We start from the raw sequence: 134,277 nt of genomic DNA on the forward strand, positions 1-134,277 counted from the left end.
ATTTGCTGAGGGAGCTTTACTTCCAAGTATGTGGTCAATTTTGGAATAGGTGTGGTGTGGTGCTGAAAAAAATGTACATTCTGTTGATTTGGGGTGGAGAGTTCTGTAGATGTCTATTAGGTCCGCTTGGTGCAGAGCTGAGTTCAATTCCTGGGTATCCTTGTTGACTTTCTGTCTGGTTGATCTGTCTAATGTTGACAGTGGGGTGTTAAAGTCTCCCATTATTAATGTGTGGGAGTCTAAGTCTCTTTGTAGGTCACTCAGGACTTGCTTTATGAATCTGGGTGCTCCTGTTTTGGGTGCATATATATTTAGGATAGTTAGCTCTTCTTGTTGAATTGATCCCTTTGCCATTAAGTAATGGCCTTCTTTGTCTCTTTTGGTCTTTGTTGGTATAAAGTCTGTTTTATCAGAGACTAGGATTGCAACCCCTGCCTTTTTTTGTTTTCCATTGGCTTGGTAGATCTTCCTCCATCCTTTTATTTTGAACCTATGTGTGTCTCTGCACGTGAGATGGGTTTCCTGAATACAGCACACTGATGGGTCTTGACTCTTTATCCAATTTGCCAGTCTGTGTCTTTCAATTGGAGCATTTAGTCCATTGACATTTAAAGTTAATATTGTTATGTGTGAATTTGATCCTGTCATTATGATGTTAACTGGTGATTTTGCTCGTTAGTTGATGCAGTTTCTTCCTAGTCTTGATGGTCTTTACATTTTGGCATGATTTTGCAGCAGCTAGTACCAGTTGTTCCTTTCCATGTTTAGCGCTTCCTTCAGGAGCTCTTTTAGGGCAGGCCTGGTGGTGACAAAATCTCTCAGCATTTGCTTGTCTGTAAAGTATTTTATTTCTCCTTCACTTATGAAGCTTAGTTTGGCTGGATATGAAATTCGGGATTGAAAATTCTTTTCTTTAAGAATGTTGAATATTGGCCCCCACTCTCTTCTGGCTTGCAGAGTTTCTGCTGAGACATCTGCTGTTAGTCTGATGGGCTTCCCTTTGAGGGTAACCCGACCTTTCTCTCTGGCTGCCCTTAACATTTTTTCCTTCATTTCAACTTTGGTGAATCTGACAATTATATGTCTTGGTGTTGCTCTTCTTGAGGAGTATCTTTGTGGTGTTCTCTGTATTTCCTGAATCTGAATGTTGGCCTGCCTTGCTAGACTGGGAAAGTTCTCGTGGATAATATCCTGCAGAGTGTTTTCCAACTTGGTTCCATTCTCCTCGTCACTTTCAGGTACACCAATCAGATGTAGATTTGGTCTTTTCACATAGTGCCATATTTCTTGGAGGCTTTATTCATTTCTTTTTATTCTTTTTTCTCTAAACTTCCCTTCTCGCTTCATTTCATTCATTTCATCTTCCATTGCTGATACCCTTTCTTCCAGTTGATCACATCGGCTCCTGAGGCTTCTGCATTCTTCACGTAGTTCTCAAGCCTTGGTTTTCAGCTCCATCAGCTCCTTTAAGCACTTCTCTGTATTGGTTATTCTAGTCATACATTCTTCTAAATTTTTTTCAAAGTTTTCAACTTCTTTGCCTTTGGTTTGAATGTCCTCCTGTAGCTCGGAGTAATTTGATCGTCTGAAGTCTTCTTCTCTCAGCTCGTCAAAGTCATTCTCCGTACAGCTTTGTTCCGTTGCTGTTGAGGAACTGCGTTCCTTTGGAGGAGGAGAGGCACTCTGCTTTTTAGAGTTTCCAGTTTTTCTGTTCTGTTTTTTCCCCATCTTTGTGGTTTTATCTACTTTTGGTCTTTGATGATGGTGATGTACAGATGGGTTTTTGGTGTGGATGTCCTTTCTGTTTATTAGTTTTCCTTCTAACAGACAGGACCCTCAGCTGCAGTTCTGTTGGAGTACCCAGCCGTGTGAGGTGTCAGTGTGCCCCTGCTGGGGGGTGCCTCCCAGTTAGGCTCCTCGGGGGTCAGGGGTCAGGGACCCACTTGAGGAGGCAGTCTGCCCATTCTCAGATCTCCAACTGCATGCTGGGAGAACCAGTGCTTTCTTCAAAGCTGTCAGACAGGGACATTTAAGTCTGCAGAGGTTACTGCTGTCTTTTTGTTTGTCTGTGCCCTGCCCCCAGAGGTGGAGCCTACAGATGCAGGCAGGCCTCCTTGAGCTGTGTTGGGCTCCACCCAGTTCGAGCTTTCTGGCTGCTTTGTTTACCTAAGCGAGCCTGGGCAATGGCGGGCGCCCCTCCCCCAGCCTCACTGCCGCCTTGCAGTTTGATCTCAGACTGCTGTGCTAGCAATCAGTGAGACTCCGTGGGCATAGGACCCTCTGAGCCAGGTGTGGGATATAATCTCTTTGTGCGCCGTTTTTTAAGCCCATCGGAAAAGCGCAGTATTTATGTGGAAGTGACCCGATTTTCCAGGTGCCATCTGTCACCACTTTCTTTGACTAGGAAAGGGAACTCCCTGACCCCTTGCGCTTCCTGAGTGAGGCAATGCCTCGCCCTGCTTCGGCTCATGCATGGTGCGTGCACCCACTGACCTGCACCCACTGTCTGCCACTCCCCAGTGAGATGAACCCGGTACCTCAGATGGAAATGCAGAAGTCACCCGTCTTCTGCATCGCTCACGCTGGGAGATGTAAACCGGAGCTGTTCCTATTTGGCCATCTTGGCTCCTCCCCCCAAACAATTACTTTAAATGGCAGCAAGAATGTTTCTCACTTACTGTTCTGGAGGGATAGGTGCTTTCCCACAAGGTATTTATGTAACCATTATACAATTTTGTTGAAGCATGCATTATTATAGCCAAAGAAATCAACATTGAACAGGATTAAGTTTGTTACCCAATGTCATACATTTAGTAAATTAGTAGGGAAAAAATACCTGTATTTAGGTTTATTAGATTTCAAAAGCCAAGCCGAGTATCATATTCCGTATATGTAGCCACACTACTCACTGCCTCCATTAGTTTCCTATTGATGCTGTAACAAATTACCAGAAACAACAAAATTGTTTTATCTCACAATTCTGGAGGTCAGAAGTTCAAAATGTGTCCTGTTAGAATAAGATCAAAGTGTTAGCAGGACTGAATTCTTTTCTGGAGATGCCAAGGAAAATCCAGATATTCTCAACTTTTCTAGCTTCTAGAGGCTGCTTGTATTCTTTGGCTTATAGGCCCCTTCCTCCATGTTCAAAGCCAGCAATGGCCACTTGAGTCTTCTTATATTACATCACTCTGAACCCTCTGTCTTTCTCTTCCACGTATGAGGACTCTTGTGATTACATTGGGTCCACCTGAATAATCTCAACGTTGGTGATAAGCAAATTTAATTCCATCTGCAATCTTAATTTCCCTTTGCCATGTAAGCTAATGTATTCCAAGATTCCTGGAATGAGAATGAGGACATATTTGAGGGGTGGGAAGGTATTGGTTTGCCTACAACACACCCTTAGGATGTAATCAGCTTCTGACTATTAGACGTTAGAAATACCCTGCACTCAAAGGTAAGGCCTGAAAAAAACAATAAATTGATAATTCAAGTAGACATAAAATGACTATTTTCAAGAACTGGTAAAGAATTGGTACATTCCGTGCACAGAAAATTTATCTATGCATTAAGGACACTTTTGGTTCTAATATTTTATGATTCCTTAAATATTACTTTGAATGAGAACAAAAGACATTGAAAGAAAGTAAATACAAGCTGAGGTCAAAAGAACTGTTCAATATTCATGATGCTTATGCAATACTTCAATTTGGTATCTAATTTTCTGAAGTATAATTAAACATGAAATTACAGTCATAAGAAAGATAGCTGTATATAAAGATAAATTATACATTTCCACAATGAATGATCATCAAAGTTTCCTCTTCTCAACTATATGTTATATAATCCTAATCATTATCATTAATATTGAGTACCTTAATTGAAGACAAGTTTGACTCAGCAGTAATTCACTTTATAGGTGACCAATTATTCTGTCTGTCACAGACAGCATTAGAATATGAAAATGGAAGAAATAAAATTTCAGTTTCCAAATATTATGGAATCTAAAAAATGATTTTGTGAACTTTTAAGTTGGAGCCAAATCCATTACTTTCAGAAATTCTACGTAAGCTGTAAAAAATCCATTTTCTATATAATAGCTCCTTAAAGAAGAGAGCAAAGCAGTTAAAAAATTCCAATTGAATATCCTGCTGACATTAATGATATGGCAAACAGCCTGAACTTGATCCTCTAGGCATTCGATAATAGTTAATAAAATTTAATCAAGAAAGGATATATTGAAAATATTATTTGGGAAAATAAATATGAATAAAGTGTGTAGGCTATATTTAAGTGGGAGAAAAATAGAATAATAATTGAAAAACTAGCCATATGTAGAAAGCTGAAACTGGATCCCTTCCTTACAACTTAAGCTGAAACTGGATCCCTTCCTTACAACTTCTACAAAAATTAATTCAAGATGGATTAAAGACTTAAATGTTAGACCTAAAACCATAAAAACCCTAGAAGAAAACCTAGGCAATACCATTCAGGACACAGGCATGGGGAAGGACTTCATGTCTAAAACACCAAAAGCAATGGCAACAAAAGCCAAAATTGACAAATAGGATCTAATTAAACTAAAGAACTTCTGCACAGCAAAAGAAACTACCATCAGAGTGAACAGGCAACCTACAAAATGGGAGAAAATTTTCGCCACCTACTCATCTGACAAAGGGCTAATATCCAGAATCTACAATGAACTCAAACAAATTTACAAGAAAAAAACAAACAGCCCCATCAACAAGTGGGTAAAAGATATGAACAGACACTTCTCAAAAGAAGACATTTATGCAGCCAAAAGACACATGAAAAAATGCTCATCATCACTGGCCATCAGAGAAATGCAAATCAAAACCACAATGAGATACCATCTCACACCAGTTAGAATGGCAATCATTAAAAAGTCAGGAAACAACAGGTGCTGGAGAGGATGTGGAGAAATAGGAACACTTTTACACTGTTGGTGGGACTGTAAACTAGTTCAACCATTGTGGAAGTCAGTGTGGCGATTCCTCAGGGATCTAGAACTAGAAATACCATTTGACCCAGCCATCACATGACTGGATATATATCCAAAGGATTATAAATCATGCTGCTATAAAGACACATGCACACATATGTTTATTGTGGCACCATTCACAATAGCAAAGACTTGGAACCAAGCCAAATGTCCAACAATGATAGACTGGATTAAGAAAATGTGGCACGTATACACCATGGAATACTATGAAGCCATAAAAAATGATGAGTTCATGTCCTTTGTAGGGACATGGATGAAATTGGAAACCATCATTCTCAGCAAACTATCGCAAGGACAGAAAACCAAACACCACATGTTCTCACTCATAGGTGGGAATTGAACAATGAGAACACATGGACACAGGAAGGGGAACATCACACACCAGGGCCTGTTGTGGGGTGAGGGGAGGGGGGAGGGATATCATTAGGAGATATACCTAATGTTAAACGACGAGTTAATGGGTGCAGCACACCAACATGGCACATGTATACATATGTAACAAACCTGCAGGTTGTGCACATGTACCCTAAAACTTAAAGTATAATAAATAAAAAAAGTAAAACTTAAGAGAAATTTAAATTTAACTTGCAGATGCTTAATGATAATTTGTATTTATTCTGACACCCATTTAACAAGTATTTAATTATCTATTCTATGTAAAATATTATTTTGAGCCCTGCGTTATATTAACTTAAATGATCTATAAATAGTTATTCTGTGCCAGGAAGAATATAAATGTTTTTACAGGAGTTGGCTGAATTATCCAAAAGACAAAACAAAATACAAGAAAGAGTATGACTTAGTGTATTTTCTCTGTTTCAAGATACCCGCCTTCCTAATGGATGTTTGATTGGATAGTTGCAATTTCAAACCATTAAGCTGTTTGCAGTGCTGTTTCTGAGTAACAGAAATCCATTATTTTGATAAATGCAAAATATTTTCAGCATATTCTTCTGTGAAAATTCTTTATTTCTATTTTTTATATTTACAGATATAACTATTCCTTTCATCATTTCTTTTACCCAGTTTGAGTACCACTGACTGAAACACTTTATGTCAGAGCTCCTTTAGAGTCAGTTATTCCTAATTTAGTCTGTCATATTTTACATTTCCCAAGCATATAATCTTTAAGCTCAGCTAGATTATTGGGCCTATTTATCTAACATTTGATTGGCTCCTGGTTTCCTTTGGTACAGCAAATTTTGTCAGCCTCGAAGGTCCTCACATTTTTTATCTCAGTTTCTACAAGACAGAAAATAACCCCCATTGTCACTGCACAGTAATGGGAACACAGAACTCAAACCATCTAATGCCCTCCATCAGTTTGTCAGCAATTACTTTCATTCAACAAATACTTATTGAGTGATGCTAGCTGTCAGGCCTCTTCTGGATGCTAGAGACACAGCAAGGTATAAGACAGATGAAAGCCTGCCTATGGGGAGTTTACATGGCTGTTTGGAAATACAAACAAGTACAAAATTAATAGGTAATATCTTAGGCGATAAGTGTACTGAAGAAGTATAAGGTAGGGCTAAGGCATAGATGACATTTTAAATGGAATAGTCAAGAACAGCCTCTTTGATATAGTGACATTTTAGAAGAGATATGAACTAATTATAGAAAGAATATGAGGAAAGAAATTCTCCAGCAGAAGGAATAGCAAATGTCAATCTATTGTGGTAGAAATATGTTTGTTGTATTTGGGGAAACTTCAAGGAGATTAATATGAACAGAGAGAGCAAAAAGTGAATCAAAATAAATTAGGTCACAGAAAAAGGGCATGCAGATAATTCAAGCTCTGTAGGTCAAGCATAGCCTTTGAATTGAGATGGATGCCATTGGATGAGTACATGATCTGATTTATATTTTGGAAGTGAGACAAAGGTTGAAGCATAGATACCTGTACTTTGACCTTACAGAAAACTGTAGAGCCTTGATATTCATATGTTGATTTATTGTCTGTTCATTCTTTATTGTATTTCATTTTCTTCCAACCCAGGACTTCATCTTCATCATTCAATACCTAATAATATAACTGAGACAACAATAATGAATTCTGGGTTTTAGAATCTCCTTTCACTAAAATCTCAATCCTAGTAATTGATAAATTTTCCTACACCGCACCTTTACCAAGAAAACTCAAATCTACACGAAAAAAAAAGGTTCTTTTTTGTTTTCTAAGTGTGGAGTACAACATTGCTTAGCAACTATTTTTCTTTTATTTAGTTTTATACTCTTATCCTTTCCTTCCAACAAAATGTCCAAATATATTACTCGTATTCTGAAGCATCCAATTCATCTCACCCACTAATTAATTCCAGAAAAAAAAAACTCTAGCTATTTTGAAAAGAAAAAATTAAGCCCATTTTGCATAACCTCTTTAAACTTCCCTATAAATTACTACACACTTAATCAAATTTCTAACTTTCTCCAACATCTCGATCCTTGAGGTGATTCTCAGGTTTTTCAAAAATATTTTCTTACAGTTATCTGTTTTGCATTTCCTCCTCTATTCTTAAAGAAGTTTTAAAATTAAGATATTCTTTCCAATGAAGATTTTTATGGTAAAACTATAATGATATAACCTCCTGTTTGCATTTGGGGCATTTTTATTTAAAATGTATTTTTATATATTCTCATTTAGTTAAATTTTAACTATTATTATAATACCTTAAATATAAGAAAAATTTTGTTAGAGAAACTCAGCAACTGCCAAGTTCACAACAACATTTGTTTATGGAAATGATTTCCTTCTTGATGGTTCATCCTCTTGGCTTCTGCAACATACAAACTGCTTAGAAATACATCTCTTCTCTGCTCATCTATTTTATCACAAATATTTTAATGAGCTTTCTATTGTCTTCCACATATTACATCAGGTTATCTCTCCTCAGCCTAGTTTCTTCTGATTCTATGCATCCTTCCTGTATGATCTATTCTAATTTCAGAGTCTTGATTATAATCAATCAGCTTATAAATCCCCAATCATCTGCAGCTCCAGTGTGGCTCTTCATTTTCCAATTTTAGTCTCACGTAATTAGTCCTCTCCTGAATTTCTCTATCTCTTTGTCTATTAATGTTTTCTGACTCTCAAATTATATGAAAATCTCCTTAAGAGTAGGAGTAAAGCTAGTCAAATGGTATCTCCAGAATAAAGGAAATTTTATCTCATAGAGTAGAGAGTCACATGTTGTTCCATATAGGTCAATAGCAGTATTTTTCATTTTAGTTGTTCAAACAGGATTATAACGTAAGATTTTTTAGTTAAATAAATAAACATCATAGATTTTGGTCACATAGCTCTGGTCCATACTTTCATCACAGGTGATTTGGAGAACATGGAGGAGCAGGAGGAGGAGGAGAAGCAGAAAATGGAGGAAGAGAAGCACAAACAAGAAGAGGAGAAAGAGGAGGAGGGGGAGAGGCAAAAGAAAGTGAAGAAGGAGGATAAAAACCCAGCATAAATATCACTATAAAAACCCATTCATGGATTGTATCCATAAGCAACCAGTGTATTGCCACAACTGTGATAAGACAGTGGCTCTTTGTTGATACTTCCCTTGTAATTGAAAGGCATGGCCTTTCCAAAGAACATGATGTTTGCTTATAGAAGACAAGATATCTGTTTTACTTAATTATAAAATATGAAGCCATGTTCTGGTCCATCAGTCTTCTAAAATGGCCTACTGTTTCTGGAGGGTGAGACCATAACTAGCATGAGAAGGTCACTACTGTATTTCTATGCCACTATGCTTGTTCCACCTGTCATACATAATCCCCACACTTCCTAACTTGGAGAAGCAGAAAATCATGGGTGAAATAATGCCTACATTTTGGTGTTCCAACATAAAATGTATATGCCTTAGGTTTAATTGTAGTTTTTAAATGAGTATATTGACATCTGCCAGTATATCTTACTTGTTAGTTTGCTGTCTGGTAGTGCTTTTGGACTATTAGTTTTCTTTTTGTGCACTAGAACACGGATATCTTAGATCCACTGGAAGTGCACCTAATATTGTTAGAAAAACAAACTAGGGAAGAAAACACCACAGGGAAGAAATGAGAGGAGATGGAAAAGAAAACAAAGAAAGGAAACCATTTGACATTTAGCAATTAATTAAAGCAGGGTATATTTTTTTAAAATCAGACATAGTTCAATAGTTACTGAACCATGAGATGGTGCAGTGGCTCATGCCTGTAATCCCAGCACTCTGGAAGGCCTAGGCATGAGGACCACTTGAGATCAAAAGTTCAAGAACTGTGCTGACAACATTGTGAGACCCCCATCTCTACAAAAAATAATTAAAAAAAAATTAGTCAGGAGCAGTGGTGCATATCTGTAGCTCTAGCTATTTAGGAGTCTGAGGGGCGGTTCAATTGAGCGCTGTAGTTCCAGACTTCAGTAAGCTATGAGTGCGCCACTGCACTCAAGCCTGGGTGATGAATGCAGACTATGTATCTATAAAAAAAATAGTCACTGACTCCTATGTAATTCTTTTTCATTGAGAATGTAAAGAGAATGGCTTTGTTTTGCCCCAGAGAAGAGACCTTGTATCTCTGATGTTTAGAAATTTCATGCCAAAAGAACAAGAATAATAATATAATTTACTTGAATTATATATTTGTGAGTTATGGTCTCACTCTCCAAGAACAATAGGCCATTTTAGAAGACTGATGGACCAGAACATAGCTTTATATTTTATAATTAAGTAAAACAGTTATCTTGTCCTCTACAAGCAAGCGTCATGTTCTTTGAAAAGGCCATGCCTTTCAATTACAAGGGAAATATCAATAGCTACTGCCTTATCACAGTTGTGGCAATACACTGGTATGTGAATTATATATTATATATAAATTACATGTGCCTAATAATATTAGGTACAATAACATATATTGTTGTATATTACCTAGAGAATAACCATAATTTCCAATGGGACTGTTCAAATTAGCATAAAACATTTACCTAATAAATATTTCCTTTAAAAACCACACAAATTCATTTTATTTTATTTTATTATTTTACTTTAAGTTCTAGGATACATGTGCAGAATATGCAGGTTTTTTGCACAGGTAAACGTGTGCTATGGTGGTTTGCTGTATCTATTAAGCCGTCGTCTGGATTTTAAGCCCCGCATGCATTAGCTATTTGCCCTGAGGCTCTCCCTCCCTCCCCAGCCACCAGCCCTGATGTGTGTTGTTCCCTTTCCTGTATCAGACTCAAATTAAAAACATAATCTCTATTAGTGGGATCAATCTAAAGACAATGCGTTTACAAATCTGTTATATAGTTTTTCAAACTCTAAAGTACACAAATAATGTTCTGGACATGTTCTTAAAATTCAGGTTCCAGGTGTACACCCCAAGATTCTGACTCAGTAATTTTGGAAAAGTAGACTAAGAATTTGCATTTCAACAGGTATGAGCTGATGCTGATTGTGATGGTAGTATGTGGGACATCCTGAGGAACAATGGACTGAGCTGTACAACTTATCTGAACTTAGAAGTTAGTTTTTAATACTCGGTTCTTAGCACATTGAATTAAACAACCGGTAGTGAGTAGGTGATCTTTTATACATGTTTGTCTATTAATTTAATTAAAATTCTATTTTTCTCTTTCTGTCTAGTGTACTTATTTCAATAAATGACCTCTGTGAAGATATATGGGCCCCTGAAAACTCCAGGGAAGTAAATTCAAATTTCTAAACATAAGAAATCAGTTTTATGTGAGAGATATGTGACCAAGCACCTAGAAACGTTTGACATTAAATATGAGAATACTTTTATCATATGGCATCCAAAAGATGACTGAATTTTGGCCAATGTTTACATTCATTTTATTACTTAAAATATTCTAAGTCAATGTAAGCAGGTAAAAATACAAGATAAATGATGATTTGTAGGAAAACTTTTGAAGTGTAGAATGACTCCAATTTTATTATGCCAATTATCACTATTTACTAGAGAACGTGTAAAATTTTTCATAACATGGTAAGTATTATTTTTGACATAGCGTTGTTCCATCTTGGACATATATTTGTTGAAAAGTAGTAGATGGTATTCTACAGAAACATCTTTATCACTGCAATCATTTCTATGCCTGGTTTCCTCCAGCGTGCTTTTCCGTTGTCTGACTCACTCAGGGCTAGACTAACACTGGGATTAGCATGTGATGGGTCCATTCGCTTTCCGGTTGCCTTGTCTTCACAATGATCTATTGCAGAATCACCTGGTTAAGTTTATTTTTAGAATTTGTAGAGACAGATTTTGGGCATTACTTTCCGTCTCGATCATATGATCTCATAATTGATGTTATTTTGAAAAACAAAAGGGAGATTTCAAAAAACAAAAGGGAGATTTCAACGTGTTTAAATACATCAGCCATCTAGGAAAGGACATCTCTTGAGACTTCACTTCAGCTTCACTGACTTCTGGATTCTCCTCTTGAGTAAAAGGTAACATGTTCAAGTACAATCTAATATTATATATTAGCATAAGCTTTTGTTTGCTAAAATCAATAGTAACCCACTTATGAAAATGTATATTATCTATGATAATTTCTTATAAAGAAATAATTACCATTTATTGGCATCTGAAGATGACTTCTAGATCTCAATTCCTATGAATTAACACCAGCAATCATCATGCAAAGTAACTAATGTGGAATATGGCAATGTATTACATCCTCGCTGATGGTGGGACCTCAATGAACTCTTTTTATTTCCTTGCCTAGATACCTGATATCTACTTTCTTATTACTTTTATATTAAACTTAATGTAGAAGTTCACATTTTACAAGATACTGATAGATTCTGTCTTGCAAATTCATTATTATAAAAATTTATTTTTTAATTTACTTTCCTCTTAGTCGTAAACTATTTTATTACTTTTTCATTGGCCTTTCCATCATTAAAAACAGTTCTGTTATAAATCAAAATATATACTGTATAACAATTAGTCTTCTCAATCTTACTAATTTATTTAACTCATTTTCATTCATTTGTGTTATGGCAGAAAAGACAGTTTATTATTCCAAATTTTTATTATTGATTTACTCGGGAAATATGTTTTTCAAAACTATTAATTATACATTGATTATCTATGTTCATTTATCATTTTATCTGTTAGTAAAAGAAGGGCACTTTCTTACAGCCTTTTTTGATTTTCTATTTGCAACACAATTGACAGTCACAAACAACGGTAAAATTGTCTTTTTATATCATAAAAAGAGTCATAATTTGATTTATCTATTAGGTAATAGAAAAACTTCAAGAAATATATAATTTTTATAGTTAGTCCTATACAAGAAGTTTCCATTTAAATGAGTGAAGCAAAATGAATGAAGAAATAATAAGGCAAATGGGTTCTGCTTTCTGTGATAGAGATGTAGGGCTGTTTAAGAGTAGGACATTTTTATTATAATTAGATGAAAAACGTTACTGTAATGTTCTATCACAAGTGACAGGTAAGAGAGATTAGAAAAATTTTTTAAAATATTATCTATTAATGAATTACTTTATAGCTAGCAACTAACAAATAAAAATGCCATGTAATTCTAAGTTTTGTGGTAATTGTATTTTCCAGTGGAAATGCTTTTATTTACATGTTTGTAATTTAGAAATAAGTAATCCGCTTTACTTTTTTATATCAGCCGAAGAACTGGATTCACTTGCATATGCATAATTATAAAAACATATCAGAGTCCCAGATGAGGCTTTGAATAATATTATTTGAAATATTGAATAATCTTCACCAGTTCAACTTCTCAAAGTAGATACAATCATTTTCCCTGTGACTTCTCTTCATTTTATTTTTCTCTAACCAATACCATTAATGTTCTAATCTCAAGGTTGCACCATCTGTGCTATTCTTTAATAGAAATCTGGCTCATATTCACTGACTTTATTATAAAGAAAGTCCCCATTACTTGCCATTCTACTTTCTAAATATGTCTTTACACTGTACTTTAATTAGCATTCTTAATGTCATTATCTAAATCCCTTGTAATGTCACAACAACCTAAGTGGTCATCTTTTCTCCAGTTTTGTCCTCCCTACATGCTAAACTGTTTGAACTTTCAACATGCTTTCCTCTCTGTTGTATTTCATTGCAGTCTCCCAACACCTCCCTTTACTCATTCCATATAATCCAACTCAAGCTTGCCTTTCTTTGTTATCTTCTTACTCCCATTATCTTGGTCTATTTAAGATGTCCATTTGTGTGTTTCCTTAGCATATTAATAATTCCAAATTAGAGCACTCACCTTTATTTATCAATTAATGAAGCTATGCCCTGGGCTCACACCGAAGATCCAAGCATTTTGAAAGGCCAAGGCAGGAAGATTCCTAGAGCCCAGGAGTTTCAGAACAGTCTGGGCAATATAGTGAGACTAAAAATATTCTCTACCAAAAGAAAAACAAATTAGCTTGTCATGGTGTCACACACTTGTAGTTCCACCTACAAGTGGAACTAGGGAGGCTAAAGTGGGAGGATGGCTTGAGCCCAGGTGGTCCAGGATGCAGTGATCTGTGCTCATGCCCCTGCACTCCAGCCTGGAAAACAGAGCATGTCTCCCAATGCTTTGAAGCATAGTGTCATCAGTAGAAGTTTGATGAATGAATGCATGAAAGAATGTGATTACTGATTTTTCATGTTTGATTTTATAGGACTCAGCCAACTATGAAGTTTTTTGTTTTTGCTTTAATCTTGGCTCTCATGCTTTCCATGACTGTAAGTATATCTGGAAGTTTTAAAGGATACATTCTCAGTACTTATCCCAAGGATCTTTCTTATTCCTTACGTTCTGCCATATATTCATGTTCACCTCAATACAGCTTTAATATTTCTATGTAAAGATTTTCCTTGAATTAACCTATATAAGTTCTTAAAGGACTTAGAATAAATATTCATTACATACCTGCGAACACTCAAGTACAATTACTTGAATATAAAAATAAAAGAAAATTAAGCAAGCTTCATAAATATGTGGGACTGAGAACTGTGAAAATATCTTTAAATATTAAAAGCTCTAGACCACCTGAAGTTAGAAATCTGAGGAAAGAACAAGGTACACTTCAATGGAACCTAAGTATTAGAGGGTGTCAAAATATGAATTTTCAAGTAATTTCTTGCACAACCAAACTGTTCAAGTTAGCATACAATTTATTTTACTCTTTCTAAAATAAAGCTGCCTATTTTAAGCCATAAAACAAATCTATATCTGTTAAGTGTCATGAGTTCCCAGCTTGTATCGTCATTTACTACTGTGTAATAGTAGAAAAGGCACTTGACCTCTCTGGAGCTCTTTCTCCTTCTCTACTTTCTCATCCTCTTCCCACTCCTCCTCTTCTTTCTATGAAGTTAATAGAAAATTGGTCACAAAAGAATACTAATACTTCAACCTATCCACTAAATTCAAATGAATGTTTCAAAAACAAAATTGGTTATGGCATCACAGTTTATCACATGATTTTATTATAGAAGGATAGAAGTAGAAAAATAAACATATAAGAAGAACAGAGAAAAGCACAATGCCTGTCTCTATCAGCAAATAAAATATTTGTATGTTGGTAGCTTTTGAGCTACATAGAACATATTCATATAAAAAACAATCCAATGTTTCATTTTTCAGTTTCCACTCTCTTATTCACCAATGATAGACTTTTCTTGCCTTTCATAAAAAAGATATATAAACCAAAATGAGTTGATACTTTAATATAGCATATTAATTATAGAGAAGTTTACCCTTCACTCATTTTAAAGATGTCATAAAGCTAAAATAACTAATTTAGCATGTCATCATCCAAAGAATGCCTCCATTCTATTTAATCATAAATGTGGCTAAGTCAATTTTTACACATATTCTTGAATTATGAAATTAAGATATTAATTATTTTCTCATTTTCTTCTTTTCCAAGGGAGCTGATTCACATGCAAAGGTAAGACATTTTCATTTACTGGAAAACTTGATAATTAATCATATATTGAATTTTTAATCTTTTCTTTTTATTTCATAGAGACATCATGGGTATAAAAGAAAATTCCATGTAAGTGTTCTTCTGATAATGTGCACTCTGAATAAGTTTTCTTCTCTGACTATTTATTCTCCTAGAATAATTGATAGTTATCTCTCAAATATATTTATATCATTAATTGCTAAAGTGTACATTGATTTCATTTATTCTTGTTACAGAGGTAAAAGGTCACAAAAATCTTGTGTTCTAACAGCATTTCAACGGAAACTCAATTACACTCTGAATAAGTCAATTTTCAATTATTCTTTGAGAGCTTAAGTATCTTTCTCTTATAAATAATTACATTGACCTAAAGAATAGTTCCTAATTCTATGAATAATTCCTAATTCTATGAAGTATAACATATGCCTAATGAAGCATAGAGGCTACCCATGTAATGTGGTTTCTATCTTATAATATTTGAGGATGATAAAGTCTTTAAATTAAACTTACTGTGCTAAATTAGACAGAAAATTTTATTTAACATTTTTCTAAATGTATGTATAAAAATATCATATTATTTTGACCTCTAATATCAGTATGAATAGGGGTTCAAAAGTTCTGCTTACTAATATAGCAAGTATATGTGTTAAAAAAGCACTAAGTAAAATGATGCATAAAAAGGAATGAGGACTGTTTGTGTTAACAGCAGTGGGTATGAAAGAATGTAGGAGTTGTAAGAGAAAGTAAGCTCATTAAAAGAATAAGATGAAGAAACACCACCTAAGTTGGAAACGGTAACTTTCTCCTCCCCGTTATACTCAATGTTGGGCAAAATAGTAACTTGGAGGTAATGTTGTTAAGAAGATTTAAAACCTGTTTGGAGAGGTTGCCTATAATCAGTGTTCCAACATTTATTATTGCCACAAAAATATCAACACACAGTAAATACTTTATCATTTTTACTTGCTTTTAAACATTTTTCTGAAAGAAGAAAAATGTAACTAAAAATTTGAAAACATTTATGTAGATAACACACGAGGTCATAACAACTTTAACAATCTAAGCTTTCAGTGACAGTTTTTGTGAAGCATTTTTACTGTCATTGCCTCTATTCTCTGCAATTTGCTCTCTCCTTTTGTGTGTATGCAGGAAAAGCATCATTCACATCGAGGCTATAGATCAAATTATCTGTATGACAATTGATATCTTCAGTAATCACGGGGCATGATTATGGAGGTAAGCTGACTCTAGTTACTTTTCTTTCTAGAAGTATCAACACTGACAGTTAAAACAAGGAAAAATTAAAAAAAAGCCATTAAGCCAACAATCATTCCAGTTTAAGAAATGTAGCGTGGGTTAGCTCTTTGAAGTGTGTTGATTTATATAGATGCTTCTGACTTTGTAGATATGTGGTGTTATTTCTGAGGTCTCTGTTCTGTTCCATTGGTCTATATGTCTGTTTTGGTACCGGTACCATGCTGTTTTGGTAACCGTAGCCTTGTAGGGTAGTTTGAAGTCAAGTAGTGTGATGCCTTCAGCTTTGTTCCTTTTGCTTACAATTGTCTTGTGTATATGAGCTCTTCTGTAGATAATTATGAAATTTAAGTACTTATTTCTAATCCTGTGAAAAATGTCAATGGTAGTTTGATGAGAATAGCATTGAATCTATAAATTACTTTGGGCAGTAAGGCCATTTTCATGAAATTGATTCTTCTTATCCATGAGAATGGAATGTTTTTCCATTTGTTTGCATCTTCTCTTATTTCCTTGAGCAGTGATTTTTGGTTCTCCTTGAAGAGGTCCTTCACATCCTTTGTTAGTTGTATTTCTAGGTATTTTATTATCTTTGTTGCAATTGTGAATGGGAGTTCATTCATGATGCAGGTCTCTGCTTGCTATCTGATCTACGACAATCCTGACAAAAACAAGCAATGGGAAAAGGATCTCCTAGTCAATAAATGGTACTGGGAAAACTGGCTAGCCATATACAGAAAACTGAAACTGGACCCCTTCCTTACACCTTATACAAAAATTAACTCAAGATGGATTGAAAATTAAATGAAAAACCCAAAACCAAAAAAAGACCCTAGAAGAAAACCTAGGTGATATCATTCGGGACATAGGCATGGACAAAGACTTCATGAAGAAAATGCCAAAAGCAATGGCAACAAAAGCCAAAATTCACAAATGGGATCTAATTAAACTAAAGAGCTTCTGCACAACAAAAGAAACTATCATCAGAGTGAACAGGTAACTTAGAGATTGGGAGAAAATTTTTGCAGTCTACCCATCTGACAAAGGTGTAGTGTCCAGAGTCTACAAGGAACTTAAACAAATTTACAAGACAAAAACAAAAAACCCGTCTAAAAGTGGACAAAGGATATGAACAGACACTTCTCAGAAGAAGACATTTATGTGGCCAACAAACATGAAAATAGCTCAACATCACAATCATTAGAGAAATGCAAATCAAAACCACAGTAAGATACCATCTCACACCAGTTAGAATTGTGATTACTAAAAAGTCAAGAAACGATAGATGATGGCTAGGTTGTGGAGAGATAGGAACACTTTTTCACTGGTGGTGAGAATGCACATTAGTTCAACCATTGTGGAAAACTATGGATTCCTCAAGGATCTAGAACCAGAAATACCATTTGACCTAGCAATCCCGTTACTGGGTATATACCCAAAAGAATATAAAGCATTCTACTATAAAGACATATGCCTAGATATGTTTATTGCAGCACTATTTACAATAGCAAAGACATGGAACAACCCAAATGCCCATCAATGATAGACTGGATAAAGAAAATGTGGTACGTATACACCATGGAACACTATGCGGTCATTAAAAGGAATGAGATCCTGTCCTTTGCAGGGAAATGGATAAAGCTGGAAGCCATCATCCTCAGAAAACTAAAACAGGAACAGAAAACCAAACAGCACATGCTTCACTCATAAGTGGGAGCTGAACAATGAGAACACATCAGGGAGGGGAACAACACACACCAGGGATGGGGGGTAGGAGGTGACAGAAGGTAACATAGAGGGCTGATCAATAGTGCAGCAAACCACCATGGCACATGTATACCTATGAAACAATCCTGCACATTCTGCACATGTATCCCTGAACTTAAATTAAAATAAATCATAAAATAAAATAAAAATGCCTCTGAGGGAAAGCTTCTGTTTGCTACTGTTAAGAGACAGAGTTCTGGGTAGGGGAACCCCTGTGTTTTTATCCTGACCCTGACAACTAGTTTCATGACCTTAAAGTATTCCTAATCTTCTCTTAACCTTAATTTTATAAGAGACAAATACATGTTATAATAATACTTAAGCTCTTTATAGAATTTGTAGGGCTATTGAGAGACATTATAGGGAAGCCCTTGTTCTGGAAGGTGTATGGTTGTGGCCATGGGTTTCTCTGCCACTAAATCTGTACCTGGTTGTTATTTGAAGTTTTCTGTCCTAAAATGTAATCTTTGGAGAAGCTGCACAACCGCCATCTGGGAACTCATGAGAAATTTACGTTTTATGCCTAAGTAACTCTAATGAGCAATGGCTATAGGAATGACTAATAAAATATCAACAAGGAGATGGGAATTTTCAAGGAAATATGATATGGTAACAATGTCCTTTTTAGAAAGTCATTTTTACTTATCTATATTCACAGCATAAAATGTTCCAAAATCTATGAAATATTAAATATTATACTTCAAAATAAAGTAATATTTTGGAGATAAAAGAGTACTGTTCTACAATTCAAAATTGAAATAGTTCAAAAGATTTCAAATATTTTTAAATGTATTGGGACATTTTATTCATATTGAATTCCTGCTCTTCGTGATATTAGAAAAGGCCTGATCTTGATCCTCCAGGTGTTAGATAATTGCTGATGACATTTAATCAGGGGAGGATATAGGTAAAATATTATTTGAGGGAGATAGATGAAATGTGTAGGCTATATTTAAGTGAGAGAATAAAATAAGATGATGATGGAAAACCTCAAGAAAAATTTAAATTTAAATTGCAGATGCTGAATGATAATTTTTATTTATTCTGATACCCACTTAATGAGTATTTAATTGTTTAATTGTCTACTCTGTCTCAAATATTATTTTGGTCCCTGCATTATAATAAATAAAACTATCTATAAATAAATACTTTGTACCAGGAAAAGTATAAATTTATTTACAGGAATATCAATTTGGGCGATAAAGTGTTATTTTCTTTTTCTTCATAGGTTTGACTGGCAAATTCGCTTTGGACTCGTGTATTCTCATTTGTCATACCGCATCACACTACCACTGCTTTTTGAAGAATTATCATAAGGCAATGCAGAATAAAAGAAATACCATGATTTAGTGAATTCTGTGTTTCAGGATACTTCCCTTCCTAATTATCATTTGATTAGATACTTGCAATTTAAATGTTAAGCTGTTTTCACTGCTGTTTCTGAGTAATAGAAATTCATTCCTCTCCAAAAGCAATAAAATTCAAGCACATTATTATGTGTATGCTCTTTATTTCTCTTTTTTATATTTACAAACATAAAGACTTACTTCTTCACTTTATTTTCCCAGTTCGAGTAGCACTGACTATAGTACTTTATACCATAGCTCTTTTGAAATGATTATTTTTAATTTAGCATGTTATATTCATTTTATCTTACAAACATATGGTCCTCAATCACATCTAGATTACTAGATATGATTTGTCTCTGGTGTCTTTTGCCACAGGACATTTCTTAGCCTTGAACATTCTCACATCAACTTATCTCAGGCCCTACAGGCCAGCAGATAACCCCTATGTCACTCCACAGCAGTAGGCAGGCACTCAGAACAAAAACCATCTAATGCTCTCTATCGGTTTGTCAATATATCCATCAAACAAGTTTATTGCCCCTCTCCCTCTCCCTCTCCCTCTCCACGGTCTCCCTCTCCCTCTCCCTCTCTCTCCACGGTCTCCCTCTGATGCCGAGCAGAGGCTGGACTGTGCTGCCGCCATCTCGGCTCACTGCAACCTCCCTGCGTGATTCTCCTGCCTCAGCCTGCGGAGTGCCTGGGATTGCCGGTGCGCGCCGCCATGCCTGACTGGTTTTTGTATTTTTTGGTGGAGACGGGGTTTCGTCGTGTTGGCCGGGCTGGTCTCCAGTTCCTGACCGTGAGTGGTCTGCCCGCCTCGGCCTCCCGTGGTGCCGGGATTGCAGACGGAGTCTCGCTCACTCAGTGCTCAATGTTGCCCAGGCTGGAGTGCAGTGGTGTGATCTCCGCTCGCTACAACCTCCACTTCCCAGCCGCCTGACTTGGCCTCCCAAAGTGCCATGATTGCAGCCTCTGCCCGGCCGCCACCCTGTCTGGGAAGTGAGGAGTGTCTCTGCCTTGCCGCCCATCGTCTGGGATGTGAGGAGCCCCTCTGCCCGGCTGCCCAGTCTGGGAAGTGAGGAGTGCCTCTTCCCGGCAGCCATCCTGTCTGGGAAGTGAGGAGCGTCTCTGCCCAGCCTCCCATCGTCTGAGATGTGGGGAGCGCCTCTGCCCCGCTGCCCCATCTGGGATGTGAGGAGCACCTCTGCCCGGCTGCGACCCCATCTGGGAGGTGAGGAGCGTCTCTGCCTGGCCACCCCGTCTGAGAAGTGAGGAGCCCCTCTGCCTGGCAGCGGCCCCGTCTGGGAAGTGAGGAGCTCCTCCGCCCGGCAGCCGCCCCATCTGGGAAATGAAGAGCGTCTCTGCCCAGCAGTCGCCCCGTCCAGGAGGTGGGGGGCAGCCCCCACCTGGCGAGCCGCCCCATCCAGGAGGGAGGTGGGGGGCAGCCCCTGCCGGGCAGCCGCCCCATCTGGGAGGTGGGGGGCACCTCTGCCCAGCTGCCCTGTCTGGGAAGTGAGGAGCCCCTCTGCCTGGCCACCACCCCGTCTGGGAGGTGTACCCAACAGCTCATTGAGAGCGGGCCATGGTGACGATGGTGGTTTTGTCGAATAGAGAAGGGGGAAATGTGGGGAAAAGAAAGAGAAATCAGATTGTTGCTGTGTCTGTGTAGAAAGAAGTAGACATAGGAGACTCCATTTTGTTCTGTACTAAGAAAAATTCTTCTGCCTTGGGATGCTGTTAATCTATAACCTTACCCCCAACCCCGTGCTCTCTGAAACGTGCTGTGTCCACTCAGGGTTAAATAGATTAAGGGCGGTGCAAGATGTGCTTTGTTACACAGATGCTTGAAGGCAGCATGCTTGTTAAGAGTCATCACCACTCCCTAATCTCAAGTACCCAGGGACACAAACACTGCAGAAGGCCACAGGGTCCTCTGCCTAGGAAAACCAGAGACCCTTGTTCACATGTTTATCTGCTGACCTTCCCTCCACTATTGTCCTATGACCCTGCCAAATCCCCCTCTCTGAGAAACACCCAAGAATGATCAATAAATACTAAAAAAAAAAAAAAAAAAAGTTTATTGAGTGATACCAACTGTCAGACACACTATTTTAGTTGTGCTCTTAGAGGTGTTTAAAATTGTCTCTGAGGACCTTTGCAATTTTGTGGGCTTAGTTGTAAAGTTACCTTTGTCATTTCTGTTTGTTCTTATTTGAATCTTGTCCTTTATTTCTTCTTTATTAACGTAGCTGGCAGTTTATTGATCTTATTTGTACTTCAAAAAACTGACTTTTGGTTTCATTGATTTCTTGTATGGTTTTTGGTTCCAAGTTTCATTTACTTCTCCCTCGAGATCTGCCTACATGTGGAGTAGAGAAGTCCTCACTGCACCATGACCTACTCACAGGAATGGCGGGGTGGCTTAGGCTGTTGATCCAGGCAAAACTGTGTTCTCAGTACCTGGAGATCTGCCTGAATGTGGAGAGGAAATGATCCCACTACACCACAATCTATGTCCATAAAGGGTGTGGTGGCTCAGACTAATGTTCCAGGCAAGTAGTGGCTCTAAAGGCCTGAATTTCTACCTGGGAGTAGAGCAGAGACGGCCCTACACACCACAGTCTTGGGGTAGCAGGAGAGGGCACCTAGTAATGACACATGCAGACTGGTTCTAGGTCAGCAATCTTGTACTTGCAGCATGTCTCATCACAAAAGAGAAACAACAGCTCTAGCAGCTCTCCTCTGCACCATGATTTTGAGGTGGCAAAAGCACAATTCTGGTGCCTAGTTTTCCAGTGCTTTCCATAATTCTGGCTATGAAGGTTCTTAACCCACTCCAGAGCAGGCAGTTTAAACTCTGGCCTGAGACTCAAAAGCCTGCATAGCCATGTTCCCAAGTCACCAAAGAATGGCTGACTTTGTATGCACCTGTATTAAAAATGGCATCCTGCCATCAGTCCTGGGTCTGTGAAAATGTCTGCAGATGTTCCCAGTGTCTTTCCTTCATAGTGTCTCATAGCCTCTCCCCAGGTTAGCTTCAAGGCTTGGAAGAAACAAAATGCTCTCCTTTGGGCTAGGTCGCTCAGATTCTCAGTGGAAAGGTGAGTCACAGAGGGAGATGCTCTGCATCTCTCACATACTGGGGCTTCACTCACTTCGGTCAGCTGAATGTTATCATGGGGTATGTTTGCACTTGTTCTCCTCTGCAGGACCTGAAGTGTCCTTCATGATTCCAATACAATCCCACTTTCCTCCTTGAATTAAAGCTCAGAGACATGATCTTTATGAACTATCTTACTACCTTCAAGTGGCAGAAGCATGTCAAAAGTCTCTACTCTGCAACCTGAAAAAAAAAAAGCAGGAAAAAAAAATCACAACTCGCTTTATTTTCTCTTTTTATTTTGTGTTTGTTTTGATTTTTATTATTTAAGTTCTGGGATACATTTGCAGAACATGCAGGTGTGTTACATAGGTATACACATGCCATGGTGGTTTGCTGCACCTGTCAACCCATTATCTACATTAGGTATTTCTCCTAATGCTATTCCTCCCCTCAGCCCCCACTCCACAACAGGCCCAGATGTGTGATGTTCCCCCTGCTGTTTCCATGTGTTCTCAGTGTTCAACTCCTGCTTATGAGTGAGAACATGTGGTGCTTGGTTTTCTGTTCCTGTGTTAGTTTGCTGAGAATGATGGTTTCCAGCTTCATCCATGTCCATATAATGGACATGAACTCATTCTTTTTCATGGCTGCATAGTATTCCATTGTGTATATCTGCCACATTTTCTTTATCCAATCTATCATTGATGGGCATTTTGGTTGGTTCCAAGTCTTTGCTATTGTGAATACTGCTGCAATAAACATACATGTGCACATGTCTTTATAGTAGAATGATTGATTGATAATCCTTTGGGTATATGCCCAGTAATGGGATTGCTGGTTCTAGATCCTTGAGGAATTGCCATACTGTTTTACACAATGGTCAAACTAATTTATTAATTACTAATTTATCTTTGTGGTGTTCTCTGTATTTCCTGAATTTGAATGTTGGCCTGCCTTGCCAGGTTAGGGGAGTTCTCCTGGATAATATCCTGAAGAGTGTTTTCTAACTTGGTTCCATTCTCCCCGTCACTTTCCGGTAAATGAATCAAAGGTATATTTGATCTTTTCACATAGTCCCATATTTCTTGGAGGCTTTGTTTGTTTCGTCTCACTCTTTTTTCTCTAATCTTGTCTTCTCACTTTATTTCATTAATTTGATCTTCAATCACTAATTTCCTTTCTTCCACTTGATCGAATCAACCATTGAAGCTTGTGCATGCATCACGAAGTTCTCGTGCCATGGTTTTCAGTTCCCTCAGGTCATTTAAGGTCTTCTCTACATAGTTTATTATAGCCATTCGTCTAACCTTTTTTCAAGGTTTTTACCTTCCTTGTGATGGGTTAGAACATGAAACTTTAGCTCGGAGAAGTTTGTTATTACCGACCTTCTGAAGCCTACTTGTCAACTCATCAAACTCATTCTCCATCCAGTTTTGTTCCCTTGCTGGCAAGGAGCTATGATCCTTTTGGAGGAGAAGGGGCACTCTGTTTTTTGGAATTTTCAGCTTTTCTGCTCTGATTTCTCCCCATCTTTGTGGTTTTATCTACCTTTGGTCTTTGATGTTGGTGACCTACAGATGGGGTTTTGGTGTGGATGACCTTTTTGTTGATGTTGATGGTATTCCTTTCTGTTTGTTAGTTTTCCTTCTAACAGTCGGACTCTTCAGCTGCAGGTCTGTTGGAGTTTGCTGGAGGTCCACTCCAGACCCTGTTTGCCTGGGTATCACGAGTGGAGGCTGCAGAACAGCAAATATTGCTGCCTGATCCTTCCTCTGGGAGCGTCGTCCCAGAGGGGCACCCACCTGTTTGAGGTGTCTGTCAGTCCATTCTGGGAGGTGTTACCCAGTCAGGCTACACGGGGGTCAGGGACCTGCTTGAGCAGGCAGTCTGTCCATTCTCAGGGCTCAAACACCATGCTCAGAGAACCAATGCTCTCTTCAGAGCTGTCAGACGGGGATGTTTAAGTCTGAAGAAGCTGTTTGCTGCCTTTTGTTCTAATATGTCGTGGCCCCAGAGGTGGAATCTATAGAAGCAGTAGGCCTTGCTGAGCTGTGGTGGGCTCTACCCAGTTCGTGCTTCCTGGCCTCTTTGTTTACACTGTGAGCTACTCAAGCCTCAGCAATGGTGGATGCCCTCTTCCTGCCAGGCAGCAGCCACGCAGGTAGATCTCAGACTGCTGCGCTAGCAGTGAGCAAGGCTCTGTGGGCATGGGACCCACCAAGCCAGGCATGGGAAGGTATCTCCTGGTCTGCCGGTTGCTAAGACTGTGGGAAAAGCACAGTATTTATTCAGGAGTGTACCATTTCTCCAGGTACAGTCAGTCACGGTTTCTCTTGGCTAGGAAAGGGAAATCCCACAACCCCTTATGCTTCCCGGGTGAGGCGACCCACCACCCTGCTTTGACTCACCCTCCATGGGCTGCACTCACTGTCCAACCAGTCCCAGTGAGATGAACCAGGTACCTCAGTTGGAAATGCAGAAATCACTCATCTTCTGTGTCGATCTCTCTGCGAGCTGCAGACCAGAGCTGTTTCTATTTGGCCATCTTGGAAGCCAGCCCACTACCAAAGTAATCTTACCAAAGATTACCAAAGTCATGTGAAATGAAAGGCATCTGAGTTAGCCTCTATTAGTCTGATAAGCACTGACTTTTCTTTAAGCCAATAGATAAAAACTCTTTCAAATAATTTGGTAGTGAGATACCACTTCCATGTGACACATTCAATTATATAAATATAACAGACATACAAAGGCAGGTCCAGAAGATTTTTCATTTGGCTGTTTTGAAAAAATTTGCTCCCTTACTTTAGATTATTAATAAAGAAATGTTACAGGAGCCAACAAAAGGTGAAGGAGAAAATTACCGTCTCTGGCCTTTTCAAATGAGAGAAAGCACCGAACTTCAGGGATATCAATCTGAAGAATTAGAAACAGAAACGTTTCTTGAGCAAACAGTCATATTATTTTAGAAGAAAAAATCACAATATAAGATTATTTCTCATATAAAATTAAATTTCTATTATCCTTTTTGTTTACCAAAGGTACCTTTTAATATGTATAACTTTCCTTACATTTCTCTTGTTTCCTTTTACTTCATTTTATATACCTCTAAATAATCTTTGAATTAGATAAAAAATGTTTACCTTTTAATAAAAAAAAACACTTTTTAACGTGTTTCTCTGTATTTTTTAAATTGGAAATTAGTCAGACATTTAATTAATATCTATTACTTAATATAACCTCAGATTATAAATTATATGACAACTTTAATATAATGGATTGAAGTGTCCTGATAGTGGGTACGTATCCACAGTGTTTCACCCCTAAGTTATTTCTGCCCTCTTACATGCCTTGTTTTCTCTCTTCAGAGGTCTGGCACCTCCAAGAAGGCTCAAAAGATGGAGTAACCAGCTCCCATATGCATTTACCTATGAGCCTTGTTTAACTACTTTTGTTGGGGGTTCCCTGCAGGGCTGCTGTACATCACAGGGGGTCAAACCCCCAGACACTTTCACTTGGCTTCTGGTCACCCAGGGGCAGCGTTTGCCTGGGAGGGGCAAAATGCCTTTTCTCTTCAGAGTGAGAAAACTCAGTCTCCCATTTATCTACGAAAACAACAGTTCAGTTCCTCGCACAAATGTGCAGACAAGACAATTGTGCTTAATTTGGGGAGAAAAAGCAGTAGAGAAGACCCTTTAGAATATACCTCTCTGAACCAGATACCAAACAGGTTGCCCAAAAAGGGGTCATTTTCCTTGTCTTTAGAAAAAGGCAATGGAAAAGATCCTTTAGAATGCACCTCTCAAATAGAATTAGAATCCTAAACAACTTCCTAGGAGGAAAAAAAAATGCAGCTCAGAACAAATCAAGGACCGGCAACCAAAGGGATGTTCAGGGCTCAGGAGGACTTGCCAGTTTCACTAGAGGAGAAGCTCAAAATCAGGGAGGCTTTCAATGGGCCCTTGCTTGTACCCTAGCTCCAAGTTTGGGCCACTCCTTCAGTGTTCTGACTCTTCTCTGAGGCCCCACATGTTCAGGCAACAAATTGTTGTTGACAAAAAGAATCAAACTCTGTAAAATATTTGAAGAGATTTATTCTGAGTCAAAAATGAGTGACCAATGGCCTTTGACACAGACCGTAGGAGATTCTGAGAACATGTCCCCAAAAATGGCTAGGGTACAGCTTAGTTTTATACATTTTAGGGAGACATGAGACATCAATCAAATCCATGTAAGATATATTATACAATGGATTTGTACAGATAGGTGGACACTTCAATTTGTCCACTAAGTTCTAAGGGATGTTTCAAGAAACAACCTATGTATGATATCAGAGTTTATCATATTATTTTTGTATAAAAGGATAGAAGTGAAAAAACTTTTATACTTGATCTTTAGTTATAAAATTAAGATACTAACTATTCTCTCATTTTTCATTTTTCCAAGAGAGCTGACGTATCTGAAGAGGTAAGTCACCTTCATTCACAGGAAAACTTAATAATCAAACACATATTGAATTTTTACTCTTGTCTTTATTTTCACAGAAATATCATGAGTGTAAAAGAAAATTCCTTTCAAGGATTCTCTTGATAATGTTGTGCAGTCCAAACAAGTGTTCTTTTCTGATTATTTAATCTCCTGGTATAATCTGTGATCATTTTTGAAATATATGTATATTATGAATGGCTAAAGTGTATATTAATTTCACTTACTCATGATACATTGGCAAAAGTCCCACATGTCTTAGAGAATTTAGGTGGAAGTTCATAATGCCAATTTAAAGAAGTCAATTATTCTCTGAGAACTAAAATAAATTTGGTAAATAATTATGTTGACATAAATAATAGTTAAAAGCCAATTCTACTAAGTATAATATATGCCTATACTGCCATATTACATGTGCTGGCAATCACACAGGTAATATGGGAAGTTCCAATCATTTGATTTGTTGATGGTGATAAAGTCTTTCAGTTAAACTGGCTATTCTAAATAAAATAGAATATAGTATTTCTTTAATATATTTCTTAATGTGTATCTTTGATATGTCATTATTGTTTGATCTCTCATCTTAATGTGATGGAGTTTAAAAAAATTCTTCTTAGTAATATAATAAATACATTGATAAAATGGCACTAAATAAAAACATAAACATTGGGGAAGGATAGTTATTTGGGTTAAGAGAAGGCAGAGTTAAAGAATGCAGTAGTGACATGGAGAAACTCCACTTAAGTTGGAAGTATTAAATTTTTCTTTCCCATAATACTCAATGATGGGCAAAGTAGTAGCTTAAAGGTAGTATTATAAAAAAAAAAGTTTTAATCCTCATTTGGAGTGGTTGCCTGTAATCAGTATTCCCATGTGTACTGTAAAACAAGAACTGGCAACAAAGAGTAAAAAGGTAAATGCTTTATGATTTTTACCTACTTTTACATATTTTTTTATAAAAATGATAAATCTAACTAGTAGTTTAAAAATGATATTGCAGTTGATATACGAATTGCAGTTGATACAACAAACTAAGCTTTTAAACACATTATTGTGAAACTCTTGCACTGTCACTGTCCCAATTATCTACAGCTTTCTCTAGTTCTTGTGTCTGTATGCAGGAAAGGTCTAACCAACATCAGCCATATCCAGACTATTGGCCATATCCAGCATATCCACCATATTACCTATATCCCTATCCATAGCCTTACAGTGTTCCTCAGTAACCACAGGACATAAGTATAAAAGTAGGCTAGGTCTAGTGATATTCTTTACTTTCCAAAAATATCCATGCTCACAGTTAAAAGAGGAAAACAAACACGAGATATCAAACAAACAATAGACCCAGTAAGAGATGTGGGAAGGTTTAGCTCCTTGAAATGTATTTATTTATATAAACACCTCTGAGAGAAAGTTTCTGTCCTGTCGTGGTTAAGAGGCTGGACTCTGGAGAGGAGGAACCCTGAGTTTGTATCATGTTCCTGACAACTACTAGTTTCTTTACTGTATTAGTCCGTTCTCATGCTGCTAAGAAGACATACCCAAAACTGGGTAATTTATAAAGGAAAGAGGGTTAATGGACTCACAGTTTCACATGGCTGGGGAGACCTCACAATCATGGCAGAAGACGAAGGAAGGGGAAAGGAACTTCTTACATGGCTGCAGACATGAGGGCATGTGCAGGAGGACTCCCATTTATAGAACCATCAGATCTCCTGAGACTTATTCACTACCACAAGAACAGTATGGAGGAAAATGCTCCCACCATTCAATTATCTCCATCTGGCCTGCCTTTGACATATGGGGTTTATTACAATTCAAGGTGAGATTCCAGTGGGGACACAGCCAAACCATATCAACCTTGAAATTAGTAGTTTCTTAATCTTCTTTAAACATCAGTTTTCTTATCAACAAAATAGATATTATAATAATACTTAACCTCATTTTAGAATTGGGAAGACTATTAACAAATATATTACGTAAAATCCCCTGATTAGAAAGGTGTACAGTTATGACTGCAGATTTCCCTGCCACTAATTCTGTTTCAGAATGTTGTTCAAAACTATGCCTTCTAAAACACAATCTTTGGAGAAGATGTACAAGCACTATATGGGAAATTGTGGGAAATTTACATTATATGCCCTAAGTAAATCCAAGAGCAATTACTGAAAGAATCACTAGTATAATACCAACAAGGAGATATAAAAACGTCTTCAATTTCATTTTTAGAATATCAGTTTTATCTAACTATACACAACATTAAATGTTCTGAATTCTGTGCAATATTAAATATTTATCTACAAAATAAAGCAAATTTTTAGAGATTAAAGATAACTTCTACATTCATCAAAGTTGAAATATTTCATGGAATTTTAAATATTTCTCAGTGCATTGTGAGATTTTATTCCAATTGAATATCCTGTTGACATTAATGATATGGGAAACAGCCTGAACTTGATCTTCTAGGCATTTGATAATAGCTGATGAAATTTAATCAAGAAAGGATACATTTAAAATATTATTTGGGGAAAATAAATATGAATAAAGTATGTAGGCTGTATTTAAGTGGGAGAAAAAATAGAATAATAATGGAACTTAAGAGAAATTTAAATTTAAATTGCAGGTGTTGGATGATAATTTTTATTTATTCTGATACCAATTTAACAAGTATTTAATTGCGTATTATGTGTCAAATATTATTTTGAGCCCTGCATTATATTAGCCTAAATGATCTGTAAATAGCTATGCTGCACTAGGAAGAATATAAATGTTTTCTACAGGAGTTGGTTGAATTACCAAAAAGACAAAGTAAAATGAAAGACTATGATTTAGTGTATTTTCTCTGTTTCAAGATGACTGACTTCCTAATGGATGTTTGATTGGATAGTTGCAATTTCAAACCATTAAGCTGTTTGCAGTGCTGTTTCTGAGTAATAGAAGTCCATTCTTTTTATAAGTGCAATATATTTTAAACAATTCTTATGCAAAAGTTCTTTATTTCTATTTTCTATATTTACAAATATAGCTATTCCTTACATCACTTCTTTTACCCAGTTTGAGAAGCACTGACTGAAGCACTCTATGTCAGAGGTCCTTTAGAGTCAATTATTCCTAATTTAGTCTGTAGTATTTTATATTTTACAAGCATATAATCCTTAAGCTCAGCTAGATTATTGGGCCTATTTATTCTGACATTTGATTGGCTCTGGGTTTCCTTTGGTACACCTAATTTTCTCACCCTGGAAGTTTCTCACATTTTTTACCTCAGTTTCTACAAGACAGAAGGTAACCGCACCGCCCCCCAGCCCCCACCCACCCCACTCATTGTCACTGCACAGTAAAGGGAACACAGACCCCAAACCATCTAATGCCCCCCATCAGTTTGTCTGCAATGACTTTCTTTATTATTATTATTATTATTATTATTATTATTATACTTTAAGTTTTAGGGTACATGTGCACAACGTGCAGGTTTGTTATATATGTATACATGTGCCATGTTGGTGTGCTGCACCCATTAACTTGTCATTTAGCATTAGGTATATCTCCTAATGCTATCCCTCCCCACTACTCCCACCCCACAATAGTCCCCGATGTGTGATGTTCCCCTTCCTGTGTCCATGTGTTCTCATTGTTCAATTCCCACCTATGAGTGAGAACATGCAGTATTTTCATCACAGGAGATTCGGAGAATAAGGAGGAGGAGGAGAAGCAGAAAATGGAGGAAGAGGAGCCCAGAGAAGAAGAGGAGAAAGAGGAGGAGGGGGAGAAGCAGAAGAAGGTGAAGAAGGAGGATAAAAACCCAGCATAAATATCACTATAAAAACCCATTCATGGATTGTATCCATAAGCAACCAGTGTATTGCCACAACTGTGATAAGACAGTGGCTCTTTGTTGATACTTCCCTTGTAATTGAAAGGCATGGCCTTTTCAAAGAACATGATGTTTGCTTATAGAAGACAAGATATCTGTTTTACTTAATTATAAAATATGAAGCCATGTTCTGGTCCATCAGTCTTCTAAAATGGCTTACTGTTCCTGGAGGGTGAGACCATCCCTAGCATGAGAAGGTCACTACTGTATTTCTATGCCACCATGCTTGTTCCACCTGTCATACATAATCACCACACTTCCTAACTTGGAGAAGCAGAAAATCATGGGTGAAATAATGCCTACATTTTGGTGTTCCAACATAAAGTGTATATGCTTTAGGTTTAATTGTAGTTTTTAAATGAGTATATTGACATCTGCCATATCTTACCTGTTAGTTTGCTGTTTGGTAGTGTGCTTTTGGACTATTAGTTTGCTTTTTGTGCACTAGAACATGAATATCTTAGATCCACTGGAACTGTACCTAATATTGTTAGAAAAACGAACTAGGGAAGAAATGAGAGGAGGCAGAGAAGAAAAGAAGAAAGGAAGGAAACCGCTTGACATTTTGTAATTAATTAAAGCAGGGTATATTTTTTAAATCAGACATAGTTCAGTAGTTACTGAACCATGAGATGGTGCAGTGGCTCATGACTGTAATCCCAGCACTCTGGAAGGCTTAGGCACGAGGACCACCTGAAATCAAAAGTTCAAGAACAATGTTGACAAAATTGTGAAACCCATCTCTATAAAAAATAAAATTAAAAATTTAGGCTGGTGCAGTCGTGCGTACCTGTGTCTCTAGCTACTTAGGAGTATGAGGGGAGGTTTGCTTGAGCCCTGTAGTTCCAGACTGCAGTTAGCTATGATTGCACCACTGCACTCCAGCCTGGGTGATGAATGCAGCCTATGTACCTATTAAAAAAAAATAGTCACTGAATCCTATGTAACTTTGTTTCATTGAGAATGTAAAGAGAATGGGTTTGTTTTGTGCCAGAGAAGAGACCTTATATCTCTGATGCTTAGAAATTTCATGCCAAAAGAACAATTTAAATCTAATATACTTGAATTACATATTTGCCTAAATAAATAATTTACATTTTTGTATATTACCTATAGAATACCATAATTTCTAATAGGACTGTTCAAATTAGCATAGATGATTTATCTAAGAAATATTTCCTTTAAAAACTCACACACAAATTCATTTTATTTTATTTTATTTTACTTTCCTATTTTACTTTAAGTTCTGGGATACGTGTGCAGAACATGCAGATTTGTTGCATTGGTAAACGTGTGCCATGGTGGTTTGCTGCACCTATCAACCCATCATCTAGGTTTTAAGCCCCACATGCATTAGCTATTTGCCCTGATGCTCTCCCTCCCTTCCCCACCACCAGGCCCTGGTGGGCGTTGTTTCCTTCCCTGAATCAGACACAAATTTAAAACACAATTTCTAATTAGTGGGATCAAGCTAAAGACCATGCGTTTATAAATCTCTTAAGTAGTTTTTCTATCTTTAAAGTACACAAAGAGTTTCCTGGACATGTTCTTAAAATTCCGGTTCCAGGTGTACACCACAAGATTCTGACTCAGTAAGTTTGGAAAAGTAGAATAAGAATCTGCATTTCAACAGCTACTAGCTGATGCTGATCATGATGGTCGCATGTGGCACCCTCTGAGGAACAATGGACTGGGCTGTATAACTTATCTGAACTTTAGAAAAGAGTTTTTAATACTCAGTTCTTAGCACATCAAATTCTCCAACCGGTAGAGAGTAGGTGAATGCTTATACATGTTTGCCTATGAATTAAATTAAAATTCTGTTTTTCTCTTTCTGTCTAATATAGTTATTTCAACAAATGGCCTCTATAAATATATATGAACCTCAGAAAACTCCAGGGAAGTAAATTCAAATTTCTAAACATAAGAAATCAGTTTTATGTGAGAGATATGTGACCAAGCACCTAGAATCTTTTGACATTAAATATGAGAATGTTTTTATCATATGATATCCAAAAGATGATTGAATTTTGGCAAATGTTTACATTCACTTTATTACTTAAAACACTCAAAGTCAATGTAAAGGTAAAAATACAAGATAAATAATGATTTGTAGGAAAACTTTTGAAGTATAGAATGACTCCAATTTTATTATGCCAATTATCACTATTTACTAGAGAATGTGTAAAATTTTGATAACATGGTAAGTATTATTTTTGACATAGCGTTGTTCCATCTTGGACATATATTTGTTGAAAAGTAGTAGATGGTATTCTACAGAAACATCTTTATCACTGCAATCATTTCTATGCCTGGTTTCCTCCAGCGTGCTTTTCCGTTGTCTGACTCACTCAGGGCTAGACTAACACTGGGATTAGCATGTGATGGGTCCATTCGCTTTCCGGTTGCTTTGTCTTCACAATGATCTATTGTAAAATCACCTGGTTAAGTTTATTTTTAGAATTTGTAGAGACAGATTTTGGGCATTACTTTCCGTCTCAATCATATGATCTCCTAATTGATGCTATTTAGAAAAACAAAAGGGAGATTTCAACGTGTTTAAATACATCAGCCATATAGAAAAGGACATCTCTTGAGACTTCACTTCAGCTTCACTGACTTCTTGACTCTCCTCTTGAGTAAAAGGTAATATGTTCAAGTACAATCTAATATTATATATTAGCATAAGCTTTTGTTTGCTAAAATCAATAGTAACCCACTTATGAAAATGTATATTATCTATTTAAATCTAGTTTACTTGAATTGCGTATTTGCCTAAATAAATAATTTACATTTTTGTATATTACCTATAGAATACCATAATTTCTAATAGGACTGTTCAAATTAGCATAGATGATTTATCTAATAAATATTTCCTTTAAAAACTCACACACAAATTCATTTTATTTTATTTTATTTTACTTTCTTATTTTACTTTAAGTTCTGGGATACGTGTGCAGGACATGCAGATTTGTTGCATTGGTAAACGTGTGCCATGGTGGTTTGCTGCACCTATCAACCCATCATCTAGGTTTTAAGCCCCGCATGCATTAGTTATTTGCCCTGATGCTGTAATGTGTACAATTTTGTACTCGGGATCTGAAGATGACTTCCAGATCTCAATTCCTATGAATTAACACCAGCAATCATCACGCAAAGTAAATTATGTGGAATATGGCAATGTATTACATCCTCTCTGATGGTGGGACCTCAATTAACTCTTTTTATTTCCTTGTCTAGATACCTAATATCTACTTTCTTAATTATTAATTCTACATTTAACTTAAACCAGGAGTTCAAATTTTACAAGAAGATACTGATAAATTCTCTCTTGGTAAATATATTATTATAAAGGTTTATTTTTAAAAATTTACTTTCTTCTTAATAGGAAACTATTTTATTACTTTTTTATTGACCTTTCCATCATTTAAAACAGTGCTGTTATAATGCAAAGCATATACTGTATAAGAGTTAGTCATCTCAATCTTACTAATTTGTTTAACTCATTTTCATTCATTTGTGTTATGGCAGAAAAGAAAGAGTTTACTGTTCCAAATTTTTATTGATGTGTTACTTGGGAAATATGTTTTTCATAACCATTAATTGTATATTGATTATCTATGTTCGTTTATCTATCAGTTTATGTGTTAGTAAAAGAAGACCAATTTCTTAGAACCCTTTTTTATTTTGTACTTGCAACAGAATTGACAATCATTAACAACAGTAAAATTCTCATGCCTTTTGTATCATAAAAAGAGTTGTAGTAGGATTTATATATTAGGTAATAGAAAAACTTCAAAATACATAATTTTTATAGTTAGTCCTATAGTAGAAGTTTCCATTTAATTGAGTGAAGCAAAATAAACGAATAAATAATATGGTAAATGCCATAAATCTTGGGTTCTGCTTTTCATGATAGAGATGTAGGGCTGTTTAAGAGCAGGACATTTTATTATAATTAGATGAAAAATGTTACTGTAATGTTATATCACAAATGACAGGAAAGAGAGATTAGAAAAAAATTTTTAAATTACCTATTAATGAATTACTTTATAACTGCAATTAACAGCCAAAAATGCCATGTAACTGTAAGTCTTGTGGTAATTGTATTTTCCAATGGAAATGCTTTTATTTACGTTTGTAATTTAGAAATAAGTAACCTGCTATACTTTTTTATATCTGCAAAGGAACTGGATACACTTGCATATACATAATTATAAAAGCATATCAGAGTCCCAGATGAGGCTAACTTTGTTGAATAATATTATTTGAAATATTGAATAATCTTCACCAGTTCAACTTCTCAAAGTAGATACAATCATTTTCCCTGTGAATTCTCTTCATTTTATTTTTCGCTACCCAATATCACTAATGTTCTAATCTCAGGGTTACACCATCTGTGGATTCTGTAATAGAACTCTGGCTCATAGTCACTGACTTTATTATAAAGCCAGTCTCCATTGCTTTTCATTCTACTTTCCTAATATCTCTTTACACTGTACCTTAATTAGCATTCTTAATGTCATTATATAAGTCCCCTGTAGTGTCACAACAACCTAAGTGGTCATCTTTTCTCCAGTTTTGTCCTCCCTATGTGTTGAACTGTTTGCATTTTTAACATGCTTTCCTCTCTGTTTTATTTCTTTATAGGCTCCCAACACCACCCTTTACTCATTCCATATAATCCAACTCAAGCTTGCCTTTCTTCATTACCTTCTTACTCCCATCCTCTTGGTCTGTTTAAGATGTCCATTTGTGTGTTTCATTAGCATATTAATATTTCCAAATCAGAGCACTCACCTTTACTTATCAATTCATGAGGCCATGCCTGGGGCTCACACCTGTAATCCAAGCATTTTGAGAAGACAAGGCAGGAAGATTCCTAGAGCCCAGGAGTTTCAGAACTGCCTGGGAAATATAGTGAGACTAAAAACATTCTCTACTAAAAAAAAAAAAAAGAAAGAAAAAATTCGCTGGGCATGGTGGCACACACTTGTAGTTCCAGCTACAAGTGGGACTAGGGAGGCTAAGGTGGGAGGATGGCTTGAGACCAGATGGTCCAGGCTGCAGTGATCTGTGCTCATGCCCCTGCACTCCAGCCTGGAAAACAGAGCATGTCTCCCAATGCTTTGAAGCATAGTGTCATCAATAGAAGTTTGATGAATGAATGCATGAAAGAATGTGATTACTGATTTTTCATGTTTGATTTTATAGGACTCAGCCAACTATGAAGTTTTTTGTCTTTGCTTTAGTCTTGGCTCTCATGATTTCCATGATTGTAAGTATATCTGGAAATTTTAAATACTACATTCTCAGTACTTATCCCAAGTGTCTCTCTTATTCCTTGTGTTCTGGTATATACTCATGTTGACCTCAATACAGCTTTATAAGCTTTAATATTTCCCTACAAGGAGTTTCTTTGAATTAACTTATGTAAGTTCTTTAAGGACTTGGAATAGATATTCATCACATACCTACAAACACTCAAGTACAATTACTTGAATGTAAAAGTAAAAGAAAATTTAGCGAGCTTTTTAAATATGTGGGACTAAGATCTGTGAAAGTATCTTTAAATGTGAAAAGCTCTAGACCATCTGAAGTTAGAAATCTGAGGAAAGAAAAAGGTGCACTTCAATGGAACCCAAGTATTAGAGGGTGTCAAAATAGGAATTTTCAAGTCATTTCTTGCACAACCTACTCTTAAAGTCAGCATACAATTATTTAATTCTTCCTAAAATAAAGCTGCTTATTTTAAACCATAAAACAAATCTCCATATTTATTAAGTGTCATGAGTTCCCAGCTCTATTGTCATTTACTACTGTGTATTAGTAGGAAAAGCACTTGACCTCTTTGGAGCTCTTTCTCCTTCTCTACTTCCACCGCCTCTTCCTCCTCCTCCTCCTCCTCCTCTTTCTATGAACTTAATAGAAAATTGGTCACAAAAGAATAATAATACTCCAAACTATCCACTAAATTCTAATGAATGTTTCGAAACTGAATTGGTTATGATATCACAGTTTATCACGTGATTTTATTATAAAAGGATAGAAGTAGAAAAATAAACAAATAAGAACAGAGTAAAGCATAATGCCTGTCTCTATCAGCAAATAAAATATTTGTATGTTGGTAGCTTTTGAGCTACATGGAACATATTCATATAAAAAACAATCCAGAGTTTCATTTTTCAGTTTCCACTCTCTTATTCACCAGTGACAGACTTTTCCTGCCTTACATAAAAAAGATATATAAACCAAAATGAGTTGATATTTGAATATAGCACATTAATTATAGCATTTACCCCTCACTCATTTTGAAGATGTCATAAAGCTAAAATAACTAATTTAGTCTGTCATCAACCAAAGAATGCCTCCATTCTGTTTAATCATATATGTGGCTAAGTCAATATTTATACTTACTCTTGAATTATAAAATTAAAATATTAATTATTTTCTCATTTTCTTTTTTTCCAAGAGCGCTGATTCACATGAAAAGGTAAGACATTTTCATTTACGGGAAAACTTGATAAATAAACATATATTGAATTTTTAATCTTTTCTTTTTATTTCATAGAGACATCATGGGTATAGAAGAAAATTCCATGTAAGTGTTCTTCTGATAATGTGCACTCTAAATAAATTTTCCTCTCTGACTATTTATTCTCCTAGAAGAATCAATAGTTGTCTCTCAAATATATCTATATCATTAATTGCTAAAGTGCACATTGATTTCATTTATTTATGATGCAAAGGCAAAAAGTCACAAATATCTTGTGTCCTAAAAGCATTTCAACAGAAACTCAATTCCACCTGAAATAAGTCAATTGTCAATTATTCTCTGAGAACTTATCTTTGTCCTGTAAATAATTTCATTGACCTAAAGAATAGTTGAAATCCTAATTCTATTAAGTATAACATATGCTTAATAAAGCATAGAGGCTACTCATGTAATGTGGTAAGTTTCTACCTTCTGAATTTTTGAGGATGATACAGTCTTTAAATTAAACTGACTGTGCTAAATTAGACAGAAAATTGTATTTCTCTAACATTTTTCTCACTGTATGTATATAAAGTCTCATGTTATTTTGACCTGTAATATCAATATGAATCTGGGTTCTAAAGTTCTCCTTACTAACATAGCAAGTATACATGTTAAAAAAGCACCAAGTAAAAAGATGCATAAAAATGGATGAAGACTGTTTGTGTTAACAGCAGTGGGTATGAAAGAATGTAGGAGTTGTAAAGGAAAGTAAGATCACTAAAGGAATGACATTAAGAAGCACCACCTAAGTTGGAAACAGTAACTTAATCCTTTCCATAATACTCAATAGTGAGCAAAATAGTAGCTTGGAGGTAATATTTTAAAGAAGATTTGAACCCTGGTTAGAGAGGTTACCTATAATCAGTGTTTCCACCTGTGCTATTGTCACAAAAATATCAGCAAACAGTAAATACTTTATCATTTTTACCTACTTTTAGACATTTTTCTGATAAAAAAGAAAAATGTAAAAGTTTGAAAACATTTATGTAGATAAAATACAAGGTCTTAACAACTTTAGCAATCTAAGCTTTTAATGACAGTTTTTGAGAAACACTTGTATTGTCATTCTCTATTCTCTGCAATTTGCTCTCTCCTTTTGTGTGTATGCAGGAAAAGCATCATTCACATCGAGAATTTCCATTTTATGGGGACTATGGATCAAATTATCTATATGACAATTGATATCCTTAGTAATCATGGGGCATGATTATAGAGGTAAGCTGACTCTAGTTGCTTGTCTTTCTAGAAGTGTCAACACTGACAGTTTAAAAAAAAAGCCATAAGCTAACAACCATTCCAGTTTAAGAAATGTAGCATGGGTTAGCTCCTTGAAGTGTATTCATTTGTATAAATGCTTCTGAAGCTGTAGATATGTGGTGTTATTTCTGAGGTCTCTGTTCTGTGCCATTGGTCTGTATGTTGTTTTGGTACTGGTACCATGCTGTTTTGGTAACTGTAGCTTTGTAGTATAGTTTGAAGTCAGGTAGTGTGATGCCTTCAGCTTTGTTCTTTTGCTTACAATTGTCTTGGGTATATGAGCTTTTCTTTGGATCCATATGAAATTTAAAGTAGTTATTTCTAATTCTGTGAAGAATGTCAATGGTCATTTGATGGGAATAGCATTGAATCTATAAATTACTTTGATCAGTATGGCCATTTTCATGATAATGATTTTTCTTATCCATGAGAATGGAATGTTTTTCCATTTGTTTGTGTCCTTTCTTATTTCCTTGAGCAGTGGTTTGTAGTTCTCCTTGAAGAGGTCCTTCACATCCTTTGTTAGCTGTATTTCTAGGTATTTTATTCTCTTTGTAGCAATTGTGAATGGGAGTTCATTCATGATTTGGGTCTCTGCTTGCCATCTGATATTCAACAAACCTGACAAAACAAGTAATCAAGAAAGGATCTCCTATTGAATAAATGATGCTGAGAAAACTGGGTAGCCATATGCAGAAAACCGAAACTGGACCCCTTCCTTACACCTTATACAAAAATTAACTCAAGACAGATTAAAAACTTAAATGTAATACCCCAAACCATGAAAACCTGAGAAGAAAACTTAGGTGATACCATTCAGGACAGCCGTTGGCAAAGACTTCATGTAAAAAAATGCCAAAAGCAATTGCAACAAAAGCCAAAATTGACAAATGGGATCTAATTAAACTAAAGAGCTTCTGCACAACAAAAGAAACTATCATCAGAGTGAACAGGCAACCTAGAGAATGGGAGAAAATGTTTGCAATCTACTCATCTGTCGAGCTCTAATATCCAGAATCTACAAGGAACTTAAACAAATTTACAAGACAAAAACAAACAACCCCATCTAAAAGTGGGCAAAGGACATGAACAGATAGTTCTCAGAAGAAGACATTCATGCAGCCAACAAACAAGAAAAAAAGCTTATCATCACTGATCATTAGAGAAATGCAAATAAAAATCACAATGAGATACCATCTCACTACCAGTCAGAATGCTGATTATTAAAAAGTCAAGAAACAATAGATGCAGGTGATGCTGTGGAGAGACAAGAACACTTTTACACTGTGTGTGAGAATGTAAATTAGTTCAACCATTGTGGAAGACAGTATGGTGATTCCTCAAGGATCTAGAACCGGAAATACCATTTGATGCAGCAATCCCATGACTGGGTATATACCCAAAGGAACGTAAATCATTCTACTATAAAGACATATGCCTACATATGTTTATTGCAGCACTATTTACAATAGCAAAGACATGGAACCAACCCAAATGACCATTAATGATAGACTGGATAAAGAAAATGTGGTACATATACACCATGGAGTACTATGCAGCCATACAAAGGAATGAGATCCTGTCCTTTGCAGGGACATGGATGAAGCTGGAAGCCATCATCCTCAGCAAACTAACACAGGAACAGAAAGGAAACAGCACAAGGTCTCACTCATAAGTGGGAGCTGAACAGTGAGAACACGTGAAGACAGGGAGGGGACAACACAAACCAGGGATGGAGGGGAGGGAGTAAGGGAAGGTAACAGAGGACTGATCAATAGGTGCAGCAAACCACCATGGCACACATATACCTATGTAACAGAACTGCATGTTCTGCATATGTATTCTAGAACTTAAAGTAAAATTAAAAAATAAAATGAAATAAAATAAAAATGCCTCCGAGGGAAAGCTTCTGTTCACCAGTGTTAAGATGCTGAGTTCTGGGTAGGAACTATAGTTCCAGTTCTGACCTGGAACTATTCCTAATCTTCTCCATACCTCAGTTTTCTAATCGACAAATACATATTATAATACTACTTAAGCTTTTTATAGAGTTGGAAAGACTATTGAGAGACATTATATAGAAGCCCTTGTTCTGGAAGGTGTATGGTTGTGGCCATAGGCTTCTCTGCCACTAACACTGTACATGGATGTTATTTGAAGTTTTCTGTCCTAAAATGAAATCTTTGAAGAAGTTGCACAACCACCATCTGGGAACTCATAAAAAATTTACATTTTATGCCTAAGCAACTCTAATGAGCAATTGCTATAGGAATGACTAATATAACATCAACAAGGAGATGGGAATTTTCAAGGAAATAGAAAATGGTAACAATTTCCTTTTCATAAAGTCAGTTTTATTTATCTATATTCACAGCATAAAATGTTCCAAAATCTATGAGATACTAAAGATTACATTTCAAAATAAAGCAATATTTTGGAGATAACAGAGTACTGTTCTACAATTCAAAGCTGAAATAGTTCAAAAGGTGTCAAATATTTTTTAATGTATTGGGACATTTTATTCATATTGAATTCCTGCTCTTTGTGATATCAGAAAAAGCCTGATCTTTATCCTCCAGGTGTTAGATAATTGCTGATGACATTTAATCAGGGGAGGATATATTTAAAATATTATTTGGGGGAGATAGATGAAATGTGTAGGCTATATTTAAGTGGAAGAATAAAGTAAGATGATGATGGAAAACCTCAAGAAAAATTTAAATTTAATTGCAAATGCTGAATGATAATTTTTATTTATTCTGATACCCACTTAATGAGTATTTAATTGTCTACTCTATATCAAATAGTATTTTGGTCCCTGCATTATAATAAATAAAACTATCTATAAATACATACTTTCTGCCAGCAAGAGTATAAATTTATTTATAGGAGTATCCATTTTGAAGATAAAGTGTTATTTTCTTTTTCTTCACAGGTTTGACTGGCAAATTCACTTTTTACTCATTTATTCTCATTCATCATACCGCATCACACTACCACTGCTTTTTGAAGAATTATCATAAGGCAATGGAGAATAAAAGAAAGACCATGATTTAGTGAATTCTGTGTTTCATGATACTTCCCTTCCTAATTATCATTTGATTAGATACTTGCAATTTAAACTGTTAAGCTGTTTTCACTGCTGTTTCTGAGTAATAGAAATTCATTCCTCTCCAAAAGCAATAAATTTCTAGCACATTATTATGTGTATGCTCTTTATTTCTCTTTTTTATATTTACATATATAAAGATTTCTTTCTTCACTTCGTTTTCCCAGTTTGAGTAGCACTGACTATAGTACTTTATACCATAGCTCTTTTGAAATGATTATTTTTAATTTAGCATGTTATATTCATTTTGTGTTACAAACATATGGTCCTCAATCACATCTAGATTACTAGACCTACTGATACGAACATTTGATTTGTTTCTGGTGTCCTTTGCCACAGCACATTTCTTAGCCTTGTACATTCCCACATTTCTTATCTCAGGCCCTACAGTCCAGAAGATGACCCCCATGTCACTCCACAGCAGTAGGCAGGCACTCAGAACACAAACCATCTAATGCTCTCTATCAGTTTGTCAATATAGCCATTGAACAAAAATTTATTGAGTGATACCAGCTGTCAGATACTGTTCTAGAGGCTGCAGTCACAGAAAAAGAGTCAGAGCCCTGTTGTCAGAGCTTTTACATTGCAATTGGGAGATGCAGACAAAAAGTAAACAAAGAACACATGACTTAGGCAATAATAAGTGTGCTAAAGAAGTGTAAAGCAGGACTAGGATATAGAAGCAGCCTCAAATAGGATAGTCAAGGATAACCTCTCTGGTATAGGTGACCTTTTAGAAAAGATATAATTTAAATATGGGAGTAAGCATGAAGAAAGACATTTTCAAGCAGAAGAAATAACAAGTACAAATCCATTGTGAATTTTTGGTTACATATGAGTTGTAGAATAGTTTCTCCACTCTTGTGTAAAATGATGGCAATTTCATAGGAATGGCATTGAATCTGTATATTGTTTTGGACAATGTAGCCATTTTAATAATATTGATTCTTCTAATCCATGAGCATGGAATGTTTTCCATTTGTTTGTGTCTTTTGTGATTTCTTTCAACAATGTTTTGTAGTTCTCCCTGTAGAAATCTTTCATCTCCTTGGTTAGATGTATTTATAGGTTTTTATTTTGTGTGTGTGTGGCTATTGTAAATGAGATTGTGTTCTTGATTTGACACCTTGCATATGATTCATGAATAGAAATGCTACTGATCTGTGTCCATTAATTTTGTTTCCTGAAACTGTACTGAAGTGGTTTATCAGTTCCAGGAGTCTTTTGGTGGAGCCTTTAGGGTTTTGTAGGTATTGAATCAAATTTCCATGAAGAGAGAGAATTTGACTTCCACTTTTCCTAGTTTTTTATTACTATATCTTGTTGATAGCTCTTTCTATTTCTTTCAATATTATGTTGAATAGGAGTGGTGTGATTGGACATCCTTGTCTTGCTCCAGTTCTCAAGGTGAATGCTTCTAGTTTTTGCCCATTCAGCATGATGATGGCTGTGGGTTTGTCACAGCTAGTTCTTTTTATTTCAAGATATGTTCCTTCGATGTCTAGATCGTTAAGGGTTTTTATCATGAAGGAACGTTGAGTTTTATCAAAAGCTCTTTCTGCATCTGTTAAGATTATATGGTTTTTGCTTTTACTTCTGTTTATGTGGCAAATCACATTTATTGATTTATGTATGGTGAACCAATCTTGCATCTCTGGAATGAAGCCTGCTTGATAATGGTGAATTAACTTTTCGATGTGCTGTTGGTATCGGTTTGCTAGTATTTTGGTGAGGATTTTGCATCTATATGCATCGAGTATATTGGCCTATAGTTTTCTTGTGTGTGTGTGTGTGGGTGTGTTTGTGTGTGTGTCTGTGTGTGTCTTTGCTAGGTTTTGCTATTGCAGTGATTCTGGCTTAACAGATGAGTTAGGGAGGAATCTCTCCTCCTCAGTTTTTTGGAAAAGCTTTAGTATAATTGATACCAGCTCTCAGTATGTCTGGTAGAATTAAGCTGTGAATCCATGTGGTCTGGGGCTTTTTTTTTTTTTTTGATTGGTAGGTTTTGAATTACTGACTCAATAATTAAACTCAATATTTGTCTGTTCCAGGTATCCATTTCTTCCTGGTTCAATCTTGAGAGATTGTCTGTTTCTAGGAACTTATTCATTTCTGCTTGGTTTACTAGTTGTGTGCATAGAGGTGTTCATAATTGTCTCTAAGGATCTTTGCAATTCTGTGGACTCAGTTGTAAAGTCACCTTTGTCATTTCTGTTGGTTCTTATTTGAACCTTGTCTTTTATTTTTTCTTATTAATCTAGCTGGCAGTCTATTGATCTCATTTATCTTTTGAAAAAACTAACTTTTGGTTTCATTGATTTCTTGTATGGCTTCTGGTTCCGAGTTCCATTTACTGCATTTACTTCTTATCCTAATGCTTTTTATTTGCTTGCTTGTTGTTGTTGTTGTTTGAGACAGAGTTTCACTCTTGTCACACAGGCTGGAGTGCAATGGCATGATCTTGGCTCACTGCAACCTCCACCTCCCAGGTTCAGGCGATTCTCCTGCCTCAGCCTCCTGTGTGGCTGGGATTACAGGTGCCCACCACCACACCTGGCTAATTTTTGTTTTTTGTTTTGTTTTGTTTTGTTTTGTTGGTGGAGACAGGGTTTCACCGTGTTGGCCGGGCTTGTCTCGAACTCCTGACCTCAGGTGATCTGCCCACCTCGGCCTTCCAAAGTGCTGGGATTACAGGCATTAGCCACTGTGCCCAGCCATATCCTGATGTTTTATTAAGAATCTGTAAGTTTCATGAGGGTCAGCAAAGTCCTTCATGATGAGTCTTCTCAAACAGTTGTATGATTCTGCAGGAGTAATGTCACCTTGAGTGCCCACATAAAACAAACCCTCTTAACCCCAGCATTTACCATGACTGGATAATAGGGATATTCAGTGGGTGAATATGCCAGCTATCATAAAGCCAGTCCCACATGGCTTGCATATGAAGCATATCAGCTGCTTCATCTTGGTGCTGCACTTGGCATTTTATAGGGAGAGTTGGGCAGTCCCCTTCTTAGGAAAAACAGACCTTACAGTGGTGTTTATCCAGTCCACTAGGCTGGTCATTCTTTCTGGAATGACCTCCTGTGCATATGGATCACATATACGCATCAACAATTCTTTAATAGTGAGCTGTGGAGCCTGAATTAACCCAAACATACTTTTTCATTCCATAGCATTTAAAATTAAGGATACTGTCCTTAAAGTAGTTATTTTTACAATCCATTATCAGAAAGATTTCTCATGAAGGAGATGATACCAATTTACAAAATGCAATTATACCCTCTGGATTTTGTACTTACTTGATTTTGCCTTTCCCCCACATTGACTATCCTTTTAGTAACCACAGGTCTCAGAGGTAACTTTTTGTTGCTCTGGGTTAATAGTTTTCTTTTGGGTAGCTTTGAGGTTAGTGGCCTGAGCTGAGACATTCCCATATCTGAGCTTGGTCTAGCCTGAAGACCCAACCCAGCATGCTTTTACTTTCATTTTAGCTATTTATAGATAACAATAAGCAAGTGATTGAATATTTTGCGTTTTTCTTATTAGTTTGCATTTCCTCATGCATTGGGTGAACTAATTCCCTGAGAGTATGGGTATGATACAGCTCTAAATTCCACTGGTAACTTTTATCTTTAGTAACTGAATGCAGCCCAGCTAAAGCTCCTGAAGATGGGCAACCACACGGCCACCCAAGAGTCAAGGTTTCTCATTCCACATCTTTTCATTTTCTCTTAATCCATTTAGTTTTTTCTGTATAATTTTTCCTTCATTTAAAAATGACTCTTAAATAGTCTTTAAACAAGAAAAAAATACACTTTTCTTTAGCAAAAAAAATACATCTTTGTGTTTTATAAACTTCATCAGAAACACCTTTCACTCTCCTACTATTTTAACTCTTAGTAACCCCATTCCCAGTGAAAAAACATGGTTTAACAAACCATGACTTTAAGATTTTAAATTACTGGAGAGAATTTTGAGATTAAATTTACCAAAGTAATCTTACCAAAGATTACCCAAGTCATGTGAAATAAAAGGTATCTGAGTTAGCCTCTATTAGCCTGCTAAGCACTGACTTTTCTTTAAGCCAATAGATTAGAGCTTTTTCAAATAATTTGGTAGTGAAACATCACTTCCACGTGACACATACAAATATATAAATGTAATAGACATACAAAGGCCAGTCCAAAAGATTTTTCATTTGGCTGTTTTGAAAAAATTCTCTCACTTACTTTAGATTATTAATAAAGAGATGTTATAGGAGCCAACAAAAGGTGAAGGAGAGTTATCTACCATCTCAGGCCTTTTCAAAACAGAGAAAGCATCAAACTTCTGGGATATCAATCTGAAGAATTGCAAAAAGAAATGCTTCTTGAACAACCAGCCTTATTATTTTAGAAGAAAAAATTCAAAATATAAGATTATTACTAATATAAAGTTGAATTTCTACTAACATTTTTCTTCTTACCAAAAGTATCTTTTTATATCTATAACTTTCCTTATATTTCTCTTATTTTCTGGTTCCTTTTACTTCATTTTATATACCTCTAAATAACCTTTGAATTAGACAAAAAATATTTACCTCTTAATAAAAAAACACTGTTTAAAATATTTTTCTGTATTTTTAAAATTGGAAATTACCCAGACATTTAATTAATGTCTATTTTTTAATATAATCTTAGATTCTAAATTGTATGACAAGTTTAGCATAGTGGATTGACCTGTCTTGATAGTGGGTGGGACTCCACAGTGTTTCACCACTGAGTCATTTCCGCCCTCTTACATGCCTTGGTTTCTCTCTTCAGAGGTCTCCTACCACCAAGAAGGTTCAAAACATGGAGTGACCAGCTCCCATATACATTTCCTTAATGAGTCTTTTTAAACTAAAGTTGTTGGGGGTTCCCCGCAGGGCTGCTGCACATCACAGGAGGTCAACCCTCCAGATACTCTCACTTGGCTTCTGGTCACCCAGGGGCACCTTTCGGCTGGGAGGAGCAAAATGCCCTTTCTCTTCGGAACTGAGAAAACTCAGCCTCTCATTTATCTAGGAAAACAACAGTTCAGTTCCTCACATGAATATGCAGACAAGACAATTGTGCTAATTTGGGAGAAAAAGCAATAGAGAAGACCCTTTAGAATGCACCTCTCTGAACTGGAAACCAAACAGGTTGCCCAAAAGGAGGTTATTCTCCTTGTCTTTAAAAAAAGGCAATGGAAAAGATCCTGTAGAATGCACCTCTGTAGGAGAATCTCTTGAACCCGGGAGGCGGAGGTTGCGGTGAGCCGAGATCGCGCCATTGCACTCCAGCCTGGGCAAAAAGAGCGACACTCCGTCTAAAAAAAAAAAAAAAAATGCACCTCTCAAATAGAATTAGGATCCTAAACAACTTCCTAGCACGAAAAAAAAATGCAGCTCAGAATAAATCAAGGACCCTCAACCAAAGGGACGTTCAGGGCTCAGGAGGACTTGCCAGTTTCACTAGAGGAGAAGCTCAAAGTCAGGGAGGCTTTCAATGGGCCCCTGCTTGTACCCTAGCTCCAAGTTTGGGCAACTCCTTCAGGGTCCTGAGTCTTCTCTGAGGCCCCACATGCTCAGGCAACAAATTATTGTTCACAAAAATAATCAAACTGTAAAATATTTGAAGAGGTTTATTCTGAGTCAAAAATGAGTGACCAATGGCCTTTGACACAGACCATAGGAGATCCTGAGAACACGTCCCCAAGGCAGTCAGGGTACAGCTTAGTTTTATACATTTTAGGGAGACATGAGACATTGATCACTACATGTAAGCTATGTTATACATTGGTTTTGTCCAGAAAGGTGGGACAACTGGAAACAGGGGCTTCCAAGTCATAGATAGATTCAACAATTGTCTGATTGCCAATTGAGTCAAAAAGTTAGGTTATTGTCTAAAGACTTAGGAAAGACTGGGTTAAGATAAGGGGATGTGGACACCAAGGTTCTATCATGCAGGTGAAGCTTCCATGTAGCAGGCTTTGGAGAAAATAGACTGTAAATGTTTCTTATCAGACTTAAAGAGTCTGTTCTATCAGTAATTCCAACAGGGACGAGAGTATAAAGAGGCATGTTTAACCCTCTGCTTCCCATCATGGCCTGAACTAGTTTTTCAGGTTAGCTGTGGAATGTTCTTGCTGAGAGGAGTCCGTTCAGATGGTCAGGGGCCTTACAATTTTAGTTTTGGTTTGCACCTGTAGGTATTAACACACTCAAGGTTGTTTTACAGTTCATTTAAGTCCTGTGTTGTTTTCTTAGTTTTTCTCTATTATTTTTGACATTTTTATTCCTATATTTTCAATTTTCTTCCTTACAATTTTAGTTTTGGTTTATATCTGTAGGTATTAACACACTCAAGGTTGTTTTACAGTTCATTGAAATCCTGTGCTGTGTTTTTAGTTTTTCTCTATTATTTTTGATAGTTTTAGTCTTATATTTTCAATTTTCTTAACTTTTTTCTTTATTATCTGGCATGCTGTTAATTATGTACTTTTTATGTCAGATATTGTATTTTTAAATATACTCATGCTCCCTCTAGTTTAACATAGACAATATAGTTACAACACATATTTGTATTATTGTTTACTAATTCTATCATTTGTATCACTTCTAGGACTATTTGTATTGATTGATTATTTTTCTTCACTGCAAGTCATGTTTTCTTTCTTTGTTACACGCCTGGTAATTCTTTATTGGCTGACAGACCTTGTGATTAGCTTGTTTGAGCCCTGAATTTTTTTATTCATTTAAATATCATTGAGCTATGTTCTAGGTCATAGTAAAGTTGCTTTTAAACAATTTTCACTTTAGACTTGCTTTAAAGCTTTACTAGGAAATGCAGAACAGAAAATTCATTCATTTATAGGTAAACTTAACACATTACTCAAGCAATACCTTTCTAAGTATTCTAACCATGCCATGTATACTACAAGGTATTTCCACTCTGGCTGATGGTAACATGATCTATTCCCAGTCCTGTTTGTGCTCCAGGCATTATACCATCTGCTTCTTTCTGATGTTCTTTCCCCAGCCTCATAGAGTTTTCTTGCATTCATTCCTGCTAATCAAAACTCAGCAGATAATTAAAGATAACCCTCTTTAGATCTCCAGAATTCCTTCCCTGTGCAATTCCTTCCTATCTTTGAAATCTTTTCCTCTTCAGTATTAGGTATTAATTTTAGAGGCTTCCATCCATTAATCTCAACTATATCTCTTCAATTAAGGGAATTGCTTATTCTATTTAAACGCTTCCTTTCTCTGTTGCAATTTGTACATTTTTTCCTCATAATAAGGTGAGATAATTATTATAGGGCTCATCTCACTCTTTTCCCTTCTCTTGGGAATCACCATCCTGCATTTCTTATTGTATAAGACAGGAAAATTTTTATATCATTTATTTTGTTATTTGTCTAGTTACTGAAAACAGGAGTTAAGGTAAATGCAGTCCCTGATACGCAATTCTGGCCAAAAACTGAATTCCAGAGTAAAAGTGTTTTGAGGTTTTCACAAGGCCCTAAAAGTCCTGCGTTATTTGGCTCCTTTTGTTTCTCTGACCTCAGGTTAACCAGATTTACTCAACCCCAGCCACACTCTTCTATTTGTTATTTTTAAACATGCCACGCATGATCCTATTTTAAGGCCTGCACTAGGTTGCTCTTCTCCCAGCATTCTTCCTGGTTTATACATTTACTTCTTTACATTTTTACTCTTTTGCTCAGGGAGGATTTCCTAGCTATGCTATCTAATATTGAAAACCCCTTCCCTAACAAAACTTCTTATTTCTTTTTCCAATTCCGTTTTCCCCTTAGTATTTATCACTATCAAACCAACTATAGATTACTTAATTATCATGTTTATTAGTCTCCCTTTCAGTTAAACCATAAACTCCATAAAGCATGGAACTTTTCTTTTTTCATGACTCTATTTTATGTGTTCAAAAGAGTTCATGGCATATAGTAGGTTCTCAGTAAATCTTTGTTCAGTCAAATATAGTTATATATTAGCACCTATCTACATATAAATTTTTATATTTTCTTTTAATTAAATGTAAAAAACCATACACCAACTGTATAAGGAATTGTGTTTGTATGAGAATCACAGGATATTTTCACAGCTTTGTCCAATTTTAAGCTGATGTTTTAAAACAGAAATTTATCAGGCATTTCCAATGAGAATTTGAGAGACGGAAATTCTTGCTCACACAAAATGAGGAGTCACAAAGACACAAGAATTCATGTTGTGCTCAGGAAAGGGTCTGAATGAGGCATAAAGAGTAACAAGAAATGGGGCACAAATATTAGCTATGGGAAATTTGATAACAGGAGACAAGGAAATAAAAAAATACTTATCTTAAATCAAAAAACTATTTCATGAATGAGGCTACATACAAAATACAGCCAATTATTAAGTATTATAACATCCTCATTTCCTGTTATCATGTTCTAAATCAAACTGTCCTAAAGCACTCCTTGGAATTTGTGGAACAAAAATCAAGAAAAAAATTTCTAACCATTCTGACTTCTCAGAATTCAAGTGCCTTTTTAGATATTTTAAAGCACAGAATTACCCTATTATGGAGGAACAAGGTTTAAATAGTATTAAAATAACCCACTGCAGATTTTCCACTGTGTAGTCCACTGGTCTTCTATTTGGGAAACAAGGTAATATCTTCATATATTATTTTTCTTGTATTAGGTGCTAATAAAAAATATTTTAAAGCTTATTACTCTTCTGTACAATAAAAATGCAATTATTTTTAAAGGTGTCAATATCAACACACCATAAATTGCTTAAGAAATATTTTTATTTATGACAAACTTCTTTGTTATTTTATTTTTTAATAATACAATTAATATGTTATGCTTATTATGACACAGTCTTATAGGTACTGAGGTTATTTTCTGAAGTCATGACCAAGATAATCAGTTTGTATATGGCCTCTCGACCACTTTCTCCGTCTGGAAATGGGAGGCAAAAATTCTGACATTACATAGTTATTCTGAAGATTACAGATAACAGTAAAATGTCTAGCACAATATTTGCCATAGTTGTTGCTTAGTAGTTACAGCTATTTTTAATTTCCTTTCCCAAAATATTAAGAATATGTCTAATTAAGAACTAACAGTTTCCATGTTTTAATTCTTTCATCTATGTAAAATGCTATTTATAGGTAAAATTGATATAAACACAGCCATATAAAATATATTACTTCAGGTATTTATTATAAAGATAACGAAATATGCCTTACAATTGTGAACAAAGCTTTGCCTATATGAAATATGCTCTATACATATTTATTATTTGCATCTTAGAAGAATAAATAATTATTTCATCAACTATATGGTATTATTAATGATTATTTCATCAACTACATGGTATTATTATTCACTTCAAGGGTGAGATATTTTATACTATATAATGGAGAAATCTTTCAAAAATTATGCAATAAAATATGAAGGTGTAATTTGATGCCTGTATAGACACACCCTCTGTATTCACAAAGGTGTGGATCATAAGCCCATTTTGTTATCATTGGGTAAGCTTTAAATTATCCTTTAAAAATAAATTGTAAATATGTACACTATAAAGAGTTACATATATCAAAAATATTTTAGAATAACTTTAATTTTTACTTATTCATTTAAACATAAGGAAGAGAAATTTAGTGACACGTATTCAGAAAACCTTGTGGATTTGTTTATATCAATAATATGAGACATCAGTCTAGCTGGAAGGGATCTTAGAGATCGTGTAGTCAACTCACATTTATTAAATGTGTTAAATAAGGTATGGTGATGTTCACTGGCTTACTGAAGCTTTAGTGGCCAGTCCAGGGTTAAACTGGGACCTGCAGGATTCTTTATTCCCAATCCAGTGTTAATTCTATCTGCTATTTCCTATTAGGGAGCCAGGCTGCATGTTTTGACTCCTTGAAATCTGATTTTAAAAGGAGTTCCTGTTGTATTTTGTTTTTCTGATAATCATTCTTCACAAAATGCCTGTCATTGGAGATTAGCCCCAAGAACCAATGATATTTGAATGAATCTTCCACATTTTAACAAATATGCCTTTAAATTAGTCCTGTTGAAAAAAAAGTCTCTTTCAAAATAAACTATTATATTCATATTCATATTTATGAGCTTCTCAAAAGCAAATGCTTTCAATCTTCATTATCTTTTCTCAATCATCTGGTATAAAAATAATAATAGGTAAATAAATAAAAGAATGTATAAGTTTTGGAACTATAAATTATGTGATTAATTTTCTGTACATGTTTTTACAGGACCAAACAACCATGAAGTTCTTCATCTTTACCTGCCTTTTGGCTGTTGCTCTGGCACATCATGTAAACATACTGGGACATATAGTGATATCAATTCTTATTTAAGTGTATAAGAAAAATGAACTTTTTACTATATGCAGAAGATTCAGGCATTAACAGTAATAAACAGAGACTAAATATGTGACCTTTTAGTCTATGATCAATGACATTATTGACTCTACCTTAAACAGAGTGTTCAGGCAAATAGTCTTTCTACAAAGTGACTTCACTTTAGTATTGGATAGGCTGTATGTATAGGGAAAAAAGGCAGGAATTTTCCTCCGTAATATGTTGGAATATATGTTGAAATTTTCTGGAGGGATTATTTCCACTCTGCCACATGTTTCTAGAAGTGTAAGAAAGCCTCACCACTATAATTGCGGATTCCAAAGGTAGCTATCAATGGAGTAACAGAATTTCAGCATTCTTGATAAAAGTAATTAAGAAGCCATGATGATCAAATATACACAAGGACATGTTACAGAGGATGGAGTTAGTAGCTCTAGATTTTCAGTGGCAACTTTGTAAATTATTTGCCAAATAACCCAGTGAGGATACAATAATGATATTCATGTCACAAAACTGTAAGTATGTAATAGACAATACATATAAAACTGCCTTGCATACATGGATATAGATACATATATATACATACATATATACATTTTGTACTACCTATAATTTTAATCTTCTAACATTATTAGCACCCTCATTCACAGGAAAAAAAAACTCACATACCCACCTCCTTCCCACTCCAACATGTCACTCTTCCCATAAAGTCATCTTTTACTTTTATAGTGCTCAGTGTACTCTTTTATAATGCACATCCCCATATGTAAGAGATATATACATGCAGGCATTTGTGCCTTCTTAAATTTGTAGCCAACTGAGTAAATCTAAAGTGAGAATTTCATTTTTAATATGAACAGGTTGGTTTAAAAAGTAAAAAAAAAAACAATGCTTTAGTAATCAATAATACACAGGATCAATAATTTCTTCTATCTTATGCTCTACTGGTGGTTACTAGATGTAACCACTCTCCTTCACTTTTAAAAATTAAATAATTGGCCTCAATTGTTCCATTTAATAGACAAGGACTCTCAGCTAAAAATCAAGGGACATTTGTTTCAGAGTTTTCCGGGGAAATTCAGAGTAATGTTTTCATTATTTATTGACAATATTAGAAACAGAGGTAATTTGTTAAAGGAGGCCTCATTTCATTAAATTTCCCCAAGAAGCAGTGTTACAATATTTTATTCCCATTAAATAGTAGAGACAAAGATTCACATTGGTATTTTAAATTAAATTTGTGTTTGTTTTTTGTGACTTATATAGGAGATAAAGCACTCCTCCTCTTCCAGTGAGGTAAGGTACTTTATTATAAAAACACTTCTTGGCACCTGATAATACAAATGTCCTGGGTTAGTTCCATTTTTGTGATCAGTAACAGCAGAGTTACAGAATCATGGAAAATTTGAAGTGCAATTATTGCTTGAACGTATGGGGAGAATAAACTAAAATGCATGCATCCAAATGTGACAAGATTAGATTTGTGCACTTTTCCACTTGATTCTTTGGTAGTTATCCAATAACGGTGATATTAGTATGGAAGTAATGGTGTCCTTTACATATTATTATGGAGTCCATTACATATTATTATGGAGAAAGGGGCTCAGGTACACCTACATCTATATTAAGTGCTCATTTCTAAATGTCTTCTTGCTCATGGCTACATACAAGGTGTCCAAAGCTCTTTAAGGTTGGCCAAATAATTGCCATGTTATGCTACTATATATTTCACTTAGAAATCAAAGAGAGAAAAAGACAAAGAAAAAAAAACTGTGCAGAAGACAAATAAAATTATTCCTTTGCTGTTTGCTGTTAGCATTTGCAAAAATATTGTATCTGGCTTATCCCACAAGTATATTAAGAGTTCAGATCAAGTTATTTAACTAGAATATAATAATAAGTTAATTAAGGAGAGTAAAATTTTTGGTCAGATTCACTCTGTAATTCAGGAAAAGACCAAGTATTTTATCTTGAGCTACTGTATAATGAGTATGAATTGATGCTAATTTGGGTAGTATGAATAAAATATTTCACAAGTAATCAAATGTATTATTAATTTATTTTTCTAAGTAATCTGCCAGCATCTACCAAGAAGTAAGTCATAACTTCTTACATTAAATGTTTTTAAATAATTTGTCATTTTTATATAGCTATAAAATGAATATTATTTATTTTTTCCAGAAGTTTAAGCTTAACAATAATATGGTCTTCCAAACCAGTCAGGTAAAATTCATCTGTTAATGTTGTGTTTGATTAATGAGGTGTATTTTTATCAATTATAAATTATTTTCCATGTGAGTATTATTTTTTCATCTCCAAGTGTAAAGTGAGTGATGTTTGTATTGTCTTAACTGCTATGAAATTATGTGAAAGGATCACGTGAAAACATATTTGTGGCCCATTTGTGAACCAAGTTTTCAAAGCGTCATCTCTTTGAATGGAGTTATTTATGATCAATCATCTACTCTTCACCTCACTAATTCTTGACTTTTTGGATGACCATTTAATGTATTTTACTTTATGCTAAAAAATCTATATAAGAATTATGGAAAATTATGTTTCTCTTGAATCAGGATTTGAATCAATTCCAATTTCATTTTTGGAAGGACATTTGCTCCAAATTCTAGCAAGTATAAGACCTTGATTTCAAATCTGATCTTGAGTAAAGTTGAAATTAGCACATATAAAAAGTATACTTGTTGTAAGAGAAATTTGAAAAACAGGACAAAAGCATGCACTTGTCCTAATTCAATGAATAATTCAACTGAAGAATATTAATTTGTGCAAGAATCAATGAATCCACTAAACACTTCCACAGTTATTTCCAACAAAGAATAGAGACCTAGTAATTTTGTGATTTTTAATTCCTTCAGCTAATTTTTAATATTTATCTCAAAATTTTGTCTTTTAAAATTAAATACATTTATTTTTAATGAAAACTTTTATAATCTATCTGCAAATCACAGGTTTAAGTCCTAATTATGTATTTCAAATATACATTAAAATGTTTACAGTTATTTAAAGTTAAAAATAATTATCCAGCTGCAGACTAAATTAATTTTGTGTATTCACTTATTCATTTAACAAATATTATTGAGGAAGAACTGTATCCCAAACAATATTCTAGGCTCTGAAATACCACAGCAAATAAATACAACAAACAAATTCCCTCCCTCATGGGGCTTACATTTGAATTTACTACTGTTGGCACGTTTATTATGAAATGAACAATTTTGATATAATTCTTTCAAATCCCTAAAATGAAAATGAATGCTTCTCTCTGTGGTAGGTGGGTTTTTTCTTTACATTCAGTAGAATATACCTTATAAGCAATGCTACAGGAATAATATGTCTAATTCTTTTTTAACTAGGAAACTGCAAATAAAATAGATACGATGGTGAGATATTTTTATTCATCTGAACTATATTTGATTGACAATATGTATACCTAATATTAAATATTAATAATAGTCTGTAACATATCTGGAATATTCCTCTTTTAATAATCCAGAAATTATTTTTAAAAATTTTTTTAAATTATAACTTCATCCTGCATCCATTCTTTTTATTCTCTTAAATTTGCCCTTATTCTCATAATGGAGATACTTCCATTTAAATAACAGATTATGTGAATCCCTCCCATTTGTTTTGCAAAGATGATTCATAATAAGAACCTATGAAACCTGATTATATTGTTTTTATTTCAATCCTTCTTTTGATGTTTAGTACAATGATGAAGTAGGTAATTAATGTGGAACATATCTAAAGTAACTACTGCTATTCAAGGATTCAATTTATTCCTATCACCAAATTATTTTATTTTTATTTTCATTTCAACTTATCAGCAATCTTCTAGCAGTTTATCCAGTGGGGTAAGATACTGTTTCTTTTAAAATCAAAGAAATAGCAGCTTTCTAGTAGTAGTATACAATAGTTTGATAATTTACATCTAAACACTCAAAGGGAGAAGTGGAAAAATCACATACATGACTCAAAATCATTTTGAGTGGCTGAAATTGACTATATTGAGAATTATTATTTATTCTGCCCTATTCTCTCTGCAAATGTATACATGACTCAATAGGAAATTGCATTTTTGTGCCAATCAAGAGCTTGCCAATTTCCTTCAGCATCATTTCTCTTTGGAAACCCTCTCAATATTGTTTAGCACAGCAGCTCTCAAATGGTAGCCCCCAGATAAGTAGCACCACAGCACCTGGAAAACAGTGAGAAATACAAAATCATAGTCCTCACAGCTGACTTACTAAATCAAAAACTCTGGTTTGGAGCTAAGCAATCTGTATTTTAGCAGGGCCTCTAGGTGATACTGATACACATAATACTTTGAGAACCACTTTTAAAAAGATTGAATGAAGATTTGGGTTAGGAATTGTGTAAGTCACCAACCCATGAAACATTCTGTGGTGGCGAGCCAGGTTGTAAGAGTGCCCTAGAATAGCAGGCAGTGTCATCGTGGATTATTGTCCAGTGTCCCATGACCTTGGACAAAGCCTAAGTTCTTTATAATCAGTGCCTTAGGAAGCTCACCTTAGTCTTTCCTTAATTTTAAGTGTTGATCTCAATCTGAGAGCCTTGAGCCATGTCTGTCATTTCAACAAAAAGCATGTAGGGTTTAGTTTATTACACCCTCACCAGGTCTATTTTGCATATTTTTGGTCACCTGCCTGTACTCTGTAGTCATACGAAATTGCCTGAAAAATGTTAAATTAATAAAGCATTCAAAATAAAACACATTTTAGTCCTTTTATTATGTTGACAGAAAAAGTCCTGGTGATAAATAATGTCACATATTTAATTCTTAATAAATGAGAGTATCTTAGTGCTAGTGGGTTGGACCCTGAATAATTACTCATCCCTAACTTTCTCCTAAAATTATGTAGAGACAATTATCACTATGTCATTCAAGTAAAGCTATTTATCATTTTGCTCCTTTAGGAATCTGCTCAAGTATCCACTGAAGTAAGTCATTATTTAAATAAAATTAATACCATTAGTAACATTTTTATTTCGTATTTCTCTAATATGTCCTTTGGGTTTCAATAGAACAATGAACTGACTAAGGAAGGAAGGATCTACTTAAAGCACATGGTAAGTTTTTCATACAATGTATTATTTCAAGTAAAAGAATATATTTCACAATTATTTCTTCTTCCAAATGATCACATCATTTCTTCTCAATGAAATATTTAGCACCACATTGAAATATCTAGCACCACACTTATGATAAAATTACTTTTTCCTGTTGTTGTTACTGTGATACATAAATACTATGTTAACAAATATATCTAGAGTTATCTTTTAAGAAAAATGAGCAATCCAACTAAATTTGGAAGAATTACAAACATAATAATAAATTATTAGGCTGGGCATGGTGGTGCATACCTGTAATCTTAGCACTTTAGGAGGCTGAGGAAGGAGGATTGTTTTAGGCCAGGAATTCAAGACCAGCCTAAGCAACATAGCAAGACCTCAACTCTCAAAAAAAAAAAGGAATTAAAGTGATCTAATGGAGACATCACCGTAGTTTAACAAACACAAAATTCATCACTCAGCTCTATGAAGTAGCAACAGGAATTTATAAGCTTTTAACCACTTTCATTCTAAGCCATAGGAAATCACATAACTCATCCTCTGTGGACTAGAGAAATGTGCAGTGCAAGGAAAGAGGATAGGCTTCAGGGTCAAGTGATTTCCCTTCCAACTTCAGCTCTCTAAGTTATTATTTAACCTCTGGACCTTACATTTTTCTCGACTGTAAATGAATTTAGTAATACTAATCCTACAGGTTTTTATGAGGATGATGCTAGATAATATAGGTAAATTATATAATCAATTACTTGAAAAATTTCCAAGATGTGCCAAAAGTAGCAATTATTATTAAATGTATACACAGACAAAAAATCCATTTTAAATCTTGGTCATGTTAAAACAAGATATCTAAAATAAAACTATTTTATTTTTAGAAAATTCTAATTGCCCTGATAATCTTTTTTATACTTTGTCTAAATAAATTTAATTGTATTCTTCCCTTGTTGGTTGTAATCATGTGTCCGTTTAAAACTTAACCCTGAGCAATTCAAAAAACACATGTTTTACATACCTATTTACTTATCATCTGTATGAACTGGAAATTCTCCAAGAGTGAAGATGCCATTTTAAATTATTCCATCTTTAATTTCTACAGGAATTTTTGGTTAAGTATTCACAGCAAAATCAAAGTAGAAACATACTAGAAAATTTTTCAGATGGACATATGTGACAGGTACTATAAAAACCACTCTTCATATTTCAATCCATATAAAACTTCAAGGTATGTGATGCTTATGAGAGGTAAAGCAACCAGTCCAGGGGAAAGGGAATATAAATGAGATGTCCCTACTCCAACTGCAAAGCTTCTTCAACCGGATGTGGAAAAATGAATGAAAAACTAAGACAAATTTCTTGATGAGCCTCCACTTCCCTTCACACACATTCTTTTGCTTTTTACACTCAGTAAAAAGCTTCACTTGAACAGGAATACTAAAATAGCCACATGATTTCTTTTTATTTATTTATTTTATTATTATTATACTTTAAGTTTTAGGGTACATGTGCACAATGTGCAGGTTTGTTACATATGTATGCATGTACCATGCTGGTGTACTGCACCCATTAACTCGTCATTTAGCATTAGGTATATCTCCTAATGCTATCCCTCCCCCCACCCCCCACCCCACAACAGTCCCCAGAGTGTGATGTTCCCCTTCCTGTGTCCATGTGTTCTCATTGTTCAATTCCCACCTATGAGTGAGAACATGCGGTGCTTGGTTTTTTGTCCTTGTGATAGTCTACTGAGAATGATGATTTCCAATTTCATCCATGTCCCTACAAAGGACATGAACTCATCATTTTTTATGGCTGCATAGTATTCCATAGTGTATATGTGCCACATTTTCTTAATCCAGTCTATCATTGTTGGACATTTGGGTTGGTTCCAAGTCTTTGCTATTGTGAATAGTGCTGCAATAAACATACGTGTGCATGTGTCTTTATAGCAGCCTGATTTATAGTCCTTTGGGTATATACCCAGTAATGGGATGGCTGGGTCAAATGGTATTTCTAGTTCTAGATCCCTGAGGAATCGCCACACTGACTTCCACAATGGTTGAACTAGTTTACAGTCCCACCAACAGTGTAAAAGTGTTCTTATTTCTCCACATCCTCTCCAGCACCTGTTGTTTCCTGACTTTTTAATGATTGCCATTCTAACTGGTGTGAGATGGTATCTCATTGTGGTTTTGATTTGCATTTCTCTGATGGCCAGTGATGGTGAGCATTTTTTCATGTGTCTGTTGGCTGCATCAATGTCTTCTTTTGAGAAGTATCTGTTCATGTCCTTCGCCCACTTTTTGATGGGGTTGTTTGTTTTTTTCTTGTAAATTTGTTTGAGTTCATTGTAGATTCTGGATATTAGCCCTTTGTCAGATGAGTAGGTTGCGAAAATTTTCTCCCATTCTGCAGGTTGCCTGTTCATTCTGATGGTAGTTTCTTTTGCTATGCAGAAGCTCTTTAGTTTAATTAGATCCCATTTGTCAATTTTGGCTTTTGTTGCCACTGCTTTTGGTGTTTTAGACATGAAGTCCTTGCCCATGCCTATGTCCTGAATGGTAATGCCTAGGTTTTCTTCTTGGGTTTTTATGGTTTTAGGTCTAAGATTTAAGTCTTTAATCCATCTTGAATTAATTTTTGTATAAGGTGTAAGGAAGGGATCCAGTTTCAGCTTTCTACATATGGCTAGCCAGTTTTCCCAGCACCATTTATTAAATAGGGAATCCTTTCCCCATTTCTTGTTTTTGTCAGGTTTGTCAAATATCAGATAGTTGTAGACATGCGGCGTTATTTCTGAGGGCTCTGTTCTGTTCCATTGATCTATATCTCTGTTTTGGTACCAGTACCATGCTGAGGTACAGGGTTCATCTCACTAGGGAGTGTCAGATAGTGGGCACAGGACAGTGGGTGCAGTGCAACATGGGTGAGCCGAAGCAGGGCGAGGCATTGCCTCACTCAGGAAGCACAAGGGGTCAGGGAGTTCCCTCTCCTTGTCAAAGAAATGGGTGACAGATGGCACCTGGAAAATCAGGTCACTCCCACCCTAATACTGCGCTTTTCCGATGGGCTTAAAAAACAGCGCACCAGGAGATTATATCCCGCACATGGCTCTGAGGGCCCTACACCCACAGAGTCCCGCTGATTGCTAGCACAGCAGTCTGAGATCGAACTGCAAGGCAGCAGTGAGGCTGGGGAAGGGGCGTCTGCCATTGCCCAGGCTTGCTTAGGTAAACAAAGCAGCTGGGAAGCTCCAACTGTGTGGAGCCCACCACAGCTCAAGGAGGCCTGCCTGCCTCTGTAGGCTCCACCTCTGGGGGCAGGGCACAGACAAACAAAAAGACAGCAGTAACCTCTGCAGACTTAAATGTCTCTGTCTGACAGCTTTGAAGAGAGCAGTGGTTCTACCAGCATGCAACTGGAGATCTGAGAATGGGTGGACTGCCTCCTCAAGTGGGTCCCTGACCCCTGACCACTGAGCAACCTAACTGGGAGGCACTCCCCAGTAGGGTCAGACTGACACCTCACATGGCCGGGTACTCCTCTGAGACAAAACTTTCAGAGGAACGATCAGACAGCAGCATTCGCAGTTTACGAAAATCCGCTGTTCTGCAGACACCGCTGCTGATACCCAGGCAAACAGGGTCTGGAGTGGACCTCTAGCAAACTCCAACAGACCAGCAGCTGAGGGTCCTGTCTGTTAGAAGGAAAACTAACAAACAGAAAGGACATCCACACCAAAAACCCATCTGTACATCACCATCATCAAAGACCAAAAGTAGACAAAACCACAAAGATGGGGGAAAAAAAAGAGCAGAAAAACTGGAAACTCTAAAAAGTAGAGCACCTCTCCTCCTCCAAAGGAACGCAGTTCCTCACCAGCAACGGAACAAAGCTGGACGGAGAATGACTTTGATGAGTTGATTTCTTTAATTCTAAAGTTCACTTTTTGAATGTAAGCACTATGATATTGAATAGTCCAGATATTAAATTCTGTACAAGATTGCCTTTATTCCAAATTATTATTCTTTATGCATCAAATTAGAATTACAGAATTAGAGAAAATAAAAAGTGCAGCAATGACAAGAATAATTTGTGGATGCCGACTACAACTGTAACATTCAAAGTTAGCCAGATTAGATTGGTACAGGACCAGGTTCTAGAAAAAAATGTTCAATACCATTTCTTTTGCTAGCTGTCATTGAATAACAATATTCCTTCAGGAATCATGGTGTCCATTCTCAAATTTGTAAACTGGATAAGAGGAATTTATTATATGTTTTCCAAATAAAGATTCAACTTTATACATTGTTAATTTTCAAATATATTTCTACTAATAGTGCATAACATATGCCTAGAGATACCCTGAATATCACCTAATGATTTGCCTAGTTTTGTTCTTTTGTGAAAAAGTGGTAAACTGCATGGTGGAAAGTAATATCTGAATTGATATATAATTAAGATGTCTTATCTTTTCTTTTTCCTAAGGAATCTACCAGCATCTCCCAAGAAGTAAGTCATAACTACTAAAATTAAATAAAAATTTAAAGTTATCTTTTATTACATAAATTTTAAAAAGTTATTTTTATTTCATAATGGTTATGATATAACTGTGCCAAAATGCTGGGATTACAGGCATAAGCCACCACGCCCAGCCTGAACTTCATTTTTTAATACAGCTCAGTATGAAATCTAGAGCCTGCCAATTGCTTTCACTAAAGTTTTACTCTCTCAATATTATTTAGGAGATAACTAGTATTAGTTAGGAGATAATAAGTATCATCCAGTAGGGTGAACTATATGAGTTATTTGGTGACTGCCACAAGAAATACCTATTGTAATAGAAAGAGCCAGGTAGGTGAGCACAATTGGAAAAGGTCCTGGGGAAGGGGGAAATACGGATTGTGAGCTGGAGTCTTGTGACCTGAGGCACAGTACAAGGTCTTCCTTATCGGTGCCTTAGGAAGCATATTTTATTCTTTCTTTCAATCTCAGTATAAGAACCCATATCACTCTAGAAACGGCATGTGAGCTTTGGTTTACATCACACCTCACCTGGCCTATGTGTTCATTATTTTACCTGACTACTCTCTGTAGTCATTTTTACTGTCTGAACAATGCACCTGGATGAAGACTTTGTAATAACACATATCTTTAGAAATGTGTCATTGTTAACACAGAGTGTGTGCTCTAGTAATGAATGTTTTATTGTAATGATTCTTAATTGATTTCTCTAATCGGTGATTAAGATCACTTCTCATTAACAATGACGTGGCTCTGAATTTTTCTTTTTTTTTAATTATACTTTAAGTTTTAGGGTACATGTGCACAACATGCAGGTTTGTTACATATATATACATGTGCCACGTTGGTGTGTGCTTTAGCACTTTACTATAACTAGTTACATGCAATTACTGGTGTGTCATACAAGTAAAGCTGATTTTTAATTTCTTCCCTTTAGGAATCTGCTGAAGTATTCCCTGAGGTGTGTAATTATCTTTGAAACAAAATACAATTAATATTATCCAGTAGTAATTTCTTTTGTTTTCATAACAGTTGTTTTTGGTTCTAAACAGAAAATTAAGTCAAATGAAGAAAAGAACTACCTGAAACAGCTGGTAGTTATTTCATAAACTTACAGTGCAAATAAAGAAAAAAATATATATATACACACACACATATATATACATGTATATACATATATATATATATATAAAATCTCAACTCTTTCTTCCCCTCAACTTTCACATCACTGAATTCCAAATAAATATTTAAAATCAAATTTAAAATCTATAGTAGTTCTGTTATTGTTGTTATCATGGTATGCACCTTTCTTTTCAAATAAATATGAATATATCTTTTAAGAAAAACAATTTTAATCTATTGTTTTTTGAGCAATTGCAAATCTCAAAAAATAATGTTTATATTTTAAATGATTTAATCAAGGTACTAGTATAGCACAACTGTATTCCAACTTCTCTTTGACAGTATGTTATGACCTGATTTCTCAAAATAAAAAACTATTAGTGATTATTTTCAAGCCGTAGTTCTTGTAGCCAATCAGTGTGGTCAAGAGGCTTATGTATCTCAGTGAAAGGACATGGGCTTTGGAGTCAGGCAGTTTATTTTCCAACTGCAGCTCCACCCTTTTTTATGGCTGTGACATTTTTTAAGTACTTTGTCCCTCTCAATTACAGTGTCTTCAATAAAACAGTGAACATGTAAATATACTTCTGACTTTAATTTTTTTGGAAAGGATCATTTCAGGTAATACATGTAAACTGTATAATACAATAAATGTACTACAGCAGTAATATTAATATTATGGTCATCATCCTCCTAGACACAAATTTCTTGTAAAATTTTTGTAACAGGAGTACTATTTGCTTCAATGTTCTCAAATTAATTCTCCCAACTGAAAACCTATCTGGTTTCATAAGTTCTAGTTGCTATGAAAATCTTTATACTTTGTCAAAATGATCCCAAAAGAATTCTACCATTGTATCAGTTGTATATCATAGTCATGGATCCAGTCAACACTTACTGTATGTTCATAAAAACTGGAAATTATCTTGTGTAAAGTTGCCATTTTAATTCCATCTTTATTACCTACAATAATTTATAATAAGGTTTATGAAGAATGCTTAAAGAAAGAAGTTGGATGTAGGGAGCATCCATTGTACATAAAAGAAGTGATCAGCACTAATCAGAATGCTCTCTATATATTAACTTAAATAATTCTGCAATGCAAATGATGCTCAGAGAGCTTAAGCAACAAGACCGCTATCATAGATTCCAGTGAGTAAAATCACAAAAAATTATGCTGAGCCTCTCTGACTCTAAGGATTATATACAGAACAATAAATAATAAACTGAGACACATATCTGTAATTCAAATAATTTTCCTCTTGGCTTCTTACATATAAATTTATTTTTTTCTCTTAGACATCTTTGTGTGAGTGTCAGAATTAGAGACTCTCTTTAATTCTGAAGAATTCTGAAGTTTACTCCATAACATATAAATATTTACAGTGATTTTTACATAAGTAAACTCTCCTTTTGCTGGTTCTACCTGGAATAATTTAGCAGTTATGTAAATAGGCAAAGTTTTAATTCATTTGCTTCTATGTAGCTCTCTTTTGAACTCTGGGAGAGATTAAATATGGGATAATTATTAATAATTTTATTTCTTTCTAGACGAAAACCAACCAGTTTCTCCAGAAGTTCACTGTCCCCCAGTATGTCCAGGCTGTTCCCCTTGTAGTCTATGAGCCTGTGGAATCACATTCAGGAAAACACCTACCCATATATTCCCATTTAGGTATGTTTGCCCTTTTAAAAATATATATAATTATTGTGTTTTGTGAAAAATGAGATAAAAAGAAATGAAATTTAAAAAAGAATCTAAGTTATCACGTAGAAGTTAAATCAAATTTAAATCAAAATGTTAAGGCCAGTAATGAAATAAAAATCATACGGTTCAAATACAACTGCAATCATAATGCTAGGGAAAAAGAATTGCATTATATTAGATTTTAATTTTCTAAACATTTGTGTATATATTCTCTTGATTTTTACAGTAATCCATTGAAGTAGAGAGATAGAAGTAATATTAATTTTACAACAGATTCTGAAATTAAAAGAAGTGGATTCAATTTTCCAAGCTATATTTAATAGTTTACCTTCATTTAATAAGTCTTTTGGCTTAGGATGCCTTTTCTTTAACATAAGAAGTAAATGGTAGAGCAGGAAATTGAATCTAAAAAGCTGAAATTGGCTGGGCGCGATAGCTCGCCTGTAATCCCAGCACTTTGGGAGGCCGAGGCAGGCAGATCACCAGAGATCAGGAGTTCAAGACCAGCCTGGCCAACATGGTGAAACCCCATCTCTACTAAAAGTACAAAATTTAGCTGGTCATGGTGGCGGGCGCCTGTAATCCCAGCTACTAAGGCAGCTGAGGCAGGAGAATCGCTTGAACCCCGGAGGTGGAGTTTGCAGTGAGCCAAGATCGCGCCCTTGCACTCCAGCCAGGACAACAACAGTGAAACTCCGTCTCAGAAAAAAAAAAAAAAAAAAAGAAGAAAAGAAAAGAAAAGAAAAGAAAAGAAAAGAAAACAAAACAAAAAAGAAAGCTGAAAATTTAGCATAAATATTAATAATTTAGCATCAGAAATCCTAGGACTGGGTCTGAGTCTGATAATTCTCTGAATTCTATTTTCTATTTTTATTTTGAGATGTGACTGAATTTCTTAGATAGGCATGTAACATTTGGAGGACTTTATCATTATCATTATAGAAAATAAGACTTCTATAATTTAGGTTTGAATGTTAGATGTCTAAAATTGTTTCTAAATATTTCAAGTGAGATATAAATAGCCTTTGTACATTAAAATGCATTATTCTTTTTCTTTTAAGAAGAACATGTAAGATTCTTGAATTAACTGCTGCAATTTGAGCTTGAGTAAGTACCTTTAAGACTAGTCATTGAACAAAAATTTAAGTAGGATCTTCACTTAAGAATACAACATCAAAGCAATAATTTAAATACTTTAGATAAATTCTCTTTAAATCAGAGATTGGCTTATAAAATACTTTAACTTTTGCTATACACTTTTTGATTCACAAAGAAGAGTTATCTGTGTAACTTACAGGCATATGGTTTTTTGCAAATTTTAAAAAATAAACTATAGAAAATTTCCTCTGTGAACTGGATGCATTTAACCAGAAGTAATGACTCTTAGAAGAAATCTTCACAAAGACAAGTGGCTACACTGGTTTACTTTAAAGTTTGCCTTTTGATTTTCACTCAACATTTCTGCTTGGAGAAATATATATATATATTTTTAGTAGATTTTTTTAAATTTTACAATTTGAGCTACTTTATACAAATTTTTTCTGCAGCAATTTCTCTGGGAAAACTCATATAGATATAGATATAGATAAATATATAAAGCCTACTTTCCTACTTGCCATCACTGTCATTCCCCTTGAGGTTCCGATCTAGATTGCATTTGCCTCCACAGTATATTTAGAATCTGACAGGTCCTAATGTAAATTATGAGTTAATAGGTGCAGCACACCAACATGGCACATGTATACATATGTAACAAACCTGCGCATTGTGCACATGTACCCTAGAACTTAAAGTATAGTAAAAAAAAAAAAAAAAAAAAAAAAAAGTCTGACAGAGCGTCAAGTCAATGGTGACTTATAGTCGTGGTTCACTTTATCTGGTCTCCTTTTTTCCTTATGTTTTCATTATAATTATTAGAGGTTTCTCCATTCTGAAATTTAGTCGCCCTCAGTTTATCTCCATTGTTCTATCTACATCTCCTAAACTTAAATGGTTGTTCAAAACCTATATGCATAGATGTGTATAATAATAAGTATACATCATCGTGACAGAGGGTGCAACAGCAAATCTGATAATAATAGCTGACGTTTTTTGAGTGCTTCGAGTGCGCCCACCACAGTTCTAAACTTTTTTCCAGTATTAACTAGTTTCATGGTCACATAACACTGTGAAGTGGTTATCATTATTAACTAATGTATAAAAGAGACAAGCAATGCACAAAAAAGTTACATAAATTGCCCATGATCATATTGTATGTGATAAGTGAAAGAGCCAAGATTCCAACCTAGTGTCTGGCCCTAGATTGCTTCCTCTGAAAGACTCAACTACTGAGGCAACCCCGTATCCATGTCAGGAGTTCAAGAATAATGTGAAAGGGCATTGGTCTCACAGCTTGATTCTATTTTTGTTTGGTTTTCCTGACAATGGAAAGAGATCAAGCAACTCTTCCAAATAACCTTATATGAGAAAAAATAACACCATAATTGTTATGGATGAGAGCTGAGGTTGTAGTTGTATTTTCTGAATAGTGATATCCCCTTTGATGTCATTCATTCTGTATTTTGAAATTGCTTATCATGAGTCCCACAATATGAGAAACTTGGTAAAAAAAAAAAAAATGAGATACTGACAACCTTCCTTAACCTCAGTTCTAGAAGGGTAAATAGGTTTACAAAGAAGTTTACTAAGTGCAAAATTAGAATTGTGAGCATGATACTGTGATAGAATAAAAAAATCAGTTGGATCAGATTAAGACCTGAACCTTTAGGTAAACCAGAAATAAACAAAGCAAGGCAATGCCAGAAGAATATTATAAGGCAGAACTTAATTAAATCTACAGAATGTTTACAACATAAAACTATTAATAAAAAGATTTCTAATAAAATAGATTACGAAGACTTTACTTTTCAAAGGTTTTTAAAATTTTTTCCAAAAGGACATTTTCCCAGTGTAATTATTTGACAAATCTATAATCCAAATACATCAAGAAATACTCAATGTAGGAAGTAATATTATATTTTATGTCTAGTAAACTATTTGGAAATTAAGAAAATGTTTCTTCAAAATTGGATGAGAGATGTAAATATTTCTTATTTAATGGGAGCATTAAATAGAATCTTTATTTGCATAACACAGTGAAGAGTTTGACTATTAACTGTCAATCATTTAGTCATTTATAAAATAAATATTAGTAGCCTACTGTTTTAGCACTAGAAAATATCAATTAGTAATAACTATAATTATATTATATTACACTATCTTGCATGTTTGAATGTTTATATGTATTTTGTGCACAAGTATTTTACATATTATATGTAGTATGTGTTTCCTGGAATATAAATTTTATAGATAATCCAATATTTTTTCTTTATTCATAGGTATGACTAGAAAAATCATTCCTTTATAATTTCTTCATCTACCACATCACCTCCTACTAGCAATATATTTTGGCATGCTTCTTGAAATGTCAACAGTATTGAGCCAAAAGAAGACTGTGTGGAACATTTTCCATATTGGTTATGATATTTTTAATTTGTGTTGGATATGCCAGATCTGAATTGTGGTATCATATTTACTGTATTGATGATTAAATGAGGTCTTTTCTCCACTATCTCTGAAATATAGAACTGTATATCAGTTGCCAAAACATTAAAATTTCAAACAAAGTTGTAGCTAGTGTTTTGGGGTTTTTTTTTTCCATTCCTCATACTTAGAGAGACCAGACCACTATTACTAGAATAAATCAGCTTGAACATCACTGAAATAACTTTATATACATTTGAGGCCCTTAATTTCAAGGTTGACTCTCATATCACATGTATTTGAATGTTACATACTTATGGGTCTCAACAACAACTGTATCCTAAGCACTTACTGGCCCTCATTCTAACATCTCTCTAGTTTGTCCCTGCTTCCATCTATCTATCCCATACAACTTTCTCCAGAGTTCTCAAGTCTCCAGTCTGTGCCTGGCCAGTTAATAATCTGCAATATCATTCCATAAAAAGTGGTTTAATCACTAACAAAGTACAGCTTTGAAGGCCTTCCCTCAGGGTTTAGACTTCTTTCAACAAACATTGAGTACCTATGATACGCCAGGCATTTTTCAATATGTTGTTTTATAGCTGAAAACAAAAACAATATCTTGGCTTTATGGCCAAGATTACATTTTAATCATTGGAAAAAGACAACAAACAAGAAAAGAAGCAAGACAGGGTATGCCGTGTGGTGATAACATGGCATGTGTTATCGCCATGTGGTGATAACCTAAAGAAAAATAAAGTAGAGCAATGGGAGTGTATTTTACATAGGGGTGGTCAAGGAAGGCAATTTGGGCAAGTCAAAGTTTGAGCAGTGAAATGAAATTAGTGTGAGAAGGAGCTGGAGAAGTACCGTTCCAACAAAAGAAAAGTAAAAGAAAATTCACTGAAGTGGGTGAAGGTGGGAGGAGTGAAGATTATCTTGGTCTTGCAATTTGCCTTAAGCAATTGGTTTGAGCTGGTAGCTGAGAGTCATTTGCAGGTGAGCATCATTATATAGCATATTTTTTGAAAAGATGAATAGGGTAAAAGATAGGGGAATATGTATCGGACTTCAAAGAATCCTCCAATTCCTTAAGGTTTCCCTCATTGGATTCAATTATTTCTTTTTTATTATTATTATTATACTTTGAGTTCTGGGATACATATGCAGAACGTGCAGGTTTGTTACATAGGTATACACGTGCCATGGTGGTTTGCTGCACCCATCAACCCGTCATCTATATTATGTATTTCTCCTAATGCTATCCCTCCCCTAGCCCCCTACCCGCAACGGGCCCCGGTGTGTGATATTCCCTTCCGTGTGTCCATGTGTTCTCATTATTCAACTCCCACTTATGAGTGAGAACATGCAGTGTTTGGTTTTCTGTTCCTGTGTTAGTTTGCTGAGAATTACAGTTTCCAGCTTTATCCATGTCCCTTCAAAGGACATGAACTCATCCATTTTATGGTTGCATAGTATTCCATGGCTTATATGTGTCACATTTTCTTTATCCAGTCTATCGTTGGTGGGCATTCGGGTTGGTTCCAAGTCTTTGCTATTGTGAATACTGCTGCAATAAACATACGTGTGCGTGTGCCTTTATAGTAGAATGATTTATAATCCTTCGGATATATACCCAGTAATGGGATTGCTGGGTCAATTGGTATTTCTGGTTCTAGATCCTTGAGGAATTGCCACACTGTTTTCCACAATGGTTGAACTAATTTACATTCCCACCAACCGTGTAAAAGCGTTCCTATTTCTCCACATCCTCTCCAGGATCTGTTGTTTCTTGACTTTTTAATAAATGCTGTTGGGAGAACTGGCTAGCCATATGCAGAAAACTGAAACTGGACCCGTTCCTTGCACCTTATACAAAAATTAACTCAAGATGGATTAGAGACTTAAACATAAGACCTAAAATCATAAAAACCCTACAAGAAAACCTAGGAAATATCATTCAGGACATAGGAAAGGGCAACGACTCATGAAGAAAATGTCAAAAGCAATGGCAACAAAAGCCAAAACTGACAAATGGAATCTAATTAAACTAAAGAGCTTATGCACAACTAAAGAAACTATCATCAGAGTGAAGAGACAACCTACAGAATGGGAGAACATTTTTGCAATTTATACATCTAACAAAGGGCTAATATCCAGAATCTACAAGGAACTTAAACACGTTTACAAGAAAAAAACAAACAACCCCATCAAAAAGCGGGTGAAGGATATGAACAGACACTTCTCAAAAGAAGACATTTATGCAGCCAACAAACGTGAAAAAATGTTCATCATCACTGGTCATTGGAGAAATGCAAATCAAAACCCCAATGTATATTGACAATATACATTTTTTTCCTGTCATCTTGTCAATTTGAGAATTTTAATGATTACCTACAGCCTGATAATGCTCCAAACTTTAGATGAAGTTTTAATTGTTCTGCTCTCAATTTGGGCTAATATACCCAATTATCTTCTGGGAATGACTAATTTTGTATTTCCCAAATTGAAATATAATCACTTCAAGTATTTTTTTCACTTGAATCTCTTTTACACAGAATGCATCCATGTGAACTCACATTTCATTCTAAATTTGCAGTTCTATATTTTTATTATAATAAAATGAAACATGATTATATTTTTAACTCAGATTCTTTTGCAGATAATGAAATAGACTTCTAGGATTTGGACTCTCTTCTAGGACTCTCTAAACTCTAACTTTTCTCATTAGTGTAAGTTGGAAGTGTGATATTTCTTTCCACTAATTAGAATAGTTTTAAAAAATTAAAACAACCAAAGGTACCATTAACACCTTGGCAGGTATTGCATCTTTATGTCACCATTCTTATAAAGCTGCAATAGCTCTTTGTTGAGTATTTGTTCTCTAAGTAAAATGCTTTTTTTACTTTTCAAGAAGTGGAATTCTATCACGGAGAAAAATGTACCTTTTATTTCCTTTACTGCATAATAGCAGGACATGTTATTTCCCAGCAGTGTTCTAAAACTATCTGTTATGGAATATGAGATTGTAAAAAAAAAACACAAAAATGCAACCTTTGTTTTTAATTTCTGTCCTTGTTTCTGGTTATCAAGCATAATCCTCACACTTCCTGAAGTGTTTAATTTTAAGGGAGAAATTAATAATGCCTCTATTTTAATGTTACAAACCAAAATAAGAATCTAGTTTATTTATTTTTTCTTGAAACATAATTGATGTGCATATTTGGGGGGTACATGTGATAATTTGACACACTCATATAATCAAATCAGGGTAATTAGAATAACTGTTGCCTTAGATGTTGGTCTTTCCTTTATCCTAGAAACATTTAAATTAGTTTCTTCTAACTATTTTTGAATATACAATCTATTATTGTAAACTATAGTCACCCTGCTTATCTGTCAACACAAGGTCTTATTTCTTCTATCAAATTACATATTATATATATAATCAAGATCTCTTCATCTTCCTCTCCTGTGTCCCCTTCCTGATCTCTGGGAACCACCAATCTATTCTCTATCTTTATGAGATCCACTTTTCTAGCTCCCATGTATAAGTGAGAACATGCAATATTTGTCTTTCTGTGTTTGGCTTATTTCACTTAACATAATAACCTACGGCTTCATCTATCTTGCTACAAATGACAGGATTTCACTCTTTTTTATGGTTGAATAATAGAATCATTATATTTCAAAATGGGTTTATACTTCTTAGTTTATAGAACAGTAGTTAGCTTAAAGGTTCGAATTCCAAACGCTTGAAAGTATTTACATTTTTATATTAATTTCTTTCTTTCTTTTTTTTTTTTTTTTTTGAGACGAAGTCTCGCTCTGTCGCCCAGGCTGGAGTGCAGTGGCGCGATCTCAGCTCACTGTAAGCTTCGCATCCCGGGTTCACTCCATTCTCCTGCCTCAGCCTCCCAAGTAGCTGGGACTACAGGTGCCCGCCACCACACCCGGCTAATTTTTTATGCTTTAGTAGAGACAGGGTTTCAGCGTGTTAGCCAGGATGGTCTCGATCTCCAGACCTCATGATCCACCTGCCTCGGCCTCCCAAAGTGCTAGGATTACAGGCATGAGCCACTGCGCCCGGCCTTATATTACTTTCTATCCAAAGAGTCAATCACATTGCCCATATAATCCCAGTGCCCTGTATAGTGAGTGCTTAATAACAATTGTTTGAATGAATAAGTGAATAAAGAAATAAAGTAACCAGAAATGGAAGGAAAAAAAAGAGGGAGGCTGGGCACAGTGGCTAAAGCCTGTAATCTCAGCACTTTGGGAGGCCAAGGCAGGCAAATCATTTGAGGTCAGGAGTTCAAGGCCAGCCTGGCCAACATGGTGAAACCCTGTCTCTACTAAAAATAAAAATTAAAAAAAGTATCCAGGTGTAATGGCAGGCGCCTGTAATCCCAGCTTCTTGGGAGGTTGAGGTAAGAGGATCCCTTGAACCCAGGAGGCGGAGGTTGCAGTGAACTGAGATCGCGTCACTGCACTCCAGCCTGGGTGACAGAGTAAGGCCCTGTCTCAAAAAAAAATAAAAAATAAAATTAAAAATAAAAACAAGAGAAAAAGAAAAAGAAAAGAAAAGGAAAGAAAGAAAAGAAGAAAAGAAAAGAAAAGAAAAAGACAATGTAGTCAAACAGCCAAACAATCCATTTCAAAAATTACTATTAGAAGATGAATTTTTTTTTATTTTCCCAATAGTTATAATCGAGACTATGTCTTTGGGGGAAGAGCCTACATAGCTACAATACTTAAAAGTCTCTTGCATAAATTATTATATTGAATTATTGTTACCAACTTTAAACATATACATTCTTTTATCTAGAAAGGTGAAAAAGGAGACAATTTCTAATGGGCCTCTTTTAATATCCTTTAGAAATATTTCCTCAAAACACATGATACAAAATCAAACTTCAAGTTTAAGTTTGAGCTCAAACCTATAGACAAGTGGTATATTATTTAGCTTAATGTCTGTGGCCTAAACAAAACTAGGAAAAACATCCTAATATTCTGTTCTGACTACACTCAATTATCCAACTAGAAGGATGTAAATTATGTGTATCCATTTTCCTAGAGATTCAGTGGAAAACACACATTTTTCTAACACATGTAAATATGCCACTGCATAACCTCACTTGAAGGATGTTAAACCCTCTAAGGCCCAAAACAAGTAGATTTAATTCCATGTGGTAGAGTTCAACTTGCTAAGTGAGATATATTAAAGTTCTGACTTCAAGGACATATATTTTTTTGAGGACAAATTTATTAATTCAAACCCTAGAAGAGACTGAATTTTGCTCAGAGCTGTGTCTATTATCCCTATGTATGAGAAAATGGTAAACAAAGTTTTAGGTCTTCTTTTTGGTACAAGAATGTCCATCTCAGACATGAGGTTTTTGAGATACAATAGTTAATATTCTACAGACACACATATGACATTCGAATTCATTTCTACAGTTAACTTATTCTAATAACTTTTTCTTTATTGCTGTATTCATATGTACCTAGACTAATATTGGCATTAAGCAACTGACAGTTTTATTAATAACCTGACTTATTTGTTTCACAATCTTCTATTGTAATAACCTTGTTATTTTACTTCCTAGCATCTGATGGGACTATCCTTCACTTGCATAATTTGATCTCACAATTGACATGATTCATTGCATCAAGATAATGACTTTAGTGAATTTAAATATCAAGTTAGTACAAAAGTAATTGCGGGCGTTGACATTGATTTCAAGGGCAAACTCCGCAATTACTTTTGTACCAACCTGATATATCAACTCACCTGACATGCACATTATTTCGTAGGTCTTCAGGACAGTTCCTCTGAATCTTGAGACCTCATTTTGATCACAAGACAATACATTCATGCATGTATTGTCAACATGGTGTCTATTTTCAAATGTCTGTGGACTGTTACTGTCCGAATAAACTATGACAAAATCAAAGCATACTTATTTAATAATAAATACCCAAAAAAACTATTTGAAAAAATGATGACCTTATAGATAAGAAAATATGTATAAGAATATTATAATAAAATGAGACATGATTATATTTTTAACTCAGACTCTTTTGCAGATAATGAAATAGACTTCCAGGATTTGGACTCTCTTCTAGGACTCTCTAAACTCTAACTATTCTCATTAGTGTAAGTTGGAAGTGTGACATTTGTTTCCACTAATTAGAATAGTTAAAAAAAATTAAAACTACCAAAGGTACCATGAACACCTCTGCAGGTATATAAGAATATAAAGTCATCATATATATGTAAAGTCATCTTTACATATATATATCTTTATATATAGCAATAGAAAGGTTTGCTTGTGATCTAGGTATGTGTTAGTCAACATTAACATTATTATATAAACTACAGAAACAATGAAGAAATTGATGCCTCTATTGCTGTGATATAACATAAACTTTTTATAACATAAATGTGTGTTAAATAATGTTATTATTTATTGTTAACAAGATGAAATTCAAAATTTATATACAAATGATCTCCTAGTCAGCAGGAATGTATTTTTTTTGCAAGTTTACTTATTGCTTCAAAGTTTAACATAGCATTTCAAAACTACTTTATTTCCATATCTAAAATATTTTCTTCTTTTTTCTCATCACTTTCTGCATTGAAGTCAGTTTTGCTTATTCTGCATATTGAATACCATGTGCCAATTAAATTAGTTTTATTTAACATGTGAATTAGATATAAAGGATGAACCACTACCTTTTTTAAACATTTACGATTGTCACCTTTGGAAAAATATATTACAAGTTCTACTTTAAATATTTAATGATTACAATTTTTTAGGACAAGAATTTTTTCTCGATTTTCAAGTTTAAAATGTTTCTAGTATACTGTTTTTATTGACAAAAAATACATATTAAACTCATTGATAAATTTCTTTACATTTTTCTGAAAAAAAAATGTGACAATCTTGTCACTTCTGTGACAATATTCCCATCAAAATATATTTTAATTTGGATAGTATTAGAACTCAGAAAAAAGCAGTATATATATATATATATATATATATATATATATATATCATACTACAGAAATATGAAAATATATCAAAGAGTTCCAAATTGCACAAATTTGTTTTACTAAAATATTTTGAAGTATTACCTAATATTCAACAATACAACAATACAATCTTTACAGTACATGAAAATTCTATTTCTATAATTTCATCTATTAACTGTTATCTTGTTTCTTCTATCTTGTGAAACATTTTTTCAATCTTTTCCTTACTTATCATTCTAATACATTGTCTGTGAACAAGCTCTCATAATCTCCTACCAGTCTATTCCCAAACTAAATGGTAATCCTATTATCTTCTTTTATTTTCTGTAATCTTTTTCTACATTGTGGCCACAGAGATCTTTATTTTTAGAAATTTCATTTGCACTTTTCTGAAAAGAATATTGTTCTTATATCTCAGTGATGGCAAATATGACCACTTTTTAAAATGTTTATTTCCATAGGTTTTCAGAGAACACGAGGTATTTGGTTACATGAGTAATTTATTTACTGGTGATTTGTGAGATTTTGGTGTACCCATCACTCGAGCAGTATACACTGAACCCAATTTATAGTCTTTTGTCCATCACCATCTTTCCATCTTTTCCCCCAGTCCACAAAGTCCATGTGTCATTCTTATGCCTTTGCATCCTCATAGCTTAGTTCCCACTTATAAGTGAGAATATACGATGTTTGGTTTTCCATTCCTGAGTTATTTACTTAGAATAATAGTCTCCGATCTCATCCAGCAAAAACTGCAATTGCTTTTGCACCAACCTAATCATACATATAACAATTTCCATTTGTTCGTGGCTTGATTGGAAATTTGACGTGGTCTATATTCACAACAATTCTTTCTGTTCAGAAATCCTTCTGTGCATTTAGCAACATGTATTATCATACACTTCTTCCAAGTTATTTTGAAAAGTATCATTCTATCTCAGTAATTTTGAAAATAGTGTATGGCTTGCATTATTCTAGGTGTTATATTGACATTAAAAACAAATTGACCTTTGAACATTTGCTCTGCATTCAAATTCCAGTCTAATTCATTGAGCTGCATTAACAGCATAAATTTAAAATCATTTATAATATTTGAAGATACATATGATGGTATGTGTTGGACTATTTAATTTTCTTTGAAATTTTGTTCTATCTTAATAATCATAAAGAATCAACTTTTCTTGGGTAATAGACGGGATGGTCTATCTCTATTTCAATTCTCCTGCAAAATGTTTTTCTTCAACAGTAAGATGCCAGCACATCAATCTGTACAGCAGTATTTCTAAAGAAGGACCATGCCAGGTCATTTCATAATCTTTTCAGTCAATGTTTACTGAGGAAGGAGAGACATGCAAATTTTGGGTAGTCAATGTTTACTGAGGAAGGAGAGACATGCAAATTTTGGGTAGTTAATCAATGCACACATACGCACAAAAATCATCACAATTTTTTCAACTTTGAAATTATTTTTAATCAAATAAATGCTGATGTCTGAAGCCTGCAAGCAAACCCTGAAATTCCAAATAAAATCTTATCTTTTGTTTTAGCTTTATTCACGATGGACACTAATTCTCTCATATATTGTATTTGAAAAGAAAAACTTCAATTATATAATGGCTATGTATATTTGTAAATAAAATTTCCATGGATTATATCACATTACAATGATAATGGCAGAGAAAAATATTAACTAGAAGTCAGAGAGCCAGCTCCCTTTGAGAAAAACAGTCAGAAACAGTCAGAGCTGGAAATCAAATTCTACACTGCAGAAGGTCACTGTTGTGATAGTCAAAAAGAGAAGCAAGAAGAGTGTTGGGCCTCAGATGTTGAGAAAGGAGTTAATTTGTGTGCAGAAAGGGGTGGAACAGTGAAAGCTGTGTGCACTGTGTGCTTTCTCAGAGATTGGCTATTGGAACCACACCATAAATTCCCTATTTGGCACGTAAAGAAAATCTCAATTTTAAAACTGCAAGATATAACTCACTGTTACCGCTCTCCCTCAGTATTCTCAATTTGAAATTTTACTCTCAGTCCTCAGGTTAAAACCCAGGAAATTCCCATATCCCTCCCTCCCCAATGAACATTGACTCAGAAGATTATGAAGTGGCCTGGCATGGTCCTTCTTTAGAAATATTCAGGTACAGATTGATGTATTGGCATCTCACCATCGAAGAAAATATTTTGCAGGAGAATTGAAATAAAGATAGGAATAGTACTTAGTTAAAACTTAGGAATAGTTCTTAACTATTTATGTGTTCTTCAATTTTTACTGACAATCAGATTTCTTACCAAATCTGATCAACTTCACCAGTATTAAATCATTGAACAAATACAACCAGTTCTAACCATCATCACTAACTTTTCCCTCATGCATTAGTCTGAGTCCTCCAAGAAGTAGGCGCCGAGACTACATTAAATGTGCAAAGATTTTATTAAGGGAACAACCTGTATAGAAGGAAATGGGAAGAAAGTCAAGAAAGGCTGGAGAAGCCATCAGACTGCGAAGCAAACCTAACCCCAAGTGAAGGAAAGAAGCAGTCAAAAGTTGTGTGATGATATCCTGCTAGATTGCTTTGCAATTTAAGAAAGTTCAGGATAGCGCTCAAGGACTCCTCATGCTAAAGCCTTAGGCCTTTCTTGTCACCAGAAACGCGCTTGCCTTATTTTCCTTAATTAGGTGCAATAGTGTTCCATCATATACTTAGATAATAAATATTTGAATGGACTTGGTGAGGTTAATGACAGAGGCTACTCTTCAGATTTCAAATTTCAGCTTACTGATATTTAGTTTTCAGACAAATAAATATTAACATTGGATGTTTTCCTGTATAGCAGTGGTAAAATTGTAAATTTTATTTAATGTTAATACAGGTAGCTAGTGTTACTAGGTGTTTTCTATGTGCTAGGCATTGTTCTAAGTATTTAACATGTCTTATTTTCTTTAAGCCTCTCAACAATCTTTTCAGCTGGTATTATTACCAAATCTCTTTTAGATATGATAAATCAGAGGCAGTATAATGACCTTAAGTTTACCTCTCCAAGTTACACACTTGGGCACTAAGGGCAATCTAGAAGATGCAAGTATTTATGTGATTTTTATTGACATGCTTCAAAATAGTCAAAAAATAAGGCACTGATGTTATTTCTGTTATCTAAATTTCAGTTTTCGGACTTGAAAATATCACTCTCTATGACCTAAGATGAAGTTTTATTTATATTCAAGTTCAATTACAGTGTTTCTAAAAAATTATTCTTTAGGATAGCGAGGATTTGTACAGACATTCAAATCACTTGCTATCCTTAAAAATAACAACTTAAGTAATAATAGTTAGGAGTTAACTTCATTTGTGGCTTTCTTTGGAAAGAGGTTGATTAAAATAACCCAGGGTTAAGTATTTTCTGATCAGTGGGATGGACCTCAACTAGGCCTTCTTATCAACTCATTTTTCTTTAAATAATGAGTATAAACTTTTAATGATATGATTTTTACCACCTTTCTTTACTTTGTCTGAAGTCCAATTTTCTCTTGTGTAATAGAGGTCAAAAAGAAATAGCAGGAAGACCTAATGCAAATATCAAGCACCTTCCACAATGCTTGACTTAGAGCAGATACTTGAAAATTGCAGCAAGTATGATTATTACTTACTATTACCTATTGTTACTTACAACTGGTTACTCCAGTTACATATTTTCTCACAAATTGTTTTATTAAATCCCCAAAATTGACCATCTAAAAAGGTATAATTACCCCCATTTTGCAGATAAGGAAAGCAAAGTATAGCAGTATTAATCAACTTTTCTAAAATTACACAATTAGTAAATTATTAGAGATAAAACTCATATTCAGATCTATTAGATGCCAAAACCAATGATGATGATGCTATATCTTGCATTTCCCTCAGATGGGAATAAATTTTAGCCTTTAAGGCAAGACACAATGGAAAGGGCTGCCTTGAAAACCTACAAATTTCCAAGTTTTGCCTGTCTTGAAGTGGATATAAAAAGACTAACTTGAAGGATTAATGAAAAGTTGATTTGTGTACTGGACAGAAAACCAATCTAGAATATAAGCTCACATCCAATTCTATAATTTATAAATGGTTTTGAATAGGAAAAAAGACAATGAGAGAAAACAAATGTAATCAGAGATCACAATATCTTATTATTTCTCCAGTTTATTTATTTATTTATTTTTATGATATTTTTGATTGATATTAATATGTTTTGGGGAAACAGATGGTGTTTGGTTACACGAATAAGTTCTTTAGTAGTGATTTCTGAGATTTTGGTGCATCCATTACCCAAGCAGTGTACAATGTATCCAATATATATTGGAAAGAGGTTGATTAAAATAACCTTGTCTTGTATCCCTCGCCACCCCAACCCTTTCCCACGAGTCCCCAAAGTCCAATGTATCATTCTTATGCATTTGTGTTCTCATAGCTTAGCTCTCACATATGAGTGAGAACAAACAATGTTTGGTTTTCCATTCCTGAGTGATGTCACTTAGAATAATAGTCTCCAATTCTATCCAGGTTGCTGTGAATGTCATTATTTCATTCCTTTTTATGGCTGAGTAGTATTTCATGTGTATTAGTTCATTTTCATACTGCTATGAAGAAATACCCAAGACTAAGTAATTTATAAAGAAAAAGAGGTTTAATGGACTCACAGAACCACATGACAATCATGGCAGAAGGTGAAGGAGGAGCAAAGACACATCTTATTTGGCATCAGGCAAGAGAACATGTGCAGAGAAACTGCACTTTATAAAACCATCAGATCTCATGAGACTTGCTCACTATCACGAGAACAGCACAGAAGAAACCCACCATCCTGATTCAAAAACCTCCCAGCAGGTCCCTCCTATGACACATAGGGATTATAGGAGCTACAATTCAAGATAAGATTTGGGTAGGGACACAGCCAAACAATATCACCATGGTATATATATATACATATACATGCCACATTATCTTATCCACTCATTGAATGCTATTTGGGCTGGTTCCATTTTTTTGCAGTTGCAAGTTGTGCTGCTATAAACATGTGTGTGCAAGTGTCCTTTTCGTATAATGACTTCCTTTCCTCTGGGTAAATACCTAGTAATGGGATTGCTAGATCAATTGATAGATCTACTTTTAGTTCCTTATTTAGTTCTTCAAGGAATCTCCACACTGTTTTCTATAGTGGTTGTACTACTTTACATTCCCACCAACAGTGTAAAATTGTTCCTTTTTCACCGCAGCCATGCCAACATCTTTTTTATTTTTTTATTTTTTTATTTTTTCATTATGGCCATTCTTGCAGCAATAAAGTGGTATCACATTGTGGTTTTAATTTGTACTTCCCTGATAATTAATGACGTTGAGCATTTTTCTATAGAACCTCTAAACAGACCAACAACAAGCAGCGAGATTGAAATGGTAATTAAAAAAAAAAAAAAGGAGCCAACAACAACAAAAAAAGTCCATGACCAGACAGATTAACAGCTGAATTCTATCAGACATTTGAATAAGAATTGGCGCCAATCCTATATACACTATTCCAAAAGACAGAGAAAGAGAGAATCCTCCCTAAATTAAAATGAAGCCAGTATCACCCTAATACCAAAACCAGGGAAGGACATAACAAAAAAAGAAAACTACAGACCAATATCCCTGCTGAACATAGATGCAAAAATCCTCAGCAAAACATTAGCAAACTGAATCCAACAGCATATGGAAAAGATAATCCACCACGATCAAGTGGGTTTCATGTCAGGGATGCAGGGATGGTTTAACATACATAAATCAATAAATGTGATACATGACATAAACAGAATTAAAAACAAAAAACACATGATCATCTAAATAGATACAGAAAAGCATTTGACAAAATCCACTCTCACTTTATTATTAAAACCCTAAGCAAAATCGGCACACAAGGCACATACCTTAAAGGAATAAAAGCCATCTATGACAAACCCACAGCCAACATTATACTGAACTGGGAAAAGTTGAAAGCATTCCCCCTGAGAACTGGAACAAGGCAAGGATGCCCACTCTCAACCACTGGTGCTCAGTATAGTACTGAAGTCCTAGCCAGAGCAATCATACAAGAGAAAGAAATAAAGGGCATCCAAATCGGTAAAGAGGAAGTCAAACTGTCGCTGTTTGCTGATGATATGATTGTAAACCTAGAAAGCCATAAAGACTCATCTAAAAAGCTCCTGTAACTGGTAAATGAATTCAGCAAAGCTTCAGGATACAAAATTAATGTGCACAAATTAGTAACCCTGTTATAAACCAGCAGCAACCAAACCAAGAATTCAACCCTTTTCACAATAGCTGCAAAAAAATAAAAATAATAAAATACTTAAGAATATACCTAACCAAGGATGTGAAAGTCATCTACAAGGAAACCTACAAAACACTGCTGAAAGAAATCACAATGTCGTATTATTTTTCCAGTATTCATGAAGTGACATAATATTTTCTTAAGCAGATATTAAATTTCCAGAAAAACAAATTTACACACCACTACATTTTTAATATACGTAAGTATATATGCAGTTGCCCCTCAGTACACACAGGGATTGGTTCCACAACACCTGTTTATACCAAAAACTGTGTACTCTCATGTCCTTCAGCTGCCCCTGTGGAAGTGTGTATAGGAAAATTTGGCCCTCCACTGCAGGGTTTCGCATGCGCAAATACTCTGGATATGGTTGAAAAAAATCCACATATAAGTAAACCCACGCAGTTCAAACCTATGCTGTTCAAGGGCCAAGTGTTTAGAGAAATATTTGTTTTCTCAAAAATCTTATCTATCTTCTCACAATAGAATTTACATTCTGTGGTTTTCAAATAGTTGTCACTAAAATTAAGTACTTCATGTGGTGATAAAAATTCCTTAGCACAAATTCATTTTCAATGTGACAAATTAAGCAGTTTAGTTTCTGAAGCATAGCCTGTGGGAATAACTCAAAGAAAATAGTATTCCCAAAAAATTATAGAAGATGCAAATAATTTCCTGGTTTCATAACTTCGGAGCCTAATGTAAGAACTAGAAAAGTTCTACCGGAGAAAGTTAAAACTAGTCAAACAAACAAATTCCATTTCAGACATAATACTTCATTGAATGAGTATACTCAACAAATGAAAATTCTTAAATATATTCCTTATAAAATAGATGTGACCAGTAACCACTGTGGAGGGGCTCCAATTCTGAGCAGAATATGGCTACATGTACAAAAGGAATAAATCAAAACCACATGTGAATTCAACTGTTTTCTCAAAGAATCTTTCTTTATATTTCCTACGTATATCACTGTCTAACCAAATCACTGTAACCAGATGTCCCAGATTTTGTCTGATGCTACACTGGGGTAAATGTGCTAATTTTTTAGCACAGAAACCTATAATGAAATTCTTATTGTGCTCCAGCATTTCGAATGAAGCCAGGGCAAGCGGAGCAGATAAAAGTATAATCCACATAATCAGCTTATAATTTTCTTTAATTTTTACATTGAAAATGTTGGAAAGAAATATTCCCTGAATTAATTAAAATTTCAGTTATGATTAATATAAAGTTAAAAATTCTAATTGTTTTCCCCTAGAACTTCTTTTAGATTAATTTCTTATCAAAAATATTTGTTAAGGAAATATTTCATGTGTATACAATAGAATATAGAAAAAAGTATTTTAAGAAACACGGTAAACCCATAACCCATATTTTATAAATATTAAGGTTTGGCCATTTTCTTCCAAAAACATGTTTAATAAAATAAATGTTATTAAAAGGACTTCTGCTTTCACTTAGTATGTAGAATAGCAGAAGGAAGCAGTCAAATAACCTACAGACAATATTAAAATAATTGTTATCATGCATACACTAGAAATGTTTTTGAAAATATTTAGAAAAAAAACAGTCTTTGAACAATTCAAAATGAGATTCTCCAAATAACTCATTGTTATCCAGATCTCTTCCTCATATTTTGTGGAAATACTTCTAGTAGCAGTCTCCCTTTTGCATCACCCATGAACAATCCTTTCCATGCAATACTAGACACTAACTGACTTTCTGCAAACACAATCACTTTCTGTATGAACAAAAAGTGTTCATATATACCACTATAATAGTCTACAATCAAGTTTCCTTAGCCACATTAACATAAATACTTAGTAGAATGTTTATTGAGTCTGATATTCATGACAGGCAGTAGACAAAGTGCTCTACAGAAATTAACTCATATACTCCTATAAGGATACTTATGCTTAAAGAAATAAAGAAACTGGTCTAGGATCACTGTTTCCAGCAAAGAGTGTTGCAGAAACTTAAGGCAAGTTATTTCTGAATTTAAAGACCAGCTTTCTGGATGAAAAAAGATATTCTACGCAAATAGAAATTCAAAGAAAACAATGATAGCTATACTAATATCAGAAAAAATAAACTGTAAGTCCAAATTGCACAAAGAGACAAGGAAAGTAATTACAAAATGGGCCGGGTGCAGTGGCTCACGCTTATAATCCCAGCACTTTGGAAGGCCGAGACGGGCGGATCACGAGGTCAGGAGATCGAGACAATCCTGGCTAATACGGTGAAACCCCGTCTCTACTAAAAAAATACAAAAAATTAGCGGGGCGTGGTGGCGGGTGCCTGTAGTCCCACCTACTCCGGAGGCTGAGGCAGGAGAATGGCGTGAACCCGGGAGGTGGATCTTGCAGTGAGCCGAGATCGCACAACTGCACTCCAGCCTGGGCGACAGAGCGAGACTCTGTCTGGAAAAAAAAAAAAAAAAAAAAGTAACTACGTAATGAAAAAGGGGTAAATTAAGCAAGAGGATATAATGATAGTAAATATATATACACCCAGCATCAAAGCACCTAAATAAATAAAGCAAATATTAGTAGATCTGAAGGGAGAAATACAAAGGATCAAGAGTCTACTATGAACAATTATACCCCAACAAATTGGGTAACCTAGAAGGAATGGTTAAACTTCCAGAAACATACAACCTGCCAAGACTGAATTATGAAGAAATAGACAATCTGATAGACCTATAATGGAATAAGAAAGGTTGAATCTCTTATCAAAGACCCGGGTTTGATGGCTTCGCCAATGAATTATATTATTTAAAGAAGAATTAATACCAAACCTTCTCAAACTCTCGCAAAAAAATTAGAGAAAAAACTTTCCAAAGTCATTTTAACAAGCAACTATCCTGATAACTAAAGCCACACAAGGATACTACAAGAAAATAAATACAGGGCAATATCCCTGATTACCATAAACACTAACAAACTAAATTCAATAGCATATTAAAAGGATCATGCACCACGAATAAGTGGGATTTATCCCTGGGATGCAAGAATGTTTCAACATATTAAAATCAATAAATGTGATACATACACCACACTCCCAGAATGAAGAACAAAATCAGTAGATCATCTCGAGATATAACGAAAAAAGCTTTTGCCATAATTTAACATCCTTTTATAATAAAAATGCTCAGTAAGTTAGGTATAGAAGGAACATAGCTTGATACAATAAAATCCACAGATCGCAAGCCCACAGCTAACACCATGCTCAACAATGAAAAGTTGAAAACTTCTCGCATAAGATCAAGAAAAAGATCAAGATAAGGTGCCAACTCTCACCAATAATATTTAACATGGTACTTAAAGCCCTAGCCAGAGCAATTAATAAAGAAAAATAAATAAAAAGAATCCAAATAGAAAAGGGAAAAATTAAACTGCCACTGTTTGCAGACGACATGACCTTAAATATAGAAAACCCTAAAGATTCTACTCAAAAACTGTTAGAACTAATAAACAAGTAAGGGAAATTTGCAAGATACAAAATCACCATACAAAAATTAGTTGTGCTTCTATATAATAACAATAAACTATCCAAAAGAAAAGAAATTAAGAAAGCAATCTCATTTGAAATAGTATCAAAAAGAATGAAACACATAAATTAATCAAGAAAGTGAAAGAGCTGTACATTAAACGTCAATGAAACAAACTGAAGACGACACAAATAAATGGAAAGATATTCCATGCTAATGGATAGGAAAATTCAATAATGTCAAAACATCCATACTATCCAAAATGATCTGCAGATTCTGTGAAATTTCTATCCAAATTCCAATGGCACTTTTCACAGAAATAGAAAAACAATCCTAAAGTTTCTGTAGTACCACAAATGATCACAAATAGCTAAAGCAATCTTGATCAAAAACAGCAAAACTGGAGTCATTCAAAATATCTACTATATACTAAATATTTTACTGGAGTATTTTTAAAATATATTACAAAGCTATAGTTATCAAAATGTTAGCATGGCATAAAAACAAAGATAAACCAGTGAAACAGGGTTTAATAGACTGGAGATAAACCCAAGCATATAAGGTCAACTAATCTTTGACAAAAGTACCAAGAATATACCATAGGGAAATGATAGTCTCATCAATAATGGTGTTAGAAAAAGTAGACATCCACATGCAAAAAAATTAAATCGTACCTTTATCATATGTCATAAACAAATATAAACTCAAAATGGATTGAGGATTTAAATGTAAGACCTGAAACTGTAAAACTACTAGAAGAAAAAAATAGGTAAAAAGTTCCACAACATTAGTCTTAGCAATGATTTCTTAGATACAACACCAAAAGCAAAAACAAATAAATAAATAGATAGAGAGATAGCAAAAACAAGTGATACTACATCAAACAAAACACTTTCTGCACAGTAAAGGAAATAACTGATAAAATAAAGTCAACCACAGGAATGTGAGAAAATAATAGCAAACCATATATCCAATTTATTCTTACAACTGTTATTACAACATCTTGTAGATGGAAAAATTGCCAGTGAAAGAGATTAAGTAATTTGCCCCTGTAGCCTCTATTTTATTTGGTTTTACTTGTTATGCTTTTCTGCTTGGTAATTCTTCTGATAAGCCTCTTTATTTGATTACTTCTTTCAGGTATTTTCGTGGATTCCTCTTCTTCCTCGAGTATATAACATTAATGTTCTCTAGGGTTCTGATCTCAGCCTACTTCTTATCTGAGTCTGCATTTTTCCTATATAATCTTGCCCACATGAATGATTTTACTTAGCATCTGTAACCCATGACTCCCAAATACACTCACCTATCTCCTAGTCATCTCTGCATAGTATTTGTTTGTCCTCCAGAATAATAAGTAAGCATCTTTGGGGCAATGTCATATCTTTTCACTTGAATCTCCTGTACTCAAAACCATATCTGCGTCTAATTGCATTCAAAGGTTGTTATAAACTTGTCAAGTATCATGTTTCTATATTACAGTAAAATAAAACAATAATATAACATAGACTTAAGCTGCTTAGGGGCATAAAAATGAACTTGTTGAATTTGTCAAAATGATTTGACAAAAATAATTTGACAGAATGATTTGTTGAGGACGTTCCAGCTTTGGGTTTCTCTCATTAGCATGGATTGATGGTTAAAGATCACCTTGTCACCAGAGGAAATTTAAAAACATAAAACAGGAAAACACATGATAAAAGTTAGCCATGTGTTGTATTCTTATGGAACCACACTTACGGGATCAATATCTCTTTGTTGAGTTGTGTCTTGTAAATGAAACACCTTGACATTTTCAAGAACATAGAATTTGGTCTTGGAGGAAAATGAATCATTCTTTCTTTATTGAAAAATAGCAGTACATGTTCTGGTACATTAGTTTTCTAAGGTCACCCACTGGTCATGGAATATAAGATTATAGATAAAATAAGAATGCCACTCCTGTATTTAGAGTTGGCAGTTCTTATTTCTTAATATCAAACATAATCACACACTTCCTATCTTGTTCAGTCTTAAACCAATTAACTTAATAATACCTATAATTGGTGTCCAAACATAAAATACAGGATGCCTTGTTTCAATGCGGTTTATGTCTTCAGTTCTATAAAAGCAGGTGCCATCTAAATTTTTTACATTTTGTTTATATATTTATTTATTTATTTAAATGGATAAAAATGTATATACTTAAGCTGTACATGATATTTGATATATGTATACATTGTAAAATGGCTAAATCTAGCTAACATTTATTATCTCACATACTATTTTTTTGTGATAAGAACATGTAAAATCTACTCTGTTAACAATTTTCAAGTATATAACGCATTGTTTTTAACTGTAATTACCATGTTGTACAATAGATCTCTTGATCTTATTTCTCTTATCTAACTGAAATTTTGTATCCTTTGACAAATGTCTTCCCAACCCACCACCACCACCCCAGACCCTGGTTCTATTTTCTGCTTCTATGAGTTTGGCTTTTTTCGACTCCACACATAAGTGAAATCTCACTATTTGCCGTTTTGTGCCCGGCTTATTTCACTTAGTATAATGTCCTCCAAATTTATTCATGTTGTCAAAAGTGATAGAATTTCCTTCTTTGTTAAGGCTGAATTGTATTCCATTGTGTATATATACCATATTTTCTTTATCCATTCATCCGTTTATGGACACTTAATTTGATGCTGTATTTTGGCTATGTGAATAATGCCTCAATGAACATAGAAATATAGTTATTTTTGAGATAGTTATTTTATTTACCTTGTATACACTTATAAGTAGGATTGCTGGATTATATGGTAGTTCTATTTTTAGTGATCTGAGAAACATCCATACAGCTTTCAATAATGACTGTACTAATTTACATTCCTACCAACAGTGTACTGGGTTCCTTTCTCTCCATATCTTTGCCAACACTTGTCTTTTTTAATAATAGCCATCCTAACAATCTGAGGTAATATCTTCATTTAGATAAAAGCAACATCATTTTAATTTTAATTTCAAATTTGTTATATTCCCCCTACTCATATATTGCTTTTTATCTACCCAGCAATGTGACCTTAGTGCCTATAACAGTGTTTAATATCTATTGTTCGGAAAAATATGGGGGGAAATACAGGAAGGGAGGAAAGAAGAAAGAGAGGGAGGAGGAAAGAGTGGGTAGAAGAAAGACAAAAAAGGAAGCAAGGAGGAAGAAAGGAATAAAAACTGGAAGAAAAAGAATGTAATCAACCATGTTGAAATGCATTTTTAAAATGTCATAGCAGTGAATATTTTAAAAGTCAGACATATTCCAATAGTTATGCGTAGGGAACCTGCATATTTATGATACTTAAAAGTTAGAAGCCAAAATAACTTGATTTAATTATCTTGCTCTCACAATCGTATATATGTATTTATTTCCTTATGATCCAGAAAAATGTCGATTTCCAATGGGGAGAATGAGTTACTAATTCATTGTGGTGAAAACTTGGAAGACTTTATTATCCTAAAATATAATGTATATTTAAAATTATACTTATAATATATAATAATTAATTTATACTTTGTCCTCAAGGTAAATTCAGGATGTGAGTATGTATATGTATGTGTATGTATATACATATGTTTGTATGTGTGCGTGTTTGTGTATGTGTTTGTGTATGTGTATAATCTCTTGCTTAGAATAAATGATCTTTTCACAAAATTATTTATTGTATTAAAGTATCACTTGACTCTTTCTAAGTTATTTTATTCCCACATTTAAGTTTTGTCTCCTATTTTTATTTTATTTCTGTCGTTAAAAAGTTTATTTTGCAAAATTAAAAGCACACAACAGTCTTCCCTGTTTTATTTATTAATTGTATTTAAGTTTTTAAAATTTATCACTCACACAATAATTGTACATACTTATGGAGAACAAAGTGATGTTTTGATACTTGTATATATTGTACAATAATCAAATCAGGGTAATTAACACATCCATCACTGTAAACATTTATAATTTCTTTGTGATGAGAACATCTATAAATCTCTTTCCAGCTACTTTGAAAGACACAATATATTGATGTTAACTGTAGTCAACCCACTACGCAATCAAACACCAGAACTTATTCTTTCTTTTTTTTTTTTTTTTTAATTATACTTTAAGTTTTAGGGTACATGTGCACATTGTGCAGGTTAGTTACATATGTATACATGTGCCATGCTGGTGCGCTGCACCCACTAACTTGTCATCTAGCATTAGGTATATCTCCCAATGCTATCCCTCCCCCTTCCCCAGCCATCCCATTACTGGGTATATACCCAAATGACTATAAATCATGCTGCTATAAAGACACATGCACACGTATGTTTATTGCGGCATTATTCACAATAGCAAAGACTTGGAACCAACCCAAATGTCCAACAATGATAGACTGGATTAAGAAAATGTGGCACATATACACCATGAAATACTATGCAGCCATAAAAAATGATGAGTTCATGTCCTTTGTAGGGACATGGATGAAATTGGAAATCATCATTCTCAGTAAACTATCACAAGAACAAAAAACCAAACACGGCATATTCTCACTCATAGGTGGGAATTGAACAATGAGATCACATGGACACAGGAAGGGGAATATCACACTCTGGGGACTGTGGTGGGAGAGTGAACAGGCAACCTACAAAATGGGAGAAAATTTTCGCAACCTACTCATCTGACAAAGGGCTAATATCCAGAATCTACAATGAACTCAAACAAATTTACAAGAAAAAAACAAACAACCCCATCAAAAAGTGGGCGAAGGACATGAACAGAACTTATTCTTTCTACCTAACAGTGAACCGTTGCTGTTGACCAATGTTTTCCCATCTTCCCATTCCCCCTACTATTCCCATCCTTTGGTAACCACTATTTCACTCTCTACTTTTATAAGAAGAACTTTTTAAATTCCACATATGAGTGGAAATCATGAAGTATTTATTTTCTGTGCCTGGCTTACTTCACTTTTTAACTATTTAAAAAGAAGAAAATATTTATTTTATTTTTGTTTTTTTCAAATGATTATGATTGTATCTTTTGGATTTTTCTTTTAAAGCCAGCAAATGTGATACTTTGGCAGAGAATGACCACTTTATCAAGGCATCTGCCTTATTCTAATTTAAATATAACAGAGAAAAACAATGCCATGATTACATCTTTTATTTAAATTTATGAGTGACACAATAATTGTTATTAATTATCTTCCTATCTAACTGTACCTTTGTAAATCTCAATAATTATTATAACATCAATAATTATCATGCATAATAATGTGGTTGAAAATTCTGTATAGTGTCTGCCTGTTGGAAAATTTCATTACAATATACTTAATAATTCACATTCTAAATAACACACTGCATTCTTAATACAAATAAATGAAGAAAAACAGCAGACAAGAAGCAAGTAAAATACATAGTCATTATCAATTCTGTAGGTGTTTGATGATTAAAATTTTTAGCAGAAAAAAAACCTTTGGGTTTTCAAATATAATATTCTTCTGTAAAATTTTATTATTCTTGACTGAAAATTTCAGGAGAACTCTGCTAATAATTATCATATTTTTCAGTTAGGTAAAATATGAGCATCATAAGTTCTGTGGGGATTAAACATCCCTCATAATGTATTTTAATTTTGATGTGTGTAATTCAAATATAGTTCATATTTAATAGCATTAGCTGTGATTTTACTTGCACAAAACTGAGTTATGAAATTATAACAAACAGTAACACGTTCAGCTTTTTATAAATGATAAAATAGTGAGGCATATTTAATAATTTTTTCCTTTCACAGCAGACATACACACAAAAAATGTTTGGCTGCTTAATAGTCTATCACTTTTTCCTTTAAACTTTTCACCAGCTTGTTTTTAAATTATTCCTAACGCATTTTTTTGCAAATGAGTCCTTATAATTTTACCTCCCTTAATGGCCATGTCATCTGCTCTTTTGCCCACCTTCCCTCGAATTTTTCTCTGCATTGATTCCATGGTTATCAATCTAAAATGCAATGCTTCCCATATCACATGTTGGCTTGAAGTCTTTCATGCTGCCTTCAGCCCTCATAATAATATAAAAAATATTAAGCCCCCGCTAGCCCTTACCCTCAGCTCTTACCCCGCTCTTACACTCAACATTCCCATTGTGCTGTCATATCTGTACAGATTTCCAACACTTTGCATTTCCTCATCTCCTTTCTGTAACTCCTCTGGTATTATAGAACCTACCATGATGTTTACCAAGTTTGTTCAGTCTGGGTGATACGTACATTTTAGGTGTTCTCATAATGTTTTGACTTTTAAGCATATTTTTATTAAAATATTTTGGATAACGTATCTTATATAACTTCATCAGAAAATAAGCTCCTTGAAATAAGGAAATATGTTTCAATTCTCTTTGTATTACAAGTACCTCAGTGCTTTAGAACATAGAATAATCAGTACATGCTTGACAAAAAATGAATGAGCTACTTTACCATACATACATTACTAAATCTCAAATGATATCAAGCTTCTATTCATTACCTTTATCCATGTTTGGTGGTTACCATGTCTACAAGTATACGAGAAAATTTGGAGGACAAATTGATTACATTAACAGTATCTAGTCTATCTTGTTCTGGGTTATGTTTGTATTTACTTGTATGTTGTTTATTGAGTTAATCTATTTCATATAATAATTTCCTCAAATTAGCTTACAAAATTTCCTTAAGGTGATCAAATATATTTTTACACACACACAAACACACACACCCTCAGCTCAGATATATTTGGCTCAAAGTCAAAATTGAAAAAATTACTCGATAAAGAAGTGGGGTGACAAGCTAACAGAGTGTCCTTAAATGTAAAAAAAAAAAAAATCACTGTAATAAAAGTCAGTATTTCCTGATCTGAGTACAACTGTATCTGTAGACCCATCGCACAACTTCCCTGAACCTCTCTTCCTCTTCTGGTATAATTAGAGGACATTTTCCCTCTGGTATTCCTGGTATATAGTTACCGTGAAATTCGCACATGGTTAGTGGCAGTACTTCAAATTATAAACACATGCTCTACTCTGAGTTTAAAATTACAAACAAGTTGTGAAACAATAGTTTACCATCTTATCATGTATGAAATAAGGGAAGGAAAATACACTAAAAAGAAAAAACAGAATACAGATGCTATCATCAAAGCATATATTTGAATTTAAGAACTCTTGTTTTTAGGACTTGGGAAAATTTCTCTTTAAAATCTCTGTTCACTACTAGTATTATGTATTTAAAAATAAATGGCAATTTTTGTATACAAATTATCCAATGCTGTCAATTCTACAGTGGCACAAAGTCAAGTGTAATTTTACTCTCAATTGTGTTATAAAATTAAGAACTTTTTCTGCTTTTTTGTTCCTGTAAAAGTTAATAATTCACTGGAAGACATAAGACATTTCTATTCACAGGAGCTATTGACAATCTATTTTTCAAATACTTATTCCTTATTTCAACGGAAATATTATTATAGAATATAATATATATTATTTAAATTGACTAAGCAAGATAGTGTGATGTAATGTCATTTTAAAATTTTATTTCTTTTAAGTTTTTTCCCAACATTATTTAAGTCTGATATCTTATAGCACTTTGTTACAGCATATCAATGTATTAGGGCCTCAAAAATGTCTTCTTACTAATTTACATAATTAAATAGATGAACAATAAGTACATTCATCAAAAGTTGCACAATTTGAGCCAGAAATTGTACAATTAGAGCATTTAAACCATGAGAAATACATGGCTTTAAAGAAATAAATGCTAAAGAATATAGGGGTTAGTTTCAACCTCTTTCCTAGTTGAGTTAAAACCAGCATGATGTACTATCAAACACACACTAGAATGGCCAAAATCAAAATGACTGAAAAAAATACCTAAATGTAAATTAGGATATAGAACAACAAGAAACTTTCATACATCATTAGTGGGAGTGTAAAGTTATTCCAAATGGTACCCTAGAAAACTGTTTAGCGATTTCTGAAAATATTAAATGTGCGTCTGCCACAAACACTATTACTATGTCTTATCCGAGAGAGGAAAAAATGATGTCTTCAGATATTCTTGCACAAATAACATCGTAGGACTTTTATTTGTAGTAGTCTCAAACTAGAAACAACCATGTCCTTCAATGGGAGATGGATAAACAAACAGCTAGTCCTTCAGTGGGAGATGGATAAACAAACTGTGTAGTCATGAATAGATTACACAGCAATGGTTCCAACAATGTGGATAAATTTCAAAAGAATTTAGCCACGTGCAAAAAGCTAAAGACCTTAGAGTATATGCCATATGATTCTATACGAACTGGCAAAAACTATTCATCAACTTAGATGAGTGGTTGTTTCTGCAAAGGGTGATCAGCTAAGGGCCAGGGCAACTTTCTGGGATGATGGAAAGACTGTGTATTTCTACCCTAATAGCAGATTGACATAGCCATTTAAAATATGTTTTCACCATATAGAATTATACCTGAATTTCTTTAAAGTTATTAGTTAATGAAAAGAAAAATTTTTCTGAATACAACTGAAGCTTTGTTCTTCCTGCTCAATAATATTCCCACTAATTCTATACCTTCTCAGAGGTTACCAGGATTCTGCAATCAGCGTGTATGCTTCCCAGGCATATTATATATATTATGCTTGTATTACACATGCATGTAGCTATTACAATGGATAGTAGATGTGGCTTTAAAAATGTTTTCTTTGTGTAATGAGATAACATTTTTACTATTTTAAAATTAGAGACAACTGTGCATTTTTGGAGTTTCAGAAAAGAATGAATTCATAGACTTCTCAAAGCACACCGAAAAATATATTATCAATAAATATTTTTTAGAAAAAAAGTTTAGACATATGTATCATGTTATTCTTAACAGTTCACATTAATTTAATATTGCTTTCACTTAGCAAGGACCACTTTCTCTCTGACTCAGAAATTAGAAAAAATGTCTGTGTTATTTTCAATGAATCAATATTCACTAAACAATAATTAACATTGTTAATAAAAATTTACATTTCTTGAATTATTTTTAGTGGTTATTAACCTGTGTTCAGGTTCTGCTTTCATTTTCACAGGGCTGTTGTCCTTTTTGTTTCTTTCTCACCTCTCAATGCCCTCAACTCTGTAATAACTCCCTCATGTGTTATTTTCCTTCATAAAGATGTGGTTCTTATACCTAGGGACATTTCTGTCTGTAAGAAGGTGTCTTAATGAACTATAGACATAATCATCTTAAGGCATTAATCATCAAAGGGTGAAAACTGACAACAAGTTTATGCATATACACGTTGCAATAATATAGGGCTTTCTATATTACAGGATTTGCTTTATCTCTGTTTATTTATATCTTATTGAACTTATATACTCCATACCTTTTTTATTTTTATTTTTTATTATACTTTAAGTTCTAGGGTACATGTGCATAACATGCAGGTTTGTTACAGATGTACACATGTGCTATGTGGGTGTGCTGCACCCAGTAACTCATCATTTATAGGTATATCTCCTAATGCTAACCCTCCCCCATCACCCCACCCCACGACAGGCCCCAGTGTGTGATGTTCCCCTTCCTGTGTCCAAGTGTTCTCGTCGTTCAATTCCCACCTATGAGTGAGAACATGCGGTGTTTGGTTTTTTGTCCTTGCGATAGTTTGCTGAGAATGATGGTTTCCAGCTTCATCCATGTCCCTACAAAGGACATGAACTCATCTTTTTTTATGGCTGCATAGTATTCCATGGTGTATATATGCCACATTTTCTTAATCCAGTCTATCATTGTTGGACATTTGGGTTGGTTCCAAGTCTTTGCTCTTGTAAATAGTGCCGCAATAAACATACGTGTGCATGTGTCTTTATAGCAGCATGATTTATAATCCTTTAGGTATATACCCAGTAATGAGAAGGCTGGGTCAAATGGTATTTCTAGTTCTAGATCCTTGAGGAATCGCCACACTCTCTTCCACAATGGTTGAACTAGTTTAAAGTCCCATCAACAGTATAAAAGTGTTCCTATTTCTCCACATCCTCTCCAGCACCTGTTGTTTCCTGACTTTTTAATGATTGCCATTCTAACTGTTGTGAGATGGTATCTCACTGTGGTTTTAATTTGCATTTCTCTGATGGCCAGTGATGATGAGCATTTTTTCATGTGTCTGTTGGCTGCATAAATGTCTTCTTTTGAGAAGTGTCTGTTCATAACCTTTGCCCGCTTTTTGATGGGGTTGTTTGTTTTTTTCTTGTAAATTTGTTGGAGTTCTTTATAGATTCTGGATATTAGCCCTTTGTCAGATGAGTAGATTGCAAAAATTTTCTCCCATTCTGTAGGTTGCCTATTCACTCTGATGGTAGTTTCTTTTGCTGTGCAGAAGCTCTTTAGTTTAATTAGATCCCATTTGTCAATTTTGGCTTTTGTTGCCATTGCTTTTGGTGTTTTAGACATGAAGTCCTTGCCCATGCCTATGTCCTGAATGGTATTGCCTAGGTTTTCTTCTAGGTTTTTTATGGTTTCAGGTCTAACATGTAAGTCTTTAATCCATCTTGAATTAATTTTTGTGTAAGGTGTAAGGAAGGGATCCAGTTTCAGCTTTCTACATATGGCTAGCCAGTTTTTCCAGCACCATTTATTAAATAGGGAATCCTTTCCCCAGTGTTTGTTTTTGTCAGGTTTGTCAAAGATCAGATGGTTGTAGATGTGTGGTATTATTTCTGAGGTCTCTGTTCTGTTCCATTGGTCTATATCTCTGTTTTTGTATCAATACCATGCTGTTTTGGTTACTGTAGCCTTGTAGTATAGTTTGAAGTCAGGTAGCGTGATGCCTCCAGCTTTGTTCTTTTGGCTTAGGATTGTCTTGGCAATGAGGGCCCTGTTTTGGTTCCATATGAACTTTAAAGCAGTTTTTTTCCAATTCTGTGAAGAAAGTCATTGGTAGCTTGATGGGGATGGCATTGAATCTATAAATTACCTTGGGCAGTATGGCCATTTTCATGATATTGATTCTTCCTATCCATGAGCATAGAACGTTCTTCCATTTGTTTGTGTCCTCTTTTATTTCACTGAGCAGTGGTTTGTAGTTCTCCTTGAAGAGGACATTCACATCCCTTGTAAGTTGGATTCCTAGGTATTTTATTCTCTTTGAAGCAATTGTGAATGGGAGTTCACTCATGATTTGGCTCTCTGTTTGCCTGTTATTGGTGTATAAGAATGCTTGTGATTTTTGCACATTGATTTTGTATCCTGAGTCTTTGCTGAAGTTGCTTATCAGCTTAAGGAGATTTTGGGCTGAGACGATGGGATTTTCTAAATATACAATCATGGCATCTGCAAACAGGGACAATTTGACTTCCTCTTTTCCTAATTGAACACCCTTTATTTCTTTCTCCTGGCTGATTGCCCTGGCCAGAACTTTCAACACTATGTTGAATAGGAGTGGTGAGAGAGGGCATCCCTGTCTTGTACCAGTTTTCAAAGTGGAAAGAGCTTTAATTTTGCTTTAATTTTTTTTTCATTCTCATGTTAGCTGTACACTGCTTTTATGTGCATGTCTGTCTTTTTCTGATCAAAAAACCTTAAAGTTCTTTACTGCCTATTGGACTAAATTAGGTTTCCATATTTAGGGGATGATAGAGACACTATGTATTTCTACCCTGATAACAGATTGACATAGCCACCTAAAATAGGATTCACCACATATAATCATACTTCATTTTTTTAAAGTTATTAACGAAAAGAAAAATTATTCTGAATGCAACTGAAATTTTGTTCTTCCCACTCAATTCTATTCTTGTCCTTACTTTCTCAGAGGTAACTAGGATTATCTGTCTTGTTGTGGAGAAGAATAAGAAATCCTTGTCATTGTTCATTGAAATTCAAATTAAACTGTGCAGAAGTATATTTAGCATATCTATAATCATTTGCAGCTTTCAACTTTGAATCAAAAAAAGTTTTATCTTTAAAAAGATGAGACATCAATTTTTAAAGTAAAAATGTTTAATCTGTTGCAGAATTTGAAGTTTTTTACATGGTGTATTTAAAAAGATTAAATTGTTATTCTAAAAAGAAAGGTTATAATATTCCCAGGTCTTCAGTATTCATGCTTTCATATAAGACCAAGAAGAGTTTTTAATCCTAACCACATGTTAGAATGCATTAGGGAATTTAATAAAATATAGTTGCCAGAATCCCACCAATTGAATAAAAATCTCTGACAGAGCCAAGACATCAGCATTTCAATAGATCCCCAAATGAGTGAAAGTTGCATTTACTTTGAATGAATTTGATGACAAGTGTTGCTGATTTTACTTGTTGCATGTTAGGGTACTTAGCAGATATCAAAAAGCCAAGAACATGTACAAGACGGATTTGCAGATTGTAGCTTTCCTGTTGTACTACTCATCCCTATTATCTCTAATTGCTTAGTATTTATTCATACAACTAATTTTTTTTGTAAAGTCGATTGTTGCCAGCAGTGTAACTGTATTACACTGTATTAGGTATGTCTTTTATGTACTTCTTAAAGTCTTTTTGATTGATTTATTGTGATTTAAACAACATCCAAGTGAGAGTTCAGCATCAGAAAAGGTTAAATCATAATAATAACTAATACAGATAAGGGCTTTAATATTCTCACCGAAGCCTTTAACTATGGCCTTTAATATTTGCACCAAAGCCTTTAGGTAGTTAAGTATTATTGTACACTGTTCATGGCACAACTGTTATTGTACACTGTTCATATTACAACTTAAATATCTAACAGGCATCACAAAGTAAACTTTTATAAAACTAAGTTCCTAATGTTCTCCCCCAAACCAGCTCTTCTCTCTATCTTTGCCAGCTCAGTAATAATTACATTTTTCTAGGTAAGCAAGCAAAAAACCTGGGACAATTATTAACCGTTTTTTCTCTCACACCTCAATTCCAACCTATTAAGCTACATTTGCCATAACTTTCAAATTATGTCTAGAATGTGACAATTTCTCACTATCCCCACTGCTACCATACTAATATGTAAGAACTATTGAAATATCCTCCAAATTGCTCCTTCAGTTTACTTTTAGCAGGTAATCTAGAGTTCTCTTCAACTTTATATCAATTTCCAATTGCATAAATGTTTTATTGAAGTCTCCATAATACTCAAACGCCCTATATTATGGTCCCATTTGTCTTTCTGACCTCATTTTGACCACATTCACTATTATCCAACTACACTGGCCTATACAATATTTCTCAAAGTTGCCAGGCATGGTTATATATCAAGCTCTTTGCAAGTGATTTCCTCCTGGACTGTCTGCAAGGTTTTGTTTCTTATTTCCTTGAAGATTTTACTCTCCTGCTCAGGGAGGCATTTCCTGGCCATCCTTTCTAACAGAGAACACCCGATCCCGACCAATGTTTTTTATCCTCTTTCTCCAACTCAGTTGTTGCCTTAGTATGATTCACTATCCAACCAATCATATATTACTTTTCATATGTTCATTTTTCTCAGCCAGTCAAAATATAAGCTCCACAAAAAGCAGAATTTCTTATTGTCATTGTTGTTTGTGATTTTATTCCAGATGCTTAGAAAAATTCCTGGCACATACTAGATACTCAAGAATTATTCACACAAAGTAAAGAATCTTAACTGTATTGTCAACTTCAGCATCTGTCAAAATATTTTCTCCATTGCATATACAAAAAGCTCAAGTGTACTACAAAAAGAATTACTGTGTTTGTCAAATATTTTGGAGATCATTTCACAGATGGATTCAATTTTTAACTGAATCTTCACGAACATATGAAAATTGTCATGAGAGAGAATATAGAAAATGTAAAAAAAGGGCATTTTCAGGTAGAGGAAATATGGAGTGTTGCATGTACTCTGGAAAGATTGTAAATGGCACATGCAACATGTCAAAACATGGAGTCAGAAATATCTCCTAGAACGATTTTGATTGATCGTGAATTCTACGTTAAATATCTTGAACATTACCTAGATTTTATAACAAGACCGTAGAAATGTTTGATTCAGTAAAATTACCTATTATATCTACTTTAGAGAGAAAATGTTTGTGAAGTTGCTCTTGAAAATGCATTTTACAAATAACAGACAAGATGTAAGAAAGCCTGTTAGAAAGCTGAGTATGAGCAATATCAGATAAACTATGCAGAAGCAATAGATTGAAAAGATTAGGTGGAAGAAGTCAAAGTATAAATGTTTCCAAGAATTTTGGTGGCTAATGAAAGGGGAAAATGGGTGATTCAGTTAGTGGGTGGAACAGAGTGATGGTATCTGTAAAATGAAGGAGAATTAAGGATATTTTAGGCTAAGCGAAGAAGCAGGTGCAAATGAAACAAGTAAAGCTGTACAAAGAAAAAGTAACAAACATAAAAGTAAGCTTGTAGAGAATGAGGAAAGAGCAGATAGGCCCATATCTCACAGAGACGTAACTCAGAACAATTAATGAAGAGTCACAAAAGTGAGCAAGCATGGTTGTCTGATTTCCAAACTCTCAGAAATTAAAACAAATAAGCAAGGGCTAAAACAGTTGCTGCTAAAGACAAGCAATACTGATTGTTAAGGGAAATTAAAGAGCTTACTAAACATCAAGAAGTGCTAGACCAACGTGAGTGACAAATACAGAAATGTGAAAAACCAGATTTCTTCTCCTCAGGAGGACAAAGTTATTCATATAGTTCCATGTCAAACAAAATGATCGCTAGGCAGCAATGAAGGTTACATAAAAATCAGAAACAATAAAATAATGGCAGTTCTATAAACCATAGCCCCATGAAAGAAAAAGATTTAAATCTATGAATAGCTATAAATACTAAAGATAATAATCAGTCCTCTGTAGTATTAAAAATATATTCACATACGCGGTAAATTTGACAAATATTTATCCGTAAAATTATTAGAAATTTTAACGTTCTAGTGCTTAAATATCAATGCTTCAGATAATTAGGAGACTTGCTTTTCCAAAACTCTCCATCTTCCAACAATTACAGACACCTAGAAATTAGCATTTTGGCACTTGGGCAAAATCCAGCCATCCTTGGGTACTGTAGGCAAACACTTTTTTTGTTCGTTTTTGTTCTTGCTTTGGCTTTATTTAATGATTATTTTATTATTATGTACACGCTTTCTGCAGTTCATATATATTTTACTGAAATTTTTGTACAGTTTTTTTGTTTTGCCTGAAATTAATAATTTTCTTGTCTTTGGGGGATACTTAGTTTTGCATGTACATTTCATTAATTCTTCCCTAAAAACTTTAATAGAAGGACAGCATCTTCTTATGGAATTTAGAATGCTTCTGATTGCAAGTAGCATAATGCCCAACCTAAACAAAATAGATTTTAAAGATTTCCTCACTCATAAAGAAGTCTGTAGCTAGGGCTTTTTGTGGTTGGTTAATTCAGTGGCATTTCAATGTCATTATGAATACAGGTGCTTTTCACATTTCTGTTTTGCCAGCCACAGCATGTTGATTTTTTGTTTTCAGGCTTGACCTCTCATGACCATAAGATGGCTATTATAGCTCCAAGTATCACTTCCATACACCAAAGGCAGGAAGAGGAACACTTCTTCGTCCCTCTTCCTCTTCTCTCCCTTTATTTCTTTTTTCTTTTCTTTTCTTCTCTTTTTTTTTACTGTTTATAGTTCCCTATTTTTTTCTTTTTATACTTTAAGTTCTAGGGTACATGTGCACAACGTGCAGGTTTGTTACATATGTATACATTCGCCATGTTGGTGTGCTGCGCCCATTAACTCGTCATTTACATTAGGTATATCTCCTAATGCTATCTCTCCCCCTTCCCTCCACCCCATGACAGGCCCCAGTGTGTGATGTTCCCCACCCTGTGTCCAAGTGTTCTCATTGTTCAATTCCCACCTGTGAGTGAGAACATGCAGTGTTTGGTTTTCTCTCCTTGCGATAGTTTGATGAGAATGATAGTTTCCAGCTTCATCCATGTCCCTACAAAGGACATGAACTCATCATTTTTTATGGCTGCATAGTATTCCATGGTGCATATGTGCCATGTTTTCTTAATCCAGTCTATCATTGATGGACATCTGGGTTGGTTCCAAGTCTTTGCTATTGTGAATAGTGCCACAATAAATATATGTGTGTGTGTGTCTTTATAGCACCATGATTTATAATCCTTTGGGTATATACCCAGTAATGGAATGGCTGGGTCAAATGGTATTTCTAGTTCTAGATCCTTGAGGAATCACCACACTCTCTTCCACAATGGTTGAACTGGTTTACAGTCCCACCAACAGTGTAAAAGTGTTCCTATTTCTCCACATCCTCTCCAGCACCTGTTGTTTCCTGACTTTTTAATGATTGCCATTCTAACTGGTGTGAGATGGTATCTCATTGTGGTTTTGATTTGCATTTCTCTGATGGCCAGTGATGATGAGCATTTTTCATGTGTCTGTTGGCTACAAAAATGTCTTCTTTTGAGAAGTGTCTGTTCATATCCTTTGCCCACTTTTTGATGGGGTTGTTTGATTTGTTTTTGAGAAAGGCTCTTTCTTTGTTGGTCAGGCTAGGGTGCAGTGGTATAATTATGGCTCACTACAGCCTCCAACTCCTGGGCTCAAGCGATCCTCCCACCTCAGCCTCCTGAGTAGCTGGAAGTACAGGCATGTGCCACCACTTCAGGCTAATTTTTTTATTTATGGTAGAGACAAGGCCTCACTGTGTTGCCCAGCCAGTCTCAAACTCCAGTGGTCAAGCGATCCTCCTACCTTGGCCTTTCAACATTCTGGGATTACAGGCATGAACCACCATGTCCAGCCTTAGACACACAATTTTTTTTTTTTTTTTGAGACAGAGTCTCACTCTTTCACCCAGGCTGGAGTGCAGTGGCATGATCTCGGCTCACTGCAACCTCCACCTCCCAGGTTCAAGCGATTCTCCTGTCCCAGCCTCCAGAGTAGCTAGGACTACAGGTGCATGCAACTACATCTGGCTAATTTTTTGTATTTTTAGTAGAGATGGGAAATATGTACCTATTTTAGATTCAAATATAACCTACTTTAGGCAGGTCCAGGTTAAACTAATTTTAGTGTTAGCCAGGATGGTCTTGATCTCCTGACCTTGTAATCCACCCCCCTCAGACTCCCAAAGTGCTGGGATTACAGGCGTGAGCCACCGCACCCGGCCAGATGCAAAACTTTTTAACAGTTTTAAATTTGGATAATATGTAAAAAATTTTAAAGAAATATTGAAAAACAGCAGAAGTGGCAAGAATGAGGCATATATTTTATATTTCGAGATTGACTGGAACTATTAACTTTTCTGTTCAGATCAGGCTAGCACTTTTAGGAAGGCCTCTGTTCCCACAATACCTTACTTTACTTAAACCTGGACCTACTTTAGGCAGGTCCAGGTTTAACTAAAATAATTTTAGTTTACCCATGTTTACCCATGGGTAATTTTACATTCACCATGTCGCCTGTTTTCTACCCCCAGGAAGCAGAGCAGAGATGTTTGATCTGCTTGGTCACATTTTACCTTGTGACTTCTGAAAAAGTAATCACCATGTAGATACCAATTTACTTTATATAAATTATTGCTAACCACTACATCTTTATATGTTAAATATTACTATTATTATTTCAATATGTAGAAACCTCTGAAAGAAATTAAGAAAACAAACTTTAATGAAAGTTACTGCTATTAAGTTAGAGAGCTGAGTTTCCCATTATATCACATAAACATGTATATAGCTTATTTTATTTTTATTGTTGACAAATTATAGGCAATGGATATTGGGATCACATAAAAAATACTTACATATGTAAGCATTTTTTCACATACTTACACAATCTGATGTATCAAAAATGTAATTTGGTATATTTATTTAGGATATTTTAGACTAGAGAACACACTGAAATACCTCTAGGAAAAATCAGCATTTGGAGAGGGCAGAGAAATATGTAGGACTCTCCAGCAATTGTCTCCTGACAGAAACAGCAGTTTCAACAACATCCATGCACAAAAAATACCTTCACAGGGACTCAGAAAGCCAGGTGAAAAATCATAGTATCTAGTTGTAGCATAATAATAAAAAGAGATACATTAAACAGCATAGGAAGGATAATTTTGCAATACCCATATCACTTCTTTTCCACCCCCAGGCAGCAGAGCATGGAGAGGTATACACTTGAGGAAGAGAGACGGGAGTAAACATAGGATTTTTTTCTTCAACCCCAAAACCATTACTGTCATAGTAAAACCTAATGCCAGGCAGACACCAAGCCAGTACCCAAGGACTGAACCCCCAGACTTACTCTGGTGCCAGGTAAGAACCTGTAACTACTACCAAGTGGATTTGATCTGCAATCCACATAACTGCTAGCCAAAAACAGTGGCCAAGGGCTCCAGACAAACTTTGCTAGCAAGCAGGCCTCAGTGTCTATGAGCTGTGGGTGTGCCCAAACACTGCACTGGCATTAGTGACCAAAGAATTCCAGCCTGGCACTGTACCAGCCACTATGGCCCTAGGCTTAGGATGCCGTCTAGTGATGCAATGGCTGTAGCAGTCATGAACTTAGGGACCATGCCAGACAGTTTTTCCAGAATCTCTGGACAGGTTTACTGTTAAGGAGCTTACCCAGACAAAGCCAGGCTGTAAAGAACAGAATCAAGTACCTACTTCTCCAATTCACAGACATCAGTGAAAAACCACAAGAATTAAGAAAAATAAAAACACATGATATCACCAAACAAACAAAGTAAGGTGTCAATGACCAATCTTAAGCAAATGGAGATGTACGAATTATGTAAAAAAGAATTTAAAATAGCTGTTTTAAGAAAGCTCAACAAACTTCAAGAAATACAGAGAAAAAATTCAACGCATGAGGAAAACAATAAGTGATCATATAAAAAATTAACACAGAAATTGAAATCATCAAAAAAAGAAATTTTGGAGCTAAAAATTACAAACAATTAAATGAAAACTACAATAACAATAGAATTGATCAAGCAAAAGAAAAATATGTGTACCTGAAGGCAGGCTATTTTTAATCATATAGGCAGAAAAAAAGAAAATAGAATAAATAAAGCTTATGGGATTTATGGAACAGCAAGAAAGGGCAAATTTTTTAGTTATTGTAATTCAAGAGAGAGTAGAGAAAGATAAAAGGATTAAAAGAGCATTTTCTAAAATAATAGCAAAAAACTTTCCTGGTGAAAGATCTAAATATTCAGATACATGGAGGTAAAAAATCTCCAATCAAATTCAATCCATATAAGATAACCCAAGATATAATATATTCAAATGGTCAACAATCAAAGACAAACAGAGGATCCTGAAAGCAGCAAGAAAAAAGAGGCAAGAAACGTAAAAGAGAGTCATAGTATGCCTAGAAGCAGACGTCTCAACAGAAATCTTACAGGACAGGAGAGAGAAATAATATATTCAATTTGCTGAAAGAAAAAAACCCGCCAACCAATAATATTGTACCAAGGAAAGGTGTCCTTTAGAAATTAAGGAGAAATAAATATTTTCCCAGACAAACAAAAGCTGATCATCACTAGCTCTGCTTTAAAAAAAAATGCTAAAGAATTACTTAAAGTGAAAGAGAAGGGTGCTAATGAGTAACATGAAAACAGCTAAAAGTGTAATTCTCTCAAAGTATAACTGCAGTCTGACTTTTTCTGGGAGTGCTCCTTAGCAGTAATTCTCACTAGTGTAAAGTAGTGAATTTGGAATACTTTAATATTGTAATGATGGTGTGTAAATTACTTATATTAATATACCAAGGTGTCTTGTTTTTGTTTTTTGTTTTTGTTTTTGCAATCAAAGTTTGATTGTTATTGCTTAAAATAACCTATTATAAGAGGTTTTTGAAAACCTCATGGTAGCCACAAAGCCAAAACCTACAATCAGAACACAAAAAATAAGAGGTGAGAAATCAAAATGTACTAGCAGAGAAAATTATTTAACCACAAAGGAAAACTCTATAAGAGGAAGAAAGAATCTACAAAATCACTAGAAATAACAAAGTGGCAGTAGTAAGTATTTACCCATTACTAATTACCTTGAATGTAGTAAATGGATTAAATAATCCAATCAAAAGACAGGGTGGTTGAATGAATAGAAACAAAACTTGTCTATATGCTACCAAGAAGAGACTCACTTCACCCATAAGGACACTCATAGACTGCAAATGAAGGAAAGAAAAAATACTACATGCAAATGCATAGAAAAAGAGAACACCAATAGTTATATCAGATAAAGTAGACTTTAAGTCAAAAATTATAAAAAGAGACAAAGAAAGTTATTATGAAGTCATGTAGTGATTAGTTCAGCAAGAAAATATAACAGCTGTAAGTATATTTGCATCTAATATTAAAGTATCTAAATATATAAAGCAACTGTTAATAAATCTGAAGGAAGAGATAAACTGCAATAAAATAATGTTTTAAATAATAATAATAAAGTAGAAGACTTTAATACCCCACTTTCACCAATGGACAGATAACAGACAAAAAATGAATAAGAAAACACTGGACTTAAGTACATTAGACCAAATGGACCATGCATCTAAAAGCTGCAGAATACACATTCTTCTCAACCGCACATGGAACATTCTCCAGAAGAGATGATACAGTAGGCCACAAAAAAAGTCTTAACAACTTTAAGAATATTTAAATCACATTAAGTATGTTTTCTGATCATTATGATATAAACCTAGAAAAAATAACAGGGGGAACTTTGGATTATTCACAAATACCTGAAAATTGAACCACATATGCCTGAACAGCCAATGGGTCAGTGAAGAAATTAAAAGAGAAATTTTAAAAATTCCTAAGAAAAATGAAAATGGGAACACAGCATACAAAAACCTATGGGATACAGCAAAAGCAGCTCTAAGATGAAGTTTATGGAAATAAATGCCTACATCTAAAAAGAAGAAAGATATCAAATAAACCATGTCACATCACACCTCAAGGAACTCAAAAAACAAGACAAAACTAAGCCCCCCAAAGAAGAAGGAATATAATAAATATCAGAACAGATATAAATGGAATAGAGACTAGGAAAACAATTCAGAATCAACAAAATGACAACTTGTTTTTTATAGAAGATAAAATAAACAAACTTTTAGCTAGATTACCTAAGAAAAACAGAAAGAAGGCTCAAATAGATAAAATCAGAGATAAAAAAGGAGATATTATAGCTGATACCACATAAATAACAAAGGACCATAGGAGACTATTATGAGAAATTATACACCAACAAATTGGATAACATAGAAGAAATAGATAAATTACTGGGCACATACTACCTACCATGTAGATACCAAGAATAAATTATGAAGAAATAAACAATCTGAACAGATCAATAATGAATAAGGAAATTGAATAAGTAATAAAAAGTCTTCCATCAAAGATAAGCCAAGGATCTGATGGCCTCACTGCTGAATTTTACCTAACATTTAATGAGACCTAATAACTAATTCTTCTCATAATGTTCCAGAAAATTGTAGAGGAGAAAATTCTTTCTAATTCATTCTATGAGGCCAGTATTATCCTGACACCAAAATCAGACAAAGAAACGACAAAAATTAAACCTACCGGTTAATATCGCTGATGATCATAGATGCAAAAATCCTCAACAACATATTAGCAAGCTGAAATTTTTATACTACCTAAAGCAATCTACAGATTCAATACAATCCCTAGCAAAATATCAATGACAGTCTTCACAAAAAAAACAAATTCTTGATATTTGTATGGAATCACAAAGGACCCTGAGCAACCAAAGCAATCTTGAGAAAAAAAGAACAAAGCTGGAAGCATAGCACTACTTGACATTAAAATATATTACAAAGCTATAGTAACCCAAGCAGCATGGTACTGGCGTAAAAACAGACACACAGACCAAAGGAACAGAATAGAGAGCCATGAAAAAAAATATCCATGTATTTACAGCCAACTGATTTTCAACAAGGCACCAAGAAAACACAGTGGGGAAAGAAGGGTCTCTAATAAATGATGTTGGGGTATTCACATCCAGAAAAATAGAATTATACCCTTATCTCTCATCATATTCAATGATCACTCAAAATGGATTAAAGACTTAAATGTAAAACTTGAAACTACGAAACTATTGGAAGAAAATATAGGGAAAACATTCATGACATTGGTTTATGCAATGATTTTTTTTGTATAGGACCTCAAAAGCATATGCAACAAACAAAAGCAAAAACAGACATATTGGATCATATCAAACTAAAAAGCCCAATAGCAAAGATCCAAATAACCTGATTAAAAATGGGCAAAAGACCAGAGTAGATATTTCTCAAAAGAAGACTACAAAGGGCCAACAGATATATAAAAAAAATCAAAATCACTAATTATAAGGCAAATGCAAATTGAAACCACAGTGAGATATCACTCCACACCTGACAGAATGACAATTATCCAAAAGATAAAAGATAAAGATATTGGCAAAGATGTGGAGGAAAAAAAAACACTTTTACACTGTTAGTGGCAAGGTAAACTGGTACAGACATTATGAAACACAATATAGAGGTTCCTCAAAGAATTAAAAATAGGACAAGCATATGATCCAGCAATCCCACTACTGGATGCATAGCCCAAGGAAATTAAGAGCTTCATGCCCTACCTACTGAGCTAGCCAGGCTTCTAGCCCAAGGAAATTAAATCAGATGTTGAAGAGATATCTGCACTCCCATGTTTACCCCAGCAATATTCCCAGTGGCCAAGATATGAAATCAACGTAAGTATTCATCAACAGATAAATAAAGAAAATGTAATATATGCACTCATTGGAATACTATTTAGATATAAAAGAGAAGAAAATTCTGTAATTTGTGACATCAATGAACCTGGAGAACATTATGCTAAATGAGGTAAGCTAAGCACTGGAAAACAAATACTTTATGATCTCATATTGGAATCTCAAAAAGGTGATCTCATAAAAGTAAAAAGTAGAATGGCAGTTGCTAGAGACTGATGCTGGTCAAAGGATACATAATTAGACTTACATAAAAGAAATAAGTTCAAGAGACCTATTGTAAAGTATGGTGACTATAGTTAATACATAATGCATTCTTGAGCATAGACATTAAGTGATCTTACGACAAAAAATAACTATGTGAGGTAATGCATTTGTTAATTAGCAACGTTTAACCATTCACTATATATATATACTCAGTAGGTAGGGCATGAAGCTCACATATATATATATATATATATATATATATATATATATATATATATGTATATATATATGTGTGTGTGTGTGTGTAATTGCAAACATTAAGGTACACATGATAAATACATACAATTTTATTTGTCAATTTAAAACAAATTTGAAAAAAATATACTGCTGCTCTAGATATTTTAAAACAATTTTCCAGCAGAAAGTAGGCAGAAGTCTGTTAATAAAAAGATTATATTATTACAACAAAAAACAAAAAAAAATAAAAAATTATCTTGAGCCATGCAGTTACCTGGCAGAGGTAAGCTATACAAACTGGAATATAGATAATCATTGTACATAATAACATCCTCATTTCTATCTATCATGTTCTAGATCAACCTGAGTGAAAACACTTCTTGGAATATGTCTTACAAAAATAAATGGAAAAACAATTTCTAATCATTATGACTTCCTAGAATTCAAATCCCTTATAGATATTTCAAACCACTGAATGACCACATCATGCAAGAGCAAGATTTAAATAGTGCTACGATAACCCACCTAAGGTCTCCCTCTGCTTAGACTTCTTATCTGCCATTTAGGAAATAAGGCAGTATTTTCATGTATCCCTGTTATTCTACATGCCTAATGATATTGTAAAACCTAATGATCTGCAAAATTTATTTAAAGAAATTTATGCCACTATACCTTAGAATTCTTTGAGAGATTGTTTTATAACTAACATAAGCTACTGATTTATCTCCATTTGGATGCTATGGATAGAATTAAGATTGAGAAAGAGACACTGAAAACGGTTAATTATGCTGTTCCATCTTATGATGTCAAAGCCTTCTTTTAAGGGCAAGGTCAATATAATGAAGTTTTTGGAAATCCAGGCCACTGTGTGTTTGATTTCTGACCTCCTAGATTACTTTTTTATCTGGTATCCACACAGCAAAACATTTATCTAACATAGTTGTTCTGAAGACTACAGACAGTATTTAAAACATATCCAGCACAGTGTCTGGGATGGAGCAGATACTTAGTAACTGCACCTATTTCTAAATTTCTCAATTACCAACAAGTTAAAGTATTTCTTTAACTCTCAGTTAACATCTGTCCATGTTCTAGTTTCCTTTCACATGAAAAATATAATGATGAAAATTGAAAAACTACAATAAATGATAAATGTATTTCAAATATTAACAGGCAATAATGTAATTATGAACTTATCATTTTAAAACATTTTTATAAAATGTTTCTAAAATTAATTTTATATATGCATAAAGATCATTTTATCCTATAAAAGTAAACAAATATCAGATATTTTATTAGAGTTATTTTAATAGAGTAAGAAATTAATAACAAGCAGATAATGCAAATCTCTGTATATGACATAACATAATGCCTATGTGTACACATTCTTTAGATTTGCATATTTATGGCTCACTGGCATATTTAAAACTGTGTGAAAAAATTGTTCTTTAAAAATAATTAATTTAAGATTTATAAGATATAATGAGCAAGATACTGAATAACATAACTTTAGTTTTCAGTTCTTTGTTTAATCACAGGAAAAGTTGAGCTGATATGTGGTCAGAAAATCCGTGGAGTTATATGTATCATACTATGAGAAATTGATTTATGTCAAAGAGATATGTCAAAGCAATCATGTAAAGTCTTTCATTACTTAAGATATCTGAAAGGAGGGGCACAGATGTTCAGTGACTTGCTAAGCTTCAGTAGCCAGTCCCATGTCAAGTTAGGACTAGTAGGACCATAGATGCACCCACACAGTATTACTTCTACCTGCTACTTCTTGACATACTGCATTTTTGGCTCACCTGGAAACTAATCTGCAAATGAGTCTGTTCTATTTTGCATTTCTAGTAATTGTTCTCCAAAAGGTTGAAGAATTGTAAATAATATGGCCTGGTAGATTACACCTGTTGTGTGTATCAACATATCTTCATGTCTAGAACAGTGCCTGGCATGTGGTAGCAATTATTTATTGAATAAGCAAATTGATAAATAAATTAACCAATTCTACATAGGACCAATATTCCTACTAATTTACTATTCCTGAAAATACCTTTTATATTTTAGAAACCGATATTGTATATTATTTTCTATTAATAAATTTTATCTTAAAAATGTATTAAAGTAAAAAACTTGTCATATTCATATCCATGTTTCTCAAATGAATCTGCTTTTACCCATCATTTGTATTTCCCACTTATCTGTGATTATAAATTAAAACAGAGTTAATGAGGAAATGTGTGATTTTAGGGAGTTAAATTATTATTGATTTGCTACATACCTGTTTTATAGGACTCAGTAAATATGAAGTTCTTCATCTTTACTTGTCTTTTGGCTATTGCTCTTGCAAAGCATGTAAGTATAATGAAACATTTACAAGTATCTATTCTAATTTAAATATAAGGGTAAATATTTTATGCAAATGAAGGCAGGGGTGGGCAGCAAGGAACAGAAATTAAGTGTGTGAACTTATAAAACTATAATCAAAGACAGCATTGGCCCTACCTTATACAAGATATGAAAGTGGACACACTTTGTATGATGTATTCTTGTAGTTCTGTGGAGATTTTTTACTTGTGGGTTAAAAGGCCTATACTTCCATCTCTGTCTGTTTGCATTCACCAGGGAACTGTTTTCACTCCCGTGGCATATCTCTTTGAAAGCGCAGAAAAGCCACAGATAAAATGTAGACTCCAAAACCATCTCTCAAATAAGTGATAGAGTTTCACCATTCTTGATTACATTAGTTCAGAGCTAGGAAGATCAGACAGGAAACAAGGGTGACTTTGTAAATTACTTGCAAAAATAACCTAATGCAAAACAATTCCTCAGCTTCTCAAAGCATTATATTTTTCTTGAGAGAATATAGTACTAATATTCATATAAAAAATGATAAGGATGGCAATATTACTTTGAGTGAATTACTTTGAAAACACACACACACACACACGCACGCACACATTTACTCTATTCACTTCCTCAGAAGTAACTCATTTTTTCTTTTTTTTTTTGCCTTACCCTGCAGCTGGCACCATCCATACCTTTCCCATACCCAGTATCTTACTTCTCATAAGCACACCATTTCTTTAGGGTGATCAGAGTTCTTTGCTTCATCTATGTCTCCATATCGCTCACATAAATCTTGACAAGTTTTTGTTATTTCTTAAATTTAGAGCCAATTTAAGGGCAAAGCTAGATAAGAATTCTAGTTAGGTAAATAAAAAAATAATAATAGTACTTTGGCAATCTCACACCCACCAAGATTGATTGTTCTTATGATCTACTCTGACTTTGTTCCCTTTCTCTCTAGTCAATAATTGCCTTTGATCTTTTATTTAAATAAAACAATTTTATTCAACTAAGAATATGGTGGCTGCACTAGCAAGTGACAGACCACAGATATTAAAAGCTAAATTTGTCACAATCTATTGAGAACATAAGTACAAAATTGAGTTTGTATGACAGTTTTTCATATTTTAAAAATTAATCTTCAACTTTTTATGCCACTTGACAGAAGCACTCGCCCAATATTTTTAATTCTAACAGTATAAGTGAAGTAAAATAAAATATTACACCAGAGTCTTAACACTTTAAGATTTGGTGGTACATTTATGAATATAATTATATTTTAAATGGTGAAACAGTTAATACTCAAAAGCTAAGAACCCACCTACTTCCTAAAAGAAATATATTAAACCATGACAAGAATTCACTTGAGGTATACAGTGATTTGCTCATTAACATTATAGGAAACCAAGAGAATTTTGCAAAGAAACTCTATGCAACTAAAAGTTCCTAGAATCAGATGACTAAAATTCCCTTGCCACCAAGAAACAAAAGAAACAAAATGGAAAGACAGTTTTACATTTTAAATAAGCGATAAAAGTGAAACTTGAATTACTTTTTGTTTTTTATATAGAATATGGAGCATCACTCCTCCAGCGAGGTAAGACACTTTAATTCTTCCACCTAGTAAACACGTGATATGTCCTAAACTAAGTCTTTATATGTGTTAAGACCAAAAATGTACACATTCAAATTAACCAGATTAAATTTGTGCATTTTTTCCTCTGAATAGTTCCTAATGTTAAAGATATTAGCTCAGAAGCTATGGTGAATATTCTACATCTTGGGAGAAGAGTGACAGGAATTCATTCTACATTTCTGAAATAAGAACTCATATTCATCTGGGTCCATATTAAATGTTAATTTCCAAATGATTTTTCTGGGCAGGGGTGCATAAAAGACACACACACATTTTTACTGTTGCCCAAAGGCTTTTTTTTTTCTGCAATGTGTTTAACCCCTTTAAAAAGCAGAGGAAAATTCAAAATTATGTAGAAGAAATATAAAAATTTCTTTTCTTCTTTGTGGTTCATATTTGGGAAAGTTTTGTTACAGTTATTAATAAACCAAAACACAATATCAAAATGTTAGCTATCTAAAATATGATAAATTAGTTGTGTGGGGAGTGAAACTTTTGTCAACTTAATCCTATAGTTCAGAATAATATAAATATATTATTTACCACTGGATGTTGAGTGTAAATTGACAACTTATAGCTAGTACAAATATAATTTAGGTAAGTAACTATTGTTTTTTCCTTTTTTAAGTAATCTGTCAGCATCTCCCAGGAAGTAAGTCCTAACTCCTTAAATTAAATATATTTTAACTTTTTTATTTAATGAAGGTTATATAAGACTTTTATTTAGTTTGTAGAAATTTAAGCAGGTCAAGAATATAGTCATTTTTCCCAATGAGGTAAAATGTAATTATTTCATTATATTAATTTTTGATAACTTATCTTTTTCCATCAAACGTAGGTCATTTTCTCACCCAAAAATGAGTATGTTAGCTATGATTGTTAAAATGGTGATGTTTTCATTGATTTGCCAAAATGCAGTGGAGCAATATGAAAAAGGTCTTAGTAAAAGATTTGTTAGTTCTATTATTAAAACAGATATCTTTGAAATAATTTCTTCTTAATGGTTCATCACATTTACCTCTCCAACTCTGCATTCTTTTGTTTACAATGTTGTGTTTCCTTTGCTATCCATTTATGTGAAATTACATTATACTGCATTTCAGTACATTATACATTCCCTCTTCATTTTCTTTTCTTTTCAGAAGGACAATTGTTCTACTTCCTGTAAGGTATATATTGATAGCAGATCTATAGCAGAATGTGAAATAAAAATATTGTCATACTTTGAGCCAAATTGAAATTAACCTGGATTTTTAAAATATTCCAAAGCAATCAAATTTGAAAACCAAAACTATTTATAAAGAATGAGACAAAGTTATCTTCTCTTTTTAAAATTCTGTGAATAATTCAGCCGAAAAATATTTTTTTTGCATAAATCAACTAATATACTTAATTCTAAGATCTCGTGAGGAGTGGAGAACTTGTCACTTAGTGGTCTTCATTCCTAAAAATTCCCAAATTTTCATTATCGTTCTTAAAAAATTAATTTGCTATTTAGATTGATATGCATTTTTTCCTAAAATTGTCTCATTTAAATTTAAATCAATATTTTCATAATAGAAACATTATATATGCATTACCAAAAACACATTAGTTTGCCTGGAGATATATTTTTTCTAATAAATCATGATGAGTAAAATGAAGTTTGTCAATGCAATGCCTAAATTATTATAATAGTGTGTTTATTCATTTATTAGACAAACATGTATTGGAGAAGACTATCTTAGACTCGAGGCATACTCTGAATACAGCAGGCAAAATCCTCCTCTCATTTTTCTCACATTCCAATTTACCACTGCTTGTATATTTATTACTAAATGGGAAAGTCTAATATAATTTATACAAAACTTATATAATGAAAATGAATCTATTGTCATGATTCTCTTTATGGGAAAGAAAATTTTCCCTTTATGTTCTGGATAAAATACTTTATAAACAAAGCTGTGGAGAAAATAAGTCTGATTATTTTTCTTCTGTATTTAAGGAAACCACAAAAAACATGAATGAAATGGTGAGAAATTTTTATTTTCTTAAACAATTTTTGTTCACATTCTTAACATGTAATATTACAATATCAATGGCATGTGGAAATATCTGTAAATTTCCTCTCTTAGTAAACTAAAAAGAGATGTATAAATTTATTTAAAATAACAATTTCTCCCTTCCCACTTTAATAGTATTCACCTAAATTGCTCTATATTCTCTTGAGACATTTCCATTCAAGGATAAGGTGATTTTTATCTCTTTTGCTTGTTTTCCAAAGGTAATCAATGATGAACAGTTGAGAAACCTATTGTGTTGTTTTTATTTCAATACTTTTAATCTACCGTACTAATGATTACGTAGGTAATTTGAGGCCTATCTAAAACAACCTCTATCATTAAAGAAATAATGCTGGGGATTTCTTATGGTCACTAAATTTTTATTATTATTATTATTTCTCAAGCAATCTTCTAGCAGCTCTTCTAGTGAGGTAAGAGCTATTTTCTTTTAACATCAAAAAGCAGGTTCACCAAGACGTGGCAGATTTTTAGCAATTAGATTGTTCATCAAATTGTAACCCAAACTCAATGGTATTTGAGGGAGATTGAAACTGACTATCCGAACATTGGTTTCCCGTTTTGTGCTTTTTGACAGTGTGTATCAAACATCTGATTTCAGAGAAAATTGCATTTTAAAGGAAGCCAGGGTTAAATCAAGAGGCTGCCATTTGCCTTCAGCATAGTTTTATCCTGAAAAACCTCTCAATATCTCTTAGAGCGGTGGTTCTGAAAGTGTTGCCCCTCAGCTAGCAGCAACAACATTATATTCTGGTGCACTTTAAAATTTGAGATTCTTTTGTTTTTAAAAATAAGAGGCTGAATAAGGGATTCGATTATGAGTTGTGTATATCACTGACACAAGAACACCTGCCATGGTAGAAATACCCAAACAATAAACATGATGGGAAAAAGTATCTGGGAAAGGAAGAAGCATGGTGGCACCACAAACCTTGTGGCCTTAGGTGAAGCCTACACTCTTCCTAGTCAGGGACTAGGAAACATGCTTTACTCTTCTTCCAAGCTTCAAGTATCATCTTCAATTGGAGAGTTAACAGTCGCTTAAAGATAACATTTGTGTCCTCTAGAAAGGGTATGTGGGACTTGGTTTGCCACATACCTCACCAGGCCTGTGTCATAATATTTTGTGTCACTTGTCACCTTCTGTAGGCATTTGATATTGTATGAATAATAAAAAATTTATGAAAATTTAAAATAAAACATTTTTATTCATGTGCTATTTTGATAATGATGACTCTGATTATAAATGTTTTAATTTTTTAATTAATTTATTAAATTCCTAATAAATGACATAATTTTTGAGTAGTAGTGGCTTGGGCCCTGAGTATTTAATTAATTACCCCTAATATTCTAGCATGACTCCGAAGCTTAATCATGCAAGTAATGTTAATTCTTCTTTTCTTCCCCTAAAAGGAATCTGCAGAAGTTTCCACAGAGGTAATTTTCATTCAAATAAAATAAAATTAATACCACTTAGTAGTGTTTTATTTTTGTATATTTGTATACAAATTAATTTTTTTTCTTACCAGGAAGTTAAGCACACTGTGGATCAAAAGCACTACGTAAAACAACTGGTAAATTTCTCATATAAATTATGATTTCAAGTAAAACATCTTATTTTGGCTGTTTCTTCTCTCAAATATTCACACAATTCATTATATCCCATTAAGAAATTTATCGGCCGGCGCGGTGGCTCACGCCTGTAATCCCAGCACTTTGGGAGGGCGAGGCGGGTGGTTCACCAGGTCAAGAGATCGAGACCGTCCTGGCCAACATCGTGAAACCCCGTCTCTACTAAAAATACAAAAGTTAGCTGGGCGTGGTGGCGCGTGCCTGTAATCCCAGCTACTCAGGAGGCTGAGGCAGGAGAATCGCTTGAACCCGGGAGGCGGACGTTGCAGTGAGCCGAGATCAGGCCACTGCATTCTACCCTGGCGACCGAGCAAGACTCCGTCTCAAAAAAAAAAAAAAAAGAAAAAAAAAAAAAGAAAGAAATTTATCCCCAATTTGTAGGAGCCTATTTTTGCTATTTTTGTTGCTCTGATTTCTGGCTATTATTTTTGTCAAATCAGTCTGGATTTATATTTTAAGAAAAATGAGTATTGAGAAATTATCCACTGATTTTGGAGGAGTTACAAATTTCAGAAAGTTTGTTGCAAGTTTAAATTACCTGTTAGATACCAATGCAGTTAAAGTATCACATTATTACGCACTCAACTTCTCTTTGACGACGGGATCTTAGATGATTATCTGAAGTGTAAACATTCTCAGGCTACGGGAGGTCATATAATCTAGGGGGTCCCCAAACCACAGGGGGTACCGGTACCGGTCCTTGGCCTGTTAGGAACCACGCAGGACAGCAGGAGGTGAGCTGCAAGCAAGCTAGCACTAGCCTGAGCTCCGCCTCTGTCAGATCAGCGGTGGCGTTAGATTCTCAGGAGAGCGAATTGTATTGTGAACTGCGCATGTGAGGGATCTGGGTTGTGTGCTCCTTATGAGAATCTTTCTAATGCCTGATGATCTGAGGTAGAACAGTTTTATCCCGAAACCATACCCCCGCCCTCATCCGTGGAAAAATTGTCTTCCACAAAACCAGTCCTTGATGTCCAAAAGTTGGGGACTCCTGATGTAATCCATCGTCTGCGGATTAGAGAAGTTTGCTTCCTGTGTAGGGAAAGCGCATGGATTTTGGTGTCAGGCAACTTGTATTCCAACTCCAGCTACACGAGTTACTACTTAACCTCTCCAAGCTCCAGTTTCCTTAACTGAAAATACGGAGAGCTGCATTAACCCTGCAAGATTGTATTAGATGATATACATTTAATTTATACAAAAATTGCTTGGAACACAGTAAATTCATCTAAAAATTTGGCAATTATCTTATTTCAACACAGAGCAGACATGCTTTCTAAAACCTTTATAATAGAAACACCTGTTTTGAACACTTAAAAATGGAATGCTCCAAATAAAACCTGTCTTTTTAGGAATTTAGATCGTTACTAACTTCCACGTTGCTATAAATATCTTTCTTACATTTTGTCAAAATACTTCCAGCAACATTCTCATTTTGTACCTCTCTTAACGTAACCATGGATTCATCCAACAATTCTAAAGACCCGTTGACTTTCTACACACACTTATTTTTCACTCTCTATTAAATGAAAATTCTCCTGAGGAAAAAATGCTTTGTGGTTTTATATTTAATCCCTAAAAATAATCTTTGCAAAATCAGTTCAAAGACGCCGGAGCTTACTAGAACACTTAGTTACTAGGCAAACTTCTCTTTATAGTTTAACAGATATAATCCCACATGATAAGTAATGCTCAAACAGTTTAAGCAATTTAATCAGGGTCGTGGATTCCAGTGCCCTGGGTAAAGAGAATGAAAGTTCATTTCTGACTCCAAAGACAAGACTAACTTCCAACACACATGGAAAAGGAATAAGTTGAGACATGTACCTTGTGATTGTTTTCTTTTCTTTTTCTTTCTTAAACATACTTTTCTTCCCCACATAGATAATTTTCTCCCGTGGTCTTACTTAATTTGATAATTTTTAAATTCTGCAACAGTTAAGGTAATTTTTATGTATGTAAACTATTCTTTTTCTAAGCAAATTTGCCACCAATTATAAATTTTCTAATTAAAGTTCTAATTCATTCAGTTTTGCTAACATTTGCTTTGACTCATGAAGGATATAAAATGTTGGAATAAATATTCATAATTTCCTTTCTCTCTAGAACAAAATCAACCCATTTTATCAGAAGTGGAACTTCCTCCCATTTCTTCAGGTTCCTTATCAACATCAGATTTTTATAAACCCAGGAGATCAGCATAAGACAAGTGTCTACCCCTTTGTTCCCACTTAGTAAGTTTTGCATTTTTAAGAGGCGAGGGGTACAGGATAAAAATATATACAGTGGCCAGGCTCAGTGGCTCAGGCCTGTAATCCCAGCACTTTGGGAGGCCAAGGCAGGAGGATCACCTGAGGACGGGAGTTCGGGACCATCCTGGCCAACATGGTGAAACCCTGTCTCTACTAAAAATATAAAGATTAGCTGAGGGTGGTGGTGCGTGCCTGTAATCCCAGCCACTTGGAAGACTAAGCCAGGAGAATCACCTGAACCAGGGGGTTGGAGGTTGCAGTGAGCCAAGATCTGCCACTGCACTCCAGCCTGGCAACAGAGCGAGACTCCCTCTCAAAAAAAAATACAGTAACTCGAGGCAAAATACACCCAAAAGTTCTAACTTTAAAATAGGGCAGTCCAAATACAATAACAAATAACAATAGTAGCAATAGTGACAAATAAGTACTAATTTAATTTAAATTTAACATACATGTCCTAAGTGTTTGCTCATATATCATTTCACTTGGTCCTTCAAATAATTCTTTCATGTAGGGGGGAGGATAGAAATCAGTACCTTCATTTAACAAAGGAAATGTAATATGGGGAAATGTAAGGAAGTACTTGCTCAAACGCCAAGTAACCATTTCCATTTTGTTTCATAAAATGAATTTGTTTTAGGGAACTTTTTCTAATATGAGCAATAAATAACACAAGTTCTCCTCAGCCTTTTGATCAAATCATAAAATTAAAGGTTTTTTGTCTTGTTACAGGACCAGTAAATATAGCCACCCAATAAAAAGCCTAGTTTGATTTCCCTTATTTCATCTCCGGGAATAATTAAAAGTCCAAAGAAAGGGAAAAATAAAAATTTTATAAGTAATTAAACATACTATTTATATTTTTTAAGGAAAACTGCCGGCATCTCTCAGAAAGTAAGTACAAACCACTTATATTAAATATATTTAAAGAACTACTTTTTATTTATCTATTATGACTTGCTTTTTATTTATAACAATGTATTATTTATTTTGTGGAAATATAAGGAGAAAAAGGATGTAGTTATACATACCAGTCAGGTAAAATGTATTTATGTATTTACTGGTTCATTGATGAAATATATCTTAGATGCATGTGCATTATTTTTTTACCAATCTTATTCCTTATAAGTATCTTTTTAAATAAGTATGAAAGAGGTAATGAATGGATGTCAAGAGGGTCCCAAGAAAATATACTTGTGTGCCATTTGTGAAGCACATTGTCAAAGTTAGATATTCTTGAAAAGATTTCTTGTTAGTTTTCCATCACCTTTCTATCACCAATTGGTTGCAAGTTTGTCATCAAATGCTGGACTGGCACTATATTCTTCTTGAATCAGTAGATACATTTTTTTTTTATTTCTTTCCAAGAATAAAGCCCCTCACTCCAAACCTATGAGGACCCTCACTCCAAAACCTAAAAGATGAAACAATTTAATGACACTGTATTTGAGAAAACCAATAGTCAAGCACATTTGGAAACAGTATATAATATCAACTCATATAATAAATAACATGATTTTCTGTATTCTTTAAATTTATTTACTATATTAACTTAAATTTGTCACTGCTAATATAGATTATTATTTCATTGTTAGAATATAAATTAAAAATATTCTGTATATAAAAAATATGACAGTTTTAGTTTGGCATAAAGATTCTGCTATTTACATAGGGAAGCCCTGCAGAGTTAATTGGTTAACAGACCTGGGACAGTGTTCCTATACCAATGAACAGACACCAAACGTGCTATCATCTTTCTCTACCTCCCTTCCTTTTTGCCCCATTGATATAGGAAAGCTAGTTTCCGTTTTCATATTAGCCTGTAATTTCTAAGGGAAAGTAGTAGATCTTAATTTGATGCTAATGGAGAGTTTGATAAATAGGAAATAGGAAAATTTCACTGTTTTGTAAACATCTGCATTTTTCTTAAAGAAAGAATTATTGAATTTATCTAAGTTTTATAGGGATGTTTGAACACATAAAAATTTAAAAACACTTACTGAGATATATCCTCACTATCAGAATTAAGATATTTTACACTTTTGCCAATAATATGGAAGCATAGCAGATGATGTGTATGTGAGAGTATATGCATCTATATGCATAAGTACATTTATATATCTTTCTTAGAATACTTATTTTACACTGACTTTTCCCTTATGCTACAGTACTGATGATCACCAAAAAATTGAAAACATAGGAAACCGGTGATAATGAAAGCAAACAACTACTTTTGTCATAATTTTATGAATAATCAAGTAAAGGAGGTTTAAACTTGCATGAATCAACTAACCAAACTAAATTTGCCAGTTCCCATGAGAAATGGAAGCTTAATCAGTTAGTGGTTTTCATTCTTTCTTAAAATTTTTTCAGTTAATTCCACTGTATACATCTTCATTGATACATCTTCATAGTTTCCTATTGATAAATGTTGTTTCTATTTTTTAAATTATAAAAATAACATACTAATATTCTTATAATAACTTATTTTATACATATATGAATATATTAATAGGAAAAATTCCTAAAAGTGAAATTTTTTAGTTAGAGGATATGTACATGAAATTTTTATAATATTTTTATCACAAACTTTAATACCATAAATTAATATGTAACACATATGTAACTACAAATTATGAGTATCATAATTAATACTTATAGTTCTATATTTTATAACAGTTTTATTTCATACATATATGATCCTAAACACTATTTAATTTTGTGTGTGTTTATTTCTCTTTAGAACATTCATTTTAGACAATAACATTACTTTTAATAAGGTTAATATATTAAGTAATAAATTGCTTTTACCACACAGTAAGTTCTCATAGTTAATGTTAGACTCTGAATATGACAAGATGATATCGGAAAGATCCTAAGGGACTTATTTCCTATTGAAAATCTCCTTCAAGTAACTCATATTAGCATTTAGATTGGGCTTCATTTCTTTTAAAAAGCATACAAACCCTGAATTTCAAAGTAGTTTCTCTATGTAGTTTGGTTTGTTTTTAAGATTTACAAGGACTAGCATACTTTATGTAGCCTCTTTGGTGTTGCATTTTTCACTCAACAGATTTCTAGCACATTTATCCATATTGTCACTTTATCCATATTGTTACAGCAGGTATAATCTACCTATTTACACTGCTAATGATATTCCACAATTCAGTCTTCTATTGCCCTATACTTAGAAGGCATTTGGGTTGTTTAGGTTTAGTATATTTATTTTTAGTTTTGGTAGGTATTTTCAAACTATTTTTCTTTGAGGTGAAATAAAATTTTTTTCCAACCACTAATAAATGGGAATTTACAGTAGCTTTTTGCCCGAGTGGTTGGCATTTCTGATGCAACACTCTACATCTCGAAGCAGTTTTAGAAACTCATTCATGGGCATTATGCAAGAGAGACCAGAAGGAGACCTCTGCTCCAGGCAGGCCTCAATGGGAGCAGTGACAACCCAAGACCACCCCATCAGACAATGCCAATCTGGGAAGTTTATAGATAGCTGATAGATTTATTTTATAACCTGGCAAGATCTCCACAGCGTGATTTTTCATCTTGGATAGTTTTCTGAGTTTGTTACAGGGGCAGTTGAAGAGATGTTTCTGCCTCTGAAGGTATTCATTGTGACACAGAGAAAAAAAATAAAGTCAGACTTGACACTGAGGTTAAGAAGCAAGGAGGAGGTCAGGTCCTAAAAGGAAATCTTGCCTGTGATCAGCAAAGAGGCAGCAAGGTATCTGAGACAGCCCTCGCCCTACCCTTGGACAGAGAGGGAATTTCACGTAGGAGGGGAGGAAAAGAGAGATCGGAGTCCAGATATGTTGTTAATGATCCTCCAAAGGGCATTGCTTCTCTGAATCCAGATCCTCTCTGGGAAGGGAATCTTCTAAATTAGTTTTTTGCTTTCCTGCAAGTTTTCATTCTTGTAAACTTTTAAACTTTTCAATTTGTTTTTTCCCCTTACCTGTTCTCCATCCAAGCTATTATTTATATAATATTTTTCCTGAAATTATGCTTTTTAAAAACTTGTTATTGCTAATAATAAGAAATGTTAGGCCGGGCACGGTGGCTCACGCACTTTGGGAGGCCAAGGCGGGTGGATCACCTGATGTCGGGAGTTCGAGACTAGCCTGGCCAATATGGTGAAACCCCATCTCTACTAAAAAAATACAAAAATTAGCCAGGTATGGTGGCAGGTGCCTGTAATCCAAACTACTCGGGAGGCTGAAGCAAGAGAATCACTTGAACCCAGGAGGCAATGTTTGCAGTGAGCCAAGAGAGTACGGTTGCACTCCAGCCTGGGTGACAAGAGAGAGACTCTGTCTCAAAAATTAAAAAAAATAAAAATAAAAATAAAAGGAATGTTATATATACTTCACTCAACTCACAAGTTTGATTATATATATATATATGTTTTAAATAAACATGCAATTATTAAAATTATTTAAATGAGTTGCCTAAAAGCATGTGCTTTCTCAATTACTCTTGTGAAATATTCATTCATTCAATTATTTATTTAAGAAATATTGTATTTAGCAAATACTATGTCCCTTACATGTTTCCACATCTTAGAGATAAAAAAGTGATTAAAAGAAGCATTACAGATAAATTTATTTTTATTCTTCTTCTTTATAAAACAGTAGTTTTTCTCTATACATCTAAGAGGCAATTGTGTATAATCAATACACTGAGAACAATGTGTCTAATTCTTGTTTTATTCCTTTAAGGAAACACCAAAAAAGACTGTTGATATGGTAAAGTATTGTTTCTATATGAAGCTGTATTTGACTCAAATTTCTAAAAACTAAACATTAAAATATTAATATTCCTGAAATTCTCTTTTAGTAAAATTGAATGATATTTTAGTTTACTTAAAAATCCTCTTTACTCCTTAACTGTGATTTTCTCAATTGACCTTAATTTTTTTCAGTCAAGACCTTCCAGGTTAGCAAGATCTCTCCACATAGCCTAAGTATTCTATGTTTTTTGCTGCTTCTTTCTTTTTTTAAAAAACAGATTTCTACCATTTTTTGAACTGAGAATTTTATTGCAATAAATCTTTTTCACCTGTCATAATAATACCTTTGTTGTAATATAAAAAAGATCTTTTGTCCACAAATATTAAGAATATACTGCTAAGTATTCAATTGCCCTGATTCTAAAATTTTGATTATTATACTTTTTATTTCTCAAATAATGTTCTAGTAAGTTATCTCTGGTGAGGAAAATGATAATTTTAAAATCAAACAATTAATGAATTCATTGAGAAATACTCTGTTTCTTGCTGTTGACTAATTATTTTAAGTAAATTAGGTGTTATGCTATTGACATATCGAATGGAAATAAAGGAAAACCCTTGTAAAAAATACACAGTCTCAAAGTCATTTTAGAGGTCTGGAATGAACCATCTACATGGTCAAGAAGTAGCTGTTCTATCACACACTTTCGGATAATATATGTCTGAACTCTGTTACATTGGAAAAATGAATTTTTAAAATAAGCCAGCCAAATCAGGATTCTGTCAGTTGCCTTCACTGTAGTTTAATATCGTTTAGGAGTTGAATACTGGACTGGGTTATAAGTTATGTAAATCACAGGTTCAGGGAACACCCACTGTGGGAGAAAGTGCCAAGTGGGAGAGCACAATTGGAAAGGGTCTTCAGAATATGAAGTATAAATTGTGGCACAGGATCTTGTGGCCTAGGGCCCAAAGCAAGCAAGATCTTCCTTCTTAGTGCCTTGAGAAGCATGTTTTACCCTTTCTCTCCACCTCAAACTGTGGGCCTATGGACACTAATATAAAAAACATTGGTCCTCCAAGAAAGAACATGCAGACTTTGCCACACACCTCAGTAGGCTTAATTATTTTTCCTCTCTCTCTCTCTGTCTCTCTCTCTCTCTCTTTTGCATCTGCCCATAGTACACAGAAATTTGACATTATATGAACATGTAGGTAAATGGAAAATATGAAATAAAATGTATTTTCAGTCAGGTACCATTATGTTGACACAGGACATGTCCTTTTAATGAATACTTACATTCATTTAATTCAGAATAGATTTCTATAAAGTAGGACTTTGTTTCTTGGTAGTAACAGCTTGGCCCTGAATTATTAAAATAATTAGCCTTAATTCTATATTATTATGATATGGACAAAAATTACTATTGGGTTATCCAAGTGAGGTTATTTTTTCATTTTCTTTCCCTAAGGAATCAACTGAAGTATTCACCAAGGTAAGTAAGTTTTGTTCAAACAAAATTAATAAAATATAATCTCAAAACATTTTCTTCTGTATTTTATGACCATTTATTTTTGTTATTAACAGAAAACTGAGCTGACTGAAGAAGAAAAGAATGACCAAAAACATCTGGTAAATTTTCCATACAAACATAGCACAATTAGACTTTACTTGGAAACTGCCTAGTTGCAATCCTCTTGACAAAAAAAAAAAAATACTATGTTTACCAAGTTCTAATTTTTATAAAAGCCTTCCTTATAGTTTTAAAAATGGTTACAGAATGATTCCCCAACTGTACCACTTATATTATTGCTAAGTATCCACCCAACAATTATTCCATGGCAATTGTAAAATTCCATTGATTTTCCACTTTGTAAAAATGAGAACTTAGCTTAAAAGAAGATGCCACTGTATTTAATTCCAATTTAAATCCCTACAATAATCTGTGGCTAAATCTATATAGATAAATAGAACATAGAAGAGGGGCATATGTACTCATAATAAAGTATATGGGATGCATTATACAAATAAAGTGCTCTTTCCATATTAATTCATTTACTTCTACAAGATAAATAACACTCAGAGAGATTAACTGGCTCAGTGTCATAGATTCCACTAAGTTAAATCACATATTCTATATGACTCTGAGGACCAGCGTTTTCCTACCAGAAACAGAAAATAAACCACAACTGGGGACACTTATCTTAGTCAAGAAATTATCTTCTTGCCTTCTTACATGTATTTTTAATTTTATTTTTCCTTGTTTTTGATTTCTTTCACACAAGCACTGTGGCTTTGGGGTCTGAATTAACCAAATAATTTTCTTACTTCTACAGTTAATTCTGTAAATGTAAGCATAGAGTTAATTTTGTATGAATAAATTTTCCTTTAATTAAGTTCATTTGGTAAAATGTAGAATTTATCCAAATAGAGTTTTGATTTATTTGGTTATGTTCAGGTCTCTCTGATTCTGGGATATTGAGATAATTCTTTATATATTTTTCTAGAACAAAATCAACCAGTATTATCAGTTCACCTTGCCCCAATATGTAAAAGCTGTTTATCAATATCACAAAATTATGAAACCATGGAAAAACATGAAGACAAATGCTTACCAAGTTATCCCCACTCTGGTGAGTGCTCTCTTTTTATTTGCAACTTAAAAATAGTTATCTGTTGTGCTAAAAGTAAGCTAGGGGGATGAAACTGACATAATCCCAATAAACTCAAGTAGAAGTTGAAACAAATAAAAATGCCTAAGCTAAAAATTAAATAATAAATCATATGCAAATACAGCATAATAAATAAAAATAATAATGTTACAAAAGTAGATGAAATTGTAAAAAGTAGCTGGACCAAGTTCTAGTTAACATTTATCCTTTATCTTATTTAAAAAAAAAAAAAGAGATTTGACCTAGGGAACATTTCTTCTAACATGAAGAATGAATGAGAGAACAGGACATTGAACCCACAGAACTAAAATGTATTATAAACAACATGGGTTTTGGAATCAGAAGACCTAATATAAATAGGCTTTTGAACATAGGCAAGTCACATCATTTCTCTGGAATTTTTTAATATGATTTAGTTTTTTAGATATGCATGTAGCATTTAAAAGTGTCTTCCATATAATTTTAGAAAAATCAGAATTTAGTACCTCTGATTTGCATATGAGATGGAGATTTGTTCCTATACATTTTTTAAATAAAATTATTCATTTTTTTCTCTTTTCTCTTCAAACAGGGATCTTTAAGATTCTTGAATTAACTGCTCCTACTTTACTTTGGTAAGTGCCTTTCCCCCTAGAATTTAAGCAATAACTTTTATGTGAAGAAAGTGATATTAAATAATATTATTAAGTAATATACTTCCAACTTTAATTAAATCATATTTTCATTTATAAAGTGTTTTAAATTTTGCTTTCATCTTTTTGACTCACAAATGTAAGTTGTCTGTGTAATTTGCATGCATATTTCATAAATATTTTAAATATAAATTATAGTACATTTCCTCCAAAGCTAATGATACATTCAAGCCAGAAGGAATGACTCTGAGTGAAAATTGTCACAGGCATAGTGTTCACACAGGTGATTTCCTGTCATCTTTGAGTTGTGCCAAGAAATTCAGACCTGGCTCTTTGGTTTGAGAAAAGATATATAATATCAAGAGAGTTTCATACACAATTCAAGCCATTTAAGACAAATTTCCTGCATCATTTTCTCTGGAAAAATTAATGTTTTCTACAAAAAAAAATTGCTTATTTTTTAAATTTCTCTCTTTGACAATTTATTCAATGGATTCAGAACCATGGTGGCAACTCAAGAAAATTGTAATGCCCTTTGTGTAGTCATGTTTTATTTTTCTTATTTTGCTCTTACAGCATTCAGGTTTATCTCCTATCCTAGAATTCTGTCTCATTTAATTCAAACGTTTTGCTCTTTTTATATGTCCCAAACGCAAATTTCTAACGTGACAAAGTAGGTTTCAAAACAATGAATAATAATAGTAATAATAATTTATCAAGAGCATATAGTGCACCAATTACAATTCTAAGCCCTTGCCTGTATTGACTAATTTAATGTTCACAAAAAACCTATGAAGTAGTTAATACTATCAGCTGATTTTTTTTCCATAAGTTATTGGGGTACAGGTGGTATTTGGTTACACGAGTAAGTTCTTCAGTGGTGATTTGTGAGATCCTGCTGCACCCATCACCCGAGCAGTATAGACTGCACTGTATTTGTTGTCTTTTATGCATCCCCGCCTCACTCTTCCCCTCAAGTTCCCAAAGTCCATTATATCATTCTTATGGCTTTGCATCCTCATAGATTAGCTCCCACATATCAGTGAGAACATACGATGTTTGGTTTTCCATTCCTGAGTTACTTCACATAGAATAATAGTCCCCAATCTCATCCACATTCTTGCAAATGCAGTTAATTCATTCTTTTTGTGGCTGAGTAGTATTCCATCAGATATACATACCACAGTTTCTTTATCCACTCGTTGATTGATGGGCATTTGGGTTGGTTCCACGATTTTGCAATTGTGAATTGTGCTGCTATAAACATGCGTATGCAAGTATCTTTTTCAAATAATGACTTCTTTTCCTCTGGATAGATGCCCAGTAGTGGGATTGCTGGATCAAATGGTAGCTCTACTTTTAGTTCTTTAAGGAATCTCCACACTGTTTTCCATAGTGGCTGTTCTAGTTTACATTCCCACCAGCGGTGTAGAATTGTTCCCTGATCACCGCATCTATGCCAACATCTACTGTTTTGATTCTTTGATTAGCAAATAAAAACATAAAGTGGGGAAAGGACATGCTTTTCAACAAAGGACATGCTGGTACAATTGGCTGGCCACATGTAGGAGAATGAAATTGGATCCTCATCTCTCACCCTACACAAAAATCAAATCAAGATGGGGACTTAAACCAAAGACCTGAAACTATAAAAATTCTGGAAGATTGGAAAAACCCTTCTAGACATTGGCTTAGCCAAGGATTTCACGACAAAAAACCCAAAAGCAAATGCAATAAAAACAAAGATAAGTAGCTGGGACCTAATTAAACTAAAGAGCTTTTGCATGGCAATAGGAACAGTCAGCGGAGTAAACAGACAACCCACAGAGTGGGAGAAAATCTTCACAATCTATACATCCAACAAAAGACTAATATCCAGAACCTACGACGAAGTCAAACAAACCAGTAAGAACAAAACAAACAATCCCATCAAAAAGTGGGCTAAGGCCATGAATAGACAATTCTCAAAAGAAGATAAACAAATGGTCAACAAACATATGAAAAAATGCTCAACATCACTAATGATCAAGGAAATGCAAATCAAAATCACAATGCCATGCCACCTTATTCCTGCAAGAATGGCCATAATCAAAGTATCAGTTGATTTGAGATGAAGAACCTGAGGTGGAATGGAGGTTAAATAAATTGCTCATGATAATCCTGAGAAAATAAAAAAGCCAAAAAAAAAATCGAATACAGATTTCCAGCCCAAGGGCTCAAACGCTCTTCCACCAATGCCGAACTGCACCCGAAAGGCCACGTTAAGGTTTTTTTGAGAGGATATTTTCTGACTTTGAGTACATTGTTACAAACTTGATTTTCTTTATTATGTTATTTTGGCCTTCCTAATAATGAAAAAGGGTCAGGCAACTTCACAAAGTAATCTCATGTGACAAAAATAATACCATAATTGTTATGGATAAGAGCTAAAAATACAGTTGTGTTTTATAAATAGTAACCTTTTTTACTGTCATTATTCACATATTTATTCCACTTTTTTTTTTTTTTTTTTTGAGACGGAGTTTCACTCTTATTGCCCAGGCTGGAGTGCAATGGCGCGATCTTGGCTCACTACAACCTCCACCTCCTGGGTTCAAGCAATTCTCCTGTATCTGCCTCCAGAATAGCTGGGATTACAGGCGCCCGCCACCACGCCCTGCTAGTTTTGTATTTTTTTTTTTTCAGTAGAGACAGGGTTTCAACATGTTGGCTAAGCTGGTTTTGAACTCCCGACCTCAGGTGATCCGCCCGTCTTGGCCTCCCAAAGTGCTGGGATTATAGGCATGAGCCATGGAGCCCCGCTTTATTCTACATTTTTTAAAAAGCTTATCATATGACCCGTAATGCCAGAGACCTGAGAGATACAGAATTATGATACTACATTTACCTTCATTAAGTCCTTTTCTGACAAAGACACAGAAATGACAATATAATGTGCTAACTGCTAATTAGAGATAGAAGGATATAATAATACAACAAGGTCAAGTGATGAATCAGAGATAAAATATAAGGCAGAAGGTATTGAATTGACAGAAAAATTACAAAAGAAACAGAGAAGCCAAAAAATGTACAGTGCAATTTGAAGAATTTAATTTTAAAATGATTTATTGAAATATAAGACCCCAAAGTCATTGTACATAAAACATTATTTTACCGAAATCTACATTCCAATTAGATCAAAAGGCTTAAATTATAGGAAGCAGTAATATCTTATATGCCTAATAAGCAACTTAGAAAATAATAATATAATAATATAACAATAATAATAAAGTGTTCCTTCAAAATTGGCTGAAAATATACATATGTACCATTAATAAATAAAAATGCTATTTTTGTATGCTAGATTGAATAAGCTTGCTATTAACTCTCATTCACTAAACTGTTTATCTTATCAGGAAACAATTTCTCCTTCTACCTCATAGACTGTATTGACTCCATCAAGCATGAACACAGATAGTTATTAAAAATCTTATTATGTGCCATGAATTATCTTAAGCATGAGAAAATATTAACTCATAATAGTTATAAATAACATTCTGCCAGACTAAGATGGACAAGTGTGTGTGTTCTGTACATAAACCAAAACTATCTTCTGTAATATATAAGTCCAGTATTGCTTTTTTTTTTTGCTTTTTTTTTTTAGATTTACCTGGGAAATCTACCTTTTTTTTAAGGTTTGCCTGGAAAATCTACCATATTACTTCATACTACCAGCATGTTTGGACAGGCTTATGGTGAAGGCGGGAATACTGAGTCAAAGAAGACTGCAGAATATTTCCTGAATTGTGTATACCCTTCCCAAGAGTTAATGTTGAATATGTTGGGTTTGCATTGTGGTTTCATTAGGTTGATGATTACTTAAGATGTTTTTACCACTGTTTCTGAGTTACAAAAACACATTTCTTTTCCCCTCAAAATAAAATTTCAAGTGATTCATTGGTGTATAATCAGCATTTTTATTGTTCATATTGACCACCGAGGCTACTGATGCTAATATAAGTAGTTATTTAACAATTAATTTTAAACTAGCTTATCTACTACCAAAATGCTTTATATACACTTTCTGGACACTTCAATTTTACTTATCATAACCAATAATCTAGAACACTACAAGTTTTATATTCTCCCACCACAGCTTGGCTCACAGAACTACTTAGCCATGCTTCTACCATCTTTCTGATTTATTCATGCTTATAATTTGCCACAATTTTAATCTCAAACCTTCACCAGAGCCCTCAGTCCTCCTCTCTCAGTCCACCTTGTCAGACTAAAGTATGGAGTCAGCCACTAAGACCATAAACCTTTCAAGATTCCTCATTAATGGTGTAACCAAATGAAGAAAGAGCAAAAGCAAACACATGGGTGCATACGTGGGCTCCAAGGCATACTTGGGCTGCAAGGGAGTCAGCACGTCCTGAGAAGATGGAGGGATGGGGAAAGCTATAAGGAAAGCAGATCAGGAAGGAGGGGATAGGGATGAAAGTTATTTGTTAAGCATTTGGTTGTAATGGGAAGACATTACAGGAGTTTCCATTGGGGAGTAACATTATATGATATATGTCATCGATGAGTGAAAAACTTCAAATTTTGAAGACTTTATCTTTGACTCCATAGAATACGTCAATCCTTTATAATTCCCATTGTATTCCATTCTATCCAATTCCTCTTAGCGCTACTTCTTTTCTTATTCAGACTGAACATTTAAGGGATTTTCAGAAGCTGACATATGACATATATTTTGAAAAGGTAGAATAAGCAGAAGCCAAGAGAATTTTTATCTTTCCTCATAGAATCCATTCACCCCACTCCCATCCACTAAAATTCTGATTACATTTCATTCTTTCTACTCTCTATTGGACTCACTTCCTTTCTTACACAGCCCAGACTTCATGCTTCATTATTTTAAATATTATCTTGATAGCTCATATAATTTTTCTGCCCCCCTACACTTAGCCAACCTTACCTGGAAAACACGCAACCACGTAAAACTCTGAATTTGATTTCTACTGCCATTCCACCAAAACAGATGAATTTTAAGTAAGTTTATGTTTTTTAAACTGTGTTGGTAACCAAAGACATCTTATCAAACTCTTTTTCTTGTTGACATTAGTGTTAACTGCCTTTAACTCTCCTTAAACTTCAAACTTATCTCACCAGAAAACAATTTTCCTTTCTACTTCATAGACAATACTGAGTCCATTGAGCATAAATACTATCCACTTCTTAGTAGGACACATCAATAATTTTATCTAAATCTGAGCACAATTTTAGTTCTCTCAAGTTTTAAAGGATATATGACCTTCTTTCAGTTCAAAGCTAATAGCTCTTTTGACTTTTTAAAAAGTTCCTCTGTAATCTATCCTTTTGATAATGTTCATTGTAGCAAAAGTAATCGTGATAGTTTTAATGCCTAAAATTGAATGAGCAGCTATGTGCAGGGTAATTTATATCTTTGTCTCAATTAGCCTTACTATTAAATTTGCTATATTATCAATGTAACTATTATTATTATATTATTAAATATAATACATATTATTTTATTACATTATTATTTTTAATAAATGTGAGCATTGTTTCCACTTTGAATATCCAGTACTCAAAACATTATCGGATATTCAGATGAATTATGAGGTTATTCCATATATTTTAGGCCTAATAGTTTGTTTTCATAAATTAAGCTAGAACATAACATTTAGTATAGCTCCTTTTTGCCATTAGAACACAAACATTCACAATTTGCCAAAGATGCTCCAGATTCAAGTTTATCACACTGGTATAGATATATGACTAAATATTTTCCCTGTAATTGAAGGAGATTAGGAAAATATTAAAACACAAACATTATAAAAATCTGCCAATTAGTTGCATACTTATGGCAACATATTTAGTAACATATCTTTGCAGAATGTTTCTCTTGTAAATTAAATCCCTTGACATTTTCAAGAGCATAGCTGTCCATCACGGATGAAAAGGCACCTTATTTCCATGACTACAAATAGCAGGACATGTTCTGTTCCATCGGTCTTCTAAAATCACTGTTTGTGGATTGAGAGATTGTGTCTAACAAAAGAAGTTACTCATATGCTTATCGTCTGTTCTTTTTTCAACTGTCAGACACAAACTACTGATTCCCTATCTTGTTAATCACAAAATAATGAGCTTAACAATACCTATTTTTTAGTATTTCATTCTCAAATAAGGGATCAATTAAGTTTAAACAAAGCTTTTCAACTTCTTCATTTACAAAACCCTAGTGCCTTTGGAGCTTTACATTACAAATGCCTTATATTAATGATGTCCTTATATGATTACTTTTAATGGCAAAAACTGCAATTACTTTTGCACCAACCTAATACTTTTTATCTACTGGGTTGCATTTCTCATATATTTCTGGGCCTATAACAATACTCACAAACTATCGTTTAAATGACTGAAAGAAGAAAACAAGAAAGAAAGTAAAGAAGGGAGGGAGGAAAAAAAGAAAAAAAAATGAAGAAAGGAATGAATATAAGGGGAAAATAGAAAAAAAGGCAAAACTATGGGAATGAAAAACTACTAAGTGGTTGCTAGAGTTGAGGGAAAGGAAAGACATTGTTAGTTTTTTTTGTTTTTTTTACTACAGAGGGGCCACACATGGGAAATGTTAGCATGATGGAACCCTTACATATGATAAAGTAGTGGTGAATATACAACCACATACATTTGCCAAAACATATAGAAGGCTTAAGGTTTAAGAGTGAATATTGCTAATTGCAAATTAAAAATAGAAGTAAACCAAGATGTTGCAGCAACCTAAGACAGAATGCAGCCTGTGACAAATAAATCCAACAGTATATATAAATATATGGCATAGCCTCACCAATGCGGGTAGGAGTAAAGGAGTAAGCTAGGAAACTTCAGGAAACATCATCTTGACTGGATGTTGTAACAACAAAAAAAATAATATTTGCTAATTTCATTGAGACATTCTCTTTGACTTATAGGCTATCTAAAAGCATGATGCTTCGTTTCCTCATTTTTGGTAATTTTTAAGATATATTTCTGTTATTGACACATAGCTTAATTACATTGGACTGACAAAATACTTCTTATTATTTCTATTTTTAAAAATGTATTCAGGTGTGTTTTATGGCCCTAAATATGGTCTATCTTGGCATATGTTCCATGTGACTTTCAGAAGAATGTGTATTCTATTGTTGTTCAGTGGAGTGATCTATGAATGTCAATTAGAGCAAATTGGTTGATAGTGTTGTTCAAATCATTTTTTTTCTCTTACTGGTTTACTCCCTCAGTTTTTGTCTGAGAAAATATTTCTCCTTCACTTTTGAGGAATATATTTCCTGGACCTAGAATTATGTGTTGACAGTATTATTTCATTACATTTAAGATTTTACTATTTTCTTCTTTCTTGCATGGTTTCTGACATGCAAATTACATACCGTAATTCTTAACCTTATTTTTCTGTAGATAATCAGTCTTTTTTTTTCTGTTGCTGTCTTCAAGATTTCTCTTTGTCTTTGGTTCCCAGCAGTTTCAATACAATATGCTGTATATGTGTGTGTATGTGTGTGTGTGTGTAGAATTTATTCCTAATGTTCTCAGGGTATCTTGCATTGGTGCTTTTAGTTTCTGCCCATAATTTTGGAAAGTTTTTGACCACTATTTCTTTAAACGTGTTCTGCTTTGCTCTTTTTTCTCCTAGGATTACAAATGTTAGAGAATTTGCTATTTTTCAATTTGTGTTTCAATTTGGTGATTTCTACGACATATCCTCAGGGTCTCTAATCCTTTCCTAGGTTGTGTCAAGTCTATCGATTAGCCAGTCAAATGAATTCTTTTTCTCTGTTAGTAAATTTTTATTTATAGCATTTCTAGTTATTGTTACAGTTTCCTTCTCTGTGCTGAAATTATCTATGTGATCTTGAATCTCATCTATCTTTTTCTTCAGAATATTTAGTATAATAATCAGTTATGTTAAATTCCCTGCTCGAGAGTTTCAACATCTGTGTAACAACTGACTCTTGTTCTGATTATTGCTTTTTTAAAAATCTTCAGACCTTGCTTATACCTTTCTGTGTGTCTTGTGATTTTTTT

The 134,277-nt window shown here is 34.2% G+C and overlaps 2 protein-coding genes and 2 pseudogenes across 6 annotated transcripts, besides 1 other annotated feature; all 4 read left to right on the forward strand.

The window, feature by feature from the left end:
* On the forward strand, positions 11,418-19,497 carry HTN3 (histatin 3). The gene is made up of 6 exons (NM_000200.3): positions 11,418-11,475; positions 13,687-13,750; positions 14,938-14,958; positions 15,037-15,066; positions 16,126-16,212; positions 19,226-19,497. Exons 2-5 carry the CDS (start codon positions 13,700-13,702, stop codon positions 16,177-16,179), a joined length of 156 nt encoding a protein of 51 aa, NP_000191.1. The 5' UTR covers positions 11,418-11,475; positions 13,687-13,699; the 3' UTR covers positions 16,180-16,212; positions 19,226-19,497.
* HTN1 (histatin 1) lies at positions 33,397-41,807 on the forward strand. 3 transcript variants are annotated; one of them, NM_002159.4, is made up of 6 exons: positions 33,397-33,454; positions 36,023-36,086; positions 37,281-37,301; positions 37,380-37,409; positions 38,457-38,561; positions 41,539-41,807. In NM_002159.4, exons 2-5 carry the CDS (start codon positions 36,036-36,038, stop codon positions 38,526-38,528), a joined length of 174 nt encoding a protein of 57 aa, NP_002150.1. In that variant the 5' UTR covers positions 33,397-33,454; positions 36,023-36,035; the 3' UTR covers positions 38,529-38,561; positions 41,539-41,807. The 3 variants fall into 3 exon arrangements, with proteins under 3 accessions (NP_002150.1, NP_001355919.1, XP_047306148.1); NM_001368990.1 differs by lacking the exon at positions 37,281-37,301; XM_047450192.1 differs by lacking the exon at positions 41,539-41,807 and having other exon boundaries at positions 38,457-38,651.
* Positions 45,777-46,976: an enhancer, noted in NCBI's record as "MED14-independent group 3 enhancer chr4:70928535-70929734 (GRCh37/hg19 assembly coordinates)". NCBI's record gives its function as "activates an origin of replication core promoter dependent on BRD2, BRD4, P300/CBP and CDK7 cofactors, and independent of MED14, by STARR-seq in HCT116 cells {active_cell/tissue: HCT116}" and the evidence as "EXISTENCE:reporter gene assay evidence [ECO:0000049][PMID:35650434]".
* CSN1S2AP (casein alpha s2 like A, pseudogene) lies at positions 50,345-68,232 on the forward strand (annotated as a pseudogene). Its single transcript, NR_003720.1, has 13 exons — positions 50,345-50,388; positions 52,011-52,073; positions 53,385-53,414; positions 54,189-54,212; positions 55,490-55,516; positions 55,964-55,990; positions 57,075-57,098; positions 57,183-57,227; positions 61,713-61,736; positions 62,686-62,709; positions 64,422-64,545; positions 65,640-65,685; positions 67,956-68,232. The product of NR_003720.1 is annotated as a casein alpha s2 like A, pseudogene (transcript).
* Positions 68,233-116,562: 48,330 nt separating this feature from the next.
* On the forward strand, positions 116,563-129,663 carry CSN1S2BP (casein alpha s2 like B, pseudogene; annotated as a pseudogene). The gene is made up of 8 exons (NR_033311.1): positions 116,563-116,619; positions 119,007-119,031; positions 122,868-122,894; positions 124,351-124,374; positions 124,467-124,511; positions 125,387-125,512; positions 126,123-126,165; positions 129,579-129,663. The product of NR_033311.1 is annotated as a casein alpha s2 like B, pseudogene (transcript).
* The last annotated feature ends 4,614 nt before the right edge of the window (positions 129,664-134,277 follow it).

Source organism: Homo sapiens, chromosome 4, assembly GCF_000001405.40.
Source record: "Homo sapiens chromosome 4, GRCh38.p14 Primary Assembly".
Classification (NCBI taxonomy): Eukaryota; Metazoa; Chordata; class Mammalia; order Primates; family Hominidae; genus Homo; species Homo sapiens.

Bases quoted from the DNA above. Each gene is read 5' to 3' on its own strand.
- HTN3 (NM_000200.3), top strand. From the start codon at position 13,700: ATGAAGTTTTTTGTTTTTGCTTTAATCTTGGCTCTCATGCTTTCCATG. The intron at 13,751-14,937 runs GTAAGTATATCT...TTCTTTTCCAAG, and splicing joins CTCTCATGCTTTCCATGACT to GGAGCTGATTCACATGCAAA. The intron at 15,067-16,125 runs GTAAGTGTTCTT...GTGTGTATGCAG, and splicing joins GGTATAAAAGAAAATTCCAT to GAAAAGCATCATTCACATCG.
- HTN1 (NM_002159.4), top strand. From the start codon at position 36,036: ATGAAGTTTTTTGTCTTTGCTTTAGTCTTGGCTCTCATGATTTCCATG. The intron at 36,087-37,280 runs GTAAGTATATCT...TTTTTTTCCAAG, and splicing joins CTCTCATGATTTCCATGATT to AGCGCTGATTCACATGAAAA. The intron at 37,302-37,379 runs GTAAGACATTTT...TTTATTTCATAG, and splicing joins GCGCTGATTCACATGAAAAG to AGACATCATGGGTATAGAAG.